Genomic DNA, 144,179 nt, shown 5'->3' with positions numbered 1-144,179 from the left:
ATCCATGCCCGAGGCAGGATTCGAACCTGCAACCGCAGCAGTGGCACGGTTCCGGACTGCGCGCCTAGAACCGCTAGACCACCGCGGCCGGCATAACCACAAAATCTGAGAAATTGGAGCTCGTACGTAAGTTTGTCGACAGTCGTTCTTTCCATGACTCATCTGTGGAACGAATAGAAACGGGAGAAAATGATGGCGGTACCACATGTACCCTCCGCTACGTACCTTGTGGAGTACAGATATATGTATACATGTTGGTGTAAACGTAGATGTAGAGAAAAGATACTTCATCCTCGGTGTAGCAAAGCAACTTAAATCACTTAATAAAGGCAAGGCCTCCTGACCAGACTGTATACCAGTCAGGTTCCTTTCAGAGTATGCTGATACAATAGCTCCATATTTAGCAATTATACACACCGCTCGCTCACAGAAAGTTCCGTACCTAAAGACCGGAAAATTGATCAAATTACACCAAAACCCAAAAATGGAGATAGGAGCAATCTGCTGAATTACGGGCCACATCACTAACGTAGATTTGCAGTAGGATTTTGGAAGATATACTGGGTCCGAACATTATGAATTATGTCGAGAAAAAGATGTGTTGACACATAGTCAGCAGGGATTCAGAAAATATCGTTCTTGTGAAATACAACTAGCTCTTTATACTCATGAAGTAATGAGTGCTTTCGACAGGGAATGTTAAATTGATTCCATATTTCTAGATTCCCAGAACGCTTTCGACACCGTCTCTCACAAGCACCTTCTAACCAAACTGCATGCCTATGGAAAATTGCCTCTGTTGTGAGATTGGATTCCTGATTTCCTGTCAGAAAGGTCGCAGTTCGTAGTAACAGACGGAAAGTCATCGAGCAAAACAGAAGTAATATCTGGCGTTCCCAAAGGAAATGTTATAGGCCCTCTACTGTTCCTGATCTATATTAACGACATAGGAGACGATCTGAGTAGACGTCTTAGATTGTTTGCAGATGATGCTGTCATTTACCGTCTTGTAAGGTCATCAGATGATGAAAACGACTTGCAAAATGATTTAGATAAGATATCTGTATCGTGCGAAAAGTGGCAATCGACCCTGAATAAAGAAAAGTGTGAAGTTGTTCACATGAGTACTAAAAGAAATCCGCTAAATTTCGATTACGCGATAATCACACAAATCTGAGGGCTGTAAATTCAACTAAATACTTAGGGATTACAATTACAAATAACCTAAATTGGAACGATCACATAGATAATATTATGGGTAGAGCAAACCAAAGACTGCTATTCATTGGCAGAATACTTAGAAGATTCAACAGGTCTGCCAAAGAGGCTGCTTACTCCACGCTTGTCCGCCCTATCCTGGAGTATTGCTGTACGGTGTGGGATCCGCATCAGGTGGGACTGACGGATGACATCGAAAAAGTACAAAGAAGGGCAGCTCGTTTTGTATTATCGCGAAATAGGGGAGATAGTGTCACAGACATGATAAGTGAATTGGAGTGGCAATCATCAAAACAAAGGCGTTTTTCGTTGCGACGGGATCTTCTCATGAAATTTCAGTCACCAGTTTTCTCTTCCGATTGTGAAAACATTCTGTTGCCACCCATCTACATAGGGAGAAATGATCATCACGATAAAATAAGAGAAATCAGGGCTCGCACAGAAAAATTTAAGTGCTCGTCTTTCCCGCTCTCCGTTCGAGATTGGAACGGTAGAGAGAGAGCTTGAAGGTGGTTCATTGAACCCTCTGCCAGGCATTTTATTGTGAAAAGCAGAGTAATCACGTAGATGTGAACGAAGAATCTTCACAGTATATGGAAAACTTTGAAAAACACGGCTAATTCTGAAACGTCCCCTTTGAACAATTATACATGACTGTGTTTAAACTGACACACAATATTTTTGGCGCAACGCAATCTGACTTTCAAAATCCCTACAAAAGAATCGCCCTGTCTAACATTAACCTATACGTTTCACAAATCACTTACCTCACCAAAAACCTTCGTTATTCGAACTACTGCAATACAGCGAGTGCCACTACTGCCAGCTAAATAAAAGATTCAAACTACTGAAGGCACTAACTACTAATAGGCATAGTTAGCAAATGAAAGATTTTGATAGAGAACAAACAATGCATTTACCTCAATAGTGTTCAAAAGTCATAATGTATATAGCAGTTCATGACATCCAGTCTTACAAATTTCAAAACTCCGCCATCTCTCTCCCCACATCCACCACTGCTGGCGGCTCATCTCCAACTGCGCAACGCTGCGCGCTGTTAACAGCCGACAGCCCAACACTACAATAGCGAATATTACAACAATGCAAACCAGCCACAGACTGCACACAGCACAGCCAGTGATTTTCATAAAGAGCGCTACGTGGCGTTGCCAGTAAGAAAACATAAACAGCCTACTTACATAGCCCCCATGCTCCCCACAAAAAAATTTTACAAATTGTTTTGGGCACTGGCCAATACAGATTTGAAAAAATTTTTCATAATTACAGTAAGAAAGATATCAAATGCACACACTTATTAATACAATGTTGGTCAAAAGCTAAAATTTTCTCACAGTCCATAAAGACAGTCCTGATCATTCATCACAGTAAAACTGCCGTTTCTTTTCTCAAAGTCTGAGCAGTAAAAGACAATGCACAAGGAAGTAGTGGATTTCCATGCAGTCTTGAAGAAGTAGTGTTGTCCTTCCAACAGAAAGACAATGCTGACTCTTGACATGCTGACATGTAATGGGCCACAACAGAGCAAACCCACCGCAGAGTCAGTCGCAGTTTTGAAGAATATTGGTAGGTAGGTCATCACAGAACAGACCACTGTAGTCTTGTTAGAGATTACGGTATTGGTGGGCCACCAGCTTCTAGAGACGGCCAGCAGCCATCTATTGCGACTGTGCAGGTGCACAATCACCATCGAAGAGTCTTGCGGAGAATATAGCAAGTCTATAAACCACCACTTGTGCAAGCACAAAGTTTTTGGAATTGTCCTTAGAACCAGCAATGCTGTTAACCAGTCCCTTGCTGAATTATTAACACACATGCAAACACTATGAGTCCCTACTTCTCACATATTGTCCATATACTATGACCAACAGAAACGTGTGCAGTGAAATGTAACTTACAAGTTACTTAATTTGATGAACTGGTGTCATTTACAATTTTATAGCATAAGAATACAATAACAAACGTACAAAATGCATCATTAAAGAACATAACAATACAGATAACATTTGTAGTACAGGCTTTACAAAAGAATCGAAATAACATATACATCAGTGTTACAGGAATTGACATAAGTACATACATAAAAGATCAGAATAACTTTTGAAACATCAACTTCACACATGAGCAACAAAACAGAACAGATAAATAATGTCTAAACATCTTTACAAAGTAAATAACATAGTATTAGAAAAATTCTACAACATAACTCGTATCAGCTAAACACATAAAGACAGGAAAGACACAAATACACAAGAGTACACAGACACACAGTGGAGTAACACAAAAGGAAAAGACAGGGTTTGTTTTACTGCAGTATTTTGCAAACAGAACTTTCTTTACTTCTTGGAGATCTCCCTTCGTTGATCATTATTCCCAAAAAGTCCTATCTATTCATGTTGTCCCTAAACCCTACTGTTTTGTTCATATCCTGTTTCTAAATAATTATTTCTCGTTGTACAATACTCATTTTGGCCCAAATCTTTTTCATATAAATTCTGAATGCGTTCTTTCCCTATTCTCCATAGTCACTTTCTTATATAGTCTACCCCCTCTTAAGCTAACTTAAATCTACTGATCTCAGATGCTAAACTAAGGGACGAGGTAATGCAGCAGCACAAAACAATTAACACAAACATCAATGACAAAAAATTCAAATTGGCAAAGCAATTGCAATATTACAACTAATATAAGGCACTGTGCAGCAAACAAGAAAAATAAATCTGTAGTAAAACTGGCTTAACAGCGTAATACAAAGTCAAATTCAGTAACATTATGCCTGGGAAACAGCAGCAGCAAATGTAATAACTTATATCTAAACATGACATAGCTCAAGCAGAAAAAATATTACAGTAAAAATGGCCATGTTTAATACCTATGTCACATCTTAACACTAGGGTGATGCATCACGAGAACTTACTCTAGCAGACAAGTTACCAAATTGTAAAAAAAAAATATTTATGCAGTTCCTGTGAAGGGAAATGTCTATTTATGTTCCCTCGTTTTCTTGGAATTAGATCATAATTTTTTTTACTGGATCTGTAGGCATAAAATAACTATATTAGTACATCTATTAAATTTTATTTTAACCAATGCTGCAGTGCAGCTAGAAACTAGATATTAAACAAAATGAGTAAATAAATACATAAAGCAAGCCATATGGCATTTCTCTCAACTAGCAAGACAATAGCCGTGAAATGTTTCTCATCGTTTCATTAGGCATTTTAGTAAATATCATAAATTAAGAGCTCCACAGTGTAATCATATGTTTTCATGTTTGGGCGTGTCGTATTTGCGATGCTTTCTACAAAGAAATGTCAATAGCGAGGACAATGCCCTCTTTTTTTCTACCTGTGCCTCTGAAAGGCACACACTAATGGCTTTTTTCCAGGTGTCTGTCATGCAGCTGCCCACGTAATGCGTCTTGCCCACTATGCATTACGTGAAGGTCACTTAACTTTTTTACTGATATATTTACAACACCAGTTCGCACTACAGTGGCAGTCTCATATAAAAAATTTCACAGGTCGAGAATTTGCGTTACAAATGTGTAGAAACAAAATCCTATGAATATAACAGTGTCCAAAAAATTTTCTCCGGCATTGTGATACATTCACGCATTTACACACATTTCATAACTCTTAAAGTACGATTCTTGATTTCCAACATCCTTTTTCACAAGTCAGAGTCCCTAACCACTATTCATTACTCCTTACCTTATTACACATATACATATTCGTCGACACGTCAATCTTGCGACGACACTTCAATATTTCATCATAATAAATACATAGCACAATCAGATTCCTCATATAGCATCAGCTTTTTGATCATAAACATACCTCAACAGCATAATACACATTGTCATCGTAATAATATCATAACATCTCAGTCAGTTCTCAAAATTGTCGTAGCTTCCTCCAATAATTTCAAAACCTAAAAAAAAATTCTCTGCTCATTTCAATAGTGACATCTACCTCTAACTTACTTTAAAAATCATGATCTCATACCAAATACATCATTCAAAGCTCTCATAGTATCACAATGGTTCTGAAAAAATATGAACAGTTCACAAAGTACAGACAAAATACAGTTTCATAAGTGTGAAGTTATCCAACTGTGTAATTACGTAAACATCTGTCACTGATGTAGTAAAAAAAATGTTTGTCTCTCAGTTAAATGATCAGATAACTGTGTAATTTATGTGTTAGAGAAATATGGTACCGATGTGTCAAGTTGTATAAGCAAATACCATATTAGCTAGGGCTCTTTGTGCTTGCCACACACATGGTACACAAAGTAAGTGTGTACCCCCCTGAGGATTAATGTAATTATGCCCTCAGGTGTTACAGATTACAGCAATGGAATGAAATGTATCACGGAAAAATTTCTTTGTAATTCAAAAATCTTGAAAAATAAATTGTTTAAGTACAAAATTAATCACTCAAATGCGTGTCCTGTAGCGCTAAATGTGCGTCTTGTTGTAAGATAATTCTGTGGAAGTGTCGTAGTTATCGTTCTCTGTAAGCAAAGTTCTGCTGAAGTCAATGTACTTACCTCATCATAAACGAAAGTGAAATGCTTTGCGTATAGATTTCATAGTTATTACGTACCTTACCGTGATCAAGAAAGTACTATAGTGTAACGCATTGTTGTGCTACGGAAAAGGCTGTCTCCTTGTAGCTATACCACAAAAGTTACTACTAAAACATGTTTTACTTTCCAGAATAATGCAGAAAAACTGTGCAGATATAAAACAGAAACACCGCAAAAGCAACATTCGAAATTGTCACTAATTTGTAGCGTCGTGATAAAACCGTGTAGTTGTCACATAAACTAACCACAGTGTCGTCTGGTATCTCACAGAAAGTACTTTAAATCAAGAATGTATTTTCAAGTAAACCAAAATGTTGCACTAAAATCTCATTAGTAGTACTGGTAAATGTTCTAAGTATGTGAGCCTTATAGTCGTTACATAATCGTGCAACTAACAAGCAAGAATGTACACACACAATAACACTGTGACGTCTGTTCACTATAACAATGCATTCGTAATTTCTGTTTCAATAAGTTCTCTTGGTTCTTGACTGGATATTTAACTTCAAACATTGTTGCATGTTAACAGATTCTAAGTCTGACAAGCATACTAGTAGCGTGAAGTGAAAAGTTTTGTGGCAAAGACTAAGTTAAAAAAAACAGATTATCTTTCAATAAACGGTTTTACATGTGAAATGTGGTGTAAACCATTACTCTTCCTAGAACGCAGAGTTTCAACTTCAACACAATTATCATATCGTACACGTCGGTAAAAAATACTGGAATTTTTCTCAAGGTTAGCGTCTATGTTATTTTTCGCTGAGCCAGCCAGCGCACGTGGCTGCCTGCGGTGCAAGTCATTGTCTGTCTCTTTGTTGGTGCGCGTCGTTATTGGGATTAGGAGACCCAACTTCTACAAATTCTCCTTGCCGAGAGTGCCCTGCTCTGTTTGAGTCCCGCCAGTTCTGATAAAAATCAGGTCTGTCGTTATGATTACATCGTATGTCGTCATGTCGGTAGATTCCATAATTTCTTTCCTGTCGGTCACGTGGTGGAGAATTTCTCCCTGAATCATAACTGTGCGCTGAACTGTTGCATCTGAAGTTATTCTGTCTCCCTTGATAATAATTGTTTCTGTTCCCATATTGTCTGTTTCTATGGTAATCTCTGTCATATTCATTACTATGGAAATGCGATCTTTCTCTGTAACTATTATTACTCTGCCAGTGATTGTCATATGGGTGGTGTCTGTTTTGGTCACGATTTGCGTTCTAAGAATAGACTTGCCGTGTCCAGTTATTGTTTCTGTCGTCACAGAATTGTGACGGATTTGACCTGTAGTGATTGTTTTCCTCTTTTTGCATCCCGTGACTGTCTGTGTCAATTTCTAATTCTTGGAAGAGTCCCTGAAAAGCTTCAATGTCGTCTTTGCAACGTCCTGCCAAAATAATATGTCATAAATGTTGAGGTAATTTGATTAAGCAAATGCGGATGAGTTCTGAGGGGCTGTATGGGTTTGAAAGATACTGATTCTTGTGCAAAATGTCTTCAAAATATTTGACAAGACTGGAAAATTCAGATTGTTCAAAGTGTTTCATCATCATGATGCTATGTTTTACTCGGTCTTGTGTAGCTTGAGACCAATATGCTGAAAGGAAGGCATGGTAAAACTCTCCTTCACTGTGACAATCGTGCATGACCGATCGCATTCTTACAGCTGGTTCATTCTCTTAATAGCCACACATAAATTCTAATCTGTGCTCTAATGACCAGTTGGGAGAAAAACAATGAGAGAATTGATGGAGCCACGCTTGTGGATGAATGTCGTTGTCAGAATTCTTAAATGTTTTAAATTTACATGTAGTAATAAACAGCTTATAGTCAAAATCATCATGTCGGCGAGTCGCATATCGGTCATTGTTACGTAGTTTCGGCGGTTCCATCTTAAAATTCGGTGTACCTTGCCAATTTCTTTCATAATTTTCGAAGTGCCCTGAGTTATTATTTTGTGGCTGTTCCGTATTTCTATGTCCCTCTTCCCGTATTGGAGCGCGAGTGGCCTCTGAAATACGTAATTCTTGTATTACCTGAGTCAGCTGATCTTGTACTTCCCGGATTCCTCTTTGGTGTTGCGTATTAATTTGGTTCTGATTTCGTTTGAATTTGTTCGCACTCTTCTGTGTCATTAAAGACTACCGGTTTTGTGTCATTCAGATTATCATCTACCTTCGTAGATAAGTTAGTGAACTGATCCGAAAGTTCGGCTACTTTCTCCGATAGTGAACACATTTCCTCAGTGTGCTTTTCTGAACCAAGTTTCAGAGTGTCCATTTGTGTTGAAATCGAATCTACTGTGTCCTTTAAGTTTTCCTGAGTTTTTGCAAGTTGCGTAACCGAATCGGTAGATGCAACTGAGTCAATTTTAGCCCACAAGGTCTCATGATTTTCATGAACAATGGTTTTCAGTTCTTTTATGGCTGCTTCATGATTCTGTAATGCATTTTCATGCCGCGAAAAAATAGGTTGAAAATTCTCACAAATACGTGTTTCACGTCATTACAGACTTTTTGACATTTCGATTCAATGTTATGTAACTCAGTAGTTAAATCTTCACGTGTTTGTTCAAGTGTGGTGTCTAACTTCCGCAGATTTTGTTCCATTGTGTCTAGCTTTTGAAGCTTTTACTGTGTTTGTCTCTGATTTTGTTCCATTTGTTGCATTAATTGCAATAATAATGTATTAGTGTCTGGAATGTGTTTCTCTATGCTTTTTGGCAGTGCATTTTCACCGGCAACATTCACGTTTTGACAAGCAGAAAATGTGTCTTGACTCATTTGAGAAAACGGTGAGGACCCAAAACCTTAGTCTACAGTATTTGCAATATTGTGTTCTGTCATTTCGGATTCCTGAGGCGAGCTGTTGCCGACCGATTGATCGATAATGCTTCCCTGTTCACTAATTGTTTCACTGCCTACACCATTATTTGCAGCCCACTCCATTTCCCTATGCACAATTACCAAGTTACTACTTTGAACATTAGTTAATTCATTACTCTGCGGCGCTAACACACTGCTTTCGTCTTCACTGTCATATCTCAGCTTACTTTGAAGCCTAGTATTACGTTTTTCACACGCCATTATTGTCACAATATTTCACACGACAACACACAAAAGCACAATTTGAAGAGCAAAATAACGAAACACATTAACATAGCATTGAAAATAATATCTAGTTAATTGCAAGCGCAGCTGCGAAATACTTGGTGCAAATCTACATGCATGCCACAACTGTGTACAACAATGAAAAACTACAGCTACAAAGGAAATTCTCTCTATAATTACGCGCTAGCAATAAACAAAAGCTACACTAATTACACAAACTACAAGAAAAAATCAGAAGATTCCAGTGAGGTATCCTCGGCTAAGGGTCGACATATGAAACGTCCCCTTTGAACAATTATACATGACTGTGTTTAAACTGACACACAATATTTTTGGCGCAACGTAATCTGACTTTCAAAAATCCCTACAAAAGAATGTCCCTGACTAACATTAACCTATACGTTTCACAAATCACTTACCTCACCAAAAATCTTCGTTATTCGAACTACTGCAATACAGCTAGCGCCACTACTGCCAGCTAAATAAAAGATTCAAACTACTGAAGGCACTAACTACTAATAGGCATAGTTAGCAAATGAAAGATTTTGATAGAGAACAAACAATGTATTTACCTCAATAGTGTTCAAAAGTCATAATGTATATAGCAGTTCATGACATCCAGTCTTACAAATTTCAAAACTCCGCCATCTCTCTCCCCACATCCACCACTGCTGGCGGCTCACCTCCAACTGCGCAACGCTACGCGCTGTTAACAGCCGACAGCCCAACACTACAATAGCGAATATTACAACAATGCAAACCAGCCACAGACTGCACACAGCACAGCCAGTGATTTTCATAAAGAGCGCTACGTGGCGTTGCCAATAAGAAAACATAAACAGCCTACTTACAATTCCTATAATTTTTCATTTATCGAAAAACTGCATTGAGGTTGTTCGAAATCATCAGGTAGAATTGGCGTTTGTAGGTTAGACAATGGATATAAAATTTCTATCGTGTTCACCCTATCTGATGCGAACATTGACATTTTGCTCTCTCATACAACTAAACAGAATTACGTAACTGTACATAAACACTCATATTGCACTATTAGCGTAAAAAATCCCGCGTCTGCGAGAAAAGTACAAACGTTTCACTCGGTTCGGGGCTCTTCCTTATCGAAGTAGCTGTGCGTCTTCCTGCCGGGATGCTGCGATGGAAAGCACTTGGCTATTACCGAGCGCCGATATCAGCCTATGTTAACCGGACTGCTTCCTTGCAAATGGACGTAATCAAGTACCGGCACTAAAAACTTACGTGTGACGACGATGGCGATGAGGTTGGTCAACAACATGGAGTAAACAAGCGAGGTGACGTTTTATAGCGGCAGAGACAAGATGTCCAAAGGATCCACTGCGAACAAACCGAGGACCATTTACGACACATCGAGAAGGGAAGATTCCAATACGCGCGAAGAAAACGAGCTTTTTTTTTTCTTTAACTTAGCCGCCTGAGCGCTCCGACAACTCTGTCCACTTATAACACACGACTCATTAGGGGAAAATTGCCTTCATTCCATTAATAAAGTGAAGAGGATTTAATTTCAGTTTCTTATTTTTTCCCCTAACTGATTATACGACTGCGTTCCCCAAACGCCCATCAGCGAAGGAAAGTTGAAAAACTACGTGACTCCTCTTTTTGTACGTCATCCAATTAGGCTGTAGATATATCAAGATCTCCCAGTTTGTGAAGTGTTTCTCGTCTAGTTCGGACCAAAATAACTTTTTGCTGGTGTACTGATTTCCGTATCAACCTGTGTACCTTCTCCTGGCAACCATTAACCTAGATATAGGATTAAGCACTAGACAGTTATTTAACGATCCTTTCAGACGTATACTGTGTATAAAAAAACCTGTAAAATTGTAGACCATTCACTTTATGCCAACAAACTACAAAAGCAATATCAATTTGGAAAATTTCTCTGAAGTATACCACCTGGGAAAGGCAGTTGCAAACGATAATACAATAACAAGCTAACATCGAATTGCCAGAAGCCTTTTTTGTCCAGTAGGTTGAAAATAAAATGTCTTTTGAAACGTTACGATCAGCAAGCGTAATATGCTTTAAATTCTGACAGGTGTCAATTTGCTTCTGATAGGGAAAGAGAGCAGTGTTTTATCTCCGTGCCAATAGCAGTGCTGCGTGAAATCGGCGGACGCAAATTGGAATTCGATGTTACTTAGTCCTCTGGAAATTTATGCTGTCCGTAGTATTTACGAGTTTTGAGAGATTTCCAACGGTTACGGAGATAATCGACAAACGGATGGCTCTGGAGTTACATTATCTGCGAAATTAGTAACATTCAGTCGTCTGTCAATCGCAGGCTGTCACAGACCTCCCCGGGAAACATTAAACCTCGACAATACTGCGTTACTCTCTCCATGTTGCCCTCATTATTACCGTTTTCAAATTAACAAAAAGGCATTTTGTCTAATGTTTCAGAACGTACATCATGCACGTACTTAAAATGCAGCATAAGAATTACAGTTTTTGGTCTTATCACATTGGTTACCTGACATTTATCAAGATACCGTTCCTTCTTCAAGCTAAGGTATTATTATTCATTTATTCATTCGATTGTTGGTCTTCACGCCCTCCGTTCACTATCATGCTCCTCATACCATTGCAGCACGATTCTGGCCTTGTAATACTGATCTTTCTGGAACATTCCATCGCTGTCGGGAAGATTCCAAGAATGGACGGACGCAGTTGGTCGATTGTAACCACATAGTCCACAGTTGTTTAGTGCACCCCTCGGTTGTTCCGAATAAACGTTGAAAGAGGAATTAATAATCAGGAATTAATAATCAGGAATACCCAGAACTTCAAGTTTACTCAGCAGTTCTACCATCACATGTAATAGCTTACTTTGAACCGGCCGAGATATCTGCGCGCCTTAGTTCGCCACTTCCGAGATTCTGGGAGGCGTGAAAGCCTCGGCTCAAAGGAGTTCGAAAGATTAACAACGAGGACTGGTGTGTCACCCAGCCTGAATGTGGTTTTCTAACCCCCCCTCCCCCCCCCCTCTAAACGAATACTCACCTCAGTTCCATGATTTGCAAACGTTTACAAATCGAAATTGTCGGCATATTTTTACAAGGGATAACACTAGGGTATAGAGAGACGGGGTGCTCAGTTTTCGTCCCGGAGGTGGTAGGGGGTTGGGGGGAGGGGAGAAGGGGAGAGGAGGAAGGAAGTACGTATATCACGTTAACAGTACTGAAACAGAAACAGATTTACAGCGATAAAGAAAGAACAGAAAAGGAAGTGGAGCAAAAGAAATTCGAATAAGAGATTTATAAAGTAATATGTTTGTATACATGGCGATCTTCCGCAGTAGCTGTTACAGAGTATACCAATTGTTACTACAATTTAAGAGTGTTTTACATCAGATGCATTTTGCTTTTATTTACAAAGCATCGTCACGATTCTTGTTGTAAATACAGTACACAGGAAATATTTCTACATAAACGATCTCGGTATTTGCTGTAACAGTTAATGAAAACCAAGGGAAAAAATGGATCACTATTATTAAGCCAATATAAATCTCAGAAGCCTCTGTCTTCATGAAAGCGTTTAGCAATTTATAAGTTGTAGTAAAGCATGAAGATTAAAGGAGAAATTGGACAGTTTTTACTTCAGTCTGAATGCTGAAGAGACAATGTTCATTGAATACTTTGAATACTAGTATTCAAAGAACTGTGACTGGCACCCGAACAACGGGGAACTAACATGCATCGAGATTAGAAAATGTTGCATTAATAATGGCTAGGCACTAGCCGAAATCTGGATTTGCGTAATAAAACCTAAAAAAAGGACAACTGATTGCTGCGCTCTATAATTTGTAAATCACATAACATTTTCCCTAAAGTATGGGGCCCCTTCACGCCCACACCAACGTGGTGACCAAACCAAAAGTTCTACTGTCACCTCCGTGTAACATGTTAGTTTACAAATAATGAGTCACAAGATGCCGGCTGTGATCTTATCAATGCGTCTGGGTAGGATTACTCATTGACGTCGTCCATCAGGAGACAGAAAGTGGACGATAGCGATCGAAGGGTGGCGGTTTATAAGGGAAGAGGGAAAAAAGTGCCAAGGCAAGCGCCAAGGGGAAAAAAAAACCTCTGGGAATGTAGGACGGTTTAGTAAGGGCAGTAGCGGCTCGCTAGCTGCGACAGTGCATGCAAGGTTTGGTTATGTTAGTGCGAGGTATCATGCATCGTTACCTTTGTCGTTGCGGGTGTTCGTTGTAGGGCTTTCTGCAGGTGCTGCGTCCATGTAACAGTTCAAGGTCGTCATTCATTAGCGGGCGATCGGTCATAGATCAGCTCACAGTGTAAGGGGTGTGTGTGGCTGGTTTGCGTGCTGTGTGCAGTACGGTTTCTCTGCGATTGCCTGTTTTTCGGCGGGTCGAGCATCTGGGGTTGCCAGTAGTAGTTGTGTTGCAGGGGCGCGCCCGAACTGTCGCGTTAGCGTGCTATGGACCATAGATGCTTAGTTTCTTGCTAGTGGTGTCTTTGGTCTATTATGTTTCCATCTATGGTTGTGGTCGTAGTTACCCAGAGAAAGGATAAACGGGTTATGCGAGTGTCTCGTGTTTCTGTACAGTCGTGCGGAGAGTTTTTGGAATACCTGCAAGATGTTACCTAGCCGATATTCCCGGTGAAGATCCGCGGTGCGTGTGTAGCGCGGAGCGTTTCTTATGATTCTGAGTACGGGCAGGCGTGTGGGCGCAGCGTATCCCCAGACAGGGGCGGCGTACGTCATCACATAACAGTCGCTGAGCGCATCCACTTTCCTAATGGAAGGTAACCGCAGACAATGTTCAGTTACGAACAGCAATAAAAGCAATAGTGAAGGAGAAGGAGAAGACTATCGTTTAACGTCTCGTCGATAACGAGGTCATTAGAGACAGAGCACAGGCTAGGATTAGGGAAGTATGGGGAATGAAATCGGCAGTGCCGTTTCAAAGGAACGATCCTGGCATTTCTTTTTTTTTTTTTGTTAATCTCATTTTGTTCGATAGTGTTCGTTGCATTTATTCGGGGCGGACGTCCCTTGACAACCGTTCAAGTTCATCGATGATCCATTCACGCAGTTTTTTTTGTTGCAGAGTGTAGTTACCCCTCTGACCGAACACGCTGAGCTACCGTGCCGGCGGCATTTGCCTGAAACGATTTAGGGAAAACACGGAAAACCTAAATCAGGATGATCGGACGCGAGTTTGAACCGTCGCCCTCCATAATGCGAATCGAGTGTGCTAACGACTACTGCATCTCGCTCGGTAGTGATACTGAAGATGATAATGACGGTAATTATTGCATACGGCATTGATCTTCCGGTTGAAAAGGTTTCGAAAGAAATATGCTAGCAGAAAAACGTACTTCCGTGTCTGGAGCGAGAATGAGAATATTTAATATTTGCTTTTCGCAGGTTATTAACGAACCTCGGTTGGCGTCTGAAAACGCGTCTCTGAAATCGAAGAAAACAGGGGCAGCATAGGGTGAGCTATGGGGACGAATAACTCCTTGTGCTTTGTCCCACAGTGGGTTTAAGCTCCTTCATGCAGGGGAGTAAGAGGCAGTAAGGGGCTTTGTGCGTAGGTACATAATCGCTGATCTCTTTCTGATACTCACTCATGAGATTTAATCCACTTTTGGTGTTTAACATGTCGAGAAACTACTGACATAGGTCCTTAATTTTCCTACCTTACTCAGATCCAAAATACTTGCGTAGGTTTTGGGTTCTCTTCCAGACTATCGCTACATCCAATTCCCACGCCATATTTTCTGTACTAGAGCCTCGTCTAATTTCCTCATACCGACAAAAGATCATTTTAGGCCCCTGACGAAATTTGAAGAAAAATTGTTATCAATCCAATTAATTACTAACACAAATGTTCTAATGAAAGTTGAGATAACTAAATTATAGGTTGGCATAGAAGTTATCTGAGCATCGTAAAGAGTCAGAATATACAAAAAAAATACAACAATGTAGAAACAACGTTTCGGACATGGTAACTTATTTTTTGCGTAATGATGTGTTTAAGTTCGTAAAAATTTTGTTTTGCTTCTTGGTATTTCGGTTGCTATGGGTTTGTTGTTACATTTTACTTGTAGTTTACTGATCCTATTTGAGTTTACATATTGTCATTTTGTCATTCGGACATAACGAGTGGAGCTGTGGACTCTAGAAAATTAGATACCAAGTGAAGAAATCGGAACATATCCGACTATTACTTCCGTTTGAGTTCAATAAAGGGGTGGGTGAAAGCAGCAGGGGGAGTCACAAACGTTTGCTCCAGGTATGAGGATAGTGCCATTGTCATGGCAAGAAAATGGTTTTCTCGTTTTACGGAGGGTCGTTTTGACGTTAGTGACCCTCCTCGTTCAGGAAGACCTTTGGGGTTTGATGAAGATCGTCTAAACTCATTGATCCACAACGATTCACGTCATTGTGCTCGAGAACTGGCAGATGTGGCGAACTGCGATCATTCCCCTATCATAGAGAACGTTAAAAAAAAAAGTGTATGGGTATCACATGCTCTAAGCCAAAACATAAAAATAAACGGGTGGCAATGCGTGCAACTCTGCTTGTCCGTCATCAATTGGCTCATGAACAACCCCGATTATTCGTCACTGTTGCCGAGAAATTGTGCATTTACGCTATCACAAGGAAAAGTGGGATGGTTGAGCCAAAACGAAGCAGCAACTCCCCGCGCGAAAACCTACGCTCGTCCGTAACAGATAATGTCATGCATCTGGTGGAACAGTGACGGTATAGTGTATGACGAATTGCTCCCTCAAGATGTAACCCTCGCTGCTGACATTTTCTGTCAACAACTCAGACTTTTGCGATGTAATCCAAGAAAAAGACCAGGAAGACCGCGTGGAGTGTTGCTACTCCACAATAACGGCCGCCCGCATTCTGCTAGACTGACCAAAATGTTTTGAGTTGGGGTTGGAAGTCATTCCGCACCCACCTTATTCAATTGAGCTTGCGACCCAGACTTTAAGCGCAACTTCCTTTCCGGATGAAAATGCGTCCCGAATATGGCTCTAAGAGCTCTTCGCCTCAAAACCACGTAATCTGTACGGTCGTAGTATCTAAAAGTTAACCCAGCGTTGGCAAACTGTCGTAAATTATGAAGAAGGATATATTATTGATGACTTTCATGTGTATCCTTAGTGTTTAATAAACTTATGAAAATCCGCTAGGAACTTACCCACAAGTCTAATAGATATAGTTCTGACAGTTTTCCAGGAGCGACGTTCTTATAAATAACTCCCTTCACTCTTACTTGAATATTGTTACCAGCTGCATACCCCCTTTCCTCCAAGTTTAATGGACCCTATTTACAGATACTCTGATTTTCATAAAACTAACCCTCATCCAATGCATCGAAAAGACTGCTGAAATCCAAGAGTCCACAAACTGGCTAGTTACTCAGAAGGCAACGAACAAAAGGCAAACCTTTATTTTCCTTTTCATGTATGTCATTCATATTATACTTCTACTTAACTAGTCGTAAATTTTCCCGCTGCTGAGTCCTTTGCTCTCTGTTTCTTGCTTGCAACAGTTAAAGCATTTAATCTGCCCACCCTTCATCTCACTAGGAAGATCCACCCTATTTTCGGTGGGGACCCTTTGACTAACTTCCTTCCTTCCGTCATCAACATAACCCAAGCCCCAGATATATCAGAAAACGATATAGAGCGTGGGAATCTTGGTAAAAGACTCAAAAAGTGCGTGCCGCCGTTCCTCTAACCCTAAAACACTTAGAATGTGTTGTACAATTTGTTTCATTGCATCCGAAACACAAAGCCACCACACTCCCTTTTACCCCATTCAAAAATGGCTGTAAGGACTATGGGACTTAACATTGGAGGTCATCAGTCCCCTAGACTTAGAACTACTTAAACCTAATTAATCTAAGGACATCACACACACATCCATGCCCGAGGCAGGATTCGAACCTGCCACCGTAGCAGAAGCGCGGTTTAGGACTGAAGCGCCTAGAACCGCTCGGCCACTAACCCCGGTCAGCTGGTAATCCGATACTATCTTGTTCCCTACGATACCTCTCGTAAATTAATACACGGAGTGCTCTAGCTGTGATTAGCTCCTCTACCATATTCTTACGAAACTGGGTAAAATTAGAACATTGAATAATATCCTTCTGTCCTAATAGCAATAAACTGCTTTTATCTTAACCACTAATACACATAACTAATGATGATCAGTTACATCCAATACTTCACCTTTACTCCGCAGTTCTACCATCACATATAATAGCTGCAACGCTTGTGTAAATGAACTAACTGCTCAGTGTGCTTGTTCGCACAAGTTCCCCAATAGCTTGGGAAGTTTTAAAAATAAGATTACTTAGTAAGTTAACCTTTCGCCACGATTCTACCAACTTTCTTCAAAACTTCCTCATTAGCTCCGGTTTAATGGTCCAACCTTAACTATAGGAGAGATTTGTTTCTACAAACAACTCTCTCCGAACATGAAATGCAGCGGTACAACAGAAATTACCTTCCTCAGATTCAGTGGCGGGCTTAGGGTCAGTTTATCCAGAATATCCATTAACTGTGATATTAATCCATTGCTGTTTCCTTTACATCATTTGAAACCTCTAATTTGTAATTAATGGACTACTTCTTCCTCTTTCCCCATAAGATTTGTTATGTACATTTCTTGCTCACTTGCCAGAACTCAAAACGTCAAACAGTATCCTCTTCCAATGCTGTTGACCTGTATAAAAATATCCAGAGAAACCATACTCCGCGTGGCCGAACGGCTCTAGGCGCTACAGTCTGGAACCGCGCGACCGCTACGGTCGAACGTTAGAATCCTGCCTGGGGTATGGATGTGTGTCATGTCCTTAGGTTAGTTAGGTTTAAGTAGTTCTAAGTTCCAGGGGACTGATGACCATTTGAGCCAAACCATACTCCGCCACCAATTGAGCCCCAATTATTCCTTCTAACCTTGGGGTGGACAACAAGACACAGTATCAAAATATCAGAAACGTATTAGGGAGAAACGGCGTGGTTCGTTGGACTAATTTACATATAGGTTGGACATCTTACTACACATTTAATTCCAGACAGACAAACGGCATTAAACTGAAGACTATCTTGATTAACAAATTTCTGCTTTCTCACAAAGGAACCTCCCCATCGCACCCCCGTCAGATTTAGTTATAAGTTGGCACAGTGGGTAGGCCTTGAAAAACTGAACACAGATCAATTGAGAAAACAGGAAGAAGTTGTGTGGAACTGTGAAAAAATAAGCAAAATATACAAACTGAATAGTTCATGGGAAGATATGCAACATCAAGGACACTGGGAACGCAGGAGCGCTGTGGTCTCGTGGTAACGTGAGCAGCTGCGGAGCGAAAGGTCCATGGTTCACATCTTCCATAGAGTGAAAAGTTCAATTTTTTATTTTCAGTGTATGTGACAAACTCTAATGTTTTCATCACTTTTTTGGGAGTGATTATCACATCCAGAAGAAAACCTAACTCGAGCAAGGTAGAAAATCTTTTTACCCATTCGCCAAGTGTACAAGTTAGGTGGGTCGACAACATATTCCTGTCATGTGACCCACATGCCGTCACCAGTGTCGTATAGAATATATCAGACGTGTTTTCCTGTGGAGGAATCGGTTGACCTATGACCATGCGATCAAATGTTTTCGGTTCCCATTGGAGAGGCACGTCCTTTCGCGTACTAATCGCACAGTTTTGCGGTGCGGCCGCAAAACACAGACACTAAACTTATTACAGTGAACAGAGACGTCAATGAACGAACGGACAGATAATAACTATGCAAAAATAAAGAAAGTAAAAGTTTCACTCGAGGGAACACTTGAACCAAGGACCTCTCCTTCTGCAGCTGCTCACGCTACCACGGGACCACGGCGCTCCTGAGCTCACGTTCTCCATGATGTTGCCTATGTGGCCCATGAACTACCCAGTTTGTATATTTTGCTTATTTTTTCACAGTTCCACACAACTTCTTCCTGTTTTCTCAATTGATCTGTGTTCAGTTTATCAAGGCCTATCCACAGTGCCTACTTATAACTAAATCTGAGAGGGGTGCGATGGGGAGGTTCCCTTGTCAGCATTAGAATGCAATCATTTAACTGGTATACAACACCCAAACACAAGCTTATTTAAGCTTTCTATTAGTTAATATGTTATAATTTGAACATTTAGCACAATGTTCCATTAAATTTCGCACGTGTAGCCGGATAAACTCAGTTTCTTCACTAACATTGTATTTCGGCATTATATCGTTCAGCCATCTTCAGAGTAGTGCTCCCGGACCGCACTATGCGCATGCGGCTATAGATACACAGGCGCGTGAGACGTTGACCGGCGACAAAGAAGTGCAATGCGCATGAATTATATCTGTGGTTGTATCACTCTAAGCTGCCCTGTCGTGATGTCTTTACAAATTTATTACAGAAAGCGCCGGATTCTTTGAGTTATACGAACTGAAGCCGCTATCTTTAGCAATGAAATTCGTCACCAAGCGAGTTTCAGTTGCCTCTTTCACCACCGAGTACGAGAAAGATGACGCAAACGCTAAAATTTCGACGTTTTATTACAACATTCGAGAGTGAACAGTGTCAATAAAATCCTCTACAATGGCCTTTTTATTTGGTTGTAAGAGGCGGGTGTTCCTATGGTGTTCCGCACATCTCGCATGGACTATACGAATCGTCTGTCCGATGTATCAAATGCCACATACGCAGGGAATTTCGTGAACCTCAAACTTCTGGAGGATCAGATCATCTTTAACGGGACCCAAGAGTGCTGCTGTCTTCATTACAGGACGAAAAATCACTTTTGCTTTGTTCTTGCTGAAGATCCGTCCTATTTGACTATAGGTTTCCTACATCAAGGCTGAGTCCATAGGTAAACAGTTGTGCCCAACGACTTTACTCATTTCAAGTACTAGAGGGTACAGTAATCACACGAAATTATGTTTATTTCATATATAGATTTCGGTCACCGTGTAGCCATTTTCAGTGTAGAAATTTAATTTACAAAGTTAAAAACACTTGTATCTGCACATAGTCCCAAGTGGACCATTCGTGCCATGAACTCAGCCTCTGAGAGGAAGAGTCCACTTGTAACTATGTGCATATACAAGTGTTTTTAACTTTGTAAATTAAATTTCAGCACTGAAGATGGCCGACAGTGACCGAAATACACGTATAAAATAAACATCATAGCGACTGATTGCTGTACCTTTTGCTACATCCCACATATGGCAAGAAAACCATGGATTTAAATCATTCTGTGTTCTCTTTGTCTTCTTCTGCTTTGCTTATGGCAATCTGTGGTTTCGTTCGTAGCGCCTCACGCAGCTGCTTTTGGGAACACCCGTTGGCTTCTCAAATTCTGTTTAGCTGTAGGAGCTAGTCCTGCAGATTGCTCCTCATCAGCAAAGACGTTTGCTGTGTGAACCAAAGTTCTGAGAACACTCGTCGTCTGAGATGAATGGTGGCAGCTGTGCGGCTGCACACCCGAAATTTAATGGAGCCGTCATTGCACCGCAAAAACATGAAGATGCACATTAAGCACAATGATCAACAATTCTGTGAAACTTCTTCTTAAATACAGCTATTATAATATTCAAAAGCGAGAAATTTGTAGGAAATCAAACAATTAAAAAAATGTCAAACATGCTCCGACATCTCCTCTATTGGCTTCACATAAACAAATATGAACAACTTCTGACCACAGCCGTAAACGGTGTACCGCAAACGACGTTGATAAAACTTTCAATACGATTCATTTCCCTTAATATAATTCGATCAGCAACCCATCTCTAATAAACGCAAGGAATGTAGCCACTTAGATGGTAACCTGTTGTTAACCATCTGTTGTTAATACCATACACCAGTAACCTAAATTTTCTATTCCTATTATTTTTCGCAGCAGGCGACACGGCTAATATCTCCTGTATACATTAGCATTTAAATAACTAAGAACTTATCAGCAAAACCGCACTTCACATGATAGTTTACAAGCTACAGTACAAAGCACGTCCATTTAACACTAAATTTCAGAGGTTACTTTTTTTAAAAAAAGAAAAATATTTTGTTTAATAACCAGAGTATCCACACGTTATTAATACAACACAACTGCGCACGAAGATCACAACACGGTTAGTTAAAATTCATTCGATAATCTGGGGAGGACGTAACAACCGTTCAATCAGAACATGCTATGCAAAATTACAACAATGCGCATATCACTGTTGTCACCTAAGATATGTCCAGGAAGGAAATCGAGAATCTCCGGATAAAAATCCGTACTAAAGGTAGTATGCACACATAAAGCTTTTAGCGACTGCAGTCGACGTCCATTGTTCTGAATAGAGTTCAAGACAATGGTCTCGCATTAAAAAAGCAGAGTACAATAGCAGTTCAATAATTTGTGATTTGTAACCAAAAAAAATGTTCAAATGTGTGTGAAATCTTATGGGACTTAACTGCTAAGGTCATCAGTCCCTAAGCTTACACACTACTTAACCTAAATTATCCTAAGGACAAACAAACACACCCATGCCCGAGGGAGGACTCGAACCTCCGCCAGGGCCAGTCGCATAGTCCTCAGACCGCTCGACTAATCCCGCGCGGCGATTTGTAACTGCAGAACACATTACGTGCTCCGTAACACAACAGCCACTTCAAGAACAGGCCACCATAATGTCTTTCTACGGCTCCCATCATCGAGTTAATGTAACATGAGCAAAATTTTGTTCTTTCCATATAGTTGCTACTCTCATTAACTCCAGTATGACATTGCTTGAATTTCCACCCTGAGAACAAAGTTGCCTAGTGGCCTGCAGCAAGACTGCCTCTTTTCATAAAACCACGACCACTGCCTTCAGTCTACAGTACACAGGCGAAGCTCCAAGAGACTCGCATGCCCGATGTTCTCCACCAACTCCGGGTAAATGATGCGGTGCGCAACTTCGTCACGACTACACACAGAGGCGACAAAAATCTTGGGATACCTCTTAATTTCCTGTCGGACCACCATTTTCCCGACTTAGCGCAGCAAATCAACATGGCATGGACTCAACAAGTCGTTGGAAGTCCTCTGCAGAAATATTCCGCCTTGCTGCCTATATAGCCGTCCATATCTGCGAAAGCGTTGCTGGTGCAGGATTTCGTGCACTAGTCGACCTCTGTATTACGTCCATAAATGTTCTATGGGATTAATGTAGGGCGACCTGGGTGGCAATACCATTCGCTCGGATCGTCCAGAATTTTTTTTCAAACTAATTGATATTATTTGTGGGCCTGTGACATGACGCATTGTCACTCATAACAATTCCATTGTTTGGTTGCAAATGGTCTCCCAGTAGCCGAGCATAACCATTTCCAGTCGATGGTCGGTCCGTCTAAATACATTCAACAACATTATGGAGCTTGCACAGTGCTTGTTGACAAGTTGGGTCTTCGGCTTCGTGGGGTCTGCGCCCTACCATCAGCTCTTACCAACTAAACCACGGCTTTCCAGCCGTCAGGGTTCCAATCGATAAGTCCACGAGCCCAGGATAGGCGCTGCAGGCGATGTCGCGCTGTTTGCAAAGCAACTCGCGTCGATCGTCTGCTACCACAGCCTGTTAACGACAAATGTGGCCGCACTGTCATTCGTCGTACATCCCAGACTGATTTCCGCAATTATTTTACACATTGTTTGCTTGTCCGTCAGCACTGACAGCTCCACGCAAACACGGCTGCCTTCGGTCGCTGAGTGAAGGACGTCGACCACCGTGTTGTCCGTGGGGATAGTTAAACGCCTGAAATTTGGTATCCTCGGCACACTCTTGACATTGTGGATTACGGAATACTGAATCCCGCAACGATTTCCGAAACCGAATTCCGTATGCGTCCTAGCTCCAACTGCAGTTCCACGTTTAGTATCGGTGAACTCCCTTCGTGCGGCCATACTCACATCGGAAATCCTTTCATATGATTCACCTGAATACAAATGAGATCTCCACCGTTGCCCTGTGTATGTGACATTACCGCCATCTGTATATGTGCTATCCCACGATGTTTGTTACCTCAGGGTTGAACCAGAGGCAGATTATAAACGTGCGGGGAACCGGCGTTGTTGCCACAATGAGTTTCAATCTGCATACAGTAACAGCAGAAACTACTGTCGGGTTTTGAACCGGCTGTCGCTGACAAAGGGGCAGCGTCTTTTTACAGTCAGTGTTGTTAGGCTGTGTTGAGTCACTGCAGGCGGTACACCTTTCCTCGAAGACATGCTGGACACTCTACGTAGATATTCACTCAATTGGGGCATCTTCATTCACGATGCTTCGAGGCACGACAAATGTTTTCTGCCATTCTGTCACTCTTCACACCGACACATCAGTGTACAGATTTCATACGACCGATTGGAAAGTACACACCACTTCACTCCCATCACGCAAGCCAGCATCGTATGGTCACGTGGCCAAATAGCATCAATTCTAAGCCATTTACAAAAATGTTCAAATGTGTGTGAAATCTTATGTGACTTAACTGCTAAGGTCATCAGTCCATAAGCTTACGCACTACTTAACCTAAATTATCCTAAGGACAAACACACACACCCATGCCCGAGGGAGGACTCGAACCTCCGCCGGGATCAGCCGCACAGTCCATGACTGCAGCGCCTTAGATCGCTCGGCTAATCCCGCGCGGCTAAGCCATTTACAGCCTTCAATAGAGACCAGTGAAGTCTTTGGAGGCAATGCCTGATATTTTTCCCGGCGAGCTTACAAACACGATATTCAGACAGAAACGACATCTATCATACGTATTACGCTACACGATGTGACCTGAGAAAACAGGCGTCGTTGACATCAAGGCCATGAATGGTAGAAACCTTGTGCACTCACGATTCGGGTAATAAGGGGTTTCCAGTTACGATACTATGCAGATACGACCATACATTTGACACCATTACAAATATTATGAAATGACGACGTTATGGACCGTTCGAAAAGAAATATACGACCAGTGTTTGAGTCGCTGTATTGTACGTACTAAGCATTGCATAAATTTCATTATTATTAGCAAACATTTTTAAAATCAGATTCTTATATACAGGGCATCACTGCATAGCTATTGAAAACAGCTGATGATATACCCACATTCACTATAAACATAATGTCTCATACGCAAGGTGGGTTTACATGAAAATTAACTAATTAATTTCTCATGAAGCAATTATTTTTTTATTTTACTTATTTATTGCTTTCATCTGACCAGAAAAAATACGTACAAAAATATATAACAATCACAATAGTAATAATTTGCTTATTAATAAAAAGCGATTGGCAATGATAACAATAACTATAGAGTACTAATAATGTTGATAAAGTAATGGAGTAAATAAGAATGATATCGCGTAGCTGGTAATTACAAACTCTAAAATAATAATCCTAATTAATAATGAATAGTGATAATTGACAATAATAATAATAATAATAATGGAGGCATTAGGAATGGTATTGATTCGTTTAGCACTTTTGAAGCCTTGTTTGCTGTTAGAAGAAGTGGAACCTTTAATGAAAGAGGACAAGATTGAAATGAAAGTGACAATAGTTGCCAGGTAAGAAGAGAAATTCAGTAGAGAAATCTGTAGGCAAGCGAAGGAAACATGTCGGATAAGAGTGGCATGACAAGGGTGAGGCTGAACAACAGAGAGCTACTGCGATAGAAGGTGGGCCGTTAGCTGTCTTTTGAAGTCCGAAAGCTTCAGAACACGCCAGTGAGTATTATTATCAGTTACAAAATAACGGTCATTTCAGGATGTTATTTGGTTTGCAGCTAGTGAGCCGGCCCCTGTGGCCGAGCGGTTCTACGTGCTTCAGTCCGGAACCACGCTGCTGCTACGGTCGCAGGTTTGAATCCTGCCTCGGGCATGGATGTGTATGACGTCCTTAGGTAAGTTAGGTGTAAATAGTTCTAAGACTAGGGGACTGATGACCTCAGATGTTGATTCCCATAGTGCTTAGAGCCATTTGAACCATTTTTGAGCAGCTAGTGAGCAGCAAATAATGTCACTTATGTTTAAATTTGTGGTTTCTGATAATTTAATTGTTCAAAGTATGTAATAGGTTATGTCTTTCGAGGGCATCAAATGTCAATTTGAGCGGACGCAGATACGATTCGATTTGTGGTATTACCAACCGCTTCTCCCTCTGCCTCGGCTGGTATGTCGCTTATCTTTGCTTTTACTATCTACGTCACACTGCTTCAGTCATTGCTAGTGTTACTCTTCAGTAGTGTGGATTAGCCCTGTGAATAGGCACATCAGTCATCTGCACACATGCTAGCCGTTACGCAACATCTTCCGACTAGTTCACAAGGTCTGTGCAACTTACGACAAAGTTAGGATATCGACGTAAGCTCAAATTCTCAAACTAGGCAAACGTATACACAGAAATGCAGCAACTACAGAGCCAGACAGTGAAATATGCGAGAACACGCACCCTATGTTGATGTTTTTAGCTTCTAGTGAGATAAATTTAGTAAATTCAAATTGCTGGGACAGTGATTTCATTATTAGCGTTAAGCGCGATTCTAATTTTTCTAACTTGCAGTCAGAAACTTCATTATTTCGTGCAAAGTGGCAATGACAACAAATAAAAAGCAGACGCAATCTGAAAAGACAGTCGAATTACCTAGTTTAAAAAGGTCTCTTCTTAGATCTCATGAATGAGAGTGAGCATGTGCATGTACTATGTGCCACTATATCAAATATTTGTTATTTTAAAGACAATCAGTCAACTATCATATGTACACCATCATGGCCACACTAGTTTGCACTCACGCAAAAACTTTACTGGCTAATTAGTTTACACCTTCAACTGTGAGCAAGAGTTTCGTCTTTATTTCAGATCTGCAACAGCTCACCATTGTGAACTCAAGAGAAAAATCACATGTATAGTGTTGACAGAAGGTATACAGGATGTTTCCCAATTCCTATTACAGGTTTATAGGACTTGAAGAGAGGACTTAATAGATAAGTCCTTAGTAGGAAACCCACGTTCAGAGGTGCCGTGAATGATAAAACCTCTTGCCTCCTCCACAAACAAAAAATAGCATTCTTCTAAACTACGTGCATAGGGCTAATTCCACCCGAGCTAAGTCTTCTGAATGGTTTGATATGGCCCGCCATGAATCTCTCTCCTGTGCGAAACTTTTCATCTCGGAGTGGAACTTCCAGCCTACGTTCCCAGTTATTTGCCGGAAGTAGTCCCATCTCTGTCTCCCTATACAGTTGTAAGTAGGCTGTTTAGGTTTTTATGTTGGTAACGGCACATAGTGCTCTGAATGAAAATCGCTGACTGCGCTGTGTGCAGTCTGTGGCTGGTTGGACTCATTGTTGGAATATTTGCTCGTGTAGTGTTGGGCAGTTGGATGCGAACAGCGCGTAGCGTTGGGCGTTGGAAGTGAGCCGCCAGCAGTGGTGGATGTGGGGAGAGAGATGCCAGAGTTTTGAGAGCGCACGATCTGGACATGTGTCCGTCAGAAAAAGGAAATTTGTAAGACTGTATGTCATGAACTGATTATATATATAATGACTTTTGAACACTATTAAGGTAAATACATTGTTTGTTCTGTATCAAAAATCTTTCATTTGCTAACTATGCCTATCAGTAGTTAGTTCCTTCAGTAGTTAGTGCCTTCAGTAGTTAGAATCTTTTATTTAGCTGGCAGTATTGGCGCTCGCTGTATTGCAGTAGTTCGAGAAACGAAGATTTTTGTGAGGTAAGCGATTCATGAAGGGTATAGGTTGTCGATTCATGAAGGGTATAGGTTGTTGTTAGTCAGGGCTATTCGTTTGTAGGGATTATTGAATGTCAGATTGTGTTGCGCTAAAAATATTGTGTGGGGCAGTTTAGTGATGATCAGAATAAGTAAAGAGAGAATTGTCGGAGTACGTTCAGTTTTGCTCAGCTGTTTAAAAATCAGATAACGTGAGAGTTTTTCCAGCACTGTCATTCTTTACATACAAAGGGGAAGTTTCACAGTTTTGACCATATAGAGTCCCTCTTGTACAAAGGGAGTCATTCTCTGATGTCTTAACAGATATGCTATCTCCCTGTACCTTCTTCGTATCTCAGTTTTCTGATGTTCTTTTCCTCGCCTATTCTTCGAAGAACCTTCTCATTCTTTATCTTATCAGCCCATCTAATTTACAATATTCCTCTGTAGCACCATATCTCAAAGGCTTCTATTCTCCTCCGTTCCGTTCACCTGCTTAGCTGGGTGGTAACGTGATCGCTTCCCACACAAGCGGGCCTGGATTCGATTCCCGGCTGCGTTGGAGATTTTTCTCCACTGGGGGACTGGGTGCTGCGTTGTCTTCATCGTCATCACCGGCGCGCAAGCCGCCCAATGTGGCGTCGGCTGAAATAAGACTTGCACTCGGCGGCCGAATTTCCCCAGCCCGGGCCTCTCGGCCAACGATGCCATACGATCATTTCATTTTCCTCTGTACCGGTTTTCAAACAATCCATGTCTCACTAACATGCAGCGCTGTTGTTCAAACGTTAATTCTCAGAAATTTTGTCCTCACTTTATAACCTATGTTTGATACTAGCAGACTTCTCTTGCCCAGGAATCCACTTTTTGACGGTGCAAATCTCCTTTTTATGTCCTTGCTCCGTTCGTCAAGAGTTATTTTGTTGCCTACGTAGCAGAATTCCTTTACTTCATCTTCTTCGTGATCAATCTCTATGTTAAGTTTCTTGCTGTTCTCATTCCCTCTAATTCTCATTGCTTTCGCCTCTCTTCGGTTTATTCTCAACCTATGTTCTGTACCTTTAGGCTGTTCATTCCGTTCAACATATTCTGTTATTCTTCTTCACTGTCATTCAGGATACCAGTGCCATCAGCGAATCTTATCATTGATATTCTTTCACCCTGTATTTTAACGTTACTCTTGAACCTTTCTTTTATATCTGTCATTCCTTCTACAACGTACAGATTGAATAATGGCGGTGAAAGACTACATACCTGTCTTACAATATTTTTAATCCGGGGACATCATTCCTGGTTTTCCAGGCTTATCGTTCCCTCTTGATTCTTGTACAAAGTGAATATTACCCCAATATCACCATAGTACATCCATATTTTTCTCAGAGTTTCGAACATCTTGCAACATATTACAATGCTGAATCCTTTCTCCACAGCAACAAATCCAATCGACGTGTCTCGATTTTTATTCAGTCGCTCTTCCATTATCAGCCGCAACGTCGGAATTGCCTCCTGGTGCCTTTACCTTTCCTAAACCCAAACTAATCCTCGTCTAACACATCCTCAATTTTCTTTTCCATTCTTCTGTCCATTATTCTTGTCAGAAGCACGAATGCAAGAGCTGTTAAGCTGATTGTGTAATAATTCTCGCTTGTCGGCTCTTGCTATCTTCTGAAATGTGCTGATGATGTTTTTGCATAAGTCTGTTGGTATATCACCAGTCCCATATATTCTACGCGCCAGCGTGAATAGTCGTTTTGTTGCCACTTTCCCCATGGTTTTAGAAATTCCGATAGGATGTTACACTATGTGATCAAAAGTATCCGGACGCCCCCAAAAACATACGTTTTTCACGTCAGGTGTATTGTGCTGCCACCTACTGCCCGGTACTCCATATCTGCGACCTCAGTAGTCATTAGACATCGTGAGAGAGCAGAATGGGGCGCTCCGCGGAACTCACGGACTTCGAACGAGGTCAGGTGATTAGGTGTCACTTGTGTCATACGTCTGTACGTAAGATTTCCACACACCTAAACATCCCTAGGTCCACTGTTCCGGATGTGACAGTGAAGTGGAAAAGTCAACGGACACGTACAGCGCAAAAACGTACAGGCCGACCTCGTCTGTTGACTAACAGAGACCGCCGACAGTTGAAGAGGTTCAAATGGCTCTGAGCACTATGCGACTTAACTTCTGAGGTCATCAGTCGCCTAGAACTTAGAACTAATTAAACTTAACCAACCTAAGGACATGACACACATCCATGCCCGAGGCAGGATTCGAACCTACGACCGTAGCGGTCGCTCGGTTCCAGACTGTAGCGCCTAGAACCGCACGGCCACTCCGGCCGGCAGTTGAAGAGGGTCGTAATGTGTAATAGGCAGACATCTATCCAGACCATTACACAGGAATCCCAAACTGCATCAGGATCCACTGCAAGTACTATGACAGTTAGGTGGGAGGTGAGAAAACTTGGATTTCATGGTCGAGCGGGTGCTCATAAGCCACACATCACGCCGGTAAATGCCAAACGACGCCTCGCTTGGTGTAAGGAGCGCAAACATTGGACGACTGAAAAGTGGAAAAACGTTATGTGGAGTGAATAATCACGGTACACAACGTGCCGATGCGATGGCAAGGTGTGAGTGTGGCGAACGCCCGGTGAACGTCATCTGCCGGCGTGTGTAGTGCGAACAGTAAAATTCGGAGGCGGTGATGTTATGTTGTGGTCGTGTTGTTCTTGGAGAGGGCTTGTACCCCTTGTTGTTTTGCGTGACACTAGCACAGCACAGCCCTAAATTGACGTTTTAAGCACCTTCTTGCTTCCCACTGTTGAAGAGCAATTCAGGGATGGCGATTGCATCTTTCAACACGATCGAGCACCAGTTCATAATGCATGGCCTGTTGCGGAGTGGTTACATGACAATAACATCCCTGTAATGGACTCGCCTCCACAGAGTCCTGACGTGAATCCTATAGAACACATTTGGCATGTTTTGGAACCCCAAATTCGTGCCAGGTCTCACGACCGACATCGAGACCTCTCCTCAGTGCAGCACTCCGTGAAGAATGGGCTGCCATTCCCCGAGAAACCTTCCAGGACCTGATTGAACGTATGCCTGCGAGAGTGTAAGCTGTAATCAAGGTTAAGGATGGGACAAATCCATATTGAATTCCACCATTACCGATGGAGGGCGCCACGAACTTGTAAGTCATTTTCGGCCAGGTGTCCGGATACTTTTGATCACATAGTATATCTGTTCTTTCTGCCTTATTCGATTTTACGTCTTCCAAAGCTCTTTTTCTAAAGGCAAAGTCTATAAATTCAGTCCTTTTTGAAGATCTATGTGAGAAGATAGGTGCTGAACACAGTTGGTGTTTTTTTAGTAATTCACGATTACTTTCAAGGAGTAAAGTACTAAAAAGCATGTTTGAACTGCGGAATGAGGTATTCTGTTTCTTAAAGGAGAAAAACCACTCTCTGACAAACTGTTTCAGCAACGGAGCTTTGCCGCTGAAAATGGCTTCAGAATGGAAATTTTCTACTGAAAATGGCTTACCTCTCTGACGTTTTTGAGAAACTGGATGTTGTTAACACTTAACTTCAAGCTAATAAGGCAACAGTACTATCTTGGAATGCAAAATTAAAGGTGTCCGTAAAAAAAATTAAAGCTTTGGCAAAACCGAATGGAAAATGGCATGCCATATATGTTTATTACTCTAGTGTCTGTGTTAAGAGGACAAATAAAATCCGATATTTCCAATGAAAGTAAAAGCCTTTATCGTCTTGCAGCACTATAAGTTCAGTTCGAAATGTATTTCAGTGACGACTTTGATAAATTTCATTGGGTTGAGAATCCATTCAAAAATGCTCCTGGTTCATCATATCTATATATAAAAGAGCAATGACAACCTCCTGATATCACAGATGAGAAAAATTTGTGAAGTATCTTTGTTGGAGCTTTGGATGCATATTATAATTTCCAACTCTGAGCCAAAATGCAACGAAAATCTTGATTCCTCTTTCGGCAGTATACTTGTGCGAGATTGGCTTTTCACCTTTGCCATCTATGAAGTCGAACTCCCATTAGAAGCTAAACGTAAGCAGAGAACTTCGAGTGGCTGTTTCTGCTATTACACCACGTCTTGCGAAACTTTCTTCTCACAAGAAGGTTCATCCATCACACTGAACTTAGCGATTTAAAGTTTTAATACTTTGTGAACCCTTGTTTCTTTCACAGTTTTTGAATTAATGACAATGTGATAAACAGTTTGTTCCGTATTTGTGTTGTAATAAATCATGTAGTTTTGGTTTCTGCTGCTTAAAATCCTTCAAAAATGAATTCTGTAAAGTAGAGAATAAGGTGGAGCAATAGTATTTTTATTAATAAAATACTGTTTGGTGGGGGGGGGGGGGGCGGGCTGGTACTATTTTTCCTCATGGAGGTGGGGGCCCAGTGGAAAGACGTACAGTACTGTAAACATTCGCGAACATGGATACCTTATCAAAATTTTGTCTACGACGTCCTGTCTACAGCGCCTAGAAGCCTGTAATAAGAACTGTCAAACACCTTATATTACCAGATAATGGACACAAGCACTTTGAAAACCACTTTCCCATTTATACCGTTTATTTTGTCGCATAGGCATTATAAAATAAAAACACGTGATCCATATCTGTTGAGATACATAAATCAGACAAAGTGGATGACCATAAGAGCTGACGGCCCACGCAACAAATGCACAAGTGGTACGAAACAAATATTTCACATAAAGGAAAATCGCCGAGTTAAATATAATACTAGGCAAGGCTCTTTACAATACGTATTTGTAGGCAATATAGCGCGTTACCAAAATTAACAGAATGGAAACCCACGTGCCATGAAGTGGCGTGAATTTCAAAAGAAAAAAGGGCTAAATCAGGATCAAATCACGAGAAATTGAGCTCGATACGGCTCGAGTATAAATACGCTAAGCCGCTTTTATCGTTATCCCGGTATTTGAAATGGATTCATCTGGATTACCATTATGAAGCACCACGTGGAGTTAACAACATACTGCGCTCTGGCATACGATCTATCCAAGAACTTGCAATCAAGTACCGCCTAGCATGTTCCACTCTACTCTGCTTTGAGGGCGCAAGTTCCATGACGTCAAGTGCCACTGGTCGAAGTACTTCCACTTCACAGCATTTGTCACGGCCAGTCTCTGGAGATACTTTGAGCTTTGCAGCGTCCTCGATAGTCGATTTTAACGAGACAGGAGAGCAGCCCGTAGAGTATAGAGCAGACCGTCGAGCACACATGACAAAAAAAATTACTCACTTTCGGAATACATCACGCTAATACTGTATAACAAGTGCTCTAGCATTGAGAATAGGCTCAATTCGGCAAGTCCATAAATTCGTTCAACTCTGCCGTAACCAGCGAAAGCAACTTATTAATGACTAGTTTCGATAGAGATAACGTATTCGAGGGAAACAAATTCTCTGTTGGCTTCCGTCTCGCATTCCTGGTTCAATGATTTTTCTGACATTTCGCCAGCACGAGTAATTGGAATTATCAAAGCTTCACCCTCTGTTGGTGGTGGCGAGCTAGAGTCGAACTCGCGGGAGCAGATTATATGTTCCCGGCGGACCAACGTCCGAGGGCTTTTCCGTGGTCATTACCACTGTGGTTCTCCCCTTCCTATCTGCAATGCACGTTATGGATGGCGATTATCGCTGAAACAACCGGCTTTCAGTTATATTGATTTTTTTTTCAATCTCAGTTAAACCTGTTTGTTAAAACCACTGAAAATAATCGGTTTCTGAAATAATGGATTTTCGGTTCTTTATTCCTATTCCTCAGGGACTCACACCTAGTGAGTACGTGGCTGGCGACCACGGGGCCCCGAGCTGAGTCCTGGCATTGCTTCCACTTACTTATGCCAGGCTCCTCACTTTTATCTTTCCTATCTGGCCACCCTCGGCCAGCTCTTGTTCTTTTCCGACCCTGACGCTATTAGATTTCGAGGGCTAGGGGTCTTTAATTTTCCAACCTATACTTCTCTTGCAGCGTCTGACACGGAGCGGACGGCTGCAAAAGGCGTCTGTATCCCATGTTAAGGGCGGCTTCCAGAACTGCGGAAGGCAACGGAATACCACCGCAGATTATCTTCCCTGCATAATGCAGTCTCCATTTTATGCAGAAATATGGCTTCCTCTCATGTTAAATCAGTGTCCGGAGGTAAATTAGTCCCCCAATCGGATCTCCTGGAGGAGGGGGGGGACAACTTAAAAGGAGGCAAAAATGAAAACGAGAATTGGTACCTGGAATATTAGAACTCTGCTACAAGCAGGAAAACTAGAAAACCTTAAAAGAGAGATGGAAAAGAATCATATGGACCTCGTAGGAGTTGATGAGGTAAGATGGAATGGATGGGGAAAGTTACACTCAGATGAATATATATTGTACTACTCAGGAGGAGAAGTAAAAGGAATGAATGGAGTAGAAATGGTTATGAAAAGGAATTGGCTAAATGTGTGGAATATGTGGACCATGCAAATGACCGGGTTGTTGGTCTAAGGCTGAAAGGAGCACAAAAAGATTTACTGATTGTCCATGGGTATATGCCAACTTCTGAACATGATGACCAAATTGTAGAGGAAACGTGCAATGTAATAGAGAGAACAATGTACGAAAACAAAAAATGCTACAAAACAGTAATGAGAGACTGGAACGCCACTGTGGGAAAATGGAAAGAGGGAAACATAGTAGGCAGTCATGGTCTTGGGAAGAGAAATGATAGAGGTGAATGGCTAATTGACTTCTGCAGGGAAAGGCAGCTAATAGTGGCAAACACATGGTTCAAGAACCACAAGAGGAGGCTCTACACTTGGAAATCTCCAGGGGATAAATACAGAAACCAAATCGATTTTATACTGGTAGAAGAAAGATACAGAAATGGAATCAAGAAGGTGCACACATTACCAAGTGCAGATATTAAAATCGACCACAACTTAGTTATGACAGAAATAGAAATAAGGATGAAAAAACGGATTAAGGCGACCATGTATGAAGAAGTGGGATCTAGGGAAGATAAGATCCAACAAAGAACAAATTACAGAAATGCTGTCTCGAGAGTTTGTAAACACATTACAAGACAAAGAACCACTTGATAATGCCAACGAATACTGGAATTTGCTGAAAGAAGGAATCATTAAAGCAGGACAGCGAAAGGTAGGATGTGTAAAAGGGAAAAGGGCAAAACAAACCATGGGTCACACAAGAAATTATATCCAAGATGGAGGAGACAAGAAAATTTAAAAACAAGAACAATGAAGATGCAAGAAAGATGTGCCGAAGGTAAAATAATGAACTGCGAAAAGAAACAGAGCAGACTAGGAAAAAATGGCTAAAAGAGAAATGTGATGCAATTGCAGAACTGGACAGGAAGGGAAGATATGACTTACTATACAACAGAGTGAAGACTTTGACATGAGATCAAAACAGAGCAGGAAGTGCTACTATGGAAATTTTGAGTAAAGACGAAGAGATAAGATACAAAGATCGTGACAATACCCTCCAGAGATGGGAAGAATATCTAAAAGAGCTATATGACACAGATCGCAAAGCAGAAACTCTGGAACTTGAATCACTCAACAGTGTAAGTGATGACGAGAAAGGACCAACCATCATAAAGGAAGAAGTAAAGTCTGCCATAGCTGCAATGAATAATGGCAAAGCGGTAGGTACAGATACGTTACCGGGAAAAATATTAAAATGTTCGAACCAAGATGGAATTAGAGAAATATTGAAGTTATGTAGTAAAATATATGACACTGGTGAATGGCCTGAGAACTTTCCGACGACAGTAATGATTCCATTACCGAAAAAACAATGAACCAAGAAATGCAGTGAGCACAGGACAATCAGCCTCATTTCACATGCAGCCAAAGTGATCTTAAGAATAATTAATAAAAGACTTCAAAAAGTAATGGAGGAGAATCTTGGCGAGGAGCAGTTTGGCTTCAGACGGAATACTGGCATCAGAGATACAATAGGGCTCCTACGAATCTTGGGAGAAAGGTTTATTGAAAAAGGAAGAGACCTATTTATGTGCTTCAACGATCTAGAAAAGGCATTTGCCAATGTGGTTTGGTACGAGCTGGCGACTGTAATGAGGGAAAAGAGAGTGGACTGGAAAAGCAGAAGACTTGTAACTCATTATATCTTAATCAAAAAGCATCAGTTAAAGTGAGAGGAGAGAGTACAAACTGTATCAGACTAGGAAAAGGAGTAAAACAAGGATGCTGTCTATCACCTACCCTTTTCAGTCTCTACTTGGAAAATATGATTGACCAATGCTCATTAGATAACAAAGGAGTAGAAAATGGAGGAAGAAGAGTAGGGTGTTTGAGGTTTGTTGATGACATGGTCCTTCTAGCCATAGGGGAAAAAGAACTACAGGATTTGGTGGACACCATTCAAGCTAACGGAAAGAATTATGGAATGAAAATTAACACAAAGAAAACAAAAGTATTGGCACTAGGAGGAAATAAAGAAATAAAAATTATGCTGAATGGAGAAATATTAGAACAGGTGAAAAATTTTAAGTATCTTGGAAGCAGGATAGACACCGACTGGAAGTGCACCACAAAAATTAAAACAAGGATAGCAATGACAAAAGAGGCATTTTATAAGAAAAGGAGAATTTTCTGCAGTGGTCTCGACAGAGAACTCAAGAAGAGACTCATAAAATGTCTTGTATGGAGTGTTCTGTATGGTGCTGAAACATGGACTTTAAGAAAGACAGAGAAAGGCTGGAAGCTTTTGAGATGTGGACATGGCGGAGGATTGAAAGAATGAGTTGGGTGGAGAGAATAAAAAATGAAGAGGTACTGAGAAGAGTGGGAGAAAAAAGACAGTTACAAGATGTAATAAAAAGAAGACAAAGAAATTGGACTGGGCATATTTTAAGAAAGAATGATGTACTGATAAAAACAGTTTTAGAAGGTTATGTAGAAAGGAAAAGGAAGCGAGTAAGGAAGAGATTTCAGATACTGGATGACGTGATGGACGGTACAACATTCAGCAGCCTTAACAAGGAAGCAATGGATCGCAGAAAATGGAGAGGCAAGATACGTGTTAATACAGCAGAAAACTGATGAAGATGATGATGATCATTCCCAAAATTTCGTGTAATAATGTAGAAATTGAACGCAGATTGAAAAAATTTTGTCTCCCTCATTTTCAGGATACGTAGAATCAAAATACTAAATACAAATTGAAAGAGAACTTAGGAAGTCCACCATTCACTGTTTTTCTCGAAAAGCGGTAAGTGGCTGATAATACAAAATAAATCACCAGTATTCTCCTATTGCTTCTAATTTTTTGAAACTCTGCTCAAAAATCACGTTTAATAAAGGATCATGCTTCTGTTTGGGCATTAGAAATATTCAGTACTAAAGGATGCAAACTGTGGTTCAAGAACTTTGTTTTTCATGTTAATTGCTTTGTTTTCAAAGGCTACAAGCACATAAAGGCATATTACGTAGGCAAACGCAACTTACAATCTTTTGTGTAAGCCATGAATCAATTGTTAAGTTAAGTTTTCTCCTTGTATGATGTAGCAAGTTTGTTGTGGCTGCTACCATTCCTTAATCGTTTAAAGCAAATTAAACATTGTACATCATTACTGCCGCACTTTGTAAAATACCTCCAGACTAGGGATGGTGCTGTTCTGTAATACAACTTACGTCTGATGACGACAGCGGAAACTACCGTATACAGTAGACCACATGCGGCAAGTCTCTGACACTGCATGTACACGCATACCGCACAATAGGCAACGCCACATAGTAAAAGGTACATTATTGCCCCATTAGTGTTGTACCAATTCTTGGGCCTTGTGTTTCTTCCTCGCTTCTATCGACGTTGTTATTAAAATAATACTGACCGCTCTTCTCGTTTTATATAATAATGTAATATTTAAAAGCAATGGAAATTGCACTCATGTACGAGGGTTGACTGAAAAGCAATGCCTCCTCCTTCATAACTCTTCAACAGTTGAGAGCATTGGTATGTGGCAGGTACTGGCTTGTTTCGTAGCCTCTTCTCTACGGCTCCAGTTGTCGGGAAGCCTTAACAGTGAACGGTTGTGTTGTTACAGTGTAAAGTATGGAACCCTGCACAGACGGTCGGTCAATGCGATTTAAGCGACGTGCAGTCATTGAATTCTCGGCAGCAGAAGGTGTCACCCCAAAGGAGATTCATCAGAGAATGGAAGCAGTTTATGGTGATTGTGTCGATGTGAGAACTTTGCGTCGTTGGACGAGTAAGTTTAAAGATGTTGAGGCGGGAACATCTGACCTGCGAGACGAACAAAGAGTTGGACGTCCTGTGACAGTGCCGGCGGCTGTGTCCGAGTGGTTCTAGGCGCTTCAGTCCGTAACCACGCAGCTGCTACTATCTCAGGTTCGAATCCTGCCTCTGGCGTGGATGTGTGTTCTGTCCTTAGGTTAGTTAGATTTAAGTAAGGTCCATGGGACGGAAGATCTCCCCTTAGTGCGTAGAGCCATTTGAACCATTTTTGAACCTGTGACAGCAACCACCGAGTTTCACAACCAAAATGTTAACAAAAAATTAGTTCAAATGGCTCGGAGCACTATGGGACTTAACATCTGAGGTCATCAGTCACCTAGAACGTAGAACTACTTAAACCTAACTAACCTAAGGACATCACACACATCCATGCCCGAGACAGGATTCGAACCTGCGACCGTAGCGGTCGCGCGGTTCCACACTATAGCGCCTAGAACCGAGCGGCCACAAAATGTTAACAGATTGATTTAGGACTATCGTCGTATCACTCAGAGAGAAACTGCAAGCACAATCGGCATTTCACAAGAACGTTTAGGTCACATTATTGCTTTGCTTGGCTATCGGAAGATGCTAACTCCTGAAATTAAAGCGCACAGACTTGAAATTTGCCAGGAACTCCTCTCGCGTTGCGAGAATGAAGGTGACACATTTCTCCATTCAATCATGGGACATCATTACGCTTTTGATGAAGACGTTGAGAGAACGGTGAGACTGTGGTAGCGGAAACAGAGAGTCGACTTCTTCCGTGACGGCTTCAGAAAACTTGTTCATCGTTGGCAGGAATGTATCCAGTTGGCTGGTGATTATGTGGAAAAGTGAATATTGGTAATTAAAGATCACGTTCTAAGGATTATTTCTGTGTTTGATTTATTAAAATATTCCCATACAAACCCAATTAACGAAGGTGGAGGCATTACTTTTCATTCAACCCTCGTATATTACTCATTTCTTAATGTTTATTTAAAAAACCAAATTTTTGAGTACTGCTGCATAGCTACTTGATATTTCCTCTTTTTACCCGGTTTTAGTAGAAACAAAAGCACGTGGTACTAGAGGGAGCTGTTAGAGTCCTAAAACCTGTAAAGGAAGACAGAGATTGCAATACATGCAGCAAATAACTGAGGACGTAGCTTGCACAAATACCACTCTGAGATAAAGGGGTTGGCACAGAACAGAAATTAGTAGAGGGGAGCATCAAACTAATCAGAAGACTGATGACCCAAGAAAATGAAAAATAAAACAAAATAAAATAAAAATAGCTTCCCTAATTAAGCGGGTGTGGTAGCTCTTGTCACAGCGAGAACGTCCGTGTTGACGAAGTTTATTTTGTGGTCGGTCTCACACAGCACTTGTTACGCCAACGTCAATTGCTGCACCTCCTCTAATCTACAGTGACGCCCATGTGTGGTGATCATGATGATGACTGATACTTCAATCATTGCAATATATACTTTTCCACGTGTACATCTTGTTCAGCATATTCTCAACATTACAAATAGGTCCCTTTTCTCCTCTGTACAGTTGAGACTCTCTTTGATCTTTTTCGGCTTGCAGATGGTTTTTACACTGCAGTATACGCTCGAGTCTGCAGTCACTCTGGGATTATATGGTACAAAGGACATAACCTATGTGTCACTTCGTTGAGGGTTTGATTCCATGACGTCGTATGTAACTGTTGGAGTGCCCACTCCTTCTCAGACTACTTTCTATGGGTTGCACCTCGCGGCTGAGGGGCCGCAGCTCACATATTTGTCTTGCTCGCGTTATTGCCCAATTAAGCATACCTCTTTTCTGGCTCTGGTGGTGATTTGACAGTTTGTGCAGGTATCCTTCTTTGGACGGTTTTCGAGCTATGCTATGTCCCAGATTTTCACCATCCTTCGCGAACACCTCGTCTATAAAGGGTAGCTTTAGGTTCTTTCCTCCCTCCATAGTAAATGTAATGCTGAACTGGACACTGTTCAGGCATCTTAGGAAGTCATCAAAGTGTTCCTCACCATCTGTGGACAACTAAGGTATCGTCGGCACACCTGTACCAAACCTTAGCTTTATACAGTGTCAACTCCAGCGTCTGTGCTTCAAAATGTTACATGAAAAAGTTGGCCACCACTGGACTAAGAGAATTTCCCGTGGCGACGTGTGGCAGCCGTTCGTAGAAGCTGCCACTCCACATGAAATAGGTCGTGGTGAGACATGCATGATAAAGTTTGGTGATTTCTCGCGGGAAAACAGAACCGATGTACTCCAGAGAATCACTGAGTGGCACTTAGATAAACAAAGAAATATCATCATAGCTGACAAAGATGTCGCTTGATGCAAATTATAGTTTCCTCGGCTTCTCAGTGAAATATCCCGAGTTCTTTATATGCAGGTCGGTCTTTCTCACTTGCGGCTGAAACAGAGAGGCCAGCTGTTTCGCCAGTTTACATGTAGGTGAACCAGCAGTGCTTTGCAATCGATCTTGTGAAACATTATTCTTATGTATCTTTGATAAGCCATAAAACCGAGGTGGTAGAGTTTCAGTGTTGCGTAGGTTCCTCTGTCCGTCCACCGAGAACGACAATGCCTTGATTAACTGATTCGTTTTCTTTGTGATCCGCTGAGTCGGATCTGCGTTTAGTTTCGGTACATGGTCGAACCTAGTAGGTGCGAGATATTCCGCTTGTAATCCTTGGTCTTCATTAAAACGGTCGCATTTCTCTCGATGAAGGGAAATACCAATATACTCTTGTCGGCATTAAGGCTCTTGATAGCTTGTAATTCTTGTTTTTCCAGGTTCTGAACTGGTAGTTTTGCTCGGCACAGTATCCTGGCGGTTCCAGTGCGTATCTCATCGGCTCTTTCACAAGGAAGGGTCCGAATGGCAGCTTCGGTATTAGCAATGATATCCTCCATAGGTATAGTTCTGCATGCTTCTGTGAGTGATGCTGTTTATCTTGTCTCTGTAGTTTCGATGCAAGTTGGCATTTAATCGATAGAAAACGTCCAAAAGTTCCTCATCCATTCTTGTCAAGCCTCTCCGCGTTGCGTGGATTTGCTAACGAAGAAAAACTCGTTGCGTTCTGTTGTGGATACGAGGGGAGTTAAACGAAATATCTAAGACTTTTTTCTCTAAGCAGGTTGTTTTTTTTTTATTATTCAGGATCCCAATACACCATTTTACTCCCTACTGTTTTGGAAACAAAACTATTTTTCAACATAATCTCCGTACACTGCGACAGCCAACTTGCTGCGTCATTAGCCTCCCCATCATGTACGTATTACTCCCCGCGAAGTACATCCTTTATCGGGCCAAACATATGGAAGTCTGAAGGTGCGAGATCCGGGCTGTAGTGAGGATGACGAAGAACTGGCCGATGAAGTTTTGTGAGCTGCTCTCGGGTGCGCAAACTTTTCATCGAGAAGAAGCAATTTGTTTGAATTTTTGTTAAGACGAATACATTGCCGCAGTCGCAGCCGTGTGCCGCCGGCCGACAGATGGGAGATCGGACAAGTTTGCCCGGCTCCTTGTGATTATGACAGACGCCTCGCCCAGCTGCTCACCATGCTTTTGTCCACTGTCAGGTCTCCGAAGATACCCTGCAAGCGCCTATGGATATCTGAGATGCTCTGGTTTTCCGTCAAAGAAACTCAATATGAGCTCTCTGATTGGAGCGCACCTCCGTTACTGACGCCATTTTGAAGTTCATGGATAGCGGCGCTACCTATCGGAACTTTTGAAATATGGGGGCTGAATCGGGAATATTCCACGATGTTCCATAACAAATTGCGCATTTTTTCAACCGAAGTTGGTGCTTACATTTCAAAAATTTTGGTGTGCTCGATCCGCCCCGGCACCACGACAGGACACGAGAGCTGATAGGTAGAGAAATTGACCTTTCTGGAGCACACGTTGTGTGAGACAGACCAGCCAATGAAACTTGCCGGTACGAAAGCGAAGAGATACCACACCCGCTTGTTCAGGGAAGCTATAGAAATCCAAAAAAGAGAAGTGGGGAAAGAGGAAAACGTCAAGGTACACGTATCCTGGATTCCCGTGCTGCAGCGAATGACCACTGCAAGTAGCAAGGGAAGAGCTACAGCGGTAATGACCATTGAAAAGCCCTTGGACATTGGCGCGCCAGGTACTGAGACAGCAGCAAACAGGCAATTTGTCGAGAAGTGGCCACGAAAGCCTTAACAGTTCTGAGGGTGTTGATTGCTTCATGTCATCCGCTGTTTATGAGAATCACAAACATTTTCTAGGGGGTTTACGATAGGGTGATTTAGCGAGCCAGTCGAGTTATGATACGGTTCGAGGGCGCTCGTCAAACCAGTAAAGTATGGTATCCGCAGACAAAAAGGAAAAAAGTCTTTGAACACCTCTGGCCAGAGCTCGATGCCCCCCATCATTGTAAAGAGGAAAAACAGCGACTCGTCAAGTCAAACTACACACCTCCCAGTAATCCAAATAAGTTACCGTACATTTTCAGTCACCTTTATATGCCTTTTACGAGACACTCGATACCAAATGTCCAGTTCATTCAGTTCACCTCGGAATCTTTGCTGAGATAGCAGCAATTCCTGTCGGTTTTGTAACTGATTGTTATTAAGGTCCTTTCATATTAGTTAATATGTATTTCCTGTTGTTCGCACCCTATCATTAGTGATTTACGTCTGTACTTCGTGTTTGTTACCATTCGGTGGTTCAGAGCTACATTAAAGTATCGATATTTCCAGTAACCATCCAGTCCTAAGCATATTACCTACATTTTGTGCTTACAGATTTCCATTCTCTCTTTAACCTCTGAATGAATGAATGAGTGAGTCAGTGAATGAGTGAGTGTGCTTGTTGAATCTGTCTTTTCTATGGTGGTAGTATTGCAAGCAGCTGTCTGCTGCGGTAGCAATGATGTAGCCAACCTACATTTTCTCAGTCAAGTCGAAGAAATTTGCACCCCTTCGGTAATCATCCGACAACAGTTAAGTTGGTGGCGGAACGGAGCCTCTCTTCCGGCTACCTGGGTGATGTTCGTTATAGGGAAAGAGTACACTGATGAGCGAAGATGGTGGTCTGAAGAGCGACTTTCAGCTGGTGAGTGCGTTAACGTCTGAGGTTGTGTAGCTATAATAACCGAAGTACGCACTTGATTTCCTAGTTCCGTTTCAAGTTCTGTGTTTGAATTCTTATATGTTTCAGAGTCTAGACGCGAGTACATTTTCTATGTTCAGTTTTTCCGGTCCATGCTTTGTGTAACCAGGACAGTGGCGTAGGAAATTCTATCCTCCAGCACAGGTTCAAAATTCAGTTGTCTGACTTCTCTTTTAAGAAGAATGTGTATGTGAGCTTTTTGGTATGTATCTGTTTTATTTCTTCTGATTTTCATTTCGTTTCAGTTTTATGACTCTGTACCATTGTTCTTACGACATAGTGGTTATTCACTATGTGTTATTTCAGTACCATCTCGTATAAGTTTTATTCTTAAGTCGGCACGATATGGTATTGCTCTTTGTGTTTACAAAGTTTACATTTGTGTTCTTGAGGTTTTCACGACTCTTACTAACTTTGCTTTGTGGTTGAATATTCACGCATTTGCGGCTGTTTCACTCAAGCGTACCTTAGTTTCGTGTGGATGATGACGCAGATGGTTCAAATGGTTCTGAGCACTATGGGACTTAACATCTATGGTCATCAGTCCCCTAGAACTTAGAACTACTTAAACCTAACTAACCTAAGGACATCACACAACACCCAGTCATCATGGGGCAGAGAAAATCCCTGACCCCGCCGGGAATCGAACCCGGGAACCCGGGCGCGGGAAGCGAGAACGCTACCGCACGACCACGAGCTACGGACTGATGACGCAGATAAATTTCTTTGTGGGAAAGCGTTTCACAGTATTCGTATTCATAATAATTCAGTCGTAGCGATAGGGATGAACCTCTGAGCCTTTGGCTTATTGTGATGGGCGAAATTCTTTTTATCTCGATTCTTGAATGAGTGAATCATGTTTCTCTGTGTGAACTTTTCATACCCGCCGAAGAGGTCCTTTTTATTTATCACCGCAATATAGCTCAGCACTCTGTATTATAATAGTAGGCCTATAAGTGAGTTACACAGTTGAATGACAGGCAATGTCAAATCGTAGTTAAAAATTATTTGTGAATGTTTAATCGTATATTTTTTTCAACAAACTGTGTTAAACAAAACTCTCCTCTTTTGCAAGATTATTTTAATACATCCAACTTGGCGTTTCTGAAGCGCAAAAACAGGCCTTATATTTCTAGATTTCTGTCTAATTGTGTTACTTTCTTTTGTTGACGCTTAAGCTCCTGCTTGCTCTGAATTATTTGATTTATTACGTGTTTCCACGTGATCATTCCATTTATTCATTTGTATTTTTTTATTAACACGTTAGTAATGCTTAGCAATTCAGTGATCAAACCACTTCTTATATTGGAGGTTCCTAATTTTAATTAAACTGGTTGACGACGCAGCAAAATATTGTGGCTCACGGAACTTACAGTAGATAGCAGAGTTCCACATTGGCAAATCACTTGATATCTTGGAAAGTTCGGTTTAATACACGATTAATTTAAGCAACTTCACTCACGGTGCGGTCATAGACACGTCCGAACACGGTAGCTCCTTTCTGTCGTTCTGTCACTTCCGTATGTCGACCCACTAACAGTCCTGATTTCACATATGTGGCAGGCACACACACACAAATCATTTTATAGCTCTGACTTACTGATAAACGTATGCACCGCCTACAGAATTCCAAAGCGCCCTTTTATAGGGAGTACTAATATTCTCTACAGTAAACGTATTTAATGCATAGCAGGCACTGATCGCGAAATGAGTCTCCAGATCCAATTCCTGTTAATTACTAGCAACAGACAAATTACACTGATCAACAGATTCTTTCAAATTCTAAGTCACCTGACATTCCTTACTGATTCTTAATATTTTTAATCCCCTGGTTTCAAACCGGAAATCGGTTTTGTTCTCCAGGGTCTGGTTTTCATGTAATTCGAATATTTCCATTCCAGTTGACTGCGGTTATAATAATTACTTACATATTTATGTTGCCAACAGGTTCGTGAAATTGTATATTTATTACTTTCAGATCCAATGTCACTTCGCCACGGTTACGAAGAGACGTCAATGTAACAATCATCCAGACAGTTGCTGTGACATTTGCGTCTATTATACTCTTATACGTCAGACGCAATATAACACCGTTCGTGAGGCAAGATTGTAAAGGATAATTTCCAATTACTCTAGGCAATAAAGACAAAACATGAGCCCCTCACACAGGATGTCGCAACTGTGAGGAAATGCTGCGTGACAGAACGAAAAGAAAGCGTAAGTGTTTACTTTTCGGAATCTCCATGTCCTGATGAGAACCAGTGGACCCCACAAGTGACTGCTACTTTTTATCTTTAATACAAAGGAAACTGGTACGAAAAACAGAGATAAAATATCGTGTCCTAATATCCCCTCAGCAATCAGACTTACTATGCACTCTGATGAGTTACTGCATAGAGTTTTTACGGTATTTCTTCCATCTGCAAGTGAGAGTAGTTACCAAAACCCAGATACAGGTGAACAAAGTGATTTTCACGTGTATTCCTCCAGTCCCTCACTTTCTTATCCTGTCGTCAGTTTAACCAGTCTGAGCTTAATGACCTTGAGCGTAGTGCGTAATTTTGGTCTCCCCTAACCTGCAGCTGAAGCGTTAGGCTCTAAATTACAAGAAAAATGTATGCTGAGTTATATTGTAAAGGTGTCACATTACCGAAAGCGGGATGATGTCTTTCATCTTTTACATAGTAAAATTAGTTTGCTTACTGTCACAATGTCCCAGATCTTCTTCAGGAATTAGGAATTACATTGTACAATAGAGGTGATTGGCGTTCTTCAGTCTGGGACTGCGCGACCGCTACGGTCGCAGGTTCGAATCCTGCCTCGGACATGGATGTGTGTGATGTCCTTAGGTTAGTTAGGTTTAAGTAGTTCTAAGTTCTAAGGGACTGATGACCTCAGATGTTAAGTCCCATAGTGCTCAGAGCCATTTGAACCATTTTTGACTGTTCAAATCGCAGTGTGCGAGCTAATCACTTGTTAAGAAATGTTCTAGAGACTTCATTTCCTTTTTACGTTTGGTCGCTGACTTGTTAAGACGTGCTGTGTAGCACCGCTACAAGTTATATTTTATTTTGTGTCAAAAACCATGTAAATCACCAAGCAAAACGCTTCGGCAAACCGTGTGACGCTAAAAAGTACTTATGCGTGCGCCAGAACTTTTAACTTTTAAGAAATCTCGGCCAGACAAAAGCAGCGATTGTTGAACTGATCCATGTATGAGAGAAACGTAAAAATCTAAGTTTTGCATTGATTGTATATTTCTTAATGTCTATTAGTTTAACGCCTTTGTTCTTTGAGAATATATTGATGCTTCACTTTACAGAAAATCTCTGCTTATTCTTTTCTTTAAACTCAGAATGATTTTTCAATGTATGTAAGCTTTGTTACAGGTTCGCTCTCCATTCGCGCTATCTCGATTGTATTCGGGAGGAAATTAATGTGTTCGATAGCCAAACTGATAACTGTTTACAAAATTTCACTGTTTTGCATTCATTTCCATTTTTCTTAATATTCAAATAGGTCCCTTAGGTATTTTCATCGAAGATTCTGATTGCGTGAAGGCAATCCGGGTCAAAGGTCAGTCAAGAAACCACCTTCGCGTAATCAAACCTTACGTCTCCTGAACACAATCGAGAACCGATACATCAGTGATCATACATTAATTTTTCTCTCTTTCCAAGTCGCATCAAAACCGGCAAAACAGAACTGCCGTGAGTACGCAATCTAGTGTTATAGGTTGCATTCTTTATCTTGTCGGCAAAAATTGCAAGACATTATCATCGTTACTGTTATATTTCATTAAATGTGTGTGAATAGCAAAATCTATAACACTAGAACATCAGGCTGCTTGCCACTCAGAGACTAAGTCCAGCGATACCACACAACCCGAAATTTTCTAAGTCTTTTCACTTCCTAGCTGCCTAAAGGCAAACTGTCCGCTTTAGAGTCTCAATCCGAACTGTTCACTTTGGTGTCTCCAGCGGAACTGTACTCTTTGGTATCTAGACCAGAACTGTCCCTCTCCGTCCGTCTCCGGCCGCGTTTTCCAGCGCGCCGATCATTGTCACTCAATTGACTAGGGCAGTTCCCTTTCCTCAAGCCGTCCATTGATTGGCTACAGGTTATTCTACATTATTTTTAAATTTTAACATATTTAAATAATCAAAGGTTCACCGTTCTAGATAAAGTAACAATAATATCCATTATTAAAATCTTTTACATAAAACCAATACAATTTCCTTCGTAGCTTTGAATGCCACGGCGAAAAGCGTTGCACCAATGTGCTTTCTGATAAATAAATAAAGAAGAAAAGTAACTATTATACATTAAACTTTACAACAAATATTCTGTTACCTAATGATTCAATAAGGTCTCATACTGTCATCGTTCAATGTGTTTTGTGTGGAGGAAATGATGATCTGATGCTTAACTGTAAATACTGATAATTTAAATTTACCGTATCTTTTAAACAAATGAAGTTACAGAGTTGATATTTACAACTTTGTCATTTTAATGATGTGCTTCTTTAGGAAATGTTGATCGTTAAGCTCGACCAAAGAGTTCAGATTTCAGCATTCAGGTCTTTGTTATAAAACTTGTTAATTTCACTTTAACAGTAAATCCTAAACTATTATAGATATGGTCAATATTCATTGGGGTTGCCACGAAAATTTATGGAGGATGGCAGATTATAATTACTGTGGCTTGATTCCCAGCATTACTACAGAATTAAATAGTTTTCATAAATGTTTCCCTTTATGGCCGATCTCAGGTCCGCCATATTTAACACTGCTATGTCTCCCTGGCCACAAACGAGCTCTACTGGGTTTCCCTATGACGTAGGTTCTCGTGTGTCTCACTCGCACACTACAGCGCTTAGGCCTCAATAGACAATAGACGCCTGTGAGTTTCTCCATCTCGTGGTGAATCTTGAAACACGTATGTAACATAGCAGCGATGGCGAGGCATTGTAGCATCTGTGACCAGAGAGTATGCGCTTGACCGCGCGAGTGTTGCGAGCGGTTCTCAGTGAGTAGCAGTCAGTCAGTCGTTGCGAGTCTGTCAGTAGTCTGTCGTTGCGAGTCGGTCAAGTCAGTCGTTGCGAGTCTGTAGCTCTGTCTAGTTGAGAGCAGAACTCAGTCGGTAGTCGTCATGCAGAGCGGTCGGTCAGTAGTAGTAGCCCAGTGCGGTTGTGTGATGTAGGCGGTCGGCAACACTGGTCAAGATGGTGAATAAGGTATACCATTAATTAATATAATCATTAGATAATGTAAAAATTTATTTATTGTAATTATTCTCCAACAAGTTCCCCAATAATAATTTTTATTTCAAAAGCATTTTTTCAAAAATTTAATTTTTTATTGAACTAAAGATCTCGTTGCACTTCCCATTTCATTCCACTTCTTTTGAAGAAAAATTTCACTAGAATCAAAAAAAAAAAAAACAGAATATTATTATTTGCAATGCAGTTCCTCCAAGCGGTGCGCAACAACAAGAGCAGATATGTGACATCCATTTATTCCGAGGTAAGACTTTAATTCTGATTGTTTTACACAGGGCCAAAGACCGATATTTCGGTTTAATTGAATTTTCTTGTCACTGAATGGACTTTAATTTTTTTTGAAGGATTTATAATTGAGTCAGATTGCGAATTTCACATTTGTTGCCATTGTCAGTACATTTCATTGTGGGCAGGTTACGCTTAGAGCCATGTCCATCAGCATTTCTAATTAGTATCGTGCTTTTCTTTTAAAATTTTTGTGGGGAGGTTACACTCGGCCCCCATTTCTATTGAGTATTGTCATGTCATTTCTTTTAAAATTACGGTGGGGAGGTTACACTTGGCGACACCCAGTCCAGGATCGAATTTCGTTGAGAGTCTTTTGAGCGACAGTCAGATATCTGCTCTTGTTTGCTTAGATATAATTAGGATTTAGCGCAACGCTTTTAATAATATTGTGACTTTCTCTCTACAGGTCAACGGCAATTTGTTGCTTTGTTGTATTTGTGTGTTGCTTTTGCATTGTGCTTATTTATTTTTCTGAAAAATTGTGACTATTGTTAAAATGCCGCGAAAGACTGTGAATAGTGTATCGCGAGGTATTTTGAATGAAATTACCGACTCGAACAGCGTGACCGATAGTAATTGTGATACGCAACGTAATGATGACAATCCTGCGTTCACTAACAATCAGTGCATTCCAACCACTAATGATGACTTTCACCTTAATGATGAACAAACGAACTCAATTGTCTCGTCTGTTAACTTGACGACAATTGATGACGCAGAATGCTCTATTGTAATGAGCGCTGCAGAGCTTAACACACCCGATTTGGAAAACCCAAGTAACGAACAGACAAATTTGTCTAATGAATATGAACAGATCACACAAAGTAGGGCGGATTTATTTAATTCCGAAACAATGACTGATAGTGTACATTTGACTGGCAAACCTTTTTCTAAAATACAGAATGACCAAATGGTCACACAAAGCGCGACAACTGCAGGTACACCATTAAACAGTACTGAGAATGCAAATGCTACGTATGATTTGAATCAATTTATGGCAATAATGCTACAGTTTAAGAACGACCTTACTGCAAATTCCAAACAACAGAACGAAAAATTAGACAAACAAAGTGAAGATTTTAAACAACTCAGTGAACAGGTCAAACAACAGAACGAGAAACTTGACAATAATGACGAAAATCTCAAACAACTTAATAAAAAATTAGACGACAATTCCAGACAACTTAGTGAACAAATTACAGCCGTTGCCGCGCAGTGCCATGACACTAAGGAACAGTTGCGCGTGGAAATTGAGGCTTGTTCACAAAAAAATAGCGAAGAAATAAAGTCGGTTGCGCAAGAATTAAGGGAAATGCAAACAGCCGCGACAGATACACTCAGAGACGAAATTAGCGGAGTCGCCAAACAGTGCTCTGAAAAAGCTACACAATTACGGGACGAGTTTAGAGCAATGACGGTAGAACTTTCGCGCACTATGGACGCAAAGATAGACGCGAAATTCGAACAGCAGGACACTCAGATTAACGAGCGCTTTAATCAGCACATACAGAACAGTGATACGCGTTTCCGCAGATTTATTCAGGATCAAAACAAAGTAAAACGACAAGTCATGGAAACAATCACTGCACAAAGACAAGAGGACAAACGTAAAATATTCGCGAAAGCGAAGACGTATGTAGACAATAATATTACTACAGTGTCCGACAAAATTAATACCATAGAACAATTGAACGCGGAATTACGGGATGAAATTTCTGATCTTAAAGCAAAAACAGATACACACACAGTAAATATTCAAACAGTGACAGATAGATTCGAACAACTAGATCTAACACAGGATTGCGATGTCGTCAAAGCTGATGTTAAAAAACTGAGCGAAACTACGCGCAAGTTGCAAAAACAGATTAATGCGTCTGATTCTAGAACCGATGATCAGGTTAAAATACTGACTGAAAAATGTGATGAATTGGCCAGTCGTATTGATGTTATCGAAAATACTAATGACAATAAATCAGACGATACTGCACCGGTTTCTTTTATCCAAACACCTGAATTTCAAAATTTACGGCAGACAATTAATGAAATCGATTCATCTAACAACACGTTACGTCGGAAGTTATCAAATTTACAACAAGAAGTAACAGAAATGAAAAACATTTCAGTTAATAACATATCACAACAGACGCCACTTTATGAACATGTGTCAGACTCACGCAGCGCGTATCATGTGAACAATTTACAGAGAATACGCGAATTAGAATCCGAAAAGACACGCGACTTAAAATCTGAAAAGCTACGTAACTTGAAGTACGAAACGACACAGACAAACAGATTCACACACAAACCCGAACGTGTTCTCAAATTCAGTGACGAGAACGTTGATAATAAGCAGTTTGCATTTGTAAGAAAAAGTAAAGAATTTAATAATGACAGAACACCGGTACACGCTTTGAGCTGTATACGACAATTTGTTTTGATACTTTCACCGCTATTGCCTGTAATGCAGAAGCTAGCTTTGAAGCAGATGCGACAATTTATTTTTGTATTTACAACAGCATTGCCTATAATGAAGGAACTGGAATTAGCAAGAATACAGCTATTTGCTTTTGAATTTATACCGCTATTGCCTGTAACGCAAAAGTTGAAATTTATTTGCAGTGCGTAATTGACCTCAGGGGATTCATTACGCTTTAATGAATATGTGCCGTAGCGAGCATAGGGCCCCGAGCTGTAGTAGTGGTGTTTCATCTTTAGTTTTCTGCACTGCTGCCTTTTCTTCTACTATCCTTTATATCTATCAAAACTGCTCTTTAACTATTGCTCTACCTAGAATTAAGAAAAATGACAAAGAAAACCCGATGTGACAAATTTTTACCGAATGTGACAATTTTCATTAGGCACTCCCGTAATGACAACTACCGCCGTAATTTTAATAACGGATAAAATCGTAATCATCAGTATGTGTAAAATTAACAGCAAACGCATTTTTTTGGTAACAATAGATGTTTTTCACCACAACAGCATGAAAGTCAGCCGCTTAGCATACGTAACCAACAATGCAGTCTACAAGGTCAACCAAACTTTAATGTTTCGCCGCGTGCACGTATAGTCCCAGCTCCAACAAATAGTAACGCATGGCAGCAAAGAAATAACTACGTACAGACAACACACTATTTCAACTCGCATAGCAATACGCCGTATAGAAATTACTATCTTGACAGACGTAAAAATGATGAGCACTATTTTCAGCGTACATTTAATAACAGTCGATCTTTTCAGCAACAAGAACATCAGCAACAACATATTATGATGAATGAAACAGACAATAGGTGTCATCCATAGCGTAACACGTCAGTAAGAAATAACAGAACAGTTCATATAGTGGATATGTCACAGCATCCTCCGTAAATAATAGCACGTACGACAGAATTTAACCAGATACAGCACAGATTGCATAATACAGTAACGCAAACATTACTTTTGACACGCAGAATTTTGCTCACGAGAATGTTATTTGAAACATGCTTTGTTGAATGCTCCACTTTTATCGCACCCAGACCTTACTAGAAATTTTTCCATTGCCACCGACAGTTCTAACACCGCTTTAGGTGTACATATTTTTCAGGAAATTGAAGAAGATGGTTCAATAGTAATTAAAAACATCGCATTTGCAAGTCGCATTTTGTCACCTGCTGAGCGAAATTACTCCGTTACAGAATTAGAAACATTGTGTGTTGTATGGGCTTTTACGAGATTTAGGCACTTTCTTTATGGCAGACATACCACAGTTTATACAGACCACAGAGCTATACAATTTTTGCTTTCAGCCAAATTCACTCACGATAGATTAAGTAGATGGAAGCTGTATTTACAGGAATTTAATTTTACGATTGTTCACATTCCCGGCACACAAAATGTTATAGCAGACGCACTATCGCGTTCTCTCAGCAACAATCAGCAAGACGTAGCAACCCACTTCTGCAAAACAAATTTCAGTGTCATGTACATTCAGCAAGTTGCATTTGAAAACTTTATTTCATCATCATTACAGGACATAGCACGAGAACAAAATAAAGACAATGTGTGGAAAGAAATTAAACACCTTTGGCAAGATAAGAATAATGTTACGGTCAGGAACCACTACACTGTACGCAATGACATTTTGTTTCGCCGCTCTCATCCTGACAGCAACAATTGGTTATTATGCATTCCTGACGAACTGGTTAACAAACTAATTTGGTACACTCATTTAAGCTACGCACATTACGGAGCACGAAAATGTTTTCTTATACTGAGACAGAACTGTTATTTTGCCAACATGGAGAAACGTATACGACGAGTTTTAGCGTCTTGTAAAATTTGCCAGAAAGCTAAATCAGACACCACTTCACATATTCCTCCTTTATATCCCATTATACCTGTTAAATTAAGACACATGGCCGCAGTAGACATTTTTGGTCCGATTCCGAGAACTAACAGAGGTTTTTGCTACATCTTTGTCGCTGTTGAGCTCACTTCAAAATTTGTTACTTTCACTCCATTACGCAAAGCTACTGCTAAAACTGTTTCGAAAGCATTTGTAAAACATTTTCTATCTCATGTAGGGCATGTAATGAAAGTAATTTCTGACAATGGATCTCAATTCCGTAGTAGCGTATGGACACGCATGTTACGAGACAGAAACATTTCTCCGATCTATATATCCAAGTATCACGCTTCTTCGAACCCCTGTGAAAGATTAATGAAAGAAATTGGTAAACTGTGCCGAATATACTGCCACAAAAGACATATTGATTGGGACACACACATATTCTCATTCCAAGATGTAATTAATTCCATTCCAAACGAATCCACTATGCTATCTCCGACTGTTATACTGAAAAACGTTGAACCACCGAACAAAATTAAAGAATTAATAGAATTTCCCAAAAGTCGTCGCCTACGACACCACGAAATAATTGACATTGCGCTGAAGAACATCAAACGTGCCGCAGAGCGCCGGAGAAGACAGCAAAAACAGGTTTGTACACGCCGCGACTTTCACGTTGGACAGAAGATACTAGTACGTACACACTATTTATCCAGTAAATTAAAAGGTAAGTGCAGTAAATTTGAACTTCTATACGCAGGTCCATATCGGATTCGCAGCATCCCTCACCCCAATGTTGTACACGTCGAAACTTTGAGAACTAGAAAATCGAAAGGCAATCACCATATATCAAACATTAAACCGTTTATTGAGTGAAACCACTGTATGATTCAACACACTATGATGTCATTTACTAATGCAATTAATTCACCTGACTAATTACTGATGATTATCGTATTTTTTCTTGGCAAGTGCCCGACAAGGTAAGGTTAGCAGGTCGCTTTTCTTGTCGTTACACATCAGACCGTGCACATTTTCCACTTTTTTTGTGTATATGATTGTACTCCAGTTTTGTTTGTATGTATTGTGAAATAGTTAAGATATAACACACAACAGTCGACTTTGACATTTTTTGTTGCCATATGACACCTCAAGATCGTGACTGTTTAACATTTTTTTTGCTACTGCATTGTATTATTCTGTGTACATTTTTGCATCTGAACACTGTCAACGTCTTTAACATGTTACGTTTTCTGTCATGTTATGCTGTATGGTTAATTGTGTCACCATAAACCAGTCATTATTTAGTGGGTATATGATTTAAATGCAAGACATTAATCTCTGCTCATCAATTTCAGAAAGAAATGATGCATGTAAGAAATAAATTCAACAGAAATGGGAATTTCACCTACGGGATAAACGAAAGGAGATGCAATAACTTTATGAGGAAGAGTAAATGGATCAGGATTAACAAACATTAACAAGAATATACTATACTCATCACAGAATAGCAGTCTTAACTAATTTTTTCTTTCAGAATACAAGGTGATTGATGCAGGCTGTCAGAGAGAACTACACATCTTAGTTTTAGTGATGAAATATGCTAGAGATAAGGAATAGTTATGTAATGAGTAATGAAGTGATTTTTTGCAAATGATAATGAATACTGATGAATAATGATGAAGGATATGGTATTATGAATAATGAAGTTTTTCTTTACAGGTGATGATAATAATGAAGTTATGATAATGTGGATAATGAAGTGATAATGAAGTTTTTTTTTTCTTTACAGATGAGGATAATGTTGAAGTTTTATATTTATGCTATGTAGTTATTTAAGTATTTGTTGCAGTTTGTTTTGACAGCAGGTGTTATATTGCATAGTAGGATGACGGAAAGTTTTGGAAAGGACAGCTATGGAACACATTTTTATACACATTTCACTACCTATTAATTCGACGTTCACTACTTTTCAGCATAGTATGCGTTTCTTCTTTCAGGTCAATAATCCATTTTGTATTTTTTTCAGGAGAAGCTTTTCATGATACTTGCTAAACCTGTTACTTATTATACCTGTTCTAGTACTTGCATTTTTATATTTTTACCCATTTGTGTTTATCATTTATAAATGTGATCACATGTACTGCCTTGTTACATAATCTTGCTACAGCTGACTCATGACGAATGACGTTACCTATCCTCATTTGCAGCAATAGGTCAAAAGCAAAAAGTATTATGCCTCAGCAATTAATTATCGATCCCAACGCAATGCATTGCTACCAAAAAAATGTATTACCAGTCCCACATAATGTCACTAGTTTATGATAATTCTGAATAATACTGATCAACTCTGAATAGCATGTCACTTGTGTAATGACCTCTTAATGAGACTATATTCAAAATAATGCTTTGTCACTAGCTAATAACTGCCACTGTCTATTATAATGATACTACGTATAATGCCTGTGATTATTAATGATTTGACTGTAATTAACTGATTTTAATAATGCCTTTGTAATGATCTGAATACTACTGAAGGAGGAACACTGTTTATTGTAATGTTACCACTTATAATGCTTGTGATTACTAATGATTTGACTGTAATTAACTGATTTGAATAATGCCTTTGTAATGATCTGAATACTACTGAATGAGGAACACTGTTCATTGTAATGAGTACTTGTAATGCCCATGATTATTAATGCTATGACTGTAATTAACTGATTTCTAATAATGACTTCGTAATAATCTGAATAATACTGAATGATGATTTTATTCAATACTTGCTGGCCACTGAGTGCCAATAATTAATGTCACTCCACGAATTGTTATTAATTATGCCATTGATTAGCTCTTGTTTCCAATGTTGATACTTTGTTGTTGGAAATGAATGTGACTGTTTCATAATGCTTTGTAATTAGGAAAAGACTAATGATTCTTAATAGATTGGAATGACACATAATTAATTAACTATGGTACTGTTTAATAATGCTTTGTAATTAATTAAGGCTAATAATTCTTACTATATTGAAATGACAAATGATTAATTAATTAACTGTAATTAGACAAATGATTAATTAACGACAAATGATTAATTAACTGTAATTAGACAAATGATTAATTAACGACAAATGATTAATTAACTGTAATTATACAAATGATTAATTAACTGTAATTAGACAAATGATTAATTAATGACAAATGATTAATTAACTGTAATTAGGAAAAGGCTAATGATTCTTAATTATACTCTGTAACTGAAAAGAATGCGATTATTTCATAATGCTTTGTAACCAGAAAAAAAAAGGCTACTGATTCTATGTAAAACAATTAATGAACATTTTTCTGTAATACTACATACTTGGTACAGAAATGTTCAATAACTGGGCTATGAATGCCACAAACTACTAATTAAGTCTGTAATTGTCAATATTATGTGACTTGATGTCCTTCACCTCATAAGCTGACTACCCTGAATTACTGCAATGTCCATTTGTCCTGTTTATCCTAGTGATCATGGAGCACTATCTTTGGTTTTGCACTAATTCTACGTTGGTGTGCCTTGTAAGAGTGTGGTGTTGACACGACATGCTGTCCACCACCATGAGCGATGAAGACATTATTATGGTCCTACTGTTTGGTGTACGTAATGTACTGCCAAAATGAAAACATGGAACATTACTACGACAGTTCAGTGTCCTTGCTACACTGATAAATTCTGATGGGAAAAGATCTTCAAGTTGTGTCACTTGGTGTTGTACTTCGGTGGAAAGATATGGACTTTCAGAGCAGCTGTGTGCAATCTAAAGTGCTACAACCATGATGCAATCCTTCCCTTTCCTATCCTGATTCTTGTCACATAAAAAAAAAAAAAAAAAAAAAAAAAATTTTTTTGGTAACATCATTTATGTTCATAGGTTATACATTTTTCGATTCGCTGAACTCCAATGCGAGTACACTTATGTCACTTGTCAACATAATATTTTTTGCCAGTCTGTTTATTTGTTCTGAATATGCTAAAGAATTTTTTCAGTGCCTGTGCACTTTATCTGTCAAATAATTTGTATATACTTTTCTGATTTGCTACTATGTTTTGTACTCACATTTTGTCTTTGTCTGATATATTTTGTACTTAGTGCGTGTGCACAACATATACTTTATGTACTACATCTAATTATTCTTGCCAGTCTGTTTATTTGTTCTGAATATGCTAAAGAATTTTTTCAGTGCCTGTGCACTTTATCTGTCAAATAATTTGTATATACTTTTCTGATTTGCTACTATGTTTTGTACTCACATTTTGTGTTTGTCTGATATATTTTGTACTTAGTGCGTGTGCACAACATTTAAATACTCTGTAAGTTGTAGAATTTTGTTAATTAAAGAAAAATTTTGCCGCGCTTGGCAAGTCCAAATGACTCACCATCGCTGCCAAATTTTTGCCCCCCCAGTGGAGGGTTATGAAACACGTATGTAACATAGCAGCGATGGCGAGGCATTGTAGCATCTGTGACCAGAGAGTATGCGCTTGACCGCGCGAGTGTTGCGAGCGGTTCTCAGTGAGTAGCAGTCAGTCAGTCGTTGCGAGTCTGTCAGTAGTCTGTCGTTGCGAGTCGGTCAAGTCAGTCGTTGCGAGTCTGTAGCTCTGTCTAGTTGAGAGCAGAACTCAGTCGGTAGTCGTCATGCAGAGCGGTCGGTCAGTAGTAGTAGCCCAGTGCGGTTGTGTGATGTAGGCGGTCGGCAACACTGGTCAAGATGGTGAATAAGGTATACCATTAATTAATATAATCATTAGATAATGTAAAAATTTATTTATTGTAATTATTCTCCAACAAGTTCCCCAATAATAATTTTTATTTCAAAAGCATTTTTTCAAAAATTTAATTTTTTATTGAACTAAAGATCTCGTTGCACTTCCCATTTCATTCCACTTCTTTTGAAGAAAAATTTCACTAGAATCAAAAAAAAAAAAACAGAATATTATTATTTGCAATGCAGTTCCTCCAAGCGGTGCGCAACAACAAGAGCAGATATGTGACATCCATTTATTCCGAGGTAAGACTTTAATTCTGATTGTTTTACACAGGGCCAAAGACCGATATTTCGGTTTAATTGAATTTTCTTGTCACTGAATGGACTTTAATTTTTTTTGAAGGATTTATAATTGAGTCAGATTGCGAATTTCACATTTGTTGCCATTGTCAGTACATTTCATTGTGGGCAGGTTACGCTTAGAGCCATGTCCATCAGCATTTCTAATTAGTATCGTGCTTTTCTTTTAAAATTTTTGTGGGGAGGTTACACTCGGCCCCCATTTCTATTGAGTATTGTCATGTCATTTCTTTTAAAATTACGGTGGGGAGGTTACAATCTGCGCCCTTTGTGGCACGCGGTTCTGGGCGAAATGGTTCGTTTCACAATTGCTGTAGGCTGACTCTTTCAGCCATATATTTAAATGAGAACGCAATGCTCGTTAACTCACAAGCGTGCTCTATTGCATAATGCAAATCTCTATGCACCTGTTCCAGTTGGTCGTTCCATGCATTTATGAGAAGAGCATAATGATAGGATGACTGATTAATCTACAAAAATACCAGGAACACAACTGGACAATGTGTGTGGACCTCAATATGGTTAATTTGATGCTAGGCCAACACAGGGGATTTGCAAATTATCCCTGCTTTCTTAGCATGTCGGACAGCCGAGCACGAGGTATGCGCTGGAAGAAGGAGTGGTTTATACGTGATACTCTGCGTGCTATACGAATTGATACGCCTCCATGGTCTATGGGTCCACAATCATCAGTGTAGATGCGCATTTACGTTCGACTTCCAGCGGGTGTCCAAAATTAGCGAGCACCGGAGGACATGTACGGGAACCGCGGATAGGTGGTGGTGTTGGATGGGAAAGTGGGTCGACGGTGGAGGGTGCCGAGATGCTCCACGTGTTTGGGATGAATACTGTGTCCGGGTGACGCAGTGGTTAACGAAACTACCTACTAAGCGCCGGCACGGTAGCTTAGTGCATTCGGATAGAAAGTTTGGGTGCTTTCTAACAAAAACACTGAGTGTAGTATTAAACGATGAAGTTTAAGGGCTGTCATACAACGGCCACCCTGAGCAAACACCGAGAAAAAAGTGACGAACAAAACGAAACAGGAGGGAAAAAAAGCAAGCTGGAGATCTCGGCTTCGAGTCCTGGTCGGGTACACATTTTCACTCCTCGTTGCTGACTCTATATTAAGTCCCAGTGCAGTTGATATGGTCAGTTCCTTCCCTTTCCTGTCCTTTCTCCTCCCCCCCCCCCCCCCTCCTCCATCATCAATTTACATATTTCTGCATGTTGTCAATGGTCAAATTGTCAGTCGAAAATACAACATACGGTCAGCTTTATCCCTTCGGAAGGTCAAACCAAGGGTGTTGAGGGAACGGCGCATTCGAACACTTGTACATAAGGAAGAATTTATTACGAAGATGAACATCAAGGAAATGGCTGTATGGTTGTCATGCAAGGCGGTAACGGAAAACTTCTTGGTGATAAAAAATCTGTGGACATGAAAGTCTTGTAGCCCCTATTTCTTCAGCATTTCATGTCCTGAGATGTAACATGAGTTTTAAATTCCATTTGCTACGTCGTAATCTCTATAAATTCTCTGACGACTTAGACTTAGACGTTAGTGATGAGCCAGGTGAACACTTAGACCAGAGCCGCATGGCTGTGGGAGATAGGACAAATTAAATGAGATATCTCTGAAGTAGTCCACAAACAGAAAAGTTCTTGCTCCAATAGAATGTGTTGGATACAAGTTATTTTTGTCTAACTGTAAACTTCTTCCAATTTGTACCACTGAATAGGTTCAGACTGTTCAAATGGTTCAAATGGCTCTGAGCACTATGCGACTTAACTTCTGAGGTCATCAGTCGCCTAGAACTTAGAACTAATTAAACCTAACTAACCTAAGGACGTCACACACATCCATGCCCAGGCAGGATTCTAACCTGCGACCGTAGCGGTCGCTCGGCTCCAGACTGTAGCGCCCAGAACCACACGGCCACTTCGGCCGTTTAGACTGTGTTTCTATTTAATTTGCACTTCATTTAATATAATTTGTATTACTTAGCCAAGTAAAAGAGGCTTAAATGAAATATTTACCCATCTGCATTATGAAAACATGAAATACTGAAATTTGGCGATTGCAAAATAACTTGAGTTTTCGGAAAAAACGACCTCCGATATGAGATCTGCACCCTTATATTAGGTAAAAACAACTGCACATAGCATTGCAACAAAAACGTTGTTCTCCACTGTTACTGGCGGAAATTATAGTCGTACGCGCGCCACTTCTAAAATTGTTCAAATGGCTCTGAGCACAATGGGACTCAACATATGAGGTCATCAGTCCCCTAGAACTTAGAACTAGTTAAACCTAACTAACCTAAGGACACCACACACATTCATGCCCGAGGCAGGATTCGAATCTGCGACCGTAGCAGTCATGCGGTTCCGGACTGAAGCGCCTAGAACTGCTCAGCAGTATATTACTATTCTGACATGTAGATAGGTAGTGTAAGAAGTTTGGCATACTGCGGTTAAAGCTATATTAGGTAAAATCGACAGAACGGTTTCATCATTTCGTACCTTAAATCTTTACATAGATATTTTGGTAGAGGATTATATACAGGGTTATTACAAATGATTGAAGCGATTTCACAGCTCTACAATAACTTTATTATCTGAGATATTTTCACAATGCTTTGCACACACAAACAAAAACTCAAAAAGTTTTTTTAGACATTCACAAATGTTCGATATGTGCCCCTTTAGTGATTCGGCAGACATCAAGCCGATAATCAAGTTCCTCCCACACTCGGCGCAGCATGTCCCCATCAATGATTTCGAAAGCATCGTTGATGCGAGCTCGCAGTTCTGGCACGTTTCTTGGTAGAGGAGGTTTAAACACTTCAACATTAAGAAAAAATGTTGCTTCATCACTGAAAACAAGTTTCGCACTGAACGTATCCTCTTCCATGAGCTGTTGCAACCGCGCCGAAAATTCAAAGCGTTTGACTTTGTCATCGGGTGTCAGGGCTTGTAGCAATTGTAACCGGTAAGGCTTCTGCTTTAGCCTTTTCCGTAAGATTTTCCAAACCGTCGGCTGTGGTACGTTTAGCTCCCTGCTTGCTTTATTCGTCGACTTCCGCGGGCTACGCGTGAAACTTGCCCGCACGCGTTCAACCGTTTCTTCGCTCACTGCAGGCCGACCCGTTGATTTCCCCTTACAGAGGCATCCAGAAGCTTTAAACTGCGCATACCATCGCCGAAGGGAGTTAGCAGTTGGTGGATCTTTGTTGAACTTCGTCCTGAAGTGTCGTTGCACTGTTATGACTGACTGATGTGAGTGCATTTCGCCATTTTGTCTCACTGCACTCTCGAGCGCTCTGGCAGCAGACACCTGAAGTGCGGCTTCAGCCGAACAAAACTTTATGAGTTTTTCTACGTATCTGTAGTGTGTCGTGACCATATGTCAATGAATGGAGCTACAGTGAATTTATGAAATCGCTTCAATCATTTGTAATAGCCCTGTAGATTCGGTCCGTATATGGATGTCTTTTTCTGACAACGTATCTCCACGGTCCGAGAAACGGTATTCGACCCTAAACAATGCAAATTTGAGATTCTCCAGATGAGCACTATAGAAATTCCAATAAATTTCAATTACACGCTAGGTTTGAACCATCGTGCAGAACATGTGGGAAGGGTGTTTTATTGGCAGAACACATAAAATGCGAGAAATCTACGAAATAGACCGCCAACATTACGCCTGTCCGTCTTCTTCTGGGAATTATGGGAGCCTTGCCGGGAAGGATAGATAGAGGCCATCAAAGAAGATCAAACAAGGATATCTTGGTTTTGTATTATCGCGAAATAAGGAAGAGTGTGCCATGGATACGAAAAGCGACTTGGGCGTCTTAACAGTTACAAGAAAGGCATTTTTCGCTGCGGGGAGATCTTTTCACGAATTTTCGGTCACCAACATTCTCCACCGAATGCGAAAATATTTTGTTATCTCCAATCTACATTGGAGGAACTGATCATCTTTATAAAATAAATCAGCTGTTCATTCTTCCTATTTGCTATTCCTCATTGTAACGATCTATCAATAGTTTCAGTGTGGTTCTATGAACCCTCTGCTAAACATTCAAGTGTGAATTACGGAGTACATGGATACTTGTGGGGTATCCAACTCGAAATGTTTGTGCACTTCCATCCGCACTGTTCGATCGGAAACTGGTTGAGGTAACCCTTATCCCCCCTCCCCCACACACACACACACCACCATTTCTCTGACAGTAGAAATTCCTGTTGATGAGTTTGAAACCAATTGTCGTTCACAAGGATGACAGTCATCCCCGGTCCGTATCAGTTATGGCTTCTCTGCGACGAATGCTGTTTTACATGGCTCCTTGTAGAAACTGCGAACAATGTGCGTTAATACAGCAAGTAAGTCGGACAACTTCTTTCAGGATGGCACGTGAAAACGACAGCCCTTTTCTGTCATTCTGTTATGTTATCATGTCGACACATCTTACGCCACTAACATCACGAAACTGATTGCCACATACTTGTTACCACACTGCCGTGACTTAAGTCAGCGATGGAGACTCACATGACCACCGGAAACCATTTCCACATCATTTACATCACTCAAAAGCGATAGTGAGCTCTTTCAGTGGGATGACTAGTACACTGTCTGCTGAATTTACATTTCCATTTATCATATTTCAGACAGCGACGCACAGTGTCTATAGAACGAAATCACACAGAACAATGTAAGCACAGATGGGAAAATTCGTCGTACAATAACAGGGTAGCAACTGAATCTGTGCACAAAAGAAAGGATTCCAGGAAGAAGAATGTTTTCAGACTGTGTAATGATATAGAGAATGAAGTTAAAGAACAACAACTAGGTTAGGCAATAATTCTGTAAGTTAATCAGAACGGACTCGAGCGGATTACGTATAAAAGCGCAACTGAAGTCAGCTATAGAAAATTAGGTGATTGGTAGATAATAGGTGGCCTACAAACTTACGCAACAACATAACAGACAAGAAATAGATGCTGCAAGAATATATGTCATAGATGCAGAACTTGGATGAAAGACAATGAAGAACTGTTGACTGAATAAGATGTCAAAGAGAAAGAAAAATCAACTTCGGACGAAGGAAAAAAAACAAACTTGTGTATCAGGAAGACGACATTACACTATATGGGACACAGGAAGCCCCGAACCAGACGTAGAATAGGAAATCTGCAGGGCCTGTTGGAATCAACGTGTAACTTCCTAAATACGAAGGATGAATGGTACAACTGTGACTCTTACACTTCTTGAATGAACAATGAAAAACTCTACGCAAGAGTTATTAACAACAAAATGAGAAAGACAGCTGACGCTCTCCTAATGGAGGAACAAAATGCGTTCAGAAAAGAACGACCATGTGCTTACAATATTACTATTTTGAGACATTCAATTGAAAGACGACGAGAATGTAACTTAGAGACCAACACTGGATTAATAGATTAGCACAAGACTTTAGACAGAATGAACAGGAGCAAGCTTAGTGACAATATGAAAAAAAAAGAAAAAAAAGAGGGTATTCGCGACGTTTAATACAAGTGACAGAAAGTTGGTCCCGGCAGTGAAGATGCTGTCTCCGTTCGTTGCGCTGCCCTCTACGTACATGAAACATAAAAATAAATAGAAAACTTTAGATAATTCACAAACATTACAAATATTACAAAATACATAAACAAAACACTTAAACTTATATTGACCTGCAAACTGGGCTGACACTGGTGGATGGGTGACGCTTCAATTTCGCGTCCAACTGCAATTCCCAGGAGTCTTTGGGAGTGGAGAGAGGTATGGGAGAGTGGGGGAGGACAAAAGAGCACAATTGCCCCCCCCCCCTCCTGGAATCTGAGTCAGTCGTAAATTTCTGAATTCTCATGTAATTCAGCAAACCCAAAAATGCGACATCCGGCTATACAGCTATAAGTTCAGTAATCCACCTGCCATGGCTGACAATAACGTGCCAAATAAAGAATACAAAGCCCACTTTCTTTCAGTCCTGGGCTTTTAAGAGTTGGTTCCACCGATCAAGATTTTCTATATCCATATTTATATTAGTTACATAAATTTTGTACTTTTGATGCACTAATGAAAAGTGCTTATCTTGTAAGTAAAACAGTAATCTATCTAAAAACTAATGTTGACCGGATAACTTTCTTTCAAACATGTACGACACAATAAGCTTGGTATATTCCCTCTCAAATTTACTTCTCCTGATACCCATGTTCAAAGGCAAGGTCAACATCAGCTGTAATCGGGCTGTGAAATAATTTGATGGCGAAAGTTGAATTTTTATTTTTTATTTATTTATTTTTATCAATCACTTCTCAGTGTCAGAAGGATGACTAAGAGATCGCCGTGCAATTTGGGTCAAAAACAGACAAAACAGAAATGAAAATAAGAAAACCCCCCGGAGAAACAAACAAAATGGAATTCGAGATCCGAATCTCAAGCCAATCAGGCATGTTCCAGGCACATCTTCTCGAAAATATTCCATTTTGACGGTACCCTGGTTCAAGTCCTGGTATTATACACTCAAACTGAAATCACCTTCTCAGGCATAAGAGACCCCAGCTGCAGAGGTTGCGGGTGGTGGTCCAAGAAGGTACTACCCAAAAAGTTAGCCTCATATTTACGGTGCCTCTGATTGTGCGTGAAAAAAAGTAAATCGACCTTGCAAGAGCGTCCAAAAATCAACAAAGCTCTTATCTCCTTCATGAAACAAGTAAGAGGTCGATAGGCTTTTTATCCAGTTCACTGCATTGGTCTTCGTACATGAGAAACAAGTCTCGCCCGTGAACATAACTGGCTTCGATGGAATGGCATGGCAAGTCGTACCTAGAAGAAAAGCAAGCATCAACTGCCACACCTCTGCAGAAGATCCACACATCAGTCGATGTTCATCCACGTCAGGTTGTGACACTGGGAACAAGGCGGTCACATTAATGGCACGAAGACGAAGTTATTTCATGTATTTCCCATTCACAGTCAGATACCAGGTCGCACGAGCAATCGTGTCGACATGGCTCACAAAACGCCAGGCCACGGACTGTGCGCCCTAAGGACATGGGCTTTCCACCACATTCTGGACGTGGTCACTCATCATTAGGCGATAAACATCACGTGTCGTAAGGTTCCTGGTACAGGGAAAGTCGGTGCGGACATAAATCTATTCAATGAAGAAAGTCCTGACATGTGAGAGTGAGGTAGAAATATGCGCTACGAAAACAGGCGCCATTCGGGATGGAGAGGCCAGTTCATCAATTAGGGTTCGGATTAATCCGGTTTCGTGGCAGGTTAGCGTGTCGTAGCAGACTTTCATAAGAGCCGCGCTTGCAAAGTAGCCAACGCTGCCTGCAGTCTGTGTGATATTGCCTCTGGCATCGGTAAAATCTGTGCTAAATGGGGTAGTCGCAATGCAAGATGATTGTTAATAGAATCCACCCGTTGTCTCATGTCTAACCACCTTGGCCCAAATTTTCAAGTCGTATGCTAGTAGCGTCCACTGCCCACTCATCTACTTGATTCCAGCGAGTCCTATATTCCCGTGAAAGACACTGACCCTGTTGTGCTTCCACACTGAAGTTGTCAAAGCAGTCGCGCTTACAGATAAACTGGACTGGTAAGCCACCGCAAACCTGGTGGCGTTGCGGCAACGTGATGCAGTAAGAAAATTTTGTAAGCGGAGCAGATGCGGATGAGGAGTCATTTTGGTGACGATACGGGGCGGAAATGGGGAAAGGTACTGACGTGAGCGACTTTGACAAAGGACAAATTATTATTATCCAGAGCCTGTGAACGAGTATCTCTAAACTGGCTAAGTTTGTCGAAAGTCCACATTGTAACCTCCCCACAAAAATTAAAAGAAAATGACAATATTTAAATGTTAATCGGAATACAGCCAAGTGTAACCTCCCCACAAAAATGATGGAATATAATTAAATGCGAATGGACATCGTGCTGTAAAACGTAACCTCCCAACAGAAACAAAGAAAATTCTATGATAATGAAAACGAGCCAAATGTTTGCTCCCCACAAAAATTATAGAATAATAATGACCCAAAGGTAAACTCGACACAAAAATTAAGAAATGAAGATTAATCCTTAAACCCACAATAATAGGGCAGCATCGCTGACCTTAGGCCCTGTGCAGTAATTAATCTGATAAATTGATTCTGGGAGGAAAAGCATAGGAAATATTGTTTCAATTGGAATGATTCTTTTCTTAAAACGATTGCTTTGAAAACAAAATTATTATTGGGTCAGTTCTTGAACAAATTAATTACAATTAACATATGTTACATTATCAGATGTGCGCAATGCTGCTTCATTACCTTATTTAACAATATACCTCGTCCCGAACCTTGACCAGAGATGTAAAGGCCGCACGCCGCCGACCCATGCTGACGTCCGTTCAGTACTACCGTCGGCTGACTACTTTCTCTCGCGACTCGCTACACACAACTCCCGACCGAGTCCAACTCGCAACTGAACTCTCGCGCAGTCAAGCGCAGACTAGACACGATAAATAACTCTCTGGTCAGAGATTCTGTCATGCCTCGCCATCGCTGGTAATGAATACATATGAAACGTACGCGTTTCAACATACTACTGTCGTGAGCATCTGCGGAAAATGATACAAGGGCAGTGAAATTATCACTGGGCGCTGAATGATCGGATGTCCACGGCTCTTCACAGAACGAGGAGCTTGTAGGCTTGCCTGCTCTGTAAAGTAGGAGAGATGGCGACCTGTGACACCTTTGGCGAAAGCTATCGTGAAAGAGCACAATGCCGGTGGACGCACACACACGTTTCAGAGCACACCATTTAGTGGACGTTGTTGAACATTGGGCACCTCAGCAGACGACCCCTACATGTTCATATGTTAACCCAACGAAATCGTCAATTTCAGTTGCAATGGACGCAGGGTAAACGAGACTGGACGGTGGTTTTATGGAAACTTGTCAGCTGGGCAGATGAAACACATGTCTTGTTCAAATGTTCAAATGTGTGTGAAATCTTATGGGACTTAACTGCTAAGGTCATCAGTCTCTAAGCTTAAACACTACTTAACCTAAATTATCCTAAGGAAAAACACACACACCCATGCCCGAGGGAGGACTCGAACCTCCGCCAGGACCAGCCGCATAGTCCATGACTGCAGCGCCTGAGACCGCTCGGCTAATCCCGCGCGGCAAACACATTTCTTGCTGCACCAGGTCGATGGTCGTCTCCCCAAATGCCACCATCCAGGCGAACGTCCACTCGAAACGTGCCCCTCGCCGTGGACGCATGCCGGTGGGAGCCGTTTTATGCTATGGTACACATTCTCCTGCGATTGAATGGGACCTGTGGTAGTAATCGAAAACACAATGTCAGCTGCTGACCAATTGCATCCCGTCATGCTTGGTGTCTTCCCTGACGGCGATGTCATTTTTCAGGAGTTTTCTTATCCATGTCTCGAACCCAGAATCGTACTATAGTTGTTTAAGGAGCACGATTGTAAAATCAGGTTGATATCTTGGGTACCAAATTCCCCTGATGTGAATCCGATGGAACCTGTCTTGGTAGCTATCAGGCGGCAACACCGCGTACGCAAATCAGAGCCCCGTTATTTACGCGATTTATATGACCTGTGCGTAGACACCTAATGCCTCATACTTCCACAAATCAACAAACTGTCGGATCTGTGATACACAGAAGCAGTGACATATTTCGTTCCAAAGATGGACAAACAAGCTGTTAAGTAGGTGGTCATAATGTTTCGGCTCATAAGTGTACACACTTTATCCATCTTTGGACTTGGGCCTGAAACTGGCAATTTTGATGAAATAACTGCCGGCTATTGTACCAAAACTTGAATTTTCAAATATATTCAAAAGCTGTTAATCACTGCCTCCTTCAAATAATGTTTGTTTCTACTTGTCTGAGTACAAGTCAGTGACATATATCTCCAGGATTTCACGGTCATTTCATTTATTTTTTTTTTTATCTTTTGTGGATTTGTTTTTCAGTGCAGTCTTAATATTATTTGTATAAGAAAAAAAATATCTTTGCGGAAACTTTCTTAGTTTTTCACTCTTTGTACACGCTGGCTATACTAATGATGTAATTTCAGATCACTAAATCAAAACTAAGACATTCATATTCATATTAATAGCATTTGTACTTAATACGTACTGCTCTAACAGTAGTAACTGGTAGCATTCAACCTTAATTATGTCCTACAGACTGGTGAAGAACGAGCTTCGAGAGAAAAAGCTCTGATCAGCTTGTGAAACTTAGCTCATGATATTGGTAAACGTTTTAGTACCTTAACCTCAAAAGTTATGTATTACAACCTGATGATGAGAGCCTTGTCTCTCCAAGCGCGTTGTTGAGCTTTATGTAGGACAGAAATACGGTTGAAGGCTACCTATTGTTACTAAATTCTGGTTATCTTTTTTGACATCAGAGCGACCCGCCTTCAAAAAAACCGATTGAATAAATATCAAACGTTTGAAATGTTTTGCGTACTTCACGGCAGATTTAGTTATTTAGGCACGACACATTCTCCAACTAGCTGAAACAACAACTTTAGAAAATTGACTCATTTAAATAAATTTCTTCACAAAGGAGTTACAAACATTTTCTGCGAACGGGCATTGAATGAAATCAATATGGAAAGTTGAAAATTTGTGCCCGACCGGGATTACAAGCCGAGTCTCTCGTTTAGTAGGCAGACGCTCTGACCACTAAGCCATCCGGAGACAGTGGCCAATCCAGGTGCACGGACTACTCTAGCTCGCCTCCTATCAGATCCAAATTCTCAACTTACCCACAAACTACTAATGTAGTGCCCCTCACCCTTTCTTCCAATTACTCTCCGATTCTTGTAAGAGATCGAGCCTGGTCTACATTTGCACTGAAGAGATCATTGACCGTCTCGCCTTAATTATATATATTTTTGATCCAGCTGTCATTATGAATTAAGACATAAAGCAATTAGTGACACTGACTGAGAGCGGACGTTGATTGAAATCAATGGGGAAAGTCGAAAATTTGTAAAGGGCTAGGATTCGAACCCGGGTGCAGATGCACAACAGGTTCGAACCCGTGGGAACTAGCAAACTGCTGCGAACAACGAGGATAATGGGCAAGGTTCAAATGGTTCAAATGGCTCTGAGCACTATGGGACTTAACAGCTGTGGTCATCAGTCCCCTAGAACTTAGAACTACTTAAACCTAACTAACCTAAGGACACCACACACATCCATGGCCGAGGCAGGATTCGAACCTGCGACCGTAGGGTTCACGCGGTTCCAGACTGAAGCGCCTAGAACCGCACGGCCACCCCGGCCGGGCGGTGGTCTAGCGGTTTCTAGGCGCTCAGTCCGGAGCAGCGCGACTGCTACGGTCGCAGGTTCGAATCCTGCCTCGGGCATGGATGTGTGTGATGTCCTTAGGTTAGTTAGGTTTAAGTAGTTCTGAGTTCTAGGGGACTGATGACCATAGATGTTAAGTCCCATAGTGCTCAGAGCCATTTGAACCATTTGAACACCGGCCGGCAATGGGCAAGGGGCACTACGTTTGTAGTGTGTGGATAAGTTGAGAATTTGGGTCTGATAGGAGGCGTGTTAGTGTAGTTCGTGCACCTGGACTGGTCACTGTCTTCGTACAGCTTAGTGGTCGGAGCATTGCCTAGTAAGCAGGAGACCCGAGTTCGAATCCCGATCCGGCACAAATTTTCAGCCTTCCCCACTGATTTCGATTAATGCCCGCTCTCAGCCAGTGTCTCTGTCTTCATTCATAATGGCTGCTGGATCAAAAATGGTGTGTCTTCTTACGGGAACGTCCGAAAGAAAGATACCAATATATGAATAACTTTCTCTACTCGCTAATGAATGGGATGCAAAGAGCTGCATTACATGGTAGCAAATAAGAATTCGAGCACACACAACTGCTGCTGCCTTTTACTCATGGGTGGACAAGGCAAATGCAGTGGCACATATTTTCAAATGTTACTTCCAACTAGCGGAGGATCCACTGAGCCCTGCGCATTGTGCAGACTGTAGACGAACGACTCACGATAACAACACCCTCATATCATCCGCAGAATCCAGAGAGATAACGGAGCCTTAGTGGCTTGTCCGTTGATTTTCGGAAGGCGTTCGAAACAGTTTCACTCTGCCCATAAGAACAAAACACGAGATTACGGAGTATTGTATCACATGTTTTACTATTTTCGGGACTTCCTTGAAGATATATCATTACATCGTCAGATGTAAATGTCGCTTACCGGCCGCTGTGGCCGAGCGGTTCTAGGCGCTTCAGTCCGGAACCGCGCTGCTGCCACGGTCGCAGGTTCGAATGCTGCCTCGGGCATGGATGTGTGTGATGTCCTTATGTTAGTTAGGTTTAAGTAGTTCTAAGTTCTAGGGGACTGATGACCTTAGATGTTTAGTCCCATAGTGCTTAGTCATTTGAACCATTTTTTGAAAAGTCGCTTCTGAAATACTCCAAATGCGTTTTGTTGCGGCGCTACTGTTCGCTATATGTAGAAATTATACGATGGACAACGTTGAATGCTCCATTACACTTTTCACGGTTGTATATAGAAAAGTGTATAGAAAAGTTATAGCGCCAGGAAGCCGTAGCGCAATGCAGGAGTACCTACGTAGGGTCGATGCTTAATTTGCGAATAAAATGGTCTAGATCGCTTAATATTTTGCGTTATTTATAGAATCATTTCGGCGACTGCCACCATCAGATCAAAGTTAGAGCTTGTACGACAATGTCAGTTAATCAATGAAACCTATGGCTAATCGCGGGGTTTTATTCATTGACACTGAACGTTGTTTTACTTTTGATCTAATGGTGGCAGCAGCTGAAATAAAGCTATTAAGCGATCTACACGGTTTTATCCACAACTTATCTAGACTGATCGGAGGCTCAGACTTCTGTATCAGGAACAGCAGACTGAGGGAAATAAAATTTTCTATTACGAACCGTAAAATATTTGGTAGTGTCCGAACTAAGGTGAAATGATGACATAAAATTAGGTTTAACAAAACAGATACCAGAATGAAAGTCACTGCTATCCTCACTATCCTCCTTTTATCGCTGTTAGAGTGCTGCTTCTCAGTCTGGAGTCCTTACTACGTAAGAAATAGAACTGATCCAATGAAGAGCAATGTGCAGGGTCACCTGTGGGATAAGTAAGTTGTAGTGTGTCACTAACATGCTAATTCAGGTCCAGTGACAAAACTGCAGTAGAGGTGTTGTTAAATACAAGAGATTTGCTGTTAAAATTACGAAAATGTGCTTCCTCCCTTATTTACAGTGTGTTACAGAACGGTACCGACAAACATCGAGCGGTTATAGAGTGTGTCTTCAGGAACACGTTGAGGGTAAGAACCCATGTCCAGAAATACCATACAATGACGCTGTAGAGCATCAACGTCATAACCGCAGGTGCCTACCGCCAGGCCACCTCTTCGCCGCAAACGTGACTTAGTATGCCGACGAAGCATGGGGTGGAACATCACGCAATGTTGATTGGTGTTCAGTGATCGCGACTAAGTCCACGATCGCCAGTGTAGGAGATGGACTTTGCTGAATCGTAGACAGGCCTTGTATCCAGTGACTACGATGTTCTGTTGCTTCGGGTGATGACGGTTTCAGAGACGGATTACCATCCGCAGTTCGTTTTTCTCCTGTATACCGAAAAAGTAGTATATTTTAGACAGTTCCATTCGTAGACGAAGGCTTGTCTACGCAGCAGCTAGCTCCATATTCGCCACTGGCTGTTGCTTGGAATCAGTCGTAATCACTGAAACCTTCCCGTCTCCTCTATATCTCTTTTGTTACGCAACCTTCCCTTATACAATAACCTATGAGGCCTTCCCTTAGAATTTCTATCTCTTACTTAGTAATAACAAATGAAATCTTCCCTTTGAAATTAATTCTCTTTCTCAATCTTCGCATACAAATTTAAATGCTGCTTATTAAAAGCAATTTTCTGATTATTTAGGTGAAACATAGAATGTGTCGCCGTCGTGGCCCTCATTCGTTATCTGCAATAACCCAAAACTGTTCCTTACCTATTTTACTGTTACTGTATCGCCATCTGACTACTACATCGAACTGCGACATGAATATATTTACTCTGTTTTACTATACTCTATTAGCTGCTGGTGGGCTGTCATAATAAGCGGCTGTATTTATTACCAAAGCTGACGTTATTCTTTAATAGCAAAGCTGACGTTATTCTTTAATTAATTTGACTGAAGTTACGGAATTCATAGTTAAACTTTTTCTAGACAACAATAAAATTTTGCAAAGTTTTACGTCGATGGTTTTTGGGATGGATTATAATCAGTAATGCAATATTGCTGGCAAAAATTAATTATATTCTGAATGAAATGATTTTACAAACGTTCAAATGGGACTTACTTTTTACAATAATCTTACAACTGGCATTGCGCAAATATATCTTCAGTAGTCTTGAGTTTCTCAAAAAAATTATTCAATAATATTAGTTCCTCTTATGATAATAGTTAGCTGATGTCTCTATATATCCGTTTATAATCTCTTGTAAATCATAGCTGGTGGCTGGCAGGCACACCGCTCCTCTCAGCCTCCCGCTTCAGACCTCCTACCGACTCGCTTCACATCTCGCTTATTACTGACTTCCTACGAACGTTAAAGTGCGGTCTCTCCCGCCAACAATGCTTTCTGGTGCAGACAATCCATGCTACCATTACAAAATGTATCAATGCGCGGTCTTTCCCGCTCTTTTCTTAAAATGTATTCATACGCGGTCTCTCCCGCCCTTTTTTAAAATTATATCAATGTGCGGTCTCTCCTGCCAACAATACTTTGGTGCAGACATTCCCTGCTACCACAATTATTTCCAACTTAACCCTATTAATAAAATATAAACATCTTTCATAAATTGTGATTTGACAATAGACAATAGAAATATACACGCCTTACATCACTTAATAACAAACAACATTGCGAGATGTTTCGCTTACTGTCCGTCAGCATGCAAAGTCACGTTTGCTTCCAAAGGCCTAGCGGTAATGTAATATATTGATTTTCCTTGTTACTGTAGTGTTATCTTGAAGCTGTGAGAAAGGAGGACAGGCGTTTCAAGGCGCAGAAGCAGAGACGATGCTGAGGGCAGACGAAACTAGGAAAGATATTGTTAAATGAAGTAAACCGTAAGAAATGGAGAGCCTTGCGAAAATGCAGACGCCCTCAGACACGGTCCCAGGATGTTAGTTACTCTTCAAGGAATTAACATGTAACTTCATATGTAGTCTAGACGCTGGAGAAGGTTGCCACCGTAGAACTTTGTAACCAACAGGCACGTAGTAGCGTATAAAGCCAGCTTCAGACCAGCCCTGAGAACAGCAACGTCAGTAGGCTCACAAGGGTTAGAAATAGAGCGAAAACGCCAAAAACTGGTGACCTAGCAGTCCCTACTCCGGGAAGCACGAGGGGCGGAGCTAAATGACGTATAACAATAATGTTACAACCCTTATTTGGCAGAGCAGTTACATTTAGCTTTCAGCTGAACAATGCTGATACCAAAAACGGACTTAGTGCAACTGCATTAACATCCCCGCCTCAGGAGTAGTAGAGGGGACCTAACTAAACCGTGATTGGCAGGCACCTGCAGGAGACCTACGGGATTGGCTGGGTGGCTTTAAGTGAGAATAACACTGCCACCACGCGACGCTTTAAAACCCCTAGATTCCGCATGTTGGCAGAGTTCTCAGTCAGACGATACGGGCGCCGAATCCGCGTCCGTCGACTCCAGCCTCGGTCCAGCTCCGCGTAGTCTGCTCTCTCTCTCGGAGTGCCTCAGTGAACAGTGCCACATTCAGTATGTTTTGTTTTGCAACTAAGTTGTTGACTTAAGATGCTGCTAGTGTTTGCTACTGTGGTTAGCATCCACTCCTGGGACTTCTGCACTGGCTTCTGTTGCAGCAGTGTTATTCACGCTTTTTCTAACCCTAGAACTAGCCTCCAGTGTATTAGTTAGTCCTTTCTGGAATAAACAACTATTTCAAAACCCTGTTTGTCCAAGAGTCTCCACAACGAGTTATTTACCGAGTCTCAACACCTGCATTTCTAGTAAATGCCTGCACCAGTGTTGGCTCAGATAGAAGAAAACAATCAAATGCGTTCACTGTGAATTGTCCTTCTGCCTTCTGTTCTGTACCGTTCTGGAGCGCAGACTGACCAGTAACCCCTTTTCTCCCTCTCCCACCTATGTCAGGTCACGACAGTAGACGCCGGCGCTACAAGTTCGACGTTATGCGCCGTCGTTGGGTAATGTTTCCAGACACGGGTTACTATTCTCAGTTCATTCCTCAAGACACTCAATACTGTCACTCGACGTTTGTATCGTTTCTTACCGCCTGTATAAATCGTTATTACCATAAGATGAAAAGAAATCATTTCGACCACCTGCTGAAATTTTACCGACATTCGTTCTTTCCGCACACCAAACTGCCATACGATGAATAGTGTTTTACAGACGTTGCTGAAAATGTCGTCCCTTTCACATTCACAACTGGCATCTGTGTGCTAATGATTATCGAACACGTTCTCATGATTGGCTCGTATCACCTGTCTTACGTTGCACGCTGGAGAAAATTACTGTACCTTTCTCCGTAAAATACAACCGAAAATGGTGGAAAACGTTCCACTAGCAGACAGGCAACAACTGTGTCTCGCTGAAATCCCAATCGTTGACTGCCTGCTAGTGGAACGTTTTCCAACATTTTCGATTGTATTTTAATGATAAAAGACACAGTAATTTCCTCCACCGTGCAACGTTGGCTATGATAACAGTTGGACAATGTTTTGTGAACTGTTGGACTGGGACGTGCAGGTCATCACCTTCGCCACCACACCCTCCCGTCCTCACTCCTGCGCATATGTTTGTTTGGGTGCAGATGAATCATCTCGTGTACCAGCCATCAAAAGAATGTTCAAATGTGTGTGACATCTTATGCGAGTTAACTGCTAAGGTCATCAGTCCCTGAGCTGACACATTACTTAACTTAAATTATCCTAGGGACAAACACACACACCCATGCCCTAGGGAGGACTCGGACCTCCGCCGGGACCAGCCGCACAGCCCATGAGTGCAGCGGCTAGACCGCTCGGCTAATCCCGCGCGGCTACCAGCCACCGGCATCAACTGCAGATGAACTGCCCATTTGGCTGAGCTGTAGCCATTATTCGTAAATCATCCAGTTATTTTGAGCGTGTCAAACAATCATTATGGTGCAGATGCCTATTGTGAGCTTAATATAAACAATATTTAGCCGGTCGCTGTGGCCGAGCGGTTCTAGGCGCTTCAGTCTGGAACAGCGCGACCGCTACGGTCGCAGGTTCGAATCCTGCCTCGTGCATGGATGTGTATGATGTCCTTAGGTTAGTTAGGTTTAAGTAGTTCTAACTTCTGGGGGACTGATGACCTCAGATGTTAAGTCCCATAGCGCTTAGATCCATTTTCTAGATAATATTTTCAGCAACGTCTCTAAAATAAAATTTTACGCACAGCCGATTGCACACCCTATCTGAACATACTAGCCTCTAAACCTACAAGTGCTCCTCGTGGGGAAACTATGTGACAATTTTGTCAAATCAAATAAGAGTTTCTTTCTATTTCCTCTAAACACTGCACGTATTCTTTTTAACGTTATACTGTAAACAGTGATGGCCCTGTAGTACTCCCTTGAGGCACTCTAGCAACAACCCTGTCGATTACATCTCGTTAAGGATAACGTGTTTAGTTCCATCTGCTACGAAGTCCTGAGTCTGGTCACAATTTTGGAATGGTACACACATCATGTTCGCTAAACGACAGTCCGGAATTGTAACGAATGCCTTCCGGAATCCAAAGACCACGACGTCGACATTGTCGCCCTTTTCTACGGTGTTCTGGACTTCTTGGATAATAAGTCGCTTTTCTGTTGACCTATTTTTTTCTCAGATTCATTTTCCTCCCAAATATCAGTCAGTTATTTACTTTTCTTTTCAGAATCATCTGCTGTAAATTCTCTACTTATGTAAGAACAGCAAAGTTTATGCGGGAAAAGAACGTTATCGACGAATCTGTAAAGAAACATATGCCTCCTCCGCGACAAGGCTGCGGCACAAGGCGCGATACAGTTGTTCCAAATGCACTGCACGCGGGTTGTGTTTTTGTTTGCAGTTCCGCTTGCATGTCTCTAACTACTGCGGTCGCCAGCAGTGGCCGCGAAGGCGCCGAGCCGCACGCGACGTCTCAAATGTGGGGCTGAGAAACGCCCGAATATTCGCCCTGCGTGACCCGCCGCCCTCTCGGATTCAGTTCACGTGGATAAGAGCCTCGCACGAAGGCGTGTGGCCCACACTCGTAAACCTGCAGGGACAGCCGGAGCGAGCCTGAGGACAGTTGCGTCAGGAAACGGGAATCGTATTACCAGAATCTAACGAGCGTACTTGACTAGTTAACAACATTTTTATGATGGTGGATATATGAGCTTCAAGAAATGTCACTAACAACACAATACCACTAGAAAAATAAAAATCGACATTTTAATGCGATCTGCACGGTAATATGGGCTGTGAGAGGGGATTTTCTTGAGACGGACAAGTGCTCCACTGAGGTACTGGAGGAAGTAATGCTATGAGGATGAATCGTGAGCAGTGCTTGGGTAACTAGTCGGTAGAGTACCTACTCGTGAAAGGCAAAGGTCCCGAGTTCGCGTGTCGGACCAGCACACGTTTTTAATCTCCAAGTAAGTTTCATATCAGCGCACACTCCGCCGCAGAGCAAAAATTTTGTTTAGGCGATTTTCTCGTTAATAATATTTTTAAACATATTAAAAACGTGAAAATATCAGACCACAGGGACGTAAATGGATCTGTAGAAAGAGCAATGTACACCAAAATATCAGGAGATATTCGTTGCCTTAGTCACCTTCCAACCAATTTCTCACCTCCCAGTCCGACCTACGAGGGGCGTTTGAAAAGTCCGTGCAAAGCCCCAGAGGTGGCACCACCGGCGCATATCGAGGTCATGTTTAGTTAGTAGCACCTTTGGAAAGAATGCACACAAAGTTTCAGCCATATTGGTCTATTTCTTTGTGTTTGGCATTCGTGTGAATCAAGGAAGTCGAGTGATTGTCAAAAAAAGGACGAAAAAGAATTTCGTGTGGTGATTCAACATTGCTTTATGAAAGGCAAAACACCTCAGGAGACTAAAGAGAAACTTGATAAACATTACAGTGACTCTGCACCTTCGATTAGAACAGTTTATAAGTGATTTGAAAATTTTCGGAGTGGCCATATGGGCATAGGTGATGCTGAACGTTCTGGACGACCTGTGGAGGTTACGACCCCAGAAATCATTCATAAAATCCATTATATGGTGTTGGATGACAGAAGAGTTAAGGTGCATGAGATTGCTAGTGCTGTGGACATCTCGAATGAATGGGTACATAATATTTTACATAAAAATTTGGACACGAGAAAGCTATCCGCAAGATGAGTGCCGCGATTGCTCACGGTTGATCAAAAACGGGATCGTGTGAACTGCTGCAAGGATGGTTTGCAGCTGTTCAGGAAGAATTCGCAGGACTTTAAGCGTCATTTCATCACTGTGGGTGAAACATGGATACATTACTATACTCCTGAGACCAAACAACAATCCAAACAATGGGTTATCAAGGGAGAATCTGCACCAAAAAAGGTTATGGCGACTCTCTTTTGGGATTCGCAAGGGATAATCCTCATCGACTATATGTCAAAGGATAAAACCATTACAGGTGCATATTATTCATCGTTATTGGGCCGTTTGAAAACCGAGCTGCTAGAAAAACGCCGGCGATTGGACCGCAAAAAAGTCATTTTCCATCAAGACAATGCACCAACACACACCTCAGCAGTTGTGGCCGCAAAATTAATGAAAACAGGATTCCAACGCGTTTCACATCCTTCCTATTCTCCAGACTTGGCTCCCTTGGACCACTATTTGTTCCCCAATTTGAAGAAATGGCTAGCGGGACAATGATTTTATTCAAACGAGGAGGTGATTGCAGCAACAGCTATTTAGCAGACTTGGACAATTCCTATTACTCGGAAAGGATCATCAAATTAGAACAGCGTTGGACGAAGTGTATAAGTCTAAGAGGAGACTATGTCGAAAAATAAAAAAGGTTTACCCCGAACACGTAAGTAGTTTTTAGTTTTGTACACTTTTCAAACGCCCCTCGTAAGTCTCGGGCTGAGCTAGAAATGAGTCTATGCTCCAGTCCAGTCTCGACCTCGGGCTACGCTGCAAGTTGTCTCGTTTATGAGCAACAGGCCTGGTTTGCATCGTGGCTTGTGCACGCTTAGATACGAGTTGGCTCATCACACGGAACGTGCTCCTGATAATGATTTGCTACAACAGCGCTCTTCAGTGGCAATCGTCGGCTGTATCTGACCAGCAAATCGCAGTTTGGTTACGAAAATTGACAGCTCCGCCCAAACGCACATTGCTTCAGACATATAACACGTCAGCCGCAGTTGCAAATAGAAACCAATCTTTACCTATGTTTCAGCGAAGATAATTTGGCCTTCTTCAGAAGCTATTGACACTAAACTATTGCACGCGAAGTTTGGTCATGTCAGGTATAAAACTATAGCACCATAGTACCTAATCTTAAATCTAAATTACTTAGTTGAAGAGAAACAGCAGGCCCCATTGCGCGGACGAGGTCGGTAGGCCAAGAGAGCTGCGCCTATGAATGGAATAGAAATGAAGCTAGTGGAATTATCCTCTGGTGCGACACCTAGTGTAGACGAGGTCGCAGTTTTTTTACGTGTTTCTATTCCCTTCATACACAAAGAATCTTATAAAATAGGGCGACTCTTAAAGAGCCACGGCTTTAAGATTACATTTTCTACGAATAACAGCCTCAAAAAGAACTCGATAAAGAATACTAATGATAAATAATCTCGTTCTGGGGTGTACAAAATCACCTTTAGTGATTGCCCTAGTTATTACATTGGCCAAACAGGGACAGCCCTCTCAGCTAGATATAAAAAGAGGTGATGGCACGCGTGGCTCGACTTTTGCCGAGCACCTTGTTCAATTGGCCCATGCTCCCAATCCACCAAATAACACAGAGCTATTAAATTCCGAGGTTAAAGGCACTAGGTTTCTAGTACCTTCCACCGTGGAAGTCGAACATGCGCCAGAACAAATGGACGTGGTCAGCCCATAGAGGGCTCCGACTCCGTGGCGGCTATTCCGCGCAGCGCCATCGCTACGCCACGTGCAGACAGTGGCCAATAGCCGCTCCCTCTGGTTTCGTATATAGGGACCCACTCTGCCCTAGTCCATCTCCGGCGGTACTCCGCAAGGATACCGCCCTTCGATTGTGCCGTTCCAGCACTAATCGAAGCGCTAGGTTTTCAGATGTCAGCCAGCCAGCCAGCCAGCCAGCCAGCCAGCCGAGCAGCAGCGGTGCAGCCGAGCAGCAGCAGCAGCAGCGGTCCCGGCCAGCAGCAGTGGTCCAGCCGGCAGCAGCCAGCAAGCCCTCCAGCAGCAGCAGCAGCAGTCCAGCCAGCGAGCCTGCCAGCCAGCCAGCCCTCCAGCAGCAGCAGCAGCGGCCCCGGCCCCGACCCCGTCTGCGGCAGCAGCAGCAGCTGCGGCATTCCTGCCAGCCGTCGTCAGCTCCAGCTCCAGCGCCAGCAGCGTGGGTCTCTGGTCTTCGTCTGTCTTCATCTTCATCCGTCTTCGTCTTCATCCGTCTTCGTCTTCGTCTGTCCTCAGTTTTTTCCTTTCCTTTCGTCCTGTGCATTTTTGTTTATCCCTGACATCATGTCAGCCCCCACTACCACTACCACCACTACCACCACAGCCATAGTTTATACTTCCCCCTCCGCTGCCACCACCACCATTACGTGGTGTGCCCAGTCACACCCCCCCCCCCTCTTTCCATCCCTCCTCTTCTCACTCTCCCTTCGCCCTCGCTCTTTGTCGTCCACTCTCCAGCTTCTTTCTCCCGCTCCTCTCCCTCTGATCCCTTCCCCCCACTCCCCCAGCCTGTCACTGCAGCTCCAGCTAGGGTGGTGGCCCATCGGGCCACTGCCCATGCCCAACTCTCCCCATCGCCTTCGCCATCACCGCCACCACCGTCGCCGTTGCCGTCGCCTTCACCGTCACCATCTCCAGCGCCGACTGCAGCGTCCACGCCTGGACCTGCCCTTCCCGCCACCTCTCTATAGCTCCCGTCCCTCATGTCACCACTCACCCTTCTGCCGCCATTAAACACCCTAGTGGCACCACCACCTCCTCCGCTCCCAAAAAAGCCCCGCCCTGTCCTCCTCCCCCCCCCCAGGATGCCATGGATGTCTCCCCGCCTGGCCCTGCTCCCTCGGCCTCCTCCTCCTCCTCCCCCCCTCTTTATACAAATACCTCCTCTCCCGTCCCGATCCTTCCCTTCTCGATGCCCGGAATCTCTCCCTCCTCCTCCGCCAACACTTCCCTGGTGCCCCCATCTCTCTCCTCACTTCCAAGCGGGATTCCGATCTCCTCCTCCAGCCCAACCCTCCATACTGACATCCTCTCCCGCCTCCCCATCACCCATTTTGGCCCCAATGCCTCCCTCACCCCTGCTCCTTCCCAATCTCCTACCCGCCAACACCAACCCCCACGTCGCACGCCAACCCTCACTGCCGTTATCACTCGGCTCAGTCTGTCGATCACGGAGGAGGAGGTGTTGGCGGAGCTCAAGGCGCATCCCACGCTGGAGGTGCGGGTGGTCTGCCGCATTTTCAACTCGGCGGCCCCACCCGCCTTATGCGGGTTTTTTCTGAGGACGCCCCCTCCATTGACCGTCTCCTGAAGGAGGGTGCCCTCCTCTTCAACCAGCGCTATGAGGTCGACCCCTCCTGTTCCCCTCCTCAATCCCTGCGCTGCCAGAGGTGTCTGTGCTATAATGCACACCCAACAGCTGAGTGCCACGAGGCCCCCACCTGCCCGCATTGTAGGCAAGCACACTGCCTCCGGCAGTCCCCTAACCTTCAGTCCCCTCCCTCCAGCAATACCTGCAATCTCCCCCATCCCACCTACTCCCAAAAAGTGTAAAGCCCAACCCCCTCTGACCACTCCTGAACTCACCATCCCTGTCTGTCCTCTGGACGCCCCCACCCCTCCTGGCAATTCCCTTCGCCCACCCCCTACCACTGAGGTCATCATTACATTCCTCACCATCGTCCTTCAGAACGTTCATCCTTTCCAGCGCCCCCACACCCTCCAACAGATATCCCTAGCCGCCTGTTCCATTTTCCAACTAAAAATGTACGCCACCTACTCCAACAACCAGGACCATTTCACGTTCTCCCGTCTTGACACCCTCGTCTAAATCCCTGTCATGGTGTGACAGCACCGTATCCTTTTCAACAATATCCCTCCCTTCCCGCCAACAAGAACCTCTTCCTGCACACCCTTGCCACCCACCACATGGATGCCTTCCTCCTCAATGAAACCTTCCTCCAACCCCACCACACTGTCCACACTTTGCCCTATCTCCTTCACCGCTCCGATAATCCCCTCCCGATTGCGTGTGGTGGAGTTGCCATTGGTCACCACCGCCAGATCCTCGTTCGGCTCCAACCTCTCCTTCCCGACCCCACCGAACACATCCTTAGTCTCCTCTTCCCCGGCCTTAACGTTACCTGTGCCACCATCTATGTCCGCCCTAACGCCCCTATTCCCTTCGACTTCCTCTCCCACATTGACTGTACCTTCTCCTCCTACGTGATCGCCGCCGACCTCAACATCCATAGTCGTTCCGCCGCCCAGTTACGGCGGTGGCATCGGTTCCTCTCCTCCCTTCAAGGCGACCTCATCCCCATCCCCCAGCACACCCATCCCGAATCCAACTCCACTCCCGATGTTATCCTTTCCTCCCCCAACCTCCTTGGCCACATAACGGTGGATGTCCTGTAGCCTATTGGTAGCGACCATCTCCCTGTCCTCCTCACCATTTCAGATGGTCGTCGCCCCCGGCCCAACCCTCGTAATGACCCTCCCCCTAAGTACGTCCATGACTATTCCTGTGCCAACTGGAATGCCTACCGGAATACCGTCTCCACCCAGGTCGATAGCCACCCCTTCACCTACCACCACCCTGATGATGAAACCCATGCCGCCTCCTTTCTCCAGCAGACCTTGTCTGAGGCCGTGGAGGCTCACGTCCCTACTGTCGCCATCCACCCCCACCGTCCTACATTACCCCCACAGCCCGTCCTCCTCCTCCAGGAATCCCACCATCTCTACCGTGCCTTCCTCGACACACGTTACCCGGACACACTACGACGCCACCGGCAACTCCAGCGACATGTTCGTAATTTGCTCGTGGCTAAGAAACGCCGGGACTGGCGACAGACATGCACCCATTTAAATGCTACCCTACCTATCAACTCGTCCAAGTCCTGGTCAGCCTTCCGTCGCCTTACCGGAACTAAACTCTACCCCTACTATCCTCTTCTCCATGATGATCACCCCTTCCTTAGTAAGGCCAATCACTTTGCCTCCTACCTCTCCGATGTGTTTTCCATCCCTGATGATCCCCAGTTCGATTACTCCCTCTTCCCGGATGCCCGTGATAGAACTGACACCTCTGTCTCTCCCCTCGCACCTGGTTTCCAGTTCTTGGACAACATTGCACACACGGAACTCAATGCCCCTATCACTACACAGGATCTCATTGCTACACTCCGCAGAAAACGCAACACCACTCCTGGTCACGATCGTGTCACCTACCGTCACCTTCGTGAAGCTCCTGTCTCTTTCCTCTCCACTCTGGCCAGCCTCTACAATGTAGTCCTGTCCACCGATTACTACCTCGACCTGTGGAAAACCTCCTGTATCCTGATGTTCCTTAAACTTGGCAAACCGCCGTCCGCCGTCTCCTCCTACCGTCCCATCAGCCTTACCTCGGGGTCTTCAGCAAGGTCCTGGAATCTATCCTCATCCGACGCATCCCCCAGCATCTCCGCCAGCACCGCCTCCTTCCCCTTACCCAGTGTGGCTTTCGGCCGTCCTTCTCTTCCGACGACCTTCTCCTTCACCTCACTCATCTCCTTTCTGACCAGCTTAATTCCCGTCGCTCCGCAATCTTCCTCTCCCTGGACTTCGAACGTGCTTATGACCGCGTATGGCATTCTGGTCTCCTCTTCAAGCTCCAAACCTTCGCCCTTCCCATTAACTACGTCTGTCTGATCGGCTCCTTTCTCTCCCACCGTCCTTCCTACATCACCATCCATAACACAGATTCCTACACCTTTTTCCCCTCCGCTGGTGTGCCCCAAGGCTCCATCCCCTCCCCCATTCTGTACCTTCTGTACACGGCGGACGTGCCGCCGCCGTCACCCCCCGACCACCTTCTCCAGTTTGCCGATGACACCGCCTTCCTTGCCCTTGCCCCCACCCTGCAGCGCTCCCAACACCTTCTCCAATCCCATCTTGACCGGTTCACTGCTTGGTGCAACCAGTGGTTGCTCATGGTCAATCCCTCCAAAACCCAGGCGATCATTGTGGGCAAAACCACCCCTTCCTTCCGCCTCCTTGATTTCTATCTCACCATCTATGGCCGTCCTATCGCCCTCACTCACACCCTTAAGTACCTTGGCGTCACCCTCGACCGTCGCCTCTCCTGGACTCCCCATCTCTGGACAATCCAAGCCAAGGCACACTCCCGACTCCGTCTCCTCAAGCTCCTTTCCGGCCGTACGTGAGGTCTGGATCCTTCCACCATCCTCCACACCTATAAATCCCTCATTCGCCCTATCCTTTGTTACACCCATCTGGCCTGGATCTCCGCCCCCCCTACCTTTTATAAATCCCTTCAAATCCTTGAACGCCATGCTCTCCACCTCACCTATTGCATCCGTCTCCCCTCCCCCACGCGGATCCTGTACGATCTCATTCCATTCCCCCACCTCCTCCTTTTCCTTGAAAGGATACGGATCCTGTACACCTCCTGCAGACTCGATCCTTCTCACCCACTTGTCTCGCCCATCCTCTCCCACCCCCACCTGCTGCCGTGCCTGTATTCCCACGTCCCACCCGGTCTCCATCTCTCCACCGTCCTTACCCTCTTCCAAGGTGGCTTCCGCCAGCTTCCCCTCCCTGATGATGTCCTCCTCCCCTCCATCTACCCCCTCCCTCCCTCTTCCTGTGTCTGTTCCTTTGGGCACCCTCTCTCCCTCCTCCCTTTCTCCTCACTCCTCCCTGGGGCCTCCCCACCCCTGCCCCTCTACTCCTCCTCCCATCTCCTCAGCCATTGGCATCTTTGTTCTCCCCTCTCCACCCTCTCCACCCCCCCTCACCCTTCTTCCCCTCTTGTAAGGTCCCCGGACTCGCACACGCTACGTGGACTTTCGCGCGCCGGAGATCATCGTCATCAGTGTCTCGTGTGTGTGACGTCGTTTTGTGTTTTTAGTGTCCGCCGTCACGCTTCTACGTTCACTTGCGCCGTCGGATTCATCAGTGTTATGTGCGCCGTGTCAACGTGTTTTCAGTGTCGTTATCGTCGAGTGTGAACGGCTCCGTGTTTTTTTGTGTATCTGTGACCACTATTTTTTGCCCGTCACTATGTTCATTCTGATTCTCCATTCTGTGTTCTGTTATTGTCAACACTATGGTTGAAGAGCGGCGTAGCATGCCGCTGACAGCCTACCTGATTGTTCAGGTATTAAAATAACAATAACGGAAAAAAAACCCTAGTCCAGTCAGTCTGGTACTCGCTTTGGATTTCGTTTCTATCTCGGCGGTACTGCGTTCTGGTCGTTGCTCGTTGTTGACATTTGCCTGGCTCTGGTTCCGAGTGGATTTACTGTTGGTGTTTGGTGCTCGGTGTTGTGGTTTCCACAAGCCTCCGTTGTTTGTCTCTTCCTTCTTGTGTCGGTCGTGGTCGGTTGTTGTCAGTTGTCGTTGGTCTGTCGTCCGACTCGTCCTGTGTTTACCCGGTGGTGCGTGCTCCACCGCCGGTGGCTTCCCCGCCTGGCGGTTCCGATCCGCAGCCCAAGGCGTTCCCGCGGTTGGTTTTGGTTACTACAAGGCTTGTCTTCCTTGAGGAGTTGCAAATCTTTAAACACCTGTTGCTTGATAAAGAAAACCTACTTAATGACTAGATACAATTCAGACATACGAGCTTTTTCGAAGATTTTCAACCTTTCCTTCACCGGCCCTGATTTTACGTTGCCTTTGCAGTCGCCGACGCCTGAGTCCACTTACTTTAGTCGAATACAAATGTATTCAAAATTGAGGAATAATTTTGCCGAGTAATAGCTAGTCTTTCTTACAGGCTCCGAATACGTTTATAGGGTTCTCGTCCTCCTCAGAAGTAAGTTCGGTTACATATTACGCCATTAACAGTGTTATTGCTTATACTAATTCAATTCCTAACATAAATGTAGCTACTGTTAAGCATCTATGTTTCCACGCGCGCGTGCGCATGACCATCAGCTGTGCTCGGTACATAGCTGCTCGCTGCGATTAGTTCCGGCGCAGCTCTCGCGGCCTACCGACTTCGTCCGCGCAGTGGGGCCTGTTGTTTCTCTTCAGCCCAAGTAATGTAGATTTATGACGGGTTACTACGGTGCTACAGTTTTATACTTGACACGGCCAAACTCTGCCATGCAATAGTTTAGTATCAATAGCTTCTGAAGAAGGCCGAATTATTTTGGCTGAAACCTAGGTAAAGATTGGTTTCTATCTGCAACTGTGGCTGACGTGTTATATGTTCAATTATCACAGTTGCTGACGGGGCTGCACGATGTTAAAAATTCTTCACATTTCTTCCCTTGTCAATGTGTTAGTCATGTTGTTCTGTTCGTAGTACAAATAAGAAAAACTTAAATATTCACGGGCGTGTTATAAGGTAAAAAGGAAAGTTTCATGTCCAGTCAGTAAGTACATGAGCTCACAAAAATACCATTACAAGCAGTGCGATACAGATACACCATAGCCTTATTTCATCGCTCTCACGTTTTAGTGAAACCTGATACGAGGATTGGAACTTAAATAGTGGCAACAGCCAATACAGAAGAGTTAGCATGTTTGCACCTGTTACCGTCCTTCAAAGTAGTCACCAGCGTTGTGTAGAGCCCGTTGCCAGCGATGTGGAAGGCGTAGTATACCGTTAGCAGAGCCTGTTCTGTTGATGGTGCGAATGGAGCAGTCTAAAGTTATGGTGATTCTCGTGTACGACTGTGATGGTGTTATCCTAACGCATTACGTTCCTGCACGGCAGACCGTCAGTGCACAGTATTACTGTTCGTTTTTGGAGCATCACCTGCGACCAGCTTTGCGAAAGAAGCGACGACTCTTTCTGCCCAACCCACCCATCATTTTGCACGACAAAAAAATGGTTCAAATGGCTCTGAGCACTATGGGACTCAACTGCTGAGGTCATTAGTCCTCTAGAACTTAGAACTAGTTAAACCTAACTAACCTAAGGACACCACAAACATCCATTCCCGAGGCAGGATTCGAACCTGCGACCGTAGCGGTCTTGCGGTTGCAGACTGCAGCGCCTTTAACCGCACGGCCACTTCGGCCGGCTTTTGCACGACAATGCGCGGGTGCATACAGCGCAAGCTGTGGCTGCTTTGTTCAGTCGATGGAACTGGGAAGTACTGTACCATCCACCATACTCCCCGGACTTAAGTCCTTGTGACTTTGATTTGATTCCGAAGATGAAGGAACCACTTCGTGGCATTCGCTTCAGAACTGTTCCAGGGATTCGACTGGCAGTAGACCGCTCCATTCGCACCATCAACAGAACAGGCTCTGCTAACGGTAGACTACGCCTTCCACATCGCTGGCAACGCGTTCTGCGCAGCACTGGTGACTACTTTGAAGGACAGTAACAGGTGCAAACATGTAACTCTTTTGTATCGGTTGTCAATAAATAGTTGTCACTATTTAAGTTCCAACCCTCGTATATAGAAGGTGTTTTACAAAGATATGCAAATATTTTAATATGTTGTGACTCTTCAAGCTTTCCCGGCGCATTTGCTGTAAATAATCTTCACGGGTTTGCCGCCGGATAACGCTGTGCAAATTCCACAATATTTCCTCGGAGCAACTGTCCGACATCTTCAGGTGGTTCAACCTTGCTGGTGACGGACGGTATCCGCACCTCAACGCCCAGTTTCTAGCACACGCGTGCGATGAATGCGCAGGCGCGGAACACGCGCATGTGCAAATGATTTGCGGATAGATGGTGCCATATTCAAATGCCCTCACCCGAAAATCGCAGAGCGTCTCTCCTGCACGTGCTTTGTACGCTGAGTTTGCCAACAGTGCGACCAGACGTTACTCACCAAAGACCGTACTAGACCAATGTTATGACGAGTTTGTTATCGAAAAATCTTCATTTTCGCCTCGTGATTTAATAGTAGCCAATGCAGGTTTCCAGGCTGTGCTCAGTTGATGTGATTATCGGCTGTACGGATATGTATTGCTTCCTTACTGACGTCAGAATGATGATGCCGGGGATAAAACTTCCGTCTTTTCATAAATCATGCACTGTCCTGTATTCAGACAGTGTTCAGCAATTGTCGACTTTTCGGTTGACGAAGGCGTGTATGACGCTTATGTTCATCGCAGCGTTCTTGTACTGTGCGACATGTCTGGCCTGTATATGCTGCGCCACACTGACAAGGAATCTTGTACACTCCACATTTCCTCACGCCAAGATCATCCTTAACCGAACTCAATAGGTCTCAGTTTTGCAGATGGTTGAAAAACACACTTAATGCCATATCTTCCGAGGACTCTTCCGATTCTTGACGACATTGAACCAAAATATGGCAAAAAGCCCAAAGTGGTGGGTGTCTTCGTATCTTCATTCTGATCCATAGCTTCAACTCGCCTGGGCCTGAATGCATTACGTATCTGTCTCTCAGAAGAACTGTTTTGTCGGAATATTGTCTTTTAATATGTTGTTCTACAAGTAAAACTAAAGAAAAAAGTTCAGATGAACATAGGTCCGCAAATGTTTAGTTAAAGAGTTTCGGGTAATAAAAGATTTTGCCCGAAATTTAGCAACTTCCCTGATATAAACCCATCGCAAAACCGTACAATGTTAAAGAAAATCACTATTTCCATTTATTTTGTTGTTATTGGTCTGGTGAATCTATTAAACCTGTCCCAGAAGCGTATCTGCAGTAGTTATCCAGAACATCTAGAGAAGCAAAGAAGTAATTTCATGAAATTTTTAATTTATCAACTACTTGGCCCATTTTTTTTTTTTTTTTAATTCCAGACTATTGCACCAAGTTTTCAACAGAAGTTGTAGAGAAATTACTTTTGGAAAAATGATGGTAATAATGTTAACTGAAACTATGAATGTGTCAAATAATGTGCTTTTATTAATACCACAGTACACGTGAATTCATGTTAAGGAAGCTATACAGTGTACATACTATACAGAAAACTAACTCGTTTCAAGGTTAGGAAACGACTGAAACAACTCACTAATGGTTGTCAACAATAACATAAACGTTTCTATATTCTTAATGGAAAGTAAACAAATTTACTTGTATAATAATCTTTGCTTCTTTGGATGTTCTGGAAAACTACTGCAGATACACGACTGGGACATGTTTTATTTGATTCACCAGACCAATAACAACAAAATAAATGGAAATCGTGCTCTGCTTTAACATCGCACGGTTTTGCGATGGCTTCATATTAGCGAAGTTGCTAAATTTCAGGCAATATCTCTTATTAGCCGTAACCCAGTAACTAAAAATTTGCGGACCTATGTTTATGTGAATTCCTTTCTTTAGCTTTACTTGTAGAATAACATACTAAAATGTTTTCATAACTTCGTGAATCACCCTGTATAGGCTTGAAGTGAAACCAACGAGATCCAATGTAGCATCTCCAGCCTTCTCTCCTCTGCACAAAGCAAAAAGCTGGCTTGTTTCAGTGAGTCTTTACGCTACGGAATACTGTCGAACGTGGAATTTCATGCGGAGGTGGCACAAAACTTGAGCGGTTCCTCGACCACGAATGCTTTCTTGCCCCGTGCCAGGACTCAGGACTGTTTAAGGCGTTACTATTCATGCCGATACGTAGTCTCCATGTCTCATTGGTTGATCGTGGCATGGCCTTATACGGTAGCGTTGGTTTTCCTGGGCCCTTTTACGCCAGAAGTAATGGACATGGACTCCAGTGCACCTGCGTGGGGGCCATAGCAGTGAACGTTCGTGTGTCGAGTGTCACTGTTCGTTACCTGAGAAGAGATTTGTTTAATTTTAATACTTTGTGATTAAACATTAAGTTCAATTCTATACGTTAGTGGCTTGTATTGCTATTAGTAGGCATTTACTTATGTGAAGAGACATAACATTGAGCTATCATTTAGATGTGTGTAGCAGAAGGTTAATGGTGATTGTATTGTGGAAAGAGTTGCGGTAAGCGTTGCAACTGTCGAATAATAAATCGTTGGAAGTCCATGAAACATGCTATGTACTCGTTCATAGAAAATAGATTTAAACTTCCCTGTAACAGTTCCACAGAGCCGAATTTATAGGGAGTCTTGTTTTCGATCGGCTGAAACGTTGGAGCAAAGCTCTTCGGCTTTTCGTCCAATAACATAAAATGCCTGGTCGGTAGGAAAAATGATTTTAAAAATTATCTTCTCCGGTGACCTTTTATTCTATAGACGAATATTTAACTAACACTAGTAGCATAAGTAATATAGTAGACACAGCTGTCTTCCATATTGTCAACAAGGTTTCGCGAGTTACGTTTCGTCACACAATGCATTCTGAGTTCAGAATTATATTTGACATATTTTCTTTGTAAAAGATGAAGACATCGTCTCAAGATGGGGACTAGCTAATTTCACGACCAGCTTCGTTTTATCATATTTGTTACGCCCTAAATCAAGGCCGGCACGCCAGTCGGGAACGATAGAGAAGAGATGGCTGTTGGAGATGTCAGCCAGTCGCACGCTGACCGACCCCTCTCCAGGACGACAACGCGACAGCGGCTGCCCCTATGTGAAGAGGACATAAGCGCCGGGACCGACTGGCGACGCCCCAATTGAAAAGCAGCTTCAAGATCAGCCACTTGCATAGCAGCGATTTAGGATTCTCTATATTGAAGAAGATTGCTTATTTTGTATGTCGCCCTTTTCATGTGACAAATCTGTGTAATCGCGAAGTTAAGTATTGTATCCTTTAATTTTGTAATAAAACTCATTAATACTAATTGTTTGAACTGTTTGTCTAGCGAACCGAGTACGTATGATTCCTAGACACCCCATATTTGACAACGAGCATGGAGAAATAATATTTATACACACTAGTAAAACTCTACGGTCCCCATGAATAAAATGTTAAGGAATGTCAACAATACGACGTGCATTCAAGTTCTAAAGCCTCCGATTTTTTTTCTAATTAACTACTCACCCGAAATCGATGAAACTGGCGTTACTTCTCGACATAATCGCCCTGCAGACGTACACATTTTTCACAACGCTGACGCCATGATTCCATGGCAGCGGCGAAGGCTTCTTTAGGAGTCTGTTTTGACCACTGGAAAATCGCTGAGGCAATAGCAGCACGGCTGGTGAATGTGCGGCCACGGAGAGTGTCTTTCATTATTGGAAAAAGCCAAAAGTCACTAGGAGCCAGGTCAGGTGAGTAGGGAGCATGAGGAATCACTTCAAAGTTGTTATCACGAAGAAACTGTTGCGTAACGTTAGCTCGATGTGCGGGTGCGTTGTCTTGGTGAAACAGCACACGCGCAGCCCTTCCCGGACGTTTTTCTTGCAGTGCAGGAAGGAATTTGTTCTTCAAAACATTTTCATAGGATGCACCTGTTACCGTAGTGCCCTTTGGAACGCAATGGGTAAGGATTACGCCCTCGCTGTCACAGAACATGGACACCATCATTTTTTCAGCACTGGTGGTTACCCGAAATTTTTTTGGTGATGGTGAATCTGTGTGCTTCCATTGAGCTGACTGGCGCTTTGTTTCTGGATTGAAAAATGGTATCCACGTCTCATCCATTGTCACAACCGACTAAAAGAAAGTCCCATTTATGCTGTCGTTGCGCATCAACATTGCTTGGCAACACGTCACACGGGCAGCCGTGTGGTCGTCCGTCAGCATTCGTGGCACCCACCTGGATGACACTTTTCGCATTTTCAGGTCGTCATGCAGGATTGTGTGCACAGAACCCACAGAAATGCCAGCTCTGCAGGCGATCTGTTCAACAGTCATTCGGCGATCCCCCAAAACAATTCTCTACACTTTCTTGACCGTGTCGTCAGACCGGCTGGTGCGAGCCCGAGGTTGTTTCGGTTTGTGGTCACACGATGTTCTGCCTTCATTAAACTGTCGCACCCACGAATGCACTTTCGACACATCCATAACTGCCGGCCGTGGTGGTCTCGCAGTTCTAGGCGCGCAGTTCGGAACCGTGCAACTGCTACGGTCGCAGGTTCGAATCCTGCCTCGGGCATGGATGTGTGTGATGTCCTTAGGTTAATTAGGTTTAAGTAGTTCTAAGTTCTAGGGGACTGATGACCACAGCTGTTAAGTCCCATAGTGCTCAGAGCCATTTGCACCATCCATAACTCCATCACCACATGTCTCCTTTAACTGTCAATGAATTTCAATTGGTTTCACACCACGCAAATTCAGAAAACGAATGATTGCACGCTGTTCAAGTAAGGAAAACGTCGCCATTTTAAGTATTTAAAACAGTTCTCATTCTCGCCGCTGGCGGTAAAATTCCATCTGCCTTACGGTGCTGCCATCTCTGGGACGTATTGACAATGAACACGGCCTCATTTTAAAACAATGCGCATGTTGCTATCTCTTTCCAGTCCGGAGATAAAAAATCGGAGGCCTTAGAACTTGAATGCACCTCGTATAGCAAAAGACAGGTCTCTACTTACCGTAAAGAAGACAAGTCAAGTTGCAGACGGGCAGTCTTAGAAGACACCTACATACAGCTTTCGGCCACAACCTTCATCAGTAAAAGAGACACACACCATTCACACACACACAAGCGAGCACACTCACGCACCCACGACCGCCAACTCCGTCGTTCCGGCCCTAGATGCTGGTTAATGGTGTGCATCTCTCTTGTAGTGATGAAGGGTATCGCCGAAAGTGTTACGTCAGTATAAAATGCATTTTTGACCACAACTGCTTTTATTTTAAACCCAAATTTCTACCGGTTTCAGTCATGCACCATCTTCACGGATAAGGGTTAAAATGGTTTAAGTCACAACATCGCATTTGCACTTTTACCAGGTCCTCACAAAGCAGTGCTTCTAAAAGTCCTATGTCAAATATCGATATTCATGCATGCTCTATACATTATTTAAGTAATGACAAATGCGATGTTGTTACTTAAACCATTTTAACCCTTATCCGTGGAGATGGTGCATGACTGAAACCGGTCGATATTTGGGTTTAAAACAAAAGCAGCTGATGATCAAACATGCGTTTTATACGTTACTTGACTGCTGTTGAAAGTCACCTTCCGAAAATGCCTTACGTAGATGTCTTTTAATTGTGCTTGTCTGCAACTTGACGTGTCTTCTTTTTTACGGTAAGTAGGAATCTGCCTTTTCTTTTTTTTTTTTGGTCATCAATCTTCTGACAGGTTTGATGCGGCTCGCCGCGAATTCCTCTCCTGTGCCAACCTCTTCATCTCAGAGTAGCACTTGCAACCTACGTCCTCAATTATATGCTGGATGTATTCCAACCTCTGTCTTCCTCTACAGTTTTTGCCCTCTACAGCTCCCTCTAGTACCATGGCAGTCATTCCCTCATGTCTTAACAGATGTCCTATCATCCTGTCCCTTCTCCTTATCAGTGTTTTCCACATATTCCTTTCCTCTCCGATTCTGCGTAGAACCTCCTCATTCCTTACCTTATCAGTCCACCTAATTCTCAACATTCGTTGTAGCACCACATCTCAAATGCTTTTATCCTCTTCTGTTTCGGTTTTCCCACAGTCCATGTTTCACTACCATACAATGCTGTACTCCAGATGTACATTGTCAGAAATTTCTTCCTCAAATTAAGGCCGATATTTGATATTACTAGACTTCTCTTGGCCAGGAATGCCCTTTTTGCCAATGTTAGTCTGCTTTTGATGTCCTCCTTGCTCCGTCCATCATTGGTTATATTACTGCCTAGGTAGCAGAATTCCTTAACTTCACCTTCTTCGCGACCATCAACCCTGGTGTTTAGTTTCTCGCTCTTCTCATTTCTGCTACCTCTCATTCCTTCGTCTTTCTTCGATTTACTCTCAGTCCATGCTCTGTACTCATTAGACTGTTCATTCCGTTCAGCAGATCATGTAATTCTTCTTCACTTTCACTCAGGGTAGCAATGTCATCAGCGAATCCAATCATTGATGTCCTTTCACCTTGAATTTTAATTCCACTCCTGAACCTTTCTTTTATTTCCGTCATTGTTTCCTCGATGTACAGATTGAACAGTAGGGGCGGAAGGTTACATTCTTATGTTACATCCTTGTCTTACACCTTTTTCAATACGAACACTTCGTTTTTGGTCGTCCGCTTCTTATTATTCCCTCTTAGCTGTTGTATATATTGAATATGACCCGTCTCTCCCTATGCCTTACCCCCTACTTATCTCAGAATTTTGAATATCTGGCACCATTTTACATTGTTGAAAGCTTTTTCCAGATCGGCAAACCCTATGAACCTGTCTTTATTTTTCCTTAGTCTTGCTTCCATTATTAACCGTAACGTCATAATTGCGTCTCTCGTGCCTTTACCTTTCCTAAGCCAAACTGATCATCATCTGGCGCGTCCTCAGTTTTCTTTTCCGTTCTTCTGTATATCATTCTTGTAAGCAACTCAGAAGCATGAGCTGTTAAGCGGATTGTGCAGTAATTCTCCCACGCGTCAGCTCTTGCCGTCTTTGGAATTGTGTGGATGATGCTTTTCCGAAAGTCAGATGCTATGTCGCCACACTCATACATTCTACACACCAACGTGAATAGTCGTTTTGTTGCCACTTTCCCCAATGATTTTAGAAATTCTGATTATATGTTACCTATCCCTTCTGCCTTACTTCATCTTAAGTTCTCCAAAGCTCTTTTAAGTTCTGATTCTAATAATGGATCCCCCATCTCTTCTAAATTGATTCCTGTTTCTTCTTCTATCACATCAGACAAATCTTTCCCCTCATAGAGGCTTGCAATGTATTCTTTCCACCTATCCGCTCTCTCCTCTGCATTAACAGTGGAATTCTCATTGCAGTATTAATGTTATCGGCGTTGCTTTTAATATCATCGAAGGTTGTTTTGACTTTCCTACACTGTTTGTATTCCTACCTGGAGTTTCCATTGTTTGATATTACGCAATCAATTGCTTGAAACACTGGAATCTATTACAAGCAACTACCTGAAATGGTAAATATAGACAACGTTTGGTAAAGACAGTTATCTGTTAATGCCCTCATTCGAATTAAATATAACGGTAATGAAGTTTTGCTAATGCCACTTCTCGGAAAAGGTGACATGGGTCAGCGGAATGTAATACGAACTGTGTTCCTGATAAAACATTCCCAGTTTCCCGGCCGTGTCAGCCAATCTTTTTTGCCAAGCCCGATCGCGATAACGTGTCGCCGGCTGCCTGTTGCCAAATAACGGTAATGTTCTGGACGGCTGTCCGGTTTAAATTCATCAGCGCCGCACGGTCACAGAGTACGACGTAACAGCGTTCATGTCACTGTGTATTCCGCGAAACAAACAGGTGTGTGAAAATCGCGAAACGCTCGTGTTTTCTCTTCGTGTCCTACTCAAACATGCTAAACTACCTCAAAGATCAAAGAAATTGTTATCGAGCACGATGTGAATTAAACACTGTGAGGACATTTTGGGTAGAAGTGTTTTAAAATTTTTTCCTATGTGCATTAGGACAACTAAATGGAGTGAGAGCAGAATTTAATTTAATAAGTGAACATCTGCATCCAGTCCACAAAGATAAAAAATCCCGTATCGTAAAAAGTGCGATTCACCACACTGGCTTTGTGCAAAGGGTAAAACCGGAGAAAACAGAAACATACGTATTACACAAGCTACGACACAGTCGCAAGTACAACATTGAACCAAAAAGTATACAATAAATTTCTTTTATATCCAAGTTTGTTTACGTGGCCGTCCTCCACAGCAAACACAGAAATTTTTTTTATATAAATAAAAAACGCCTACTCTTGCTGCACTGTATTTCATTCTCCCAGACGCGTTTCGCCTTTTTTCACTTTAAGACATCATCAGTTGATCTACAACGATACATTTACGATACACTTTTGTTTTGATATGTGTTATTCGTATTCTAGAAGTGAACTGTTTAATAATCTACGAATAATACATATCAAAACAAAAGTGTATCATAATTATATCATTATAGATACCACTGATGATACCGTGAAGTGGAAAAATGGCGAAACGGGTCTGGGAGAACAAAATACAGTGCAGCGAGAGAAAACGTTTTTTTATTTACAAAACAATTTTTTCTATTATATCCGTCTATGATCACAAAATTGTTAGATCCTTAGATGAGTGTCTTCTATCTGCATCCAATGACGCCTGTGGGCTGAGGATGACACAGTGGCCGGTCGGTGCCGTTGGGCCTTCATGGCCTGTTCGGGAGGACTTTAGTTTTTTTTAGTTTAGATGACCATCTTCAGATACGTTTGAAAAATGCCCTAGTCTAATCAAGCCATAGTGGCCTCGTCTAAAGAGAAACAAAAAGTCGGCTTAGCATCGTCACACATATTTGAAAGCACTGACCGAAACCGATGTTCTAAGGAGCCAGCAATTTTGTGAACATAGACGGAAACAAAAAAAATTATTTACGTACGTATTACAAATTTTACGAAGGACAAGGACATATAAAGGTGGTTAAAAACAACAATAAAGGGTACTGTTTCATTCTCTGTTAGATTTCCAAACTTCGTTCAAGGAAAATAGCCTTTTTTGAATCTGTAAATTGTTTTATAAATGGCTGGTACACGTACACCACCAAATTAGCTTAGTAGAATCTACGGAAAATGTACGAAAGAAATATTGACGACACCATTCTCAATTGGCATTTAGGTAACAAGTCTGCTGTATCTAATACTTCATTCCTCACGACATTCTGATAGGAATCATTTCTCTTTTTTATTATCTTTTGAAACATAATGTGCAGAAATAAAGTTAGCTGAAATGAATTACAGTATGATTTAAGCTAACCTACGTTTCACATTTTACAGATTAAAACCTGTAACGTATTACATCCTTACTAGGCTGTGCCCTGTAAACCAAAGGAAAAGCACAAACAATATGTCCAAATTTCTGAACTGAACGTAAGCCCAGATATTTAAACTGGAAAGAGCCTGGTAATAATCATATACAGTAAACTGAAAATGTTATGTACATTAGAAACACTTACCGCGCGGGATTAGCCGAGCGGTCTCGGGCGCTGCAGTCATGGACTGTGCGCCTGGTCCCGGCGGAGGTTCGAGTCCTCCCTCGGGCATGGGTGTGTGTGTTTGCCCTTAGGATAATTTAGGTTAAGTAGTGTGTAAGCTTAGGGACTGATGACCTTAGCAGTTAAGTCCCATAAGACTTCACACACATTTGAACATTTGAGCATTTACACTCCTGGAAATTGAAATAAGAACACTGTGAATTCATTGTCCCAGGAAGGGGAAACTTTATTGACACATTCCTGGGGTCAGATACATCACATGATCACACTGACAGAACCACAGGCACATAGACACAGGCAACAGAGCATGCACAATGTCGGCACTAGTACAGTGTATATCCACCTTTCGCAGCAATGCAGGCTGCTATTCTCCCATGGAGACGATCGTAGAGATGCTGGATGTAGTCCTGTGGAACGGCTTGCCATGCCATTTCCACCTGGCGCCTCAGTTGGACCAGAGTTCGTGCTTGACGTGCAGACCGCGTGAGACGACGCTTCATCCAGTCCCAAACATGCTCAATGGGGGACAGATCCGGAGATCTTGCTGGCCAGGGTAGTTGACTTACACCTTCTAGAGCACGTTGGGTGGCACGGGATACATGCGGACGTGCATTGTCCTGTTGGAACAGCAAGTTCCCTTGCCGGTCTAGGAATGGTAGAACGATGGGTTCGATGACGGTTTGGATGTACCGTGCACTATTCAGTGTCCCCTCGACGATCACCAGTGGTGTACGGCCAGTGTAGGAGATCGCTCCCCACACCATGATGCCGGGTGTTGGCCCTGTGTGCCTCGGTCGTATGCAGTCCTGATTGTGGCGCTCACCTGCACGGCGCCAAACACGCATACGACCATCATTGGCACCAAGGCAGAAGCGACTCTCATTGCTGAAGGCGACACGTCTCCATTCGTCCCTCCATTCACGCCTGTCGCGACACCACTGGAGGCGAGCTGCACGATGTTGGGGCGTGAGCGGAAGACGGCCTAACGGTGTGCGGGACCGTAGCCCAGCTTCATGGAGACGGATGCGAATGGTCCTCGCCGATACCCCAGGAGCAACAGTGTCCCTAATTTGCTGGGAAGTGGCGGTGCGGTCCCCTACGGCACTGCGTAGGATCCTACGGTCTTGGCGTGCATCCGTGCGTCGCTGCGGTCCGGTCCCAGGTCGACGGGCACGTGCACCTTCCGCCGACCACTGGCGACAACATCGATGTACTGTGGAGACCTCACGTCCCACGTGTTGAGCAATTCGGCGATACGTCCACCCGGCCTCCCGCATGCCCACTATATGCCCTCGCTCAAAGTCCGTCAACTGCACATACGGTTCACGTCCACGCTGTCGCGGCATGCTACCAGTGTTAAAGACTGCGATGGAGCTCCGTATGCCACGGCAAACTGGCTGACACTGACGGCGGCGGTGCACAAATGCTGCGCAGCTAGCGCCATTCGACGGCCAACACCGCGGTTCCTGGTGTGTCCGCTGTGCCGTGCGTGTGATCATTGCTTGTACAGCCCTCTCGCAGTGTCCGGAGCAAGTATGGTGGGTCTGACACACCGGTGTCAATGTGTTCTTTTTTCCATTTCCAGGAGTGTAGAAACGCTTATAACATACAAAATAGGTGCGTAAGCTTGGTGCGGCAGAAGTGGCGTATTGTAGTGAAAATCAGTATAAAAGCATGGACATTTGTAGGAAAATTAACATTTTCGGTTTGCACAGTTATGCATACTAAATGTGCAATAGTAAGAGAGCGAGTATTCTGACAAACGCAGTCAAATGGTATTGTACTTCATGTCAGTAGTATAGCTTGCAACAAGACATCAGGAGATAGAGGGCGGAACTCTGTATAAAGACAGTCAGCCAGTCAACTCTGTGCAGTGTTAGTGTGTGCTTACATCCCTTTCCTGGAGACAGGAAATAGACACTATTAGTGACGTTGCGTATTGTGTACCTCAGCTATGATTGTGATAACGCCACGGAGAAAACAGTTATCACATGATGAAAAAATAAAAGGCGGCGCTTAGAAGGAAATGTGACAATCTAATCGACAAATCGCCTAGAAGTTGAACCGTTAAAGCGCAATGATTTATAATTTCGTTAGATTGTACGATACGTACAAAAGGGAAAATGTGGGCAAAGTAGAAAATTATGTGAGGCATCTAAACTTCTGCATACGGCAAGGGCGATAAACCGTTGCTCTTTTCAACTTGTTACTGATTTACAGTTGGCAGTCAGTAACTGCCCGAACTGTACGACAACTTTTCCCAAATGAAAACACCTTGCATTCGAGAAACCACTCCAGAAATATAATCTAACACCCGAACACAAATAGGCTAAACTGGAGTTTGCACGGCAGGATTGTGTTAAATCTGCTCAGGCTTCGTCTGTTGTGCTTTGTTCTGTGAGAGATCTGTTTACATTTTATTGTCCCTGGCCTGGCATTGGCGACATTAGAAGTGTTTCTATTTGAAAGTGTCGTGGACTTGAGAATGGGATAAAGTGATCTTCAGTGATGCTAAGAAATTTAGTTTAGATGGCCCAGATGGATTTCAATATGATTGGCATGATCGGAGAACAGTGCAGCAGACATGAATGAGCAAAACTTCTGGCGGCGGATGTGCATTATTTGGCCAGCCTTCTGCACTAAAGATAAATCACGCATTGCTTGGGAAGCGGTAGGATGAATTCCAACATGTACACTGACATGCTAGAGAGAGAATGGATTAAAATGCATGAGAACCACAAGATAAAGCATCTGCGCAACCTTCTGCTACAACAGAGAAAGTGGTTTGAAGATAGAGATATCTCTATCTTGCCCTGGCCTGCACGTAGCCTCGATTTGAGCCCTGTGGAGTAGCTGTGGGAATATTTGCAAAGAGAGTTTATCCCAATGGAAGGCAAATTGAGGCCACATGTGAGGTGAAAAGGGCGATACGAGAAGAGTGGGAGAAATTCCACTGCAAGAAGTACAAACTGTAAAAAAATCAATGCCGAAGAGAATTTTTGACATAATTAACAAGAACGGAGGTTGAGCAAAGTACTAATAACGCAATAACACAACAGGACAGCGAGTGCCTTTATACCAATTTCCATACAGGAAACGCAAACACCTTCCTTTGTTACTGGTGTTACGAAAGAAACTATGAAATTATGTCATGGCTGTTTATGTCTCATATGTATCTAATACTTTCATAAAAAATTCTGCTGTTATACTGATTTCCACTACTGTGTGATAACACCAGCATCTGTACAGTGCATGTAGCGGCGTGCTATACTGTAAATTACGTCACTCCATTCAGTCACCTGTTTCTTGACGAGAATTTTCACCTTTTATGATGAAATGATCTCAAATCACATACATACAGCAAAAAAAGTTTTGCATCGCCTCAGTTCCGAGAGTTGCGGAACCTGTACATAAAACTAAAATAGAGATCAACATAAATATCATTTCCGCGGTTTTTACTGCTAATGAAAACCACAAATTGCATGTTGTACCACCATACAGCGAGGCCTTCAGAGGTGGTGGTCCAGATTGCTGTATACACCGGTACCCTATAATACCCAGTAGCAAGTCCTCTTCCTTTGATGCATGCCTGTATTCGTCGTGCCATGCTATCCACAAGTTCATCAAGGCACTGTTGGTCCAGATTGTCCCATTCCTCAACGGTGATTTGGCGTAGATCCCACGGAGTGGTTGGTGGGTAACGTCGTCCATAAACTGCCCTTTTCAATCTATCCCAGGCATGTTCGATAGGGTTCATGTCTGGAGAACATGCTGGCCGCTCTAGTCGAGCGAAGTCTTTATCCTGAAGGAAGTCATTGGCAAGGTATGCACGATTGGGGCGCGAATTGTCGTCCATGAAGACCAACGCCTCGCCAATATGCTGCCGATGTGGTTGCACTATCGGTCGGAGAATGACATTCACGTATCGTACAGCCGTTACGGCGCCTTCCATGACCACCAGCGAGTACGTCGGCCACACATAATGCCACCCCAAAACATCAGGGAACCTTCACCTTGTTGCACTCTCTGAACAGTGTGTCTAAGGCGTTCAGCCTGAGCGGGTTGCCTTCAAACACGTCTACGGCGATTGTCTGGTCGAAGGCATATGCGACACTCATCGGTGAAGAGAACGTGATGCCAATCCTGAGCGGTCCATTCGGCATGTTGTTGGGCCCATCTGTACTGCGCTGCATGGTGTCGTGGTTGCAAAGATGGAACTCGCCATGGACGTCGAGAGTGAAATTGCTCATCATGTAGCCTATAGCGCACAGTTTGAGTCGTAACACGACGTCTTGTGGCTGCGCGAGAAGCGTTATTCAACATGGTGGCGTTGCTGTCAGGGTTCCTCCGAGCCGTAATCCATAGGTAACGGTCATCCACTGCAGTAGTAGCCCTTGGTCGGCCTGAGAGAAGCATGTCATCGACAGTTCCTGTCTCTCTGTATCTCCTCCGTGTCCGAACAACATCGCTTTGGTTCACTCCGAGACGCCTGGACACAAAGTAATAATGCGGACGCGATCGAACCGCGCTATTTACCGTGTAGGCGTGGTTGAACTACAGATAACACGAGCCGTGTACCACCTTTCTGGTGGAATGATTGGAACTGATAGGCTGTCGGACCCCCTCCGTCTAATAGGCGCTGCTCATGCATTTTGTTTACATCTTTGGGGGGCTTTAGTGACATCTCTGAACAGTCAAAGTGACTGTGTCTGTGATGCAATATCCACAGTCATCGTCTATCTTCAAGAGTTCTGGAAACCGGGGTGGTAACAAAAGTTTTCTTGATGTGTGTATATAGAGCTCCTCACTGGCACATTTCCACCCAAAACACGCTTTACAAGTCCAGTTAAGGTAAGCCTACGATTCAGCATTGTACGAAAGTTTGTTTCTAATGAGTGGTTGGTGGTTGATGCCGGCTTTTCGCTACTCATCAGACGCACCGAAAATAAAGTAAATGGTCCCCATTTATGTACAAAGTGCTTGTAACAATTAATCCGCAAGGGCATTGGTGAAAAAAATTAAATTCGAGGAAGTTTATACCTTAAAGGTGCTAACTTGAAATCGACGATAAACAGAAAATGGCTCATGAAAAAACAACAAAAACTGTTTCACAGATAAACGTTCTCAAGCACATTACCACACCGCACAGTGTAATGGAGACTTTAAAAGGTTTTTGCACCCAGAAATCAGTTATATTTTCGCAACACAGGACATGATGATAGAGGGATAGAAAAATATATGCATATACCAAAGACACAATACATTAACACGCCTAATGCGGTGTAGGAAACGAGCTAGCATTCAAAACAGCTTGCAGTCGTCTCGGAGTGTATAAGTACAGGTTCTCTGTGGTTTTCAACGGAATCTTACAGCATTCTTCCCGTAAAAGAGAAGCAAATTCAGGTAACGATGGCTGAGATGGATAGTGATCACACAACCTTCTCTCAAAAGAAGACCACAAAAACTCAATAATATTGAGATTTTTTGAATGTTGCGGTCAAGAGGAATGCGACAATTGATCCTCGTGCTCACGTAGCCAGTCCTGGACTACGGGAACTGTGTGAACAGGGGCCATGTCGTCTGGGACCACAGCATCGCCAATGGACAACAAACATTGTCCCGTGGGACCGACCGAATCATCCAAAACTCTCACATAATCCTTGACAGTAATAATACTTTGCAGAATAACCGCGCGGCCCACGGAATACACGATAGGGCTGCCAAGCAATGTTTCACTCTTGAGACGTAAACTCGGTCAAAACTCGGCAACAGCGCGAAACAAGACTCATCCGGCCAAATCACGTTCTTCCATAGCTCCATGGTCCAAATTTGACGGCTTCGGCGCCATGTTTTCCTTTTAAGAGCGCCCGCATCTCGTGGTCGTGCGGTAGCGTTCTCGCTTCCCACGCGCGGGTTCCCGGGTTCGATTCCCGGCGGGGTCAGGGATTTTCTCTGCCTCGTGATGGCTGGGTGTTGTGTGATGTCCTTAGGTTAGTTAGGTTTAAGTAGTTCTAAGTTCTAGGGGACTGATGACCATAGATGTTAAGTCCCATAGTGCTCAGAGCCATTTTTGACCTTTTAAGAGCATTCGCAGCACTAATGAGTGGTTATGGAAATCCAGCTCACTCTGTAATTCTCTGGTTATGGAGCTCCCTTCGTGTTGTTTTGGCGATGACAAGGTTCGCGACATTCAATTCTACAGTGATTTTTGCAACTGTCGTCCTCTTATTGTTCGTCGCAGTTCTCTTCAATGACCGTCTGCCACAATCACTCAACATTCGTCCTCGTTGTGAATTAGCAGATGATGTTTGTCTGATTTCCCTGTATGCGATGTAAGTCTTCCATAAGGTGCTTCGTCAAGTCTCCTACACTTCGGCCACCTTGTTTGCGGAAGCATCCACCATACGAGAACCAACAATTTTCGTATGCTCCAGTAACACTGATCTGACCTTGATTGACACTTGCGACGTATTGAGCACAATGCACAGGTGCCGCTGGTGGTGAAATACAACAGCGCAACCTGCAGGCTTGGGTAGCATCTGCGTTTATGTTGAAGCTTTTGTTTTTCACGGTTTTTTCATGTATTTCTCCAGTCTCTTTAGTTTACATCTACATCTGTATCTGCATACGTACTCAGCAAGCCACAGTAAAGGGCATGGCGGAGGATACCACGTACCACTACTAGTTATTCTCTTTCCTTTTCCCCTCGCAAACAGAGCGATGGAAAAACGAATGTCTATAAGTCTCCGTACAAGCCTTAATTTCTCTCATCCTGTCTTCGCGTTCCTTAGGAAACATGTACGTCGGCGACAGTAAAATCTGTATGCAGTCGGCTTCACAAGCAAGTTCTCATAATTACCGTAACATTGCCTCGCTGAAAGAGCGTCATCTTCCCTCCAGCGAGTCCCACTTGAGTTCACGAAGCGTCTCTGCAACACTTGCGGGTTGATATAACCTACTGCCTGCTGGTGTCCAGTCCAGCCCTGTAGTTGAGTGATCCCGGCACGATAGCTCAGCGTGTTTGGTCAGAGGGTTAGCTACCCTCTGTAAAAAAAAAAAAATTAGTTAATGTATCAACGATGAACAAGTGTAAAGGGATCAGTTATCAACGAAATGAGATTTAAAAAAAAAATTTGTCAGCGCAACGGACTGTCATGCCAAGGGCTGGGTTCGATTCCCTGCTGGGTCGGAGATTTTCACCACTCAGGGCTGGGTGTTGTCCTTATGATCATCATTTCATCCCCATAGACACGTAAGTCGCCGAAGTGGCGTCAACTCAAAAGACTTGGACCAGACGACAAGTCTACCCGACGGGAGGCCCTAGCCACACAACATTTCCATTTTACCTACTGCTAACATAGCTAGCACCACTCCTCTGAATTTCTTCCATGTCTGCCTTTAATACGACCTATTGGGGATGGGAAACACTTGAGCAGTACTCAAAAAGTGTCGCCCTAGCGTTCTACACGTCGTCTCGTTTCTAGGTGAGCTACGTGCTAGGAAGCAACATGGCAAATCAAGAAGTAAGATCATCATCAGTGTTAAAGCAGAAATCACGTCTTTAGATAGTTGTAAAGAGAGCAGGTGACTGTATGAGAGTTAGACCTCGAATGTAATAAAATGAATCGTTTGTTTCATCTGCTGCTTCCGAAAACAATAACTGCTGTTGCAGAATCAATAAATTTCCTCTGATTCCATTTATCGCCGCTGGATGAAGTTCCGATCTTTGCTGCACTGTTACTAGAGCATAATTAACGCTACGACTTAAATGAAAAACGTTTTTAGAAACTATTGCAAAAAATTTCTACCATTATATACACTGGTTGCTGTCATCCCTGAAAATGTTTATAGAACTTTTTTCCCACGTGACTGACGGTTTGCAACGTTTTCATGTATTATACAGATGACATCAGTATTTGGAGTCCTCTGCTGCTACATCCTGTTATTGATAAGTGTTTTACAACAATCTCGTCTACAAGGTTCTCGTACGCGTCACTCGTTTAATGGGAATGTAATTTGACATGGCACTGCAGTAATGTCTCCTCAAACCGCAGCTTCAGTCGTATGTGTCTTTCGCAAGATATTTTTACCAGTCTTCTCCTAAAACATCTGTAAACACCCTCTTTCTATTAAGCCGTACCTGTCCCAACTTCTATCCAATGACAGATTCCAGTTTCATCAGTATTAAATCCGAAGAGCCACTATATTCATTTTCATAGAGTGAAATATGCGTACGGATAGAGCCTCCCGCAGGGTAGATTGGTCGCCTGGTGCAAGTCTTTTTTAGTTGACATTACTTCGATGACTTCCGTGTCGATGAGGATGATATTATAATGGGGGGGAACTCAGCATCCTGTTCCCGAGCGGAGAAAATCTCCGAGGATGCCGCGAATCGACCCCGGGCCCTCGCTTGGCATTCTGCAACACTGACCACTTTTTTTCTTCATTTTGCTCGTCATTGTTCTCGTCATTTTGTCTGGGCGGACGCCACATGACACCCCTTCAACTTTATTGTTGAATACTGCACTCAGTGTCTTTATTCCAGAGGAATAAATGAGCAATGGAGGGCGGACTTTATTTCCGTTAACATTGGAGTAACTGGCGAGGAGAACACGGAAAGTGCCAAACCCGATTTCCCAGAATCTTCGCTCAGTGGAAGAGAGGTCAAAATAAGCAAACACATGGGTCGGGTTATCCGTACATACCATTTCTGATAATATGGTCTTTTATTTGATTTTTAGCGAATATGTAGTTCAGCCACAGCGCTAGCACAGTGGCTAGCGTCACGGCTGCACTATTCTGCGTCCTGTGTTCGAAACCCGAATTTTTGTTTGTATTTGTATTTTTATTTATCTAATCATGTCCATAGAAGAGTACTACACTAATGTTTTATAATGTATATTCATCTACTAACTGTATGTCTGATGAATGAATGTAAAAGAAATAAATTAATGAGAAAATTATTTGAAATTGTTTTCATTGAAATCCCTGTGGTGTATCTCGATTCATAATCAATTGCAAGTACTGCTTTTCTATTAAAGTGATCCGTTATGGATGATTTGACGCGAAATTATTGCCAACGCGTGAAATGTTCAGCAACATGAACGTTTTCCCGAATGAGACATACCAAAGAAATGCCACTGTGCCAATGCTGCCTTCGCGCCATGCTCGTGGTATTTGAAATTTCTGTGTTTCCAATCTTTCTACGGTTGATATTATCCAAGGGAATGCATCAAATCGTCCTGAAGAATAAACATAAGTGAAGAGGTTCAAAACATCAGCCAGCCACTTGCAAGACAAAGATTTACTAGCCCTTGATCTGTGTTCCGATATTTCTGAAAGTGCCTTCTTCAGGAGAAGTGGGCCTTGTCATATCACGTGATGATACATTAGATTAGCTGTGATGTAACAAGGTCCACTCCTTCTGAAGAAGATGTTCTTAGAAATATCGAAACCTAGGTCAAGGGCTAGTAAACATTTATTTTGAAACTGGTTGGCTGATTTTTTCAACCTCTTCAGATATAAATAGCTGCTGTTTCGCAGCCGCGTTTAAGATTTTTATAGACATAAATTTAAAATTTAAGAATTAATATAAGAATCGAAATAAGAATGAAATGTAAGAATACGAGAATTTAAAAACATTGTAACCCCTGATAATACCACACACAGCCGTACTCGTAAATTGTACAATACATGTGTGACACTTTCTGTGTGACCCTGTTTTAATTTTACGATTAATATAACGCCCTTGTATCCCTTAGCTTTATAAGAAACACTCGTGCAGTAAACTTCTACGGACATGAGCAGAAAAATGAAAAAAATAAAATAAAAGCGATTATCGGGTTTCGCGTACGGGGCGCAAACATGACAATCGGCAACGCTAGCAACTGTGCCACCATTTCGGCAAAGATTATCGCGCCTTAAAAGGCATCGAAATTACGTCCAAAACGTTGATCGTCATTTACTCAGAAACGGTGGAGAACCAACGGATAAGCACTCTTGTACACTTATTTTGATTCCTCCTCCACTGAGTGAAGTTAACGGGAAATTTGGTTATGGTCCTTACCGTGTTCTCCTCGTGACCCGTGCCCCGGCTCCTGTCTATAACTGTTGAGAGCGGCCAAAGACTGCGTTGCTGCACCACGGGCCATAGTCTTTGGCGCGGCTCTGTAGGAGGCGCAAAGAAGAAAAGTGAGGATTTGACCACGGAACAGCTTGAGTGACAATTTTTCGCTGGAGTTCATGTTTGGCACGCCGCCTGGTGTTGAAGAGTGCAGAGGCACTGCGCTTTGCAGTGGACTGTTGATACCGGCTCTTTACCGGAAGAGTCTGGTGCATCGTGAGGAACGGTGTGTCGTCCGGCAACTTATTGCGTCGATTGCATAGCCACTGCTGACTTAAGACCATTTCATCTGCACGGCAGGACTGTGTTAAATTTGGTCGAGCTTCGTCTCTTAATGTGAGCCATTGCGTCTTGTTCTGTGGCAGATCTGTTTTTATTTTATTGTCCCTGGCTAGGCATTGGAGGTATTACAAGTGTTTCTGTTGGACACTCTTTTAAGTGGCTCTTCTTGTGGAGAAATCAATTTCTATTCTGGTCACTTTCCAGAAATTTATAAACGTAAAGCATATGCCAGGTGGGCGTTGACGTTACGTGAACCGATGATGGTAGTGCCTTTGGATTATTAATTCCGGTATATTGCCAACCACAGCTTAACTAATAATTATTCTTGGCACACATTTAGTGTTTCAATCTCCATTGAGTGATTATATGTCTTATGCATTCAAGCGTACGGCACGTGTGTAATTTTCCTCTCTGAATGTTTGTAGTCAAGTGGCCCATTGGCGCTTGTGATATTCGTAACCTGGAAGGAAGGAAGGGAGATTGGGTTTAATATCTCGTCGACATCGAGGTCGTTAGAGACGGAGCACAAGCTCGGACTGTGTCAAGAATGGGGTAGAAAATCGGGAGTACCCTTTCAAAAGAACCAGTCCGTCATTTGCCTGGAACGAGTTTAGGGAAATCACGGAAAATCTAAATCTGGATAGCCGAGCGTGGGTTTGAACCGTCGTCCTCCCGAATGCGAGTCCATTGAGCTACCATCTGCGCCATCTCTCTCGGCAACTGGTAAGGCACGCCAACTGAAGAGACCCGTGTTTATTTGGAGAGTTGATTTGGTGCCCTTGCTATGTAGGACTTGATTATCAATTGTTATTTCTTTCGAAATATCGGCCTATCAATTTTGCTAGTAACCAAGTATTTGGTAAATAACCTTCACCATACATCTTACATGATTTTGGTCTTATCCTCAAACTTCACTCAGTTTCACATCCAGGTAATTACGTCTGTCTTTTCTATACCGTCTCCGTCCTTTGTCATAGTAATTAGCGCTACAAGTTTCTTACTTTCCACCAAAATGAACACATGTCTGAAGGTTTCCTCTCCAACTCCATATATACAGGATGAACCAGAACTCCACCTACAAACTTTCAGAGGTGACACTATGGACCAAAAGAAGAAAAAAAGTCCGGTATTCATGGGTTCTAATATACATACCTTAAGAGGTATGAGCCTTTCTCATCTCCGCTATGATGAAACATCTCTTCTACCGAACAAGTACTCATAGCTCTTAAACTGTGCATTTTAGAGCCCATGTTTGTTAGAGTTTTTCTTAGTTTGCTCTATACTACGGGTTCTGAAACGCTGTGGGTTGAGGTTTGGTTCTCCATGTCGACATGCTTAGATCATCTCCTTGTCACCGAGCAATCGCATTCGGGAGGGGATGGTTAAAATCTGCCTCCAGCCATCCTGATTTTGGTTTTTCGTTATTTCCGTAAGTTGTTCCAGACAAGTGCCAGGCTGTTTCGTTTGAAATAGTATGTGGCCCTAAGGACTATGGGACTTAACATCTGAGGTCATCAGTCCCCTAGACCTAGAACTACTTAAACCTAACTAACCTAAGGGTCTCACACACATCCATGCCCGAGGCAGGATTCGAACGTGCGACCGTAGCAGCAGCGCGGTTCCGGACTGAAATGGTATGTCGTATTTCCATCCCCATCCTTGAAATTTCCGAGTGCTCCGTCCCTAAAGACATCCATGTAGACAGGATTTTAAACCCTAATCTTCCTTCCTTCTTCCATTCTCTGCAGTACACCAATCTCATCGCTTTCTTTCCCTTGTGAAAGGCCAAAGACCCGTGCAGCTACGTATCAACCAATTTCTTATGAGCATTCAACAAGTTTCTCCTCAAGATATATTTACCAACAGGAAATTATTACGGGTCTTAATAACCACCACTCTAAAATCCTCCATTTCTTGCTAAAATTAAAATCAGCTCTATCGAAGTAACAAACACACAAAATAAATCGGACTAAGCCTCGACTGCAAAAGTGAAAACTGTATCTTCTAACAAAATTACTGAACACTCACAGTAGACTGAAGTTTCTAATTGGCTGAACACGAGACTCAACACACCACTGTCGTCGACGTGCCGGCGACCCTATATGGCTGCGTTCACACTGCCGGCCGGGCCGAGCGGAGCCTGGCCGGGCCGCCGCCCGCTTCGATATCAAACACATGGTTTTGAATTGCGGTGTTCACACTGGCGGCCGGGCCGCGCCGACACGGCGTGAGCCTCCCGGAGCCGAGCCGGCGACATCCCGCGAGTGTTTAATATTGCCGGCGCGAGCCGACCGCAGGCGCGAGCCTGTGGAGCAGCACTAAGGCTTCTGCAGTACACGCATCACACGTCTCCCTTCTGCTTTCTTCACAAGTGTGACTGCACACGTCTTTTATATTAAGATGTTACCTCACATTTCACAATCAGTGAGGAAAAATTACTTTTATTATGATGATACATGCGAAATTACTTTTATTTCATTTATTTAATCTACCGTATTTACATACATTTACAACAATAGCTTGCCAGCGATCGCGGCATTGCCGCCACTGAATAGTTCGCATTTACTTGAAAACGGAGACAGATATGAGTGTCACTGCGGGACGGAAATGTGTCCCTACCAGATGACAATGAATTGTAAAGTTATGCTGTGGCAGCTCCTTATCAGTGGAAATAGAACCACTGAGTCAAAGGGCATTATCTAAAAACTCTTCGCCTATCAATCTGTCTATCTCACAAGGTAATGACAAGAATTCTGTGAGGTCATCAGTGGCTCCACATGATGAACCATCACCACTGCCAAGCGCTGCATCATGAAGAAAAAAGAAGAAGAAAAAAGTTGGAAAATTCTGAAGGAGTATTTCTGCGATTCTTCGTTGAAGGCACAGCAAGACATTACCCAGAATGACGAAGCTAATTACTTCCTAATGATTCTCAGGAGACCCATCAACTCTCTTCCCCTCAGAGGTAGCGTTTGTGAAATTTAAAATACAAAAGCATGACTACAATTAATTGGAGGTAGTGAATGCTGTACAAAGTTCTACTGCAAACCAAAAAGTGTGTACTAACGAATCTTACCTTATCGTTATACACAATTTTTCTTCTGCTGTTATACTTCCGCGAAAATTTGTGTTCTGTTTCGAAATTTTGTCTTGAATGTTCTGCAGCACATACTGAAATGTATTATGATTCATTCTGTAATATGAATAAAATTTTTCAGGATAGTTTTCCATATAAAGAAAAAAACTCTCCTAAATGTCTGTCGCTATTTATGGGATGAATCCATACCTCCTAGTTCTTCTGTACTCCAAAACTCGACGAGTTACTGCAGAGTCAAAACAATACCAATAAAAGAGTGAAGACATTGTTCTACACGACAGCACAGACTAGCTAAAGGCGAGCAACTGTTGACTGCAGCTGCGTTTTCTACTGACTTTCTTGTCAGCTGTCGAGGGTGGGGATTTTTTTTAATTTATTTATTTGGCCTCCGGCAGCTAACAGCCATTTAGCCAAAGAGTGGGGATTACCTTGACAGTGTAGCGCAGCCCGCTAAGGAAGAAAAAAAAAACAATGAAGAACAATGAAACGCACATCTGTGTCGTTCTACAGTAGTTTCATTAACTCTCCATTATTTTTTCTGTCAAAGTAGACAACGAGACTACAGAATTGCGCTTCAGTTATCTTTTAGTTTGAAATACGAAATGAACATTATACTAATTGTAGGATGTTGATGACAAATAACTGTTTGTCTTTTGTGATGCGATGTGTGGCCAATTATAATAGCAGATGATTGTCCAGCAGCCGAGGGAAAAATTCTTATACACTTGGATTTATCTAGATAACGAGACCAGTAAAATAATACGAGGGACCGACACTATGTCTGCGCTGATCACCAGTAATTAGTTTTTTTCTGCCCTGCATCATATGACTACACTAACCCAAGCTGTAACCGCGCGAACTCCGTCGCTTGCGGACGCGGCACTGATGCCACTGAATAGCTCGCATTACTTGTGACCAGAGACAGATATCAGTATCATTATCATTTCAAAAACTTTTTGGTACTTTTAGCTACATTTCATTCCCAACAATGTATGGTCTAAAACAGATCTAACAGTAAACTACCCGCTACATAACTTTTTCACTACGAGATTTATAAATCAAGTGCACAACGTTGACATATAGCATCATTTCACAATGACTGTTAAGAAATATGGAAAGATAAATGTTTCAATACGAAGCTAAGATGTTACACTACCACGTGTACAAAAATCAGATTTTTTAGCCGCATACTTTTTTCAAAATCGGTTGGGAAGCGTTACGAAACTAAGAAATCACGCGAAACGAAAAGTAGACTTTTTCTTTTTTCACGACGTAAGTAACGCTTTTAAGGAAAAAATAAGTTCATAAAACTAAGTGGCGAAGTCTTATGTACCGCTAAGAGTGTTTAAAACATGAAAATCGGAGAAGTGGGTTTACCCCCCTTTCGCCGTCCCGGCTCGGCGCGGCGCGCAATATGAATGCAGTACACGTCGGCCTGAGCTGGCTAGGCACGAGCCGAGCCAGTACGCGTCAGCCCGGCCCGGCCCGGCCGGCAGTGTGAACGCAGCCAGCCCTACATTCTGATGAAAGATGTATGTTTTATAAACGTTTTCAAGGCTAAAAATGATAGACCTTTTTGCATTCATTTCCGAAATCCTTTATTCATCTCTCGAAGTGTTCAGCATCCATAACGGCTAAAGATCTTACTAAATTTTAATTTCTTTATTGTTTCTTTCACTCCTGATACCCTACATTAGTGTTTGTAGAGTGTTGTGCGCAGTCATACTATTGCTCCTCGTGGAACACGAAGAAGAGGAGGAGGAACAGGAGATTAGTGTTTAACGTCCGTCGATAACGATGTCATTAGAGACGGAGCACAAGCTCGAAATAGGGAAGGATGGAGAAGGTATACGGCCTTGTCCTTTCGATGAGACCATCCCGGTATTTGCCTTAAGCGATATAGGGAAATCGAGTAAAACCTGAATCACGATGGCCGGGCGCGGGTTTGAAACGACGTTCTCCCGAATCGAGTCCAGTGTATTAACCTCTGCGCCACCTCGCTCGGTCCTCGTTGAGCAACCATTGACATATTAGGTTAGTATACCGCCGTGAATGTGTGTAAATACTTCGAATATTTGTAATATTTCACGTATGGCAACTAACGAGCTGGGTGTTAGTTGTATGAATTAAAATCCCAAGCATGTCAAAAATAACAGGTCTTTTTTCCTTCCAGAATTGTATTCACAATAAAACTATTGACAGTGAAGTGGCTCTCCTACAAACGTAATGCTCTACGGTATTGGCGATGGCGACAGTGCTGATGGCGAATGGGTGATACAATACAACATAACCCATAAATAAAAGAAAAAACCTGCACCGAATGAGGTGGGGCAGTGATTAGCACCCATTCTGGAGGACGACGGTTCAAATCCGCGTACGGCCATCCCGATTTAGTTTTTCCGTGATTTCTCTAAAACGCTTCAGGTAAATCTCGGAATGGTTCCTTTGAAAGAGCACGGGCGATTTCCTCCCCCATCCTTCCTTAATCTGAGATTGTGCTCCGTCTCTAATGACCTCGTTGTCGATGGGACGTTAAATTCAAATCTCCTCTTCCTCCTCCACCTCCAAAAAGTTTCGAGACTAGATTAGTATAAAATAGAGAAAAGTTAAGATGGTGATTTTAATGCTTCAGGTGTTGTACGTAGTCCCCCTCAGGTTGAGTACGACGCACAGAACTTTCATACAACTAATCGAAACTGAGAGAAAAGATATTCTTGGGGATGTTGTTCAAGCCGCATGTAACATTAGCTTGAATATCGGTTCAGTCAAGAAACCATTGACGCTTCTAGTATGATAAAAAAATTATTAGGTTACATATATTTCAATTCTTTCAATTTACATCTGTGTTTCATACTAGAATGTCGTGTTCCCAGTTTGGCACAGCTTTGCCACAGGAGACACGAAAACGGTCGAAGACGTCCGTCTTCTGGTCGGCTCCTGATCGTTGTCAGAAGGAGGCTAGTTTTTGATTACGCAAAGACTTCTATTATTTGGAAAAGAACAACCCGGATTTCTTTACGTAATCAGTATGAATTTTATAATTACCTTAGGGACCTTTAACAATGAACAGTAAAAAAATTGCATTTGCAAATGAAATCATTAATAAATGGGGCAGCTATGAGTTGTATAGAAGACAAGGGGCGGCCTTCTGTACACGACCAGGATGCCGCAGTATTCTCTGCTGTAGTAAAGGCTGTTTGACATTTATAAAAATAATATGGCATGGAGGTTAAAAAAGTATATAGGAAAAGAACAGAATAAGAAATCTGGTAAACACTAAATAGATTCAAACAATTCTCACTAGCAAATTAGGGCTTATTTATAAACAATATAACTTACGTAAGTACTTTTCTAACTGTATGGTGCGATCAGATTTCAGCCTGCCCTGTGCTGTCTCCTTGGTTTACGTTTTTGTCACAAATTACAGTCATTACTTTTCTCCTTCGTTAAAGACAATTCTTGCACTGTTCAACACCTTCATAACAACAACTTGCCGATTTACAGTTTCGAACATAAATTACTTGAATTTTATTAATTAATAATGTTGTCTGCACGCTGGCAAGACCGCTCACTTTTCTAGCTTAAAGTCGACCTTCTTCACGTTTTCACATTACAAGCAGAAGTACATTAAAAATCTGAAGCTCTACAAAAGTTTTCTACTGTCATCTTTTATTTAGATCGAAGCGGAACGTCAGTTCAGCTTCTGTTAAAATGTTTGACTGCGCAATCGATGTATTAGCGTCCGCGCTAGATGCGCATCTTTACAGTTCGTAAATTATATAAAACAAATGTCATTCAAAGAATAGGTCTCATTTCATAAGTTGATCATTTAACATACAGATAGGTGAATGTCTTTCCAAGGGTACTCACTGCTTTCATACTACGGAAATCCCAATAATATTACACGCTCCATGTGAATTTTCGCACTTTGTTGTTTTCATACACGTTTCTCTTCTTCAGATAATGTCGTGGATACATGATTTAGAGATGTTTCTCCATTGCGATTTGTGACAATGTTGACACACTATCGACACACCTGCCTGTTCACAACTGTCTAGTCTAATTCATTTTTTCTGTTCACATTTGTTACAGCTGCGACCATAGTAACTGCGCTGACGTCGCTTATACGCTAGGAATAACATCAGTCTGACTTTTGGGTGAATGTTACTTACTGATCTCTTATAAATCTTGGACTGTTTGCGCGGAAAACTAAATTTGAAACTGTTCGGTATTACCTCCATTGCGTTTTGACATCATCCTCAGCTTACCGTTCTTCTCTTTTCAAGGGTCTTTTGAAGATGGCAAGGGCAGTCGCGTAATAACTCAAATACAGTCAAAACGACATGTTGGAGATAGAGGAGAATTGTAATAAAAGTTATAAACTTTCATTAACTTCTTTATTTCCCAGCACATGTGGCATCATACGGGGTTGACTGTTGTCGTGATCGGCTAACTTCTGTTTTGTTTTAATTCTGAGATAGGATGTCTTTCATGTAACCTAAGGGAGCGAAGTCGTGTGCATGATCTTAATCGTTTTCTGTGTGTTAGCAAATTTTAATTGATTGTCAATTGTACACTACTGGCTATTAAAATTGCTACACCAAGAAGAAATGCAGATGATAAACGGGTATTCTTTGGACAGATATATTATACTAGAACTGACATGTGATTACATTTTCACGCAGTTTGGGTGCATAGACCCTGAGAAATCAGTACCGAGTACAACCACCTCTGGCCCAAATAACGGCGTTAATACGCCTGGGCATTGAGTGAAACAGAGCTTGGATGGCGTGTACAGGTACGGCTTCCCATGCAGCTTCAACACGATACCACACAGTCCGCAGCTCGTGGTCGTGCGGTAGCGTTCTCGCTTCCCACGCCCGGGTTCCCGGGTTCGATTCCCGGCGGGGTCAGGGATTTTCTCTGCCTCGTGATGACTGGGTGTTGTGTGATGTCCTTAGGTTAGTTAGGTTTAAGTAGTTCTAAGTTCTATGGGACTGATGACCATAGATGTTAAGTCCCATAGTGCTCAGAGCCACGATACCACAGTTCATCAAGAGTAGTTAGTGACTGGCGTATTGTGACGAGCCAGTTGCTCGGCCACCATTGAGCAGATGTTTTCAATTGGTGAGAGATCTGGAGAATGTGCTGGCCAGGGCAGCTGTCGAACATTTTCTGTATCCAGAAAAGCCGGTACAGGACCTGCAACTTACGGTCGTGCATTATCCTGCTGAAATGTAGGGTTTCGCAGGGATCGAATGATGGGTAGAGCCACGGCTCGTAACGCATCTGAAATGTAATGTCCACTGTTCAAAGTGCCGTCAATGCGAACAAGAGGTGACCGAGACGTGTAACCAATGGCACCCCATACCATCACGCCGGGTGATACGCCAGTATGGCGATGACGAATACACGCTTCCAATGTGCGTTCACCGTGATGTCGCCAAATACGGATAAGACCATAATGATGCTGTAAACAGAACCTGGATTCATCCGAAAAAATGGCGTTTTGCCATTCGTGCACCCAGGTTCGTCGTTGAGTACACCATCGCAGGCGCTCCTGTCTGTGACGCAGCGCCAAGGGTAACCGCAGCCATGGTCCGAGCTGATAGTCCATGCTGCTTCAAACGTCGTCGAACTGTTCGTGCAACTGGTTGTTGTCTTGCAAACGTCCCCATCTGTTGACTCAGGGATCTAGACGTGGCTGCATGCTCCGTTACAGCCCTGCGGATAAGATGCCTGTCATCTCGACTGCTAGTGATACGAGGCCGTTGGGATCCAGCACGGCGTTTCGTATTACCCTCCTGAACCCACCGATTCCATTTTCTGCTAACAGTCATTGGATCTCGACCAACGCGAGCAGCAATGTCGCGATACGATGAACCGCAATCGCGATAGGCTACAATCCGACCTTTATTAAAGTCGGAAACGTGATGGTACGCATTTCTCCTACTTACACGAGGCATCACAACAACATTTCACCAGGCAACGCCGGTCAGCTGCTGTTTGTGTATGAGATTGCGGTTGGAAAGTTTCCTCATGTCAGCACGTTGTAGGTGTCGCCACCAGCGCCAACCTTGTGTGAATGCTCTGAAAAGCTAATCATTTGCATATCACAGCATCTTCTTCCTGTCGGTTAAATTTCGCGTCTGTAGCACGTCATCTTCGTGGTGTAGCAAGTTTAATGGTCAGTAGTGTAGTTATCTCGACTACTTTTGAAATAATAAACTTAGGTACTTTTCCCACCTGTCTCGATTTCATTTCATTGCCCCGTATACATATAAATCATTTCAGTTCATTGCGTATTCCCCCCCCCCTTCGCTTTTACTGTCCTTTCCCCCCTTTTTTTTCCCATCTCCTGTTCAGTTTCCCCCCACCTGCTCTCGACTGTGGTGTCACCTTTGCCGACTTTTTCGTGCTGTGTTCTAGTGACTATTCAGTGTTGTGTTGCGAACAGAAACCACGCTGTCGCTGGGTGTGCGTCTTATATACTTTGCGAACAGAATCCAGACTGTCGCCGTGTTTTTTTAATTGTCTATTGTTTCCCCTGTCTGCTCCGTATGTATTTTTATTCGCTTCATCATCCCTCTGTTGTTTGTTTTCATTTCCCCATTTTCTTTTCACCTTGTTACTCAATGAGTCCCCGATTTTATCGCCTGTTTTTTATTATTATTTATTCTCCTGCTCTTTGTCAGAAAACCTGTAGGCTGCAGAGCGGCGTCCTAAGCTGCTGCCAGCCCGCCCCCTTCGGGGGGAATTGAAATTCAATAAAGGAAAAAAAAAAAAAAAAAAAACAAAAAAAAAAAAAAAAAAAATTGCGTATTTCGGACTTGCTCTTCCATGTATCCGATGTAACAACTAGACAAGGAAATTGCAGGCTGTTTTGCAGTTTTTGTGAGATAGGATGCGAGCACTTGCTAGGCCGACAGCGGTCTCAGACTATAGGGTGGAGTGGTCAGCTAACTGCAGGTAGGTGTTGTAATACAACGAAGAACTCTTGTTGAGGTCTTATAGAAGACGCTAGATTCCACTTGTTGCAACAGATACTTGTAGTGTTCTTGGGTGTTATTGTTCTTTTTAACTTTAGACTGTTACCCTTTTTCATGCAGGAGACGCTAGAAGCCGGTTTGGAGAAGTGAGGTGACTATTCGTGGTGCTTGGTTTCCAAGCCAGTGACGGATCTTAGCTTATTTTGAAAGTAGCTGAATTGATACAGAGCATGAATGTATAGAAGAGGTGACTATTTTTTTTACCCAGTCTTACAGATTAAAAGGCGGCTGGCCGACCCTGATTTGGCTTTATAGTATAATGCAGTAGTGCCTACAGACGGGTTCACCAACAAACTTTTCGGTGAAAGTCTACGGAGCAATGTACAGTGCAATCGATCTCTTACATTGTTCACTGCCAACGAGGAGAACACATCAAGCTTTACTTTGTATTCGCATAAACAAATATACTGCCACACGCACTTGGGTACAATATTCTTGTGTGTGACTTGTCACATTATTAAATATAAACCCTTTTTCTCGGTCCTGATTAAGTTTCCTGCATATTTCCCTTGATTCTAAGGCAAATGCCAGAATCAAATATCCCCTCCCAAATATTCGAAATTAGGACTCCTTCAGGGGCAATACCTTAATCGAGTGGTATTTAGCTGGAAATTCCCTGTCCGCTCAACGAGTTATTCTTCGAACACACCACTATACCTAGAGAAAAATTACGGCCAGTTTTAGCTACAGCATCTAAGAGACTACATAAAGGACATACCTAGCATGTAGCATGTTTAAAATGATCATTAAAAAGCTGTTTAACTGTAGTAAAATATCCACGTGCAAATAGCATGTGATCATATGCATCAATGTCTGATTAGTAATCTCATTTTTACCACTTAAATTGAAAGATATGGCTTACAGTCACAAAACTACATTGATTAAATACCACTTTTCTGGACTTCAGAACCACCGTATGAGTCATTTTGTGTCGCCGCCATAACGTCTCCGATCGCGTAAGAAGCTTCGCTCAGTGGAAGAGGCTCATCAGTAGGCCGTTTCTGAAAAAACAACGGTCGAAGTTGACGAAGTATCTTGTGTGCCTTTTAGCAGGTAAATCTCTCAGCCGAAATTATGGTGCAGTGGCTAACTTCACGGTCTCTCAGTTTTGGGCCCCGTTTTCGAAACTCTATTATTACTTTTATCTCTGTGTTTCATTTATCGACCCATGTCCGTAGAATATTGCTAAGCGAATGTTTTCAAATGAGTATTCGAATAGCGATGTCCACATTTTAATAATGATTTTATGACTGGTGAATGAATTTTTGAAAAACAATAAATGAACCTGAAAACTATTTCAAATGGTTTTCGGTGAAATTTCTAAAATGCATCTTGGTTCATAATCAGATGTAAGCACCACAAGCGGTAAAGTGATCCATTATGTGGGGTTTGCCGCGAAATTATTGCCAAAGAGTGAAATATTCAGCAATGTAAATGACGTTTCTTTTTCAAGTCAGTGTGGTAAACCTGTTTTCGAGCGATGCAAGTGGTTCTTCCTGAACAATAAGATAAAATATAATAGCTCTGAGCACTATGGGACTTAACTGCTGAGGTCATCAGTCCCCTAGAACTTAGATCTACTTAAACCTAACTAACCTAAGAACAGCACACACATCCATGCCCGAGGCAGGATTCGAACCTGCGACCGTAGTGGTCTCCCTGTTCGAGACTGTAGCGCCTAGAACCGCTCGGCCACTCCGGCAATTGATGTAAGAATGAATAATAAGAATAAGAGACTTTAAAAAAATGTAATTCCTGAGGATACCACACACACACATGTATTACATATTAAATGCATGATACTTATTGTGAAACACAGCTGTAATTTTGCAATTGATACAACCCCCTTTTATCTCCTAACTTGATAAGAAACGTGTGTAATAACTTCTACGGACATGGGCACAAAAATGAAAAATAAAACAAAATAAAAACAATATAGTATTTCCAACACGTGGCGCAAAAAGTGAGAGGCCTGGACACTTGGCACTGCACCACCATTTCGGCTGAGATCAGCACGCTCTGAAATGTATCTAAATTACATCTAAAACTTTGATCGCCGTTTTATCAGAAACAGTCGAGTATCTACCGATAAACATTGACACGTGATTGCTTATTTCGACTCCTCCTCCGCTGAACATGGTTTGTGGGAAATCAGATTATGACACTAACCGTGTTCTCCTCGTAAGTGCCACAAGAGGGTCTTCGCGCTCATCTCTGTAGCTCAGAGACGACAAACCGGAGGGAACGTTCAACCACAATACTAAAAGAGATGCGTGTTGCGCCGTCGTCAAGCAGTAGTATTATCACTGAGCCACTACCACGCGAACTAATCTGAAGCGCCAAAAAAACTGGTATAGGCAAGTGCATTCACATACAGAGATATGTAAACAGTCAGAATACGGCATGGCGGTCGGCAACACCTATATAAGACAACAAGTATCTAGCGCAGTTGTTAGATCGATTACTGCTGCTACAATGGCAGATTATCAAGATTGAAGTGAGTATGAACGTGGTGTTATCGTCGGCGCACAAGCGTTGGGACACAACATCTCCGAGGTAGCGATGAAGTGGGAATTTCCCCGTACGGCCATTTCACGAGTGTACCATAAATATCAGGAATCCGGTAAAACATCAAAACTCCGACATCACGGCGGCCGGTAAAAGATCCTGCAAGAACGGGACCAACGACGACCGAAGAGAGCCATTCAGCGTGACAACCCTTCCCAAATTGCGGAAGATTTCAGCGTGCGAACCATTCAACGAAACATCATCGATATGAAACTTCCTGGCAGATTAAAACTGTGTGCCGGACCGAGACTCGAACTCGGGACCTTTGCCTTTCTCGGGCAAGTGCTCTACCGACTGAGCTACCCAAGCACGACTCACGACAAGCTACTGGCAGAAGTGAAGCTGCGAGGACGGGGCGTGAGTCTTGCTTGGGTAGCTCAGTTGGTAGAGCCCAAGTCCGACGGACTTGGGCAATTACAGCAGTACTCTGCGAAACCCCACACGTCTAGAATTGCTAGAGTGGCTCCATTCACACTCTTCCGAATTTAAATACTTTCGCTGGCCACCAAACTCCCCAGACACGAATATTATTTGAGTGTATCTGGGATCCCTTGCAACCTGCTGTTCAGAAGAGCTCTCACCCCCCTCGTACTCTTACGGATTTATGGACATCCCTGCAGGATTCATGATGTCAGTTCCCTCCAGCATTATTTGAATGCGACACTCCGCACGTCCAGAGCTGCTACAGAGTGGCTCTAGGAACACTCTTCTGAGTTTAAACACTTACTCTGGCCACCAAACTCCCCAGACACGAATATTATTTGAGCATATTTGGGATGTCTTGCAACGTGCTTTTCGGAAGAGGTCTCCACCCCGTAGTACTCTTACGGATTTATGGACTGCCATGCAGGATTCATAGTATCAATTCTCTCCTGCACTATTTCAAACATAAGTCGAGTCCATGCCACGTCGTGTTGCCGCACTTGTGCGTGCTCACGGGGACGCTACACGATATTAGTCAGGTGTAACAGTTCCTTTGCCTCGTCAGTGTACGATGTAAGTCACATGAAGCAAAACGTAGCTTTGGTCATAATGCACACACATACACTCGTAATTCCGGTACTTGTGTTCTAACCACTCCACAAACAAGCTGCTGAGGAAGTTATGATCTGTAAGGAGCATGTGTGTAGAAACAGTTTCTCATTCTTTAGCGGTGAATTTGGCAACTACGACGAGCTCCAGCTGTTCTGTCACCGCATCTGTCGGTATGGCCTGGAGCGGCTGTAGCTGAGCGGAAATAGGAAAGGGCCAGGAGTTCAGCAGACAAGAGTTCAAGGTCCAGCCTACAACGAGATCTTCAGAGACAGGCTCGTATTGTGGAAGGATTGGGAGTGCAATCGGCAGTACACACTTCAAAGGAACCACGTAATTTGCCAATAGAAAATGAGGGGTGCAAAGAATTGCGAGTTAAGCGACAGAGATGACGACTACATGGAACAGAACGTGCTGACAGAGTTTGCAACGCCATGTTAACATCGGTAGCTTCCGCGGTCCGCGCGGGAAGGAAGCAGCCATGTTTCCTGTAGCCGACCACCAACCGCTCCTCTGTTTTGACGATAACAACAGTCGGTAGTTCAAAACGCTCGCTTCCGCGGGAACCGAGTTACGCCAATCAATTTTGTCAGGGGCCCTAATTCGGTTATGCCCGCTATTTTCATGTCGGTCGCTTTTGGCACTTCCTTCTCTTTTTTTGTGCTTTTTTTTTGTTTATTGCCGACAGGTTCAACGTCATCGGTTATTATATTTGTGAATTCGGCCGAGCGCGTGATGCGGCAGCGGATAATCCACCCGCCGGTGTTACCCCTTATCGCGTTTCACACACATAAACAACTCAACGCGCCAACTGCCCACGTATAAATTTTCCCCTTCCCGGATTGTTTAACGGATTCTTACTACAGTCCACTGCGAATCGTGCTACAGGAGTTAAATAAATAACTTTATGAAATTATAAAAGTGAATTATGAGCAATGTATGACGAAATACTGTATGAACTGGTTGCTGCTGTAAAGTTCCCAAGCAGGGGCCAGAATGAAACGAGATGTAATTTGACGCAGTTTGCAGTCCTTCTTTGCTAAAATACTACTAGCAGTGGGATATCGTGTAAGTAGTGACAAGTCACGAAAGCAACAGAGCAATCGCCTTTCAGGTAAACATGATCTGTACTCCCATGTTATACACTCCTGGAAATTGAAATAAGAACACCGTGAATTCATTGTCCCAGGAAGGGGAAACTTTATTGACACATTCCTGGGGTCAGATACATCACATGATCACACTGACAGAACCACAGGCACATAGACACAGGCAACAGAGCATGCACAATGTCGGCACTAGTACAGTGTATATCTACCTTTCGCAGCAATGCAGGCTGCTATTCTCCCATGGAGACGATCGTAGAGATGCTGGATGTAGTCCTGTGGAACGGCTTGCCATGCCATTTCCACCTGGCGCCTCAGTTGGACTAGCGTTCGTGCTGGACGTGCAGACTGCGTGAGACGACGCTTCATCCAGTCCCAAACATGCTCAATGGGGGACAGATCCGGAGATCTTGCTGGCCAGGGTAGTTGACTTACACCTTCTAGAGCACGTTGGGTGGCACGGGATACATGCGGACGTGCATTGTCCTGTTGGAACAGCAAGTTCCCTTGCCGGTCTAGGAATGGTAGAACGATGGGTTCGATGACGGTTTGGATGTACCGTGCACTATTCAGTGTCCCCTCGACGATCACCAGTGGTGTACGGCCAGTGTAGAAGATCGCTCCCCAGACCATGATGCCGGGTGTTGGCCCTGTGTGCCTCGGTCGTATGCAGTCCTGATTGTGGCGCTCACCTGCACGGCGCCAAACACGCATACGACCATCATTGGCACCAAGGCAGAAGCGACTCTCATCGCTGAAGACGACACGTCTCCATTCGTCCCTCCATTCACGCCTGTCGCGACACCACTGGAGGCGGGCTGCACGATGTTGGGGCGTGAGCGGAAGACGGCGTAACGGTGTGCGGGACCGTAGCCCAGCTTCATGGAGACGGTTGCGAATGGTCCTCGCCGATACCCCAGGAGCAACAGTGTCCCTAATTTGCTGGGAAGTGGCGGTGCGGTCCCCTACGGCACTGCGTAGGATCCTACGGTCTTGGCGTGCATCCGTGCGTCGCTGCGGTCCGGTCCCAGGTCGACGGGCACGTGCACCTTCCGCCGACCACTGGCGACAACATCGATGTACTGTGGAGACCTCACGCCCCACGTGTTGAGCAATTCGGCGGTACGTCCACCCGGCCTCCCGCATGCCCACTATACGCCCTCGCTCAAAGTCCGTCAACTGCACATACGGTTCACGTCCACGCTGTCGCGGCATGCTACCAGTGTTAAAGACTGCGATGGAGCTCCGTATGCCACGCCAAACTGGCTGACACTGACGACGGCGGTGCACAAATGCTGCGCAGCTAGCGCCATTCGACGGCCAACACCGCGGTTCCTGGTGTGTCCGCTGTGCCGTGCGTGTGATCATTGCTTGTACAGCCCTCTCGCAGTGTCCGGAGCAAGTATGGTGGGTCTGACACACCGGTGTCAATGTGTTCTTTTTTCCATTTCCAGGAGTGTAGTTCGTCTGCTACTGAAGCGAGTAATCAAGGAGCTCAGGTAAATTGTACACGCGATGCCAGTAATAGTCTTTGCTATGTATTCACATAAACAAATATACTGTCATACACGCATGGGTACAGTTTTTTTGTCTGTGAAGTGTTGCCCCGAAATTAAATGAAGTTCCACTACCTAGGTGGTAGCCAAGGTTTACTTGCGATTCCCCTTGGTTGTAAGACAAATGCCACAACCGCACATCTCCTCCCCTGTATTACAAATTGGCACTACCTCTGGCCCAATACGTTATCGACTGGTATTTAGGGTAAATGCCCTGACCATACATTGAGAAAAATTCATCGATTCTTTTCACACATAAAAGACATTTGTAGCACTTAGCATAAGTAAAATAATCATTAAAAAGCTACTAACATATTCAAGTGAAAATATCATGTAACCAGATGCATTCACTGTCTGAAAGTAACCCCATTTTCCTCATTTAAACTGAAATATATATAGTTTAAAATCATGACGATACATTGATTAAATAACACTTTTCCGCATTTGAGAACCATTGTGCAGGGTGTTTCCACTATGACGACACTATGACAGAGATGGTGCACGTCAAATAAACAACTTCAAAAATGTTGGTACCACCTATATATTAGGGAAAGTGGGTCGTCTTAGATCCAAGGGGAGCAGGGAATGAACGAATAATGTTTATGAGACCGTAGTAAAAAGCTCAGGACAATTACTCTCACTTCACATGTAGCGAAAGTTGCGTTAATAATCGTTAATAAAAGACGGACGAAGGTAATGTAGGAGGCAATTTGATTTTAGACGAAATACATGCAGACGAGATGCAATAGCACTCTTGCAGATTTTGAGAGAAAAGGGAAGAGGCCTATATATGTGTTTTATACACTTGGTAAAGGCATCTGACAATATTGTTCAGGCTATGTTTGCAACTAAAATGAGGGAAAACAGATTGAATTGGAAAACTAGACTACTTATGAATTCATTACATTTAACTCAAAAAACGTCAGTGGATAAGAGGGGAGAAAGTGACAACTAATTACAAGTGGGAAAAGGAGTAAGACAATCTTGAAGTGTTAGCGTCGTTTGTTTCATTCCTGGTGCATGTAGGAGCGCAATCACTTATCCTTACGATGTCCTCAGTAGAATGCTAGAGGAGTGAGGGCAGTGCTCATTATACATCATTAAACAACTGATTACAATACCTGCGTAAAGCAGAACGAACAAAAGGATTAAGCCGGCCGGAGTGGCCGAGCGGTTAAAGGCGCTACAGTCTGGAACCGCGTGACCGCTACGGTCGTAGGTTCGAATCCTGCCTCGGGCATGGATGTGTGTGATTTCCTTTGGTTAGTTAGGTTTAAGTAGTTCTAAGTTCTAGGGGACTGATGACCTCAGATGTTAAGTCCCATAGTGCTCAGAACCATTTGAACCATTTAGGATAAACTAGGTATATTAATTTTTCAGAGGGTAACTAACCAGGATCAATTGTGGGACAATAGTTTAGTTCTGAGATTAAAATCACGTCTGAACTTCATAATTCATTTATTTACTCTAAGATCTCGACGCATACCACATTGAAATGATAAAGAATAAGTTTCCATTGAACTGAACGTATTGTCTCTTAAAAGTGGCTGAGAAATCGTTCCAACAGAACGAGCACAAAGTCACCTAAAATATTGAACGTCAAGCTCTCTAGAAGCTCAGTTAAATCAAGTAAGTCTCGCTAAGATAAAAGTCCTCCTAATCTGTGCAGCTCGTTAATGCAAAGTAAACGTCCGAGGCCCACTAAACAGTACAACTAACCAGGAAACAAAAATTGCGTAGCAAATCCTGCAAATTGTTAAGATGCACAGAGAGTGGGTAGCAATAATGCAAAATGTGACGCTCCAGACTCAGCAAACGTGCACCAGCCTGTGCAGATGCCAGCAGATGAAAATCGCCCAAATCGTCGTCAGAAAGCTCGCGCTCCACTCGGCTCAAGGAGTAGAAGTCTCAGGATCGCAGGAGTTCTAAATGCTCCTCCCCTAACCTAACTCGTAACTTTTTAAAACGCAATTGAGTTCTCTCGTGTTAGGAAATTAGAAGGAGCGATCTGTGTTTTGCTGGGTAAGAAACTTCCAATAACCAAGATCGCATACATTTGTTTTCACTGATCATATACCTTGTCTAATGCGGATCCTCAATGTATGGATCTTGTCAAGCAAACGGAAATACATTTTACTGTATATTGTGATTTTTAAGAATTAAGTCACCTGTGAGCGCTACGTATACGGACGTGGCCATGTGCACAGGGTGCTTATTAATTGTGAATCTTTTATTTCTGACGATCCTTTGTATAATGTGCCATATTTTATCATCCACAATGACACCATGGCATGAGGTTCGAGTTCACAACGAACACATCTTGTAACAAAAGTTTTTGAAAGACCAGAAGATGATTGCTACATCTGTAGAAACCAATTGTCAAACAAAGGTTAACTTACGCGATTCTGGCTACTGAAAGTTTCTTAAAACTCCACATGGAAGAGATAAGTCAACGCTACTGGCAACGTGATCAACGAATTGTTACTTTATTTTCGTTCAGAAAATTTCCACTCTTACTTACAGATGCATGCGGTTGGTATCGGTTACTAGCCACGTTCCACTAATTTTTCGATCCCTTCATGCTGACGCACGGATACAGGTAAGACGCATTTGATTGAATAACAGCCGGCCGGGTCAGCCGAGCGGTTCTAGACGCTACAGTCTGGAACCGCGCGGCCGCTACGCTCGCAGGTTCGAATCCTGCCTAGGGCATGGATGTGTGTGATGTCTTTACGTTAGTTAGGTTTAAGTAGTTCTAAGTTCTAGGGGACTGATGACCTCGGAAGTTGAGTCCCATAGTGCTCAGAGCCATTTGAACCATTTGATTGAATAACAAAATCTTGAGTTTAAGGCTACGAATTTTCTAAGAGGTGCCTAGCAGAGCCGCTGTGGCCATTCTAGATCTACGAGTATATTCTATTCCATGCGTTACCTCGCCTACCTCTTTTTCTTGGAGCATAGTGGTAGTGAGTTTAAGTACATGTTCACAGTTAATGGAGTCCTGGAAGCCAAACTGATTTCGTGGAGACGAGCGCGTGCTGATCGCCACAGCCTTCGCAGTTGTATGCAAGTAGGCAGGGGCCGTTCTGAAGCATTCTTCATGGAGTAATTAAGACACATATGCTACGATCGAAAGTATGCGGACACCTCTGTGCAACACTAAATTCACCACTACACGTCGCGAGAGGAGGACCTGACAATATGAAAGGAGATGGTGAGTATTGTGTTGTCACTATAGACGCAGTACAGCAGGATGGGTCTTCCAGGAGAGCTCAAAGACTTCGAACGTGGGCTAGTCATCGGATCTCACTCGAGAAACAGAGCCACCAGATAAATTTCAATTCTTCCGAAGCTACCCAAGTAGACTGTTGGTGCTTTGATTATGAAGAGAAGTCGCAAAAGAACAATTACAGCTAAACCGAGACCAGGCCGATCTCAGGTACAGACGGACACCGACCGTAGAGCGTTTCTGAGGGTGGTTGCAACAAACAGCGTGAAATAAACGGAAGAAATAACTCGCGATGGCTGTCTAAACTTTAATCGGTTCATTCGGAGTGCAGGAACGTCATAGTGCATTAGAATCTCGGGGATTTCAAGTAATTTTTGGTATTCCTTGAGGAGGGCGTTCTGTCTTCGGAGGTATAGTGGCTTAATGTTGCTTAGAGGTGGTAACCAGTATAGAAGAGTAGATTTGATGCAGATTAAATATAAAACAGTATTACAAGAGAAAAACGTAACATATGGGTATGTCACATATGAGCAATTATCACACCAGGCCAGGGACCAGCGTCTTAATAACGACTGAGCATAAAGGCAGAGCGACTGAGGTGCGGTGGTCTGATTACTTCATGCCCCAGCCAAAGGCTGCATTGGAGCTACGTGTCAGGAACTGATGCATTGGTTAAACAAGTATGCACCAAGCCTGTGTAAACATACTTCATTTTTAGATAGATTTATGCAGTGTTATAGATGTATGCTTCTAGGAGAGGTCAATGTTATTCTATGAGTCGACATCAATCTGAAAAGTGCCACCATAATACTTGGTGTCCACTACCTGCACGTCTACTAATGTGGACTTCGCGCCCTCAGGCTGGTGGACCAAGTGTAGGACCAACCAGGGGAGTACTATAAACTTATCCTGGTGCTCTTAGAGCCACGCAGCCACGCATGTACACTGCGAGCAGTGTGATACATTGCATTGTCCTGCTGAAAGATACCATCATGTCAAGGAAAACAAACTGCATATAGGGGAAGACATGGGAGGACATGATCATCAAGGATAGATGCATACATATGTTGATCCATCACGCCTTCCAGAATGACGAGCTCACCCAGGGAGTGCCATTAAAACTTTCCTCAGACTATAGCGCTCCCCCTTCCGGTCTTGACCTTTCCAACTGTTGTTGCTGGGTATTTGCTTTCAAAAGTTTCACGCCGGTGGGGCATAAAACGTCATTCGTTTGAAAACGCTTCCCATCCCCACTCAATGGACGCCCATTAGCATTATTAGCGTGCAAATTTCAGCCTTCGTCCTTGATGAACAGCAGTCAGCATAAGTGCATGAACTAGCCCCTTGCTGTGGAGGCCCGTGCACAAAAACGTACACTGAATGGTGGTTGAGGAGACAATCTCAGTAGCCCCTTGGTTCATCTGAATGATCAGTTGCTCAACAGCCGCTTGTCTACACGTCCCCGGCGCTGTAGTCATGGACTGTGCGGCTGATCCCGGCGGAGGTTCGAGTCCTCCCTCGGGCATGGGTGTGTGTGTTTGTCCTTAGGATAATTTAGGTTAAGTAGTGTGTAAGCTTAGGGACTGATGACCTTAGCAGTTAAGTCCCATAAGATTTCACACACATTTGAACATCTGAACACGTCTCCGGAACTGTCGTTCACCCCTGTCATCTATGGCCCGTGTTGCACCGGAGTTCCCTCGGTGCCTGTTTTGGATAGGGCCATTTTGCAATGCAAGTCATACTTTACCACGGTGGTATCAGAACAGTTTACAGAGTCGTTTCGGAAATGCTCAACCTTTGGCCCGAAACCCAATGATCATGATCTTTGGACGTCAGATAAATGGCTTCGTTTTCTCTTCACACCAGTCACGTTAATGTAACTGGGCTGTATAATTAACTCCGTAAGAGATTGTAGATAGCAATATGATACTCCTCTTAACAGTTCAAGGGCCAAGCAACTCACGTCTTGCTGAAATAAGTTTTTCGTTCGTATCAGGTAATGCAACGGCTGGCCGATTTTCTCACGCGAGTTGTGGACAACAGAGAGCTCAAGTAATGTATACAGGAGAATGTATACAGGTCGGTCGCTTTATAAGCAAGGTACAGGTTCAGCACGGTCTGGTCTCGGCAGTATCCACCGGGGCGAACACGTAACTGATTAACTGTGGAGACACGCCTCTTGCAGATACGATGGCTCGAGCAACAGAGAGATAGCTCAGAAATTGAGCATCTTCTACGCCCACAAGCGACAAGCTGGCAGCAGACGAAATTTGACAGCTTGCTGATTAAGTAGCAGGTTATACTCCCCAGCAGACGTACCGACGACAAAGGTGTTTACAATACAGTGGGAAGGGTTAAGATGCTTTCTACGGTTATTCATAGTCGTAGGGGGCGAGAAATGCCAAGTGTAGAGCTCTCATTCGTCGCTAATACGTGTTGTGGATCTTCTTGAGGCTCATGAGAGGAAGGGGAATCATGCGAAAAATCTTTTTCCTTCCGACAGGTTGGCTGATGTGGGATTTTCTCGGAATTATTTTTGTTGAGACGCAGATTTAGGGAAACGAAATGCACGAAAGACATCCTGTTTCGGAGCGTGGTACAGATGAGATTCTGTTCCAGAAACCGATTGAGAGAACATTCGGTGTTGGAGCTCGGTGATGAACAGCAACTTTCTGGTTCCGACATCGATCGAGAGCAATTGGTCATCGTTCGAGATCCGAGGTGGCATCCATGATGGTGGTGTGTTCCTACTGCAGTGATGGGATTTAACCTTGTGATCGAGTTAGAGTCCTTCCACAGCCATAGTCATGAACTTTAAAAAAAAAAAAAAATAATAATAATAATTTCTTTTGTGATTCAGAATGGAACGTTTGTGGCATTTAATCTTGATTGCTCGTTAACATGTTCGGTGCACATATTATTTCTGGTACATGTCTAACTTCTTCCTAATTCCTTGCGTAACGCAACTGTTTGTGTAACACAATTTAAGGTCAATTCAGTCGTTATTTCTGGAAGTAACGCCTCTTTTACGTTGTGTTTCCCAGTACCTCGCATACTCACTATACGTGTATAACTTGCAACTGAGACAATACTCCATGTACTTCTTTTTATTAACAAAGTCGTCCGCCAAGTTGAACTTTAGCACGTATGTAGATCGTTGTAAAATAAATGTGAGTAGTAATTGGATTCTTCATGATACCATTGCAGTAGTTAATTAATCCCTTGCCATTTAAATATAGATTAACGAAGGCCATCAGCCTTACCGACATATGAGGGACATTTTTTCCTTTGACAATTCCGTGGTTTAAAACTTCTTTTAACCAATAGACAGCTTCTGAACAACCTAAAGGTCATCGGATTTATTCCTTTATTATGCATTATTTATTGATGCTAAGGCATCTGGCGAGCCTTTTATTGACTCATAAGTAGAAACAAACAGCAACATCTCATTTGGTTTCTCCCCACATTGCAATAGACAAATTTCGACATGCATTGATTTCATGCTAGCCAAAATGTACATGTAAAACGACATCTTACTGACATTTTTGACCCTACAACTATACTGTCTGACAAAATAAGTGAATCATACAGAATGGGTTGCAGGAAACTAAGTGAAATTTCACGGATTGAGAGAGTATGTCATGAGAGAGTATGCCACATTAATTCACTGATTTACCGAATGCGATGGCGCAGTGTTTAGCACACTAGACTCGCATTCGGGAGGACGACGGTTCAATTCCGCGTCCAGCCATCCTGATTTAGGTTTTCCGTGATTTCCCTAGGTCTCTTCAGGAAAATGCCGGGATGGTTCTTTTGAAAGGGCACGGCCGATTTCCTTCCCCATCCTTCCCTAAACCGAGCTTGTACTCCTTCTCTAATGACCTAGTTGTCGATGTGACGTTAAACACTAATCTCCTCCTCCTCCCCTCCTCCCAGTTCACTGATTACAAAACCGAATCCAGTTTACAAGGAACTTGGCAATATGAGCCCTCGTATCAGTATGACTGCACCTGCTCTCTCCTGGACGCATGCACTGAGTGAGTTGGAAAGAGCATCGGAAAGCCGTTGTGTCTTCTCTTAAGGGAAGCTGTCTCACAGCTGTTGCAATTGGTTCTTGATATCCCTCATACCGGTAGTGGAGCGCACCTGAACGTCCGAGCTGGTCCCACACACCTTCTATCAGGGGCAGATCAGGGCCACAGGAGTGACTTAGCATCATGCAGACAATTCATAGAGACACATCCCATGTGTTGAGGAAATGGGGCCACCATACTGTCGCATGACAGGTAGCCTACGAGGAGACAAGATGTCCATGGCCTACCGTTGTGCTGTCAGAGAGCCTTCATCCACTAACAACCGTGTCTTAAAAGTCGTACCCAATGGCTCCCCACATCGCGACGCCAGGGTTAATGAAGAGCCCCCCTCTCCATAACATTTGAAGAAGAAGACCTGTATCCATGTAGCCACTATACTCGCCGAGGGCCGACATCCGTGATAATGTAGAAGGACGATTCATCGCTGAATACAATATAACGCCATACGTCAACAGTCCATGTTTCCCCGCCACTTCACCACTACAAACAAAGCCGTTTGTTTTGAAGCGTTAACTGTACCCTACGTATGAGACGCTAGTTCCCAGGCCGTGCGGGATGACATTGAAAGTTATAGGGAGTCGATTACTGAAACATGGGACTTAGGAAAAGGTAGGATTCGGTGTGGACGGGGCCTTACTCAGTTACCGTTGGTTGCTCAGTTTTTTTTTTTTTTTTTTTTTTAAAAATCATGTACACTTTATTTGGAACCAATTGAAAATGAGATTGACAATAAGGAACAGTTATCAAATTTGACTATTAAAACACAATGTCTAATAAAAAATCCTTCAGTAAGTGCCCTTATGGCTGAAGGACTTATTGACCAGAAACTCAATTTATTTGTCAGCTGAGGACCCCAATAGTAATAACTCAAAAACAATTTGACGGCTGAAGGCCCAAATATTAATAACTCAAAAACAGTTTAACAGCTGAAGGCCTGGATAGCAAATTCTTAAAAACAGTTAAACTTCTCCAAGATATAATAAAATATTTTTAAAAAACACAATAAAATTTAACTATTAAAAATTCTTTAGCCAAATTGCATTCACGGGTGTAGGCCTTATTGACCAGAAATTCAAATTATTTGTCGGCTGAAGGCCCCAATAGTAATAACTCAAAAACAATTCAACGACTGAAGGCCTGGATAGCAAATTCTTAAAAACAGTTAAACTCCTCCAAGAGACACTACAATATATTTAAAAAAATGTAATCAACAAAATTTCCCTATTAAGAGACAATACCTAATTAAAAATTCTTAAGACAAATTGCATTCACAGTTGAAGGCCTTATTGACAAGAAATTCAAAATACTTTTCGGCTGAAGCCTCCAATAGTAATACCTCAAAATTAAAATATATTTTTCAACAAAAAGACAATCATCATAATCTGATCAAACCAAGAGAGAAGTGGGCCTCAAACAGTGCTCCAAGGATCGGCCTGGGAAAGTCGCTTTATTTTTTAACTGATGAGACAGGCACCCAAGAGTTGTATTCACCTAACCAGATGGCAACTCAAACTAGTGACAGTTTAAACGCAGACCAACACTCTTGCAACATCTACCTAACGTCTGATAAGGCGGAACCGGCGGCCAGTACTGCGTGTTCAGAATCCGGTGTTTAGAGCATCCAGAAGCAGAAGGAACCACTGTGACCAATGTAATCCAAAAGAAACAACATATCTGGACCACAATCAAGGAGGCTGTCGAACTACACGCCTTACCAGACAGCAGCAGCAAGGTGAGGAAAGGTACACTCTGTGAAAATACCCTAACATCCAGGGCAAGTAACTAGGGCGCTAGCATCCACTAGGCAGAATAATACCGCTGTTTGAACTTCACCCATAAACACAAGGAATTCATTGATTAATGATAAGAAACGGAGGATGGCTAACTAATCTCGAAAAGTCCAAACACTCCACTCGTTGCACTTCATCTCAGCAACCCTGCGAGCAACTCGCGAACCGCGCGACTGCTACGGTCGCAGGTTCGAATCCTGCCTCGGGCATGGATGTGTGTGATGTCCTTAGGTTAGTTAGGTTTAAGTAGTTCTAAGTTCTAGGGGACTGATGACCACAGATGTTAAGTCCCATAGTGCTCAGAGCCAGCCAACTCGCGAGCAAATGGCATGATCTCAAAATAGTGGAGGTTTCACTACTGGGTTAATGTTCACTCAACTCACCACAGTACTAGATATCGGTAAACGCTGATGCTGCCACTCAGGGACAGACAACACTAGCGAACGTAATGGCACCAGTAAACACAAGAAGAAAACGAGACGCCACTATCCCTATTACACGATGCCAACCTACCAAAGCGAGCAGCACATGGCTCATTACTTGTTCTTGGATGGCAGGCGCAGATGTGAAGAAGTCACGATATGCTTGATGTGTAGTACAACGATCCTTCCTTTTGGTGGTCTGACACAGTCAACTGGAACCTTTACGACGAGTATGTCTCCTGTCACGTTCCCATACGCTCCAACAGCATGACACAGTCACATCCAACAGCCCCAAAATCCTACATATTGGACCATTCGGTTAACTGGTCAGCTTGAGAGCCACAATAAGGCCCCTTTCAAACTCTGCCAGGCACTGATAACGCTGTCTCACACGTCTGTGTGGCATCTCTGCTTCATTTGGTAATTCAACATCTGACGGTATTCATGCCGGTTATATAGAGGTCATTTGGGCTCATTTAGAGACAGAACTCATCACTGAACATAATGTCTGCCCCCGGTAGCTGAAAGGTCAGCGTGATGGACAGTCAATCCTCTGGGCCCGGGTTCGATTCCCGGCTGGGGCTGGGAATTTTCTCAGCCCAGGGACTGGGTGTTGTGTTGTCCTCATCATCATCCTATCATCGTCATCGACTGCATGTCGCCAAATTGGCGTCAAATTGAAAGACCGGCACCCAGCGAAAGGCCTACCCGATGGGGGGCCCTGGCCATAAGCTTAAATAAATAAAAAACTGAACACAATTTAATTCCACTCAATGAGGTTCCAGGCTGATGACGTGTCAGGAGATGCCCTAGACAGCGGCTGGGTACCGACTGTCGCCACCATACTGCCCAACAACAGGGAGCGATGATATTGGGTGCTGTTTCTTTTCATAGCGGGACCCCTCTGGTAGTCATCCGCGTCTCCCTTACAGCACAATGGGTCGTCGGCGCTATTCTACGTCCCGTTTTGTTGCCCGTCATGATTAATCATCTTGGGCTTACATTTCATCAAGACAATGCCCATCCACATAAGACGAAGGTTTCTTTTGTTTGTCTTCGTGCTCCCCAAACCCTAACTTAGCCAGCAAGATCGCCGGATCTCTCCACAATTTAGAGCGTTCAGAGCAATATGGGCAGGGACCTCCAACCAGCTCGGAATTCTGACAAACTAACACGTCAATTGGACGGAATTAGGCACGATAACGCTAAGGAGGATATCTATCAGGTATCAATCAATTCCAAGCCGAATATCCGCTAGCATAAGGGCCAGAGGTGGACCACGCGTTATTGACGTGCTCCATTTGTGAAGCTCTTTCTTTTGAATAATGCACCCAGTTTTTTTGAAACTGTAGCCATTTGCAACTTTTGTACACCTGTCTTCCTCAGTTGCGAGTAATATTACGGTATATTGACAATTTTTATTTTGTTGGACCGCCTGAATACAACTGAATGAAACACAGTTTTCGTGCCGTATGCGTTTCGCCTTTATTCTCTGCGAGGCATCTTCAGTGGCCTGGAATATGTACGTATTTCTACTATTTAGTTTACATTTTGGGGCAATGTACCCATAGGTTATAAACAGTTCTAGTCGTTGGTTTTTGCTATGCAACATGTAAGTAGAATTTAAAATGTTACCACAACATAGCGAAAACCAACCACCAGAACTGTTTATAAACTACAGGTACATTGCCCCATAATGTAAACTAAATAGTAAAAATATGTACATATTCCAGGCCACTGAAAATGCCTTGCAGAGAATAAAGGCGAAACGCGTATGGCACAATTGTGTTTCATTCAGTTGTGTCCTTTCTAAGAGGCCTGGTAATAACACAAAACACAAAAAATATCAATGCCCTCTGGTTACCATTCTATCTCTCGACAGTATTGCGGTCATTGATATACCTGCCGACGATGAGTAAGTGTACAAAGTCAGATTGCCATCCGGCCATGTCTTCTCGGTCCTTCACTTTTTTGTTAGGTTAGTGCATATCCTTCTTCCTGACTGTGCTAGTTCTGTAGACTCACGTAAGAATCTTTGCACAGTTCCGAATCGACGAGGAAGTATTGAAAGAAATTGTTCAAATTCATGGTGAAACTTCAGTTGTCCTCTATTTTGTACAATGCGCTTCGCTACTAGTTTCGCCCAAATGAACATTATCAGGCACAAGTTGGCAAGAACGGCTTGCCAGCTTATGCTTGATAAAGTCCAGCGGAAGGTTCACCTTCAAATTTAACAATTATTTGGCGGATGAATATCCCCACCTACGAACACACATAAATTAAAAGAAAGCTGAAGTTTTCGAACTCATCTGTGAGGCAGCCTCGGATAATGTAATTGGTAGCAAAACGTCCACGAAACGCAAGATAGTGTTTTGTATTGCCAACGGGCACATAGTATTAGCTTGTTCGCACACATAATGTCTTAACACCATTACAGGTGTTAGTCACGGTTTGCTTACAGTCGACGGGCGCAGTGGCCGCGCAAATCGAGGCGCCATGTCACGGATTGCGCGGCCCCTCCCGCCGGAGGTTCGAGTCCTCCATCGGGCATGGGTCTTTGTGTTGTTCTTCGCATAAGTTAGTTTAAGTAGCGTGTAAGTCTAGGGACCGATGGCCCCAGCAGTCTGGTCCCTTAGGAATTCCCACACATTTGAACATTTTTTGCTTACAGTCTTCTTTTACTTGCGTTTTCGTATGTCTTTAATATTCTTGATTACTCTTGCCTTCTAAAATAACACGGAAATATGTGTTACAGATTTTATTTCTAGTATTTATCATTTTCCGAATTACCTAGGTTGCATGGGGTTGCAATTGTTTCCTTAGCGAAATTACAACTGGTTATAACATATTTTCAAATACTAAAAGATCTCTCCAAAATAAAAACCTCTTAATAACAAGGCAGATTGAAAGCCCAAAACGTTATTTGTGTCATCAAGATCAATTTTCTTGCCAACATAGGTTACAGAATAATACAATGAATAAAGCACCATTTATACGTTCTTCTAATCAAGAATAAAGCATAATTTATTTGTCGCTTGCATACATCTCCTTGTCCTCTAACAATCTGAATGACCTATTCCTTTGTATGTTATGCCTTCTGTAAGTCTAAGCTTCTCCGTATCAACCTCAAATTTACACAGTTGTCGTTCTCGCTTTTCAGATTCCATCTGCTTAACACTGCTCTGAACACGATCATGATAGTTCTTTCAAAAGTACGCTAAGAGAGCTTATTATCTCTCATTGTTTCACTCAGTTAATGTAACAATGCGTCATCTGATTTAAAAATTTCTGTGGAATAGTGTAATTTGTTGTGTGAATTTCCTTGCTCCCTTACGAACTGAATCGAACTAAATATTTTTCCCCTACTCGTAATGGCCTTATACAACGAACAGGCTGGCCACATCTTCTTTTACATCCACCACTGATTTCTGTTTTGCCTATTTAGCACTCATTCCCAGAAAATTGTACTTGAGTATTACAACAAGAAGTAAAATAAATATCATCCGTGTAGCATGCTCTTCTTGCTTGCCCTTCACTCGCTTTTTCTGTCTCTGCTCCTTCCCTTCTGTTTGCAGTGTCTACTTGTCGTTTAGTTCCTTCCGTTCCTTTCTGGTTTATTTGGAGCCAACTAAGGACACAAGTCCATTACCTAGCGGAGGAGAACAACAAAACCGTAAGATAACGCTACACGGGCAGAGCTTTGCCGATAAAGCAAACAGCGCCCCGTGCTCCCGTGTGTTTTCGCTTGCTGCTTCTACTTTCCAGAACCACGCCGCGTTGCCGTCTTATCTCGCCGTAGACTTCTCGACTCGGCCGATCGTTGCGGGGAAGCAGAAAAATGCAACATTTCGTCCACTTCCGCCGGTTGCCCTCCTTTGTGATGGTACCGCCTGAGCACGAAGTGCAGGGTGCAGAGGCGCCTCGCCGACTCTGTTTAACTCTGAGAGGTAAGAAAATACAGAAAATCTTCCAACGTCGTCTACACTGGCTAACACAGACTGCACAGTCCTTTCAGCACTCGGTGTCAATATACGTCAAAGAGAATTTATCTAGTTTCGAAGAGACCTCAGAAGTACTTAAGGAATGTGACCAATCAACTGAATGTTTCCTACTGCAATAGAATCATATAGTTTCATTATATCTTTGATCCTCAAAGTAGTATGTGGTCGAATAAAGTATTGGAAATTTTCCTGTTCTAATTCTTCCAGGAATTTCTCCCGTTCGGCTCCTTCTACTCCTGATTCATGCCTTACTTTTCAGAGCAGCAAATGAATCACTACGATGAATGCATTCATATACACTGCCGGAAAAAATGCAACACCCTCAAGGACAAGGTCATTTTATTGACAAATGAGCTGACAGTTTATTATTGAAGCGGCATATGATAAAAAATTGACACCTAATGAAACACACATGTCACAGTCAAGTGTGCACAGTTGTATCTGTACACGATGGTCCCCACCCTCCTTCCTCTCCGGCGGCAACGCAAGCGTGTATTTCCACATACAAACGATCATAAAGACGTCGAAAGGCATCCCACCATTCGTTGGCCAAAGTATCTTGCGTCCTTTGTTGTAATTCAGCAATTGTTTTTGCAGGCCCTGGAGTACGAGCAATATCCCGCTACATCATGTGCCATACGTGTTCTTTTGGCGAGAGATGGTGATCTTGCTGGCCAAGGCAGTCGGTTCAAATGGCTCTGAGCACTATGGGACTTAACATCTGTGGTCATCAGTCCCATAGAGCTTAGAACTACTTAAACCTAGCTAACCTAAGGACATCACACACATCCATGCCCGAGGCAGGATTCGAACCTGTGACCGTAGCAGTCGCGCGGTTCCGGACTGAGCGCCTAGAACCGCACAGCCACCGCTGCCGCCCCAAGGCAGTTGTTTTACACCACAAAGACCATGGTGAGTCGTAGCAGCCATATGTGGTTGTGCATTGTCCCGCTGAAGAAGCACATCCATTTCCCGATTAGCAGGTACTCATTTATCCTGCGGAATCTCCAAATGTGAGGACGGGTTGTAAGTAATAGCCACCAACACCATAAAGCCTGTGGTCGGACCTGTGCGTTGCAGGCGAATGCACTCTGGGAGAGGCAAGTCACCAGGTCTACGCCATATAAGTGGACGCCCGTCACTAACGCACAGATGAAACCTTGTCTCATCACTGAAGACAACAGAGCTTCATCCTCTCCAGCCAACTCTTTGAGGACATCAGGGCACCCATACTTGGCAGTGTCGTGAAGTCAGTGGTCGCCTGGACAGAGCCACACGTTATATTAAGCCTGCTGTAAGCAGATTGTTTCCAGTAGCCCCTAATGACACAGAGGGCGCAACACGTGCCCGGATTTGTCCCTACTCGCAAGTTGGGTAAATCATGATGTGTGCCTCTACTACGTGGACATTCGGAACCTGATTTATACGTGTGTGAATGTTCCACAGGCCACTGTTGAAAGCAGCGACACATGAACGCTACATTGTGCCCAGTATGTGCAGCAATCCGTCGATATTTCCATCTGTTGTGGCGTAACCACATGTGCCGGAACGAAGATGAAGAACGCAAGAGAAAAGAAGGCAGCGAAACGACGAACGCCAATGGTGGCCTGATTAGGACCGCATCACTACAGGAGCGGCCTCTACAAGAGGAGAACATAAGTCCCGCTCCTGCCAGCCGCGGCCGCTCAGTATTCGGACAGTAGACGAACAGGCCTATCAGAGAACGCTACGATAGCAGTTATTAGTGGTTCACAAACTGTGTGTCAAACTTTCCTGAACATTGTAAGAGGGTGAGTCAAATGAAAACCTTAAATATTTTTTAAATATTATTTATTGTGCAGAAGTGGTACAAATCTGTATCACTTTTCAACATAATCTCCCCCACGCTCAATCAATGTCCTCCAGCGCTTACAAAGTGCATAAATTCCTTTAGAAAAAAATTCTTTTGGTACTCCACGCAACCACTCATGGACCACGTGGCGTACCTCTTCATCAGAACAGAACTTCTTTCCTCCCATTGCGTCTTTGAGTGGTCCAAACATATGGAAATCACTTAGGGCAAGGTCTGGTGAGTATGGTGGGTGAGGAAGACACTAAAAATGCAGGGCTGTGATTGTTGCAACTGTTGTGCGGGCAGTGTGGGGTCTTGTATTGTCATGTGGCAAAAGGACACCTGCTGACAGCAATCCATGTCAATTTGATTTGTTTGCAGGTCGCAGATGATGTTGTAGGAGATCTGTGTATGATGCACTGGTGACAGTGGTCCCCCTAGGCATGTAATGCTCCAAAATGATGCCTTGTTCGTCCCAAAAGAGAGTCAGCATAACGTTCCCTGCTGATGGTTCTGTTCGAAACTTCTTTGGTTTTAGTAATGAGGAATGGCGCCATTCCTTGCTCGCTCTCTTGGTTTCCGATTGGTGGAAGTGTACCCAGGTTTCGTCCCAAGTAACAATTCTTGCAAGGTAGCCATCGCCTTCTCGTTCAAAGCGCCGAAGAAGTTCTTCACAAGCATCAACACGTCGTTCTCTAATTTCAGGAGTCAGCTGCCGTGCCACCCATCTTGCAGACACTTTGTGAAAGTGGAGCACATCGTGCACAATGAGGTGTGCTGAGCCATGACTAATCTGTAAACATGCTGCAATGTCATTCAGTGTCACTCGGCGGTTTTCCTTCTCTATGGCTTCAACTGCTGCAATGTTCTGTGGAGTCACAAGTCGTTGTGCCTGACCTGGACGAGGAGCATCTTCCACTGAAGTGACACCATTTGCGAACTTCCTACTCCATTCGTAGACTTGCTGCTGTGACAAACATGCATCACCGTACTGAACCTCATTTCGTCGATGAATTTCAATAGCTTTCACACCTTCACTACGCAAAAACCGAATAACAGAACGCTGTTCTTCCCTGGTGTAAGTCGCAAGTGGGGGGGGGGGGGGGGACTTTACACTGATACTGCGACGGTATGTTTGCATCTGCACTATGTTGCCACCTACAGGAGAGTCTGCACGCTGTTTGTAGCACGCTTACCAACTTAGAGGATAACGGCGCGAAATTTCGATTTGTTATTACAAATTTAAGGTTTTCATTTGACTCACCCTCGTATATAGCAAAGGACTCTGATTAATTTTGCATGTCGCCCATCGCTTGCGACACCACTGTTAATTCAAAGTTTTTATTGGAATAAAACTACTAATGTTATTTGCTTGAACTGTTGTGTGGCATTCCCAGAACGCTGCATCCCTCAGGCACCCCAAACGCGACGAGTGGGCAGAACCTCATACCATGGAGCTTCCCGGACGCCCACAATGCAACCCAGTACAAATGGCTGAAGTTGTTCAACGCGAGTACGTGCACGTCTGTGGGACGTGGAAGTACCCAAGAATGAATGCTGCCAGCGCTGATCGCCTCTAAAGTCGGCACAGTCACTGCCAGCAGAGTCAAAACATAGGGTGCAGAGACAGGACTCCTGAGCGCCATCTGATCGCCGATGGCCGTGATAAATGAATCAGTAACCACATATTACAACCTGTTGCCAATGGGCCCAATCCTAGAGGAAACAGCATTTTGCTTTCTGGCATTATACACTACTGACCATTAAAATTGCTACACCAAGAAGGAATGCAGATGATAAACGGGTATTCATTGGACAAATGTATTATACTAGAACTGACATGTAATTACAGTTTCACGCAATTTGGGTGCATAGATCCTGAGAAATCAGTACCCGGAACAACCACCACTGGCCGTAATAACGGCCTTGATACGCCTGGACATTGAGTCAAACAAAGGTTGGATGCCGTGTACAGGAACAGCTGCCCATACAACTTCAACACGATACCACAGTTCATCAAGAGTAGTGACAGGCGTATTGTGACGAGCCAGTTGCTCGGCCACCATTGACCAGACGTTTTCAATTGGTGAGAGATCTGGAGAATGTGCTGGCCAGGACAGCAGTCGAACATTTTCTGTATCCAGAAAGGCCCGTACAGGACCTGCAACATGCGGTCGTGCATTATACTGCTAAAATGTAGGGTTTCGCAGGGATCGAATGAAGGGTAGAGCCACCGATCGCAACATATCTGAAATGTAACGTCCATTGTTCAAATTGCCGTCAATGCGAACAAGAGGTGACCGAGACGTGTAACCAATGGCAGCACATACCATCACGCCGGGTGATGACGCCAGTATGGCGATGACGAATACACGCTTCCAATGTGCCTTCACCGCGATGTCGCCAAACACGGATGCGACCATCATGATGCTGTAAACAGAACCTGGATTCATCCGAAAAAATGACGTTTTGCCATTCGTGCACCCAGGTTCGTCGTTAAGTACACTTTCGCAGGCGCTCCTCTCTGTGATGCAGCGTCAAGGGTAACCGCAGCCATGGTTTCCGAGATGATAGTCCATGCTCCTGCAAACGTCGTCGATCTCTTCGTGCAGATGGTTGTTGTCTTGCAAACGTCCCCATCTGTTGACTCAGGGATCGAGACGTGGCTGCACGCTCCGTTACAGCCCTGTGGATAAGATGCCCGTCATCTCGACTGCTAGTGATACGAGGCCGTTGGGATCCAGTACGGCGTTCCGTATTACCCTCCTGAACTTACCGATTCCATATTCTGCTAACAGTCCTTGGATCTCGACCAACGCGAGCAGCAATGTCGCGATATGATAAACCGCAATCGTGATAGGCTACAATCCGACCTTTATCAAAGTCGGAAACGTGATGGTACACATTTCTCCTCCTTACACGAGGCATCACAACAACGTTTCACCAGGCAACGCTGGTCATCTGCTGTTTGTGTATGAGAAATCGGTTGGAAACTTTCCTCAAGTCAGCACGTTGCAGGTGTCGCCACCGGCACCAACCTTGTGTGAATGCTCTGAAAAGCTAATCATTTGCATATCACAGAATCTTCTTCCTGACGGTAAAATTTTGCATCTGTAGCACGTCATCTTCGTGGTGTAGCAATTTTAATGACCGGTAGTGTAGATGCCATTCCTGAAAAAGCACCCTTAATTTAGCAGAGTGATTCTTCAGTGACCCCTACAACCGGCCCCATACAATAAATCTTTCCCCTACATTTGAAAAGTTATTTATGATTCCATGAACCTGCTTTCGAACTTTTTCAGGTTCATCTTCAGATGCTTTTCTGGAAGTTACGTCACTATTTCTAGCATCATGCTGCATTCTGGCTCTGTGACAAGAAGATGAAAAACGCTTTAATCTATAGCCATGACTATTGTTTCTCTGTCGAAATGGATTCAAAATTTAGTTTTTTAATTAATGCGACAGTATGGCTGGCTTCTTTCGTTAGTGTCCATCTGTCTGCTTCCGTTTTGATGGCCAGTCTGCACATCAATTCACACACTTTAATACAATTTCTGTTCATTCACACTGTAACAGCGAAACTTTGCCAGTATCCAGCATGTGCTATACAACTCTTGTTTGTAACAAATATCTTGACAAAAAGATACGGCATAGTCCTACTTTGCTCAGAGATACAATCTGCCCTTGTTTACATGTATTAAAATCGATGTAATGGTAAATATTTTAATCAGACTGGCGATAACATGAGAGCACAAAATAAAATAAATAAATGAATGAATTACTACAAGAACAAACTTCAAGTGATCTGGTGTCTTATTTCTATTCGTGTATTAATGTATAATACAGTCAATTTATGAGCAAATATTTTAATCAAAATTGGAGTTAAGAATAATGCCCAGGAATAAAATAATACAGAATTGCAGTACTTGCGATAGTCCGCCTCCGGTAGCTGAATTGTGCTACTGCTAAAGACTCATTCTTTGAACGCTGTAATTTATGACTGCAATTATCTGTCATTTATGTCATTTCATTGTAGCCATTTTTGTTACTGTATTTTTGGGAAAAAAAAGTGGTCAGCGCGACAGACTGTCAATCCTAAGAACCCGGGTTCGATTCCCTGCTGGGTCGGAGATTTTGAGAACGCTCAGGGACTGGGTGCTGTGTTTTCCTAATCATCATCATTTCATCCCCACCCACGAGCAAGTCGACGAAGTGGCGTCAAGTCGAAAGACTTGCACCCGGCGAACGGTCTACCCAACGGGAGGCCCTAGTCACACTACATTTTTTTGTATTTGCAATGATGTACAGCGGTTTGTATGACCACGACCTTTATATTTAAATTTAAAACAATAACAAACCTTCTTTTAAATTGTCGCAATAAGTAAAAAAATTACATTTTGAATCCGTTTCGACATACATTAAAGTGTGTTCCATCTTCTTGTCACAGAACCAGCACCCAGCATTATGCTAGAAATAGTGATATAACTTCCAAAAACAATCTGAAGATGAACCTGAAGAGGTTCGAAAAGAGATTCATGGAATCATAAATAACCATTCAAAAAAGTGACTGGTTGCAGTTTTTTGTATTTACATTCAATTAACGGTTCTAAAATATCCATAATGGATACGCTCAATCTTTCCCCTATTACTTTATTATTTATTACACACCTACCATTAAAGTGGTATCTCTGTGTCGAACATAAAAGTTCTGTTAACCACCACTGTAATACACTTGTTTCATGCTTTCGGCGTATGGGGAAGGAATTGAGAGTGTCGATTCAGCCAATTGCTCTCTGTCTGTGCTTATATCAGTTGTTTTCTCTACTGTCTCTGCTTCAGAATTACTTACAGAAAACGTACATATAAAGAAGAGTATGGTTATTACTAGTGAAATTAATATCTATTGTGACAGTTAAGTATCAGGCTACAAATAACACTGTGATGACCAAACTTCCTTCATCGCAAGTGCATAACACGAAAATTAATGCTAAATATATTATGCCCACCTCCAAGCACACAGGAATTTTTGGCTGGTGCAGCACGAATAGCACTGTTCCTTATCACTGTGCGTTACCCACCACTGCCTTCCTGTGTACACTCATTAGGATTCTCCAGTAGCTCCTATGTCCCACAGCGCACAGCGGCAATAGTTATTTTGCATGCTCCGTCACAAACATTTGAATATCCATGTATGTGATGCCTGTTCTTTCAGACATGTACGAAAGAATAGGCATCATTTGGATCCTGCAGCCACTATGAATCAAGACATAGAGGAACTAAAGAAATTAGCTGCCAGTGGGTATTGAGTTATATCAATGGGGAAAATTTGTGCCAGACCAGAATTCAAACCCAGGTCTCTTGCTTACTAGGCAGATACGCTGATCTCTATGCCATTCAGAAACAGTGGTCATCGCAGCTGCATGGACCACACTACCACGCCTCCCGTTAGACCCAAATTCTCAACTTATCCACACACTACTGATGTACTGCTCCTTGCTCATTATCCTCATTAATTGCGGCATTTCGTGTATTCCCAGAAGAGTTAGAGCTTGGTGTGCATCTGTACTGAAGGAATTATTGCTTGTCCTCTCCTTATATATGGTGTCCGAGCAAGGGGTGCTACATCAGTTGTGCATGGATAAGTTGAGATCTCGGGTCTGATAGGGCGCGTGCTAGGGTAGCCATGGAACTGTGATGACCGCTCTGTCCAGATGGCATAGTGGTCAGTAAGCAGGAGATCTGGGCTTGAATCCCATTCTGGCACAAATTTCAACTTCCCCATTTGATGTAACTCAATGCCCACTGGCAGCTAATGTCTTTCATTCCTTTGAGTCTTGGTTCATAGTGGCTGCAGGATCAAAACGGTGACTGTTCTTTTTGACATATTCGAAAGAACAGACGCAATTAAGGCGAGGACTGCCGATGATCCCTTCAATGCAGATGCACTCCGAGCCACAAGTCATGAGGATTATGGGCAGGGGGCACTACAACAGTAGTGTGTGGAAAATTGAGAATTAGGGCCTGACAGGAGGCGTGCTAGGGTAATTTCTGCAGTTTGCAGGGTTCACTGTGTCCGGATGGCTTAGTGTTCGGAGCATCTGCCTAGTAAACAGAAGACCCAGGTTCGAGTCTTGGTACGACACAAACTTTCAACTTTCCCCAGTGATGTAATTCAGTGCCCACTGGCAGCTAATGTTTTAGA

The sequence above is a fragment of the Schistocerca piceifrons genome, chromosome 7 (assembly GCF_021461385.2).
Source record: "Schistocerca piceifrons isolate TAMUIC-IGC-003096 chromosome 7, iqSchPice1.1, whole genome shotgun sequence".
NCBI lineage: Eukaryota > Metazoa > Arthropoda > Insecta > Orthoptera > Acrididae > Schistocerca > Schistocerca piceifrons.
This window is presented reverse-complemented; position numbering follows the sequence as displayed.